Below are 144,179 nucleotides of genomic sequence, written 5' to 3' on the forward strand. Positions count from 1 at the left end.
GACCACACTTCGTGGGTACCGTATTCCAAAAGGTGCGACTATCGTTTCAAACATATATGCAGTGATGAGAGACCCGGTTGCGTTTCCAGAACCTGATCGATTCAACCCTGAAAGGTTCATCAATGAAGCTGGTGAATGCTTTGCAAGGGAAGAAGTTTGTCCATTTGGAGTTGGTAAGTAATATTCTTAGGGAGCGTTCAAACTACTTTGGTAGGGGTTCGGATAATATATTTACATTTTGTAACTCTCACTCTGACGATCGCCTTTAGGAATGAAACTAAGAGTATAGTAACGACTTCTATTCCGGAAGGTCTAAGCTTTAAATTTGTATACGCTCTCCTCAGAATTGAGCACTCTATTCAAAAGTTATATTATTTTAATGTTACTAAAACGTTTAATTCAAAACGTTTTGAAAGATTTTGTGCTTATTGGGCGCTGGCCAAAAATAGACGCTCTCATCCTCTCCCCCTCGGTCTGTCTGTATGTCTGTCTGTCTGTCTGACTCTCTCTCTCTCTCTCTCCGCCTCCCCATATCTCTTTTCCCTCTCTCATACATATATTATGCGCACTATCTCTCTCCGAACTCTCTCGTTTTCATGGTTTTAGGACGCACCATTTTGATTATCAGGGAGGGGGGCATGGGAGTTTGGATCAGGCGTATTTTTTTCGACGCCTTTGGTGTCATTGTTTTTGAACGCCGTCTTCGGGACGATTTTATTTTTCAATTTTAATGTATACCTTTATTCAGAGTTGGGGGGTATTTTTTACTCACAAGTGGGCGATTTTTTCTTTCTCACTATAGTGTTTGAATTTTTTTCAAAAAACTCCCATGCCACCCTCTGGAAATCTAATGGTGCGCCCCTTAGATAGAAGATTTTTATATTAATAGACACAAAAAAGGAAGAAATATACATTACAATGAATTCAAAGTAATCATATCGTCGAGAGACTAAAAGTTGATAATTTTTTTTATTCATCCAAATTTGACATTTGTTTAAAAAATTTGAAATGTTTTGAAAAAATAATGAAAAAATGTGGTCATTCAGTGAGAGATTATCAGAAATTTCCCCAAAATATTTGAAAAAAGGCGTCTTTTGGTGACAGGAAAACCAAAAAAGGGGCCATTTGATAAGAGGGAGTTCAGTAAAATAAAAAGGGGGTTCATTGGGTGAAAGGGAGTTGAAAAATGGGGGTCAATGTGGCCGCACATCCCCGTCATCCATTTTTAGTAACCCACCACCCGTGGGGGGAATAGAATATTTTGTTCTCATTGGTTTTACTGGGCCTTATTGTTGCGCGTGAAAAACTTTTTACGAGTATTTTATCCCAAAATATTGCTATTTGAAGGGCCAGTTAGCGCAAAGCGCAAAATGTTGCAATTTTGCAACTCCCCTTTTCAGAACTCCAAAAATATTATGACCCCTTACATATTTTCCAGCCCCCCCCGAGGTATTTCTGAACACCCCCTGAATAGACTATAAATAAATTGAACTCCCGGGTTGAACTTGACTTGTTTACTCGGATGACAAAATAATATGTACATAGGCCTGCCATGTACAATGTATTATGCGTTGTATTGCCGGAACTGTTGAAATATTTTTATCGTCAAAAATGGTGTTTGAATATTATCTTGACGGTCTGGTGAACCTAAAGTCAGTATTGGTGCTGGTGTTGGTATTTCTGTTGGTTGCTTGGTGGATGCAGCAACCTCGCAATTTGCCACCAGGACCATGGCGTTTACCAATCGTGGGTTTCGTTCCACAGCTGATGTGGTCCATGTTTTACAAACAAGAAGAACTGCATGTGCTTGCAACACGACTTGGACAGAAATACGGGAAGATTTACAGTTTTGATGTATTTGGACTAGTCTTTGTGGTGATCAATGATTTTTCTATCATGAAAGAAGCAAATAACGATCCCATACTCAGCGACAAGGGACACAATAATGAATTGGAAAACAGACTGTTTGGCAGTCACTGTAAGTTAAAGCGATGAAATCAAAACTCATTGGCGATCATGATTGATCACCTGTCATGCCTGTTCCGCCCACCTAGATAGCAATACAGCATTGGCCCAACGTTGGCCCAATGTAAGTCCAAACATTGGACCAACATTGGCTTGCAACATTTACATTGGGCCAATGTCTTTTCTGCCATCAGGCCAATGTTGGTCCAATGTCCAGATGCCAACCAAGGTCCAACATTGGTCCAACATTGCCCCATTGTAAGTCCAAACATTGGACCAACATTGGCTTGCAACATTGGGCCAATGTCTTTTCTGCCATTGGGCCAATGTCTAGATGCAAGTCAAGGCAAATAAGTTCATTGAGACAAAAATAGTAGTTAACAGTGTATTCTGTACTTACATTTAGACTTACATTGTTTATATTGTTCAAAACATTAATGGAAACCGGACAGAACCTGAAAGAACCGGCGGCATTATAATTATGAGCATTGATGAGGGTAACATTGGATGTGGGAGGCAATTTTTTTGGGCAAGCCAAAATTGTGGGGAAAGCAATTCTTAGCTGGTCGAATGGGGGTCGGGAGGATACGCAACTGTTGCCACACATTCATGGGGCACCTTTTAACAACTAATGAGTCTAATGTGGTGTGTTATGCGTCTTTTTGCCGGTTACCTTTTTGCTCTGTTTTTGTCTCGGTGTTTTGTTTTATGTTGGTTGGTTTCCCCAACCCCCTTCTGATCTGCCATGTGATTCTAATTATACTGTTACTTCCTGCATTATTAATTTTGGCGACATAAAATGCGACGCTGCTGTTTTGAGCTGAACAAATTATTCTGGTTGTTTTCCAATAAATAGGCCTATACTATCATGACTATAATCACCTTAATAGGTGAGAGGGCACAGATGTAGCTGTAAGAGTACCAGCAGCATGACAGCGATACTGTTTGCCATGTTCCCGTCCGCACAGTGTCATCGCCCCGATATCTTCATGGTAGGTTGAATCCACAGCCACGCATGGCCATTTTTGTTCCGACCTGTTTAATAGTTTTGAGACGCATAATGAGCCGAGTGACATCCGACTAAGGCTACTGACAATAGCCTGGTAATTGACCTCTCTGTGTGTGAGTGAGCATGTATACGCCATGAGGTCATCTGCTTTTAGACTGCCTCCACGAGTGAGTGCAGCTAGCCTACGCTGCACACCGACATCGCCTGGTTAATAATTACTTGGTACAGCAGAGACACTAAAATCAATACCGGGATCGATACGTGAATGTGCTATGCACGATTTGATATTCAGACGATAAATCTTTGGATACCGGGATAGAAAATGATGAATATCTCCCGTAATTTTTTTATTTTAAAGAAGCCATATTATGTTTTCCTTGCACTTGAACATGTGTTGAAAGGATGTGATAGTCGTTAGCTTGTGTATTGAGAAAGAAGCGTGCGTTTTGAGGTCAACAACTGGCATTAATTCTGATTTTATATGCGCCGAACTAGCGCAGCGTAGGCCACTCGTGGAAGCAGTCTAAAAGCAGATGACCTGATTGACCTCATGGCGCATACCATGCTCACTCACACACACAGAGGTCAGTCACCGGGCTATTGTCAATAGCCTTAGTCGGATGTTCCTCGGCCCATTATGCATCTCAAAACTATTAAACAGGTCGGAACAAAATGGACATGCGTGGCTGTGGATTCAACCTAACATGGCGATTCCTGCCATGAAGATATAGTTCGACACATATAAAATCAGAATTTTTGTCAGTTTTTGAGCTCAATACACACGCTTCTTTCTCAATAAGCAAGCTAACGACTATCATATCCTTTCAACACATATGTTCAAGTGCAAGGGAAAAAACATGGCTTCTTTAGAATAAAAAAATTACGGAGATATTCATCATTTTCTACCCCGGTATCCAAAGATTTATCGTCTGAATATCAAATCGTGCAATCGATCCCGTGTATTCATTTTAGTGTCTCTGCTGTACAATGTAATTATTAATCAGGCGATGTCGGTGTGGTCCGTTCTTATCATATCGAGGATTGTTTTAACAGTAGCCCAATGAGGTATGACCCATCGGTTTGATTTTGTTCATGCTCCAGCAGCTTCCAGCCGTGATATAATAGAATTACTTTCACCAAAATTAAGCCCAATCGAGCGAAGTTTAAAATTTAGCCGCTAGGTGATCTTTGACATTGAATGACCTCGATTATATTTTTACACGTTCCTCTCACATGAAGGATTCCATCCATCAAGTTTTAGCCCAATCGGGTGAAGTTTAAATTCATTCATGGTTTATTAAAAGACACGGTAGCAACTAAAAGCTGAATTGCTGTGAAATTTAAGTTTAAATTTAAATTCAGCCCCTAGATGACCTTTGACCTCTGTTACACATTATATCCCCCTCGTCATGATCAAGAATTCCACCCAAGTTTGAGCCCAATCGGACAAAGTTTGACATTTGACATCTGACCACTTTTAAAACCATCCCTTCAACAAGGCACGCCTATCTATATCGAAATATGGGACCAATGCGTCGAAGCGCGGCGAAACGCATAGCCGGACAGACAGAGGTCATTATTTTAGTATAGATAAAATACAAAATGCGACTTCTAAATTAAAAAAAAACAAGCTTCGTAATTAATCAGGGGCCACATAGCAGGCTTGTTGGTATGAAAATCAGCCAATTACTACATTAATAACAATTGTTGTCGTTTTTATATTGATTGCAGTTCATTCGTATAAACACATGGCTGAGTTTAGAAAATTTGCTACGAGTTCTTTTCGAGAATTTGGCATCGGGAAACACAGTTTTGAAGCTAACATCGTAACGGAATGCAAGGCTCTTATTGGGGAGCTGGATAGCCTCAATGGCATACCGTGTAACTCACATCCTTTCTTCGTCAACGGTGCATGTAATGTGTTATTTTCTATTGTGTTTGGAGAACGCCATGATTACGATGATGAACAATTTCGCCATCTTACCGATTTAAACAGTCGTATGGGGTACCTTCTTGGAGCAGGATTATGGTCTATAACTCTTCCAAAATACTATCCAAATATAAAGTCTAAAGAAATACTTAAGCTCGTTCAAGACATCTATGATTTCATCGACACACATATCAAAAAACACCGCCAAGATTTTGACGCGGAAAACCCAAATGATTTTGTAGATGTTTATTTAAAAACGATTGAGGAGTGGCCGAAACCAGTTGATCTCTTTTCATATCTCCAAGAGGATAACATGCGTGCTGCATTATTCCTGCTGTTTTTTGCTGGAGCTGACACCACGTCCACGATTTTAGATTGGTGTTGTTTGTACATGATGGCATATTCAGATATCCAGAAGAAGATTCAGGATGAAATGGATTCAGTTGTTGGTCGTAATCGATTGCCTCAATTATCTGATCAGGCACAAATGCCATTCACAAGAGCTGTACTCCTTGAGGTCCAACGTCATGTAACCCTGTTTCAACTCAGCGATTTCCATACGGCCAGTGCTGAGACTACACTTCGTGGGTATCATATTCCAAAAGGTGCGACTATTGTTTCAAACATCTATGCCGTAATGAGGGACCCGGTTGCGTTTCCAGAACCTGATCGATTCAACCCTGGAAGGTTCATCAATGAAGCTGGTGAATACTTTGCAAGGGAAGAAGTGTGTCCATTTGGAGTTGGTAAGTGATAGCCTTACTTGAATAGCGTAATCCTGCTAGTTTGCTATTTGTTTCTCTCTCCTCTCCCTCTCTCTTCCTTCTTGCTCTCTCTCTCCTCTCTCTTTCTACCCCCTCTCTCACACCAGTGGCGTAGCGTCATAGGGTCACGGGGGTGGGGGGAGACACGTGCCCCCCAATCGATATAAAATTTAAAAAAAATCCCATTGGAAAATTGCCGAAAACGGCTTGCCCCCAATCAGATCCGGTGCCACCATCCAATCATGATTGGCCCCTCCCCCCCATGTGATGACCCACGCTACGTCACTGTCTCAAACACACGGTAAATAGATTTTATGACATCTGATATTTATATAATTTTCCAACAGGACGACGCATGTGCATTGGCGAGCAACTCGCAAAGATGGAACTCTTCATCTTTTTCACCCATCTCCTTCATCGCTATTCTCTTGTGAAACCAGACAATGCACCACATACAACCTTTGAAGGAATATACGGAGGAACATCTGCGCCAAAGCCATTCACTGTAAAATTTCTTGTCAGGGAATATACTCCGTGGAAACGCAAAAACTTTGTCCAACGTTTGTAAATGTTTTTTTTTATTTCGTCAAAACAGTTCAATAATGTCATTAAATCCAGACTAGAAAGTGACAACGCTGATCCCCTTCTTCGTTTTGTCCTCACCATGGCATACTTCAGAGTACTTTGAGTTCAAGGTCATGAAGGACTAAAATAGGGTTGATTACTGAAAATCACCTTAAACTTCACCTTTTCCTGCATATTAAGTGCTGTGATCATCAGAATAATGCCAAAATGACTATAGCATTGGGTGCATATAGGGTTATAATCAGATATGGCTTGAACATGAGGAGGGGTCTGTTTTGGGGTCAAAAGGGGTAAAATTTTGAAATTTGTCCAATTCAAATGAAAATTAGTATATGTAATCACGGTAGGATTCAACATATGATGGAGTCAAATGGGTCAAATTCCAAAATTCGTCCAATTTAAACTAAATTAGAATATGTAATATTGATATGATTTAAAACAAAACGGGAGGTCATTTCAAGGTCATCAGAGGTCAAGAAAGGTCTAATTATTTTATTAGGTAGATTGTTATCAAACATAATGCTTTTTCACGAAAAGGCAATTGTGTTCCAAATCTTTTCACGGTCATAAGAGGTCACTTCAAGGTCACGGCTGGACTTCGCAGCCTTATGAGGATGCAATATATCTAGTTCTTTCTTTCTTCTGTCAAACTTATAACGAGCCATTGTAGCCATATATGTTTTAGGCCAATGTGACCATATTTGGTTACAAGGACCATTGGGTGGGGGCACAAATGTTACATGACCAACTCGGGGTCAAAGGTCATCCAAAGGTCATTATGGCCAAAATGTGATTTTCACTAAAAATGCTTCTTCTTCCACAAATTACATAACACAATGTCGTCTTTTGCATACTTGCATTGCCTTTAGCCAGTGTCTAAAAGTTGTACAAAGAATTGGGGTCAAAGGTCATTAAGGGGGTAAAATCTTACAATTGCATTATCTCAACATCCGTAAGGGGTATGGGGCTCAAACTCAGTGACAACAAATCTCATGACCAGGGTAGCATTTTACAGGGGTCAGGTCAAAGGTCATGCAGAGGTCAAATTTAAGAAATGCATTTCCTGGAAAACTGTAAGGGGTATGGGACTCAAACTCTGTGACAACAAACTTAATGACCAGGGGAATATTTTGGAACACTTTGCAGGGGTCAGGTCAAAGGTTATCTAGGGTCAAATCTTATACCGTAATTCCATTTTCTGTAAGGGGTATGGGGGCTCAGTTTAGGTGACAACAAACCTCGTGACCTGGGAAACATTAAGGTCAAACGGTCATTAAAGGGTTACATGCCTTGCGATTGTCTGCGCTCTGTGAGCGCAAATTATCTCTAGTTCGTGAATAAATAAATAAATAAATAAATAAATAAATAAATAAATAAATAAATAAATAAATAAATAAATAAATAAATAAATAAATAAATAAATAAACAAATAAATTATTGGAATAGTAGCGATTACGGTGGACGGTGGAAGCAATAAACATTTTGTTGGGGGCGGGGTAGGGGAAGAGTATATTTTGGTCTCAGTGGTTTTACTGGTCCTTACGGGCATGGAATAAGAATTCTTTTCTTATATCTTGACCCAAGGGCTGGAGAGCAAAACTGTACAATTGATTTGATGGGAGTGGCCTTTCTTTTCCTTGTTCTTTTTCCTCAGTCATGTTTCGTTCTTTTCTCTTCATATAGACCAGCATGCTTAGGCCTATATAAGCTTTAAAGGCTTTAAGGGGGGTCGATCTTTTGTGCGTAATTATAGAGGGCCAGGGGATTCACTCTATCATTAAAAAAATTATTTGAATGAGTCAAAGAGCCCTAGGAATAAAAAATGTAGCGTAATTCACGCCATATACAATTTCTTTATAGACAAAAATTAATTTTTTGTAATCGATCAAAAAACGAACGTTTTATATCAATTTTAAATTTAGCCTGAATCCGTAAATATGGTACCTCTCGCCCTTTTTTGAGTCAAGGCTATTTTTACCATTATGCAGCGAACCAGTGTTGAAGCTATTTCACATACATGTACAAAACATTCTAGAGAAAGAATGAGGAGATACAGTGTTGAAATATCTTTTGTTGATTTCGAATGATAATGTCATGAAGTCGTAAATTTTAAGGTCAAATTCCTAAAACCAAAACAAAACATTGCGACGCAGTTAATTCCCGACTTACGCAATTTCATTATCTCATTAGTGTCTTGATCATTCGTCTGACACCTTTCCCAAACGTTCGTGCTATTTATGCATAAAACGGCAAGTCTATCTTTACAAAACGCGTTTTTTTTTAGTAAACAAAAGGCTAAAGATGGCATTATGAGACTTATCTTTTATCATTACACTCCATCGCTTAACTGCCACGGTGGCCGAGCGGTAAAGCGCTAGACGCGTAATCGAAGGAAGTTTAGAATCGCTGGTTCGAGTCCCAACGAAGCCTGTGGAACTTTTTTTCTTCAAAATTCATGATCGCATTCCGAAATGAGTCACTTGTCGGTAAATCATGTATCGTATCCTTAAGGCTACATGCTCTTTTTGGTTGAAATTTTTGGCGGGAAATAATCCCTCCAAAACATTAAAGTAATCTTTTCCCACAACTAAATATCATAGTCAGGAAATTAATGATGCATCTGGTAGCTTAGATCATAACTTTCATTGCACTTAGTTGCAATTATCCCAGAAAATTCTTGATTTGTTTTTACAGAGTCTTGAATTGTCGATGTTTTTGATCAAAAACATCACTCGGTGTATTTTGAAACTCGAGGCATTAACTCTTCTCAAATTAGCCCCAAATCATAATTTATTATATGCACGTTTAGCAAACACCAATGGGAATAATTGGACGTTGTTTGCGGAGCCTAAATTTGGTTTGATTTTATTTCACAATAATTCTAAGGTGAGAATTTTGACCTGACATTTACTTTTTGGATTTCAAATTTAAATTTATTGATATACATATTTTGAATAAATAAAGAGTACGCTTACCTTTCTGCAACACTTCCCGGTATCATTAAGCATCTGCTGATAACCAACATTTTAGCTGAAAACAGTCCTTCCTATCATTTTTGAACAAAATATGGTTCAAAAGTCCGTACGCTGCGTGTATAAACTAGCACAGCGAGATAACGAACAGAGCTATTTACGGTGGGGTATCTATTGTAAGCTATTAGGGTAGGCCTATAGTATATCTTCCCGCAAGTGACAAGATGTGTCAAGCAGGGCGGTATATTCAAACGCTATTGTCTGGATCATTGAGTATCGATTGAGCACGTATACATGCAGCACGGATGTGTGTGGTCCTCCCCAGGTTTTGACATAAATTACAAATGACGTCGTGAATGACCCAGCGTTTTCATTTTATTATTACTAAATTAATCATCGTTTATCACGAGTGCTAAGAGTTGTACCAGTTCAATGTATCAAAATTAATTTGTATTAAATGAAAAACAAACAGACAAGTAGAGTCATATGTCTTTCTATGACCGTATTCCTACCAAAATCAAAATCAAAATGATTTTCAATACACTAGAAACGTGTTGATATGTATATCTTTGAAAATCGCCGAATGTTAACCACAGTCACCGTGGCACAGCATAGGCATCTTTAGCATTCAGTGAAATTGGCAGTGGTTCGAACCCCGGTGAAAATTTTAGTATTTTTTATTCTTTTTACTAATGCGCTGTGCCGTTTTACAAACACGCCCCTGAATGAAACTCATGGGCATGTACCCTTAAGCATTGTGATTGAGCCTGACCCAATGTATGTATAATCAAGCGTGTGTCCACCCAGACTGACCAGTTAAAATCAAATAAATAAATTGAACTCCGGCCGGGTTGAACTTGACCTGTTTACTCGGATGACAAAATAATATGTACACAGGCCTGCCGTGTACAATGTATTATGCGCTGTATTCCTGTTGAAATATCTTTTAACGTCAAAAATGGTGTTTGAATATTATCTTGACGGTCTGGTGAACCTGAAGTCAGTATTGGTGTTGGTGTTGGTATTTCTGTCGGTTGCTTGGTGGATGCAGCAACCTCGCAATTTGCCACCAGGACCATGGCGTTTACCAATCGTGGGTTTCGTTCCACAGTTGATGTGGTCCATGTTTTACAAACAAGAAGAACTGCATCTGCTTGCAACGCGACTTGGACAGAAATACGGGAAGATTTACAGTTTTGACGTATTTGGACTAATCTTTGTGGTGATCAATGATTTTTCTATCATGAAAGAAGCAAATAACGACCCCATACTCAGTGACAAAGGACAAAATAATGAATTGGAAAACGGACTGTTTGGCAGTCACTGTAAGTATTAAAGCTGTCGATTGGCAGTTTATGTTCTAAACAATGGAAACCGGACAGAACCGGAAGGAACCGGCGGGCAACCGCCGGTCAAGTTTGATTTCATCCCAAATGCTTTTCAATAATTATATGGGCATTGGTGAGGGTAACATTAGATGTGGGGGGCAATTTTTTGGGCAAGCCAAAATTGTGGGGAAAGGGGGGGGGGGGATAAACAACTGTTGCCACTAATGTGGTGTGTTCTGCGTTTTCCTTCTGGGGATTGTTTGGATCCATGTTGCAGGAACTCATCAAAAACAGATTTCTCACATTTTTGACGAGTTCCTTCAAAATATCCCCAGAAGGAAAACCAAGTGGCAACCCAAAAATTCACGCTGGAAATCACTCTAGCGTTGGTTGTCGTAGATTGCAGTCACTCCTCATCAAGTGTTAACAAAGGCAACAGTGGTTGCTGAAACGTACACAGTAAGTGCATTATATCTGGATCAGATACTACGAGCTTCGGTTACTAGTTTACTCTACCGATACTGATGAATTTGTTCAATCATGATAGCGATAGGCCTACTGTTTACCATGTTCCCGTCATATACGTTAACGTTTGACTCATCTCGGTTTGATTTTGTTCATGCTCCAGCCGTGATATAATAAAGTTACTTTCACCAAAAAAAAAGCCCAATCGAGTTTAAAATTTAGCCGCTAGGTGACCTTTGACATCGAATGATCTCGAATATATTTTATTACGTGTTCCCCTCATATGAAGGGATTCCATCCATCAAGTTTTAGCCTAATCGGGCGAAGTTTAAATTCAACCCTTGATGACCTTTGACCATGGGCGGAGCCAGCTTTTTTGGTCGGGGGGACCAAAATATAATTTCGGGGACACAGACGAAAAAAATTACAGTTGCATCATACAATACAATAGAGACTGTATGTATTCGAGCTTCCAAAAAGGCTTCATTGGTACGATTTTGGTATTGTGCACTATTTTCGCCCATTATCAGGATTGAAAGGGCTTTATCTTTACAATGTGCTCGCGTATCGCGCAAAAAATGGTCTTTTAAAAAACCGATTTTTCACTAATTTGCCCAAAAAATCTTACCAGATAGAAAAGTTAGTAAAACAAAAAAGAGTACACATGTCATGTACTGACCCATGGCACTTCTCACACTAAATAGTAGGTGTAGGTCATCATGTTTACTTTTCAACAGGGGCTACCCTAAAGAACGTCGCTACCCCAGCCCTTAAGTAGGCCTATGCTAGATTACATACAGAAGACGAGTACAAAAAGAACTTATGGCATAAGGTAAGAATATAGCCTATAGGGGCATCCATATGCTATGGACGATAAGTTTTAACAATGCTTATGATCATGATATTTAGTGCATTTATAGTGCATTTATAGTGTACCATGATGCAGTCATGTCTACAGTAGAATTCATCTCGACCTTTGCCGGACTTAACCCCATTAAAAGCTATTAAACCAAGATAACACTCATTGAAACAGCTCAACTGATTAAATCGGATCTTCTCTGGCTGTGCACATGTGACTGTTTTCATGTGCGATATCGCAATAAAGTTTGTATCATAGCTTCAGTTGGGTAACCGATTATAAAGGAAACGAAAGGAAACAATGGTATGTGTACTTTTGTTCACGAAATGAGACAATGGCGTGCTTTTTGTAAACCAGCATTCTTGAAAATGAGCAACATAATGATTGTTGACTTAACACGGTTAGGAAATAATTTCTTCATATTTTTGGTGTTATCTGTCGTTTACATATCCTTCCTAAAACACAAAAGTACGACCCTCTCCAAACACCTAAATAAGCTAAAAATTTAGGACATGTTACAAAACTATATTGTCTAGAATTTTAGAAGAGTACTTTTAATATTGGCCGGTTATTTTTCACACAGCGACGTTAACTAGTCATATCCCCATACTTTTAACGTAGGGCTATTTGTAGAGGTCACGCGTCAATGGGAAAGAGCACTGTGTATTGTGTATAGGAAAACGGACAGTAACTGCAGTATGCAACACATATTGTAAGTTTGAAACATAAAACAACATTCTTGTGATGTTGTGAGAGCAGCATAATACGTGTTCCTTAGTAATATATTAATAACTTTGACAGCATACAGGGGTACAAGAAATGATCAACAATGAAGTTGGTAAATTTTTATAGGCAATATAGGTGAGTACATAAGTGTAAAACTGCGCATAACAATGATAAGTACATGTTATGGTAATACTGTCATGAGCAAAGAAGCAGTGATTAAAATGCACAGTGTAGTGATAATTTAATTTGTACCTAGTTATTTACAAAACATATAATAATAATTTACAAAAGAGAACGTGTGAAATATTTACGTGCTACTACATTATAAAAATAAAAGGATATGGGGTTCCACATGTTTTTTGTTGTTGTTGATGTTATCCAATAATTTACGATAATTGCCTCGACAGAGTTGGAGTTATGTTTTGCCCTGAGACCATAATACCTAAACTCAGGTTTTGCCGGTATAGAAGCCACCCTAATCTTTTATTTAAATGCCATCTTTGATTTCTAGTTGTTATAAGTTAATTTCTTCATCTAATTATAAAGAACGATATTTTCTCCAACGGTGAGAAAAGGTTGCTAAAAAACGTTTAAATATCTGGTTATACAGGGTGTCCCAGAAAAAATTACCGAGTGAATAAAATTGAACGCAAGTCGAGAAATAGACATCAGAATCACATAATTAAAATTGTAGCGCATAGCCTATTGTATTTTGCATCACATACGAAAATTTGATTTGATTCGGTTGAGTGGTTACGAAGAAATAAACGATTACATATTGCGCGCATCAATGCAGTTCATTCCAAGTTTGATCAACAGGCGCTTTTTTCATACTCGCTCACCGCTTCTTTAAGTTTGCGTATCTCATTCAATTAAAAGGGCATTTCGTGATCCACAGCCTCATCCCCCCACTTTTCTCAAAAAAAGTTGAGATTTTTATATCACTGGAATATTCTGGCTACATAATGTTTAACATAACATAACATAACATAACATAACAACGGCGCTTGATATAGCGCAATACCAAAAATATGAACATTGCGCTTTACAAATATACAAAAATAACAACAGCAAAATACATTAGAAAATATACGTTTTAAGACCCTTTTAAAAGATTCAACTGTGAGAGCAGTGCGAAGTGTAGCCGGTAACTGGTTCCAGAGGGTTGGACCAGACACACTAAATGAACCATCACCAATTTTTCTCTTACTCCTGGGGATGACAAGGCGAGTAATATCAAGCTCAGAGCGTAGGCCCTTCCTAGGTGGAATGTAGGTAGCGATGTAGTCAGTGAGATATATCGGTGATAGTCCATTTAGCACTTTGAATACATGAAGAATAATTTTAAATCGAATTCGTTTATCAACCGGTAACCAGTGAAGCGAGTTTAACAAAGGAGATGTAGAATGACGGCGCGGAACTTGGTAAACTATGTTTATGTACAAAATATTTCTTGCAGATTAATTCGTTTAGCAAAGATATCGCGAATTTTGAATTTCGTTCTGGTGCGTATTGTCTATGGAGCAGTGTAATACATAAATCATGCATAACTCGCAAACGCAAAATCGGAATCAACTGAAATTTTGGGAATATGCTTTTTTCGTTGTTTTGTACTGAAAAATGTCATAAAAAAGGATGCTAGGATCACGAAATACTCCTTTAAGTCAACATTATCTATTTTATAATCCGACGGTGTTATGCTATTCATGCTTTCACTGAAGATGAATAACAGTTTGTCCGAGAACACTTTGATTTCTGCAATTGCATGCTTTAAAACTTGAATTCTTTAGGTTGTGCAAATAATATGTTATTACTTTCTAAAGAACATTTGAGCCAATAATGGCAATGATCAAGTGTTTACAGCTTCACGTGTGATTTTTGATACCATGCAACATTATGTTGAAGTTTAAACAGATTTGAACTTTGCATTACAATAATATTTCTTGGAAATATTCCAAAAACATTAATGTGTGTGAGAAAAGCTGGAATTCTTTATGCAACATTTATATCAACATAAACGAAAAAAAGTACCGAGCATCATCTTACATGCAAGCTTTCATTTTCATTATCGTGCAGGTTTTCGAATTTGAACAAAACCCAATTAAATGTTTTGCAAGAAACAGATTGTTTATAAAGAACGACAAGGATTTCACCGAACAAAATATAAAGCCAATTGACAGTTATTAACCACTATAGAGCGCATTGTGTTGAATGATCTTTTTTTCAAACTTGGAATGAAGTGAATTGACGCATGCGTTATGTAATCGTTCATTTCTTGGCAATCAGTCAACTGATTCCAGTAAAATTGCCATATAAGATGCAGAATACGATAGGCGACACGGTGATTGTTAGAATTTTGGATTCTGATGTATATTTCTCGACTTACGTCCAAATTCTTTCGCCCGGTAATTTTTTCTGGGACACCCTGTATATAGGGTATACAAAACCATCCCATCTTAGATTTGTAGGCCTCTCTTTTTCTAGCTTCACTCCGCCCTTTACCGAATTACGGAGATCCGTATAATTATATTTACTCCGCTAGTCAGCATGTCAGCGTTAAGGTTTACGCCCATAGATATCCGTATAATTAGCATATCATTAAACCACCCCACCCTTCAGATAATCTGCGCAGATAGCCCCGGAGACACCAGTATATATTAGCATCATTAAATCACTTCGCCTTTCACATAATCAGCGTTGACGTTTTCATTTCTGATAACGCCCCGGAGATAGCCGTATAGCATATCATTAGATTGCTCTACCCTTTCACAAGTACCAATCAGCGTGTTTGTACTGAGCACTGATATGCATGTTCGCAAAGTATACGTTATATTTTACTATCAATCACGATAAATAACGAAGTTCCAATACACTTTAATTTGGAGAAAACCTGGACACAAATCTGGCAATTGTACTGTGCAAACATTGCGGCTGTATTTCTCTGCAACATCCGCTATGGGTCAAAAGTGATCGTGATTCTAGTATTTCCAATAATTAATAATTCGATCAGAAGATCACCGTGAGGTACCGTGTCTAGCTTGTATGTACTGGGTCATTATTTTTATAGTGAGTAATTAGTATAAAAAACTCCATCGGGACTGCATCGTACAATATCACTTGCATCGTTTCAGACTACAAAAATTGTGACGAAAGTTTCATCTCATACTATACGCCATTAAAGGTCAAAAGTGACAATAGAATGGTGTGTACACACTGTTGCGTGTACGCCCAAAAATAAGTTTTCGTAATTAATCAGGGACCCACATAGCAGCTTGTTGGTATGAAAATCAGTCAATTACTACAAGGGGCGACGCTAGAGAGGGGGGATATGGGTGGTGTGACACCCCCCATACACAATTTTGTCGTCAAAAATTGACTGTTGTCGTCAATACCATGTGATTGTCGGCAAATGTATAAAAAGCTCTGTGATTGTCGGCAAATATGAAATGTCATAGTGTCACGTTGTTACGTAATAGACATTGTTAATGTTATAGTAGTTTGGAAAAAATTGGACATTTTTTGACTCCCCCCCCCCACTTTTTAGATTCTTGAGCACCGACCTGGCTCAACAAAATTTGGGTCTACAATTTACAAAATATTTATGTTGTACACCTCCCGGATTATATTGGTCTAGCGACGCCCCTGATTACTACATTAATACTAGTAACGATTTTTGTCGTTTCTATTGATTGCAGTTTATTCGTATAAACACATGGCTGAATTTAGAAAATTTGCTACGAGTTCTTTTCGAAAATTTGGCATCGGGAAGCACAGCTTTGAAGCTAACATCGTAACAGAATGCAAGGCTCTCATTGAGGAACTGGATAGCCTTAAAGGCATGCCGTGTGATTCACATCATTTGTTCGTCAACGGTGCATGTAATGTGTTATTTTCTATTGTGTTTGGAGTACGCCATAATTACGATGATGAACACTTTCGTCATCTTACCGATTTAAATAGTCGTATTGGGTACCTTCTTGGAGCAGGATTATGGTCTATAACTCTTCCAAAATACTATCCAAATAAAAACTCTAAAGAAATACTGAAGATTGTTCAAGACATCTATGATTTCATCGACACACATATCAAAAAACACCGCCAGGATTTTGACGCCGAAAACCCAAATGATTTTGTAGATGTTTATTTAAAAACAATCGAGGAGTCGCCGAAATCAGATGACCTCTTTTCGTATCTCCAAGAGGATAACATGCGTGCTTCATTGTACATTATGTTTTTTGCTGGAGCTGACACAACGTCCACGATTTTAGATTGGTGTTGTTTGTACATGATGGCATATTCAGATATCCAGAAGAAGATTCAGGATGAAATGGATTCAGTTGTTGGCCGCAACCGATTGCCTCAATTATCTGATCAAGCCCAAATGCCACTTACGAGAGCTACAATCTCGGAGGTCCAACGTCATGTAACCATGTTTCCACTCAGCGATTTCCACACGGCCAGTGCTGAGACTACTCTTCGTGGGTACCGTATTCCAAAAGGTGCGACTATCGTTTCAAACATCTATGCCGTTATGAGAGACCCGGTTGCGTTTCCTGAACCTGGCCGATTCAACCCTGAAAGGTTCATCAATGAAGCTGGTGAATACTTTGCAAGGGAAGAAGTTTGTCCATTTGGAGTTGGTAAGCGATAGCCGTATTTAAAAGGGCATTTCGTGATCCACAGTATCATCCCCCCACAAAAAAGTTGTGATTTTTATACCATTCGAAATCTCTGGCTACATAATGTACAAAATATTTCTTCAGATTAATTCGAAATTACAATTCGAAATGACAACACTATGTCTATTAATATAGCAGTGTAATACACATAATCATGCATAGGGGGCCCTACTCGCAAACGCAAAATCGGAATCAGCTGAAATTTTGGGAATAAGCTTTTTTCCGGGGCTTTTTTCGTAGATATCTAATGTCATAAAAGAGGATGCTAGGATCACGAAATACTCCTTTGAATAGCATAATCCTGCTAGAATCCTATTTGAAGACCTGAGCCCAAGAAGACTGTAAGTCTACTTGGCCCCTCAACATGTATACACTAAAGTTGCGTATAGTTTCGTATAGTTTGGTAATGTTTTATACATGTTCAACCGTTCATGATGTTTTCACCCTGGAACATGTATTAAACATTATAAAACCTTCAGAAACTATACGTAACTTTAGTGTATACATGTTGAGGGGCCAAGTAGACTTACGACCTTCTTGCGCTTAGGTCTTCATTTGTTTCTCTATCTCTCTCATCCATTGTCCTCTAACTCTACCCCCTCTCTCACACACGATAAATACATTTTATGACATCTGTCTGACACATATGTCTGATATTTATATAATTTTCCTACAGGACGACGCATTTGCATTGGCGAGCAGCTCGCAAAGATGGAACTGTTTATCTTTTTCACCCATCTCCTTCATCGCTATTCACTTGTGAAACCAGACGATGCGCAACATACAACCTTTGAAGGAATATACGGAGGAAATTCTGCACCAAAGTCATTCACTGTAAAATTTGTTGTCAGGAAATAGACTCCGTGAAATCTCAAACCTGAGACGAGACAGACTATATAAAAAGTCTGTGGCATTGAAGCATAATAGTATAGGCCCTACTAACATTGCCGCAATTATTATTGGCACAAGTTTCTATTATTTCTTCCGCTTGCGACATTGAGACGTAATTATTTATAAGAGGGCGCACCACCAAATCACTCCACGTTTTATGTACCAGTGAAATAGTGGTGCGCGCATACACTCTATCATCTTTTTTTAGGTATTTTCGTCTCAGCTGTATATATCCGTTCTCATTTGACATGTTTGAGGCTACCGTAAAACCCCGTCTACAAGCATATAATTGTGTTTTCGATGAAAGTTAAATTAATACGATACATACGTAAATATGCCAATACAATAGATTGGTCTTACAATAATACTTGTTTGTATGTGCTTGGATCGATAGTTTATTTGCTCTAATTCCATAATGGCGCCTGGATTAATTTAGCTTTTATCAGAAGCACTCTATAGCTATATGCTTGTAGACGAGGTTTTACGGTATTACATTTATTATAGGTGGGCGGTGGTGTATGTATAAAGGTAGGGGTGCATCGGGGGTGTGTGCGTGGGAGGGCCAGAGTTTAGGTGTGTTTTCATGTAATGAATAAGACTCAGCTAAATCGTTTACCCAAAAGGCTAGAGCAAATATTGTACCGTCCAAAAAGGATTGTCAAGATGCAAGTCTTACGAAATGGCATTTCCTGAAAGACGTAAAAGTTTGTCGAAATTGGCCTACTTGGGCCAGCTTGGCGTAGACCGGGGATGGGGCTAGTGCGATCCATTATGGGTCGTTGTCGAGTTCCTACGGGAAGATCATTTAAAACAAACAAACAAGAACTCCTGGAAGCGGCAACCTTAATTAGCGTAAGGCGCATTGATATGTAAATAGCGTATTGTTATTCAAATTTGCGCCCTGACTAGTCATGTTATGCAGACGGAGAATGTCTCGATGCTCTAGGCAGAGGGGTGACACTTCTCCTGAAGCATGGCAGAATGACCCCTCTATTGTGTTTGTTCATTTGTGTATGGAGAGCCATTATACTAGAAATACCTTTTAAAAGCATTAAATTAGTATCACCCTGGCGGCCCCGTGCACTGGAAAATCAGAATCTGTTATTTAAAAGAAACGAAAATACAAAAAAACCCAGATCGGCCTGTGTACATATAAATGGGTAGCAAAATTGGTCTCGAATATTAATGAATTAAAAGAAACATACGGGATATAATGAACCATTGACCTGACGCCATGATGGCAGAATTTATTAGTCGTTTTATTCCATGTTTTTATAGTATGTCAAAACCCCACTTCTTGTTTAAATTATAGTGACTTATTTTTTGCATGTTCAATGTGCAGTCCATATGCACAAATGAATACTTATCTTTTCGATATTGAGCTTTTTGTACAACTCATATAACATGTCATTAAAGCAGGTCAGGAGGTTGAAAGTGCATAGGAACAATGCCGGAAACTACGTCACGCTATTGTTCGACCTAGGCTACATCATTTTTAACGCATGCGTGTTCGTCAATACAGCTTTAGTCTCCTCCACCTTCGCAACACAGTACGTGGTGTTTCTGGAATCACACTGACGGCGGAGGAGAATACTAGCTGGTCAGACAGTTTAATTTTATCAAGCATATAATAATACCTGAACAATCACCGTCATTTGATTGATTTACTACAGAATATATTGTATATTCAAAATATAATTTTAATATTGTAAACCTGTTAACTTATATATTTGTGTACTAAAGTATATTGGACACGTGATTAAAATCATGTCGAAGACAAAATGGCCGCTAATCCGCCTATTGTCTAGACCTAGGATACATATTCCGAATGAGGGCAGCAGACTAGGATGCTTATCCCTTCCTCTTGATCCCTGAGCAGGTCATATGTGCTGACCTTCTTCTATTGTATTTGTTCATCTGTGTATGGAGAGAAGAACGCCATTGAAACTCCATCGGTATTAGGGCGTAGTTCATTGCACTCACCGGATTGTTATTCCAAGTACTGTGATAATACAGATAATATGTACTAATGGGTCGAGGCGATTGCATTGTATTTGTTCATCTGTGTATGGAGAGAAGACGCCATTGAAACTCCGTCGGTATTAGGGCGTAGTTCATTGAACTCACCGGATTGTTATTCCAAATACTTTGATAATACAGATAATACGTACTAATGGGTCGAGGCGATTGCATTGAAAAAAATAATAAATTATTCATAACAGTTACGTAATCAATCGATAGTGCGGACACTTTTCATTTGCAAACCACCAAATTTCGTGATCTTTTAGCGTTGGAAAAGAAACCACGTGAATAGAGTGCCCTCTCAAGAATAACTACTCTCTGCACCAGGTTGGTGCTAGCGGCTACCCAAAGATGTCCGACCAAATCCTGACCATGACTTGGCTCGTTGGATTCGTCTATATGAAATGTGGTGGGCACACTGCACGGCAAAGAACATTGGAAATTGTCATAATTCGCGCGCATATTGCCGGGCAATGATTTCACATGTCAAGTGGTCTATAGCAGCTACATTTTCCACATTAACAAAAGATTTGACACTCATTTTGGTTTCATACAAACTATATAATTGGTATCATAACACCTGTCGACATGTTACTGATTTAGGTATTAACTAATTGGTAAATAACACCTGTCGACATGCTACTGGTTTTGTTTGAACAGATCACAAATGAACATACAACATTTACGTACAGATTGGGCAATATTCTAGAAAATAGATGCACACCCCAATAGAAGAACTCGGATTTCCTGACTTTTTGTCTAGTCTCGATTATTGGAAATCCAGACTTTAGTTCAAAATCAGATATAATCAATTTGAGAGCTCATTTTAAGACATTTCCGTGATTTTTCAACCATTTAATTACGTTTCCAAGTTTTTTTCCAATAACATTCGCAACTGGAATTCAGTCGTTTTCAGAAAGCAAACTTGGAAATCCAGACATTTCTTGTTTTGAGAAGTTACTCTTCTAAAGGGGATGTGCACTTATTTTCTGGTATAGCCCATTTGACCAAGAACCAAATCCCGATATGGTACAAATTGTAATGCTGTAACATATTAATCTAATACAAGGGTTTGCTATAATCGGAGACTGGATTAAAAATACTACTTTGTGTCTGACTTTGTCGTAATGATTTTCAACCAATCAGATTACCGGTCGTTTGTTTCGATTATGGAGTGATTGAATCCGATCCACTTCTGTGTTTACGCTATGTAGTCCAAAAAACCTGTTCTACGGGCCAAACCGCCCCAGAATGTACCGCATTTTAGAGAGTTTTTAATTTTTTGTTACTATGTTTGCAATACCTTTTGGTGAAATTTTAAGGTAATTTTAACCTTGAGAAAAAAACCAGAAAACGCCCGACCCTACTTGAAACGTCCGTCCGCCAGTCGAACAGGTTTTTTTTTTTTTTGCCTTAAATATTGAAGAATACCAGATTATCGGTAAACATACCCATTAACAGGCCCGTAGCCAGGGTGGGGGGTTGGGGTGCGGTGGTGCGACCCAAAAAATGGCAAAGACCCAAAAAGTCCCATTTGCGAGCGTAGCGATCGAAAAATAGAGGTTTTTATGCCTTTTTGGTCCAAACATGTCGAAATCTGCGCCCCCAGTTCAAAAAGGTCAAAATTTTGAAAAAAAAATCCTAGCTACGGGTCTGCCCATTAAACCTGTAAAGTGCTCCGTGATTCCAGCACGGGTATCGCGACCATATAAGAAGTCGACAATGACGCCCTCTACAGTTATATAGGTTTTAATGTTGTCTGGGGTTTGTCGGTATGCGGGAATCACGATGAATTCGCTGTCGTAGTGCACGTTACAATATGACCGTTGCTAGGCCAACTGGATCACGCTTTCTTTGTTGCGAACCACTGATCGAAATGATCACAACACAAAGCCTATGGCATATCAAAATTCGGAACAGGTGTATGAGCCCTGGCTTGGAGCAGTAACCAATGGTTACTAACGTGCACTACGACAGCTACAGCATGTTAGAAAAATAATTATCAAGCACCAACCATATGGTTTTATTTAAAACAAACTCATAGTGACTATAAAAACGAATAAAAACATCAGACTGCAACACGCGATATTCAAAATCCTCGGGCGCCGAAATTGTCGAGTGCAATGACGTCCCAGTAACACAAAGGCTGACGAGAATTGAGCACAAATAACCATTACGTCATTGCACTTAGACACTTTCGGTGTGTGAATTTTGAATATCGCGTGTTGAGAGCCGACTGGTTTTATTCGTTTTTATGGTCAATATGAGTTTGATTCGTGCTTGATAATTAGAGAATAAAGGTATTGTTTTTAGCCCCTGGAGTGCATCTATCGTCTCATATAACACGGGCGACATCATTATTTTAATTAAAACAACGAGGCGAAGCCGAGTTGCTTTACGCCAAAAATAATGATGTCGCCCGTGTTATATGAGACGATAGATGCAAAAACAATACATTTATTCTCATTCTTAAACACTTCAATGCAAATAAAAATATCATAAAATTTTAATCAAATTAAATCCCACATTTTGCAAAATCGATCAGTCCCGTTGTTGCTGTGCGCCTCCGATTGGTCCAAATAGCGAGTACGCGTATCGCGTCGACGCACACGTGCTGACCCGTGTGATATCGTGTCATATCACACGGGTAAAGCTGGGTAAGAACCAATAAGATTGCAGGAACGTTCTCAAGTGTTTAAGAATTATTTTTCTAACATAAAAGGCATAATGTTAGGATTGCTCCCGGAGACTCCCTTTAAAGAGAACTGATCTAAGACGTGAGTTACTTGGCCAGATAATGACACAGAGTTCACGCTTATAATATTTTTGAAGATGTTCAACGTAACATTCATTAACATATCAATGATATAAGTCCAGATCAAATCCAATCACCACATGTTTCTGGTATCACGCAAAACCTAATTTGTGCGGTGTCTTTTATTTCTTCATTTCAGAAGAATCAGCTACAATAAAGGTAAGCACAATACAGCTACCTATACAAGTACTAATTGGACGGCGATAGTCAACCTGATGTAGCCATCAATAATAATTGTATTACGGTTTTTGCTAAGGTATGAGAGCAAAGACCGCTCTATTGGGGGTCGCCCGCCTTAATCGGGTTTAGATATATACAAAAACAATACATTGTTTATCAAAGTGGAATTACCTGTGTCCCAACACCAATGGGCCACACTCTGGTCGCAGTCTTCATATTACTATAACATTTTCCACCCCGATGCGGCAGTGACGTCAACGCGCCGAGGCAGCTGTTGCGTGCGGGCATCTATGCGGTATCTTTAAGCGCGTGCGACGGTACGCCAGCGCTTTGAGCGATTATTAGCGATTTGAAGCTGCGCCCAATGATATGCGTGCTGACGTCACTGCCACATGAGAGTCAAAAATGTATATTAGTAGCATCCGGGATGAAGACTTCAATATATTACTATTAGTAGCATCCAAGATGAACATGATGAAGTCTTCAATATATACTGTTAGTAGCATCCAGGATGAAGCCAAACTGGCAACTGATGCAGCTAGAGTGGGACCAATTCGTGTTGGGCGCAGGTATCAATTCCAATTGAGTAAATACTATATATCCAACAATACTTAGACGTTGATCCACAAGACTCAGCACACAGATCTACCAGTTTTGAGTTGGACCATAGCGGGGCGCGAGCGGCCGGTTTGTGGTCTTATATCTAAAAGGAAACATGAGTTGTTCAGATCTTTGCCACTGGTGTATTGAGAAGAATCGTTCAAGGGGCGTTCCTTACATCAAACGATCATCAACCTTTTCTGTGAAGAGAATAAACATCACATATCCACCTCTAAATATGTTTGATATCCCTCAGTACAACCTTTGGCAAAGATAAACGAAACTGATTGTCATTGATATCCACCAATGGAGATCTCACAGGTTCACTCTTCACTACAACAACATTCTCATCACCGGTTTCCATCGTGTCAATTTTTCCATCTGAATCATCTTCGTCAAGACGCTGACTCCAACTGACGATGTCCCCACCAGAGCCTGCTGATTCAGTACTGGGCGGTGTGGCTGATTCAGTACTGGGCGGTGTGGTCGACCTATCTTTACTTTGAATGTCTGTATGATCAGACTCTTGGAAAACTGTTGAATTATCATCTCCTACTATTTGGTTTTTATTTTGGTTGATCGCGTCAGGGGCAGTGTTTTGTACCGTTTCATTGTTTTCTTCATAAACTGATATCATTTCAGAATCATATATATGCCCTCCATTGATAGTCATGTCCATATCAGAGAACGAATTGTGTCTGATGTCCTGATCATCTAGAGAACGTTCACCCTCTTTCCTTTTTGGTCTGCCATACTTTTTATGAGCAGACATTTCTTGGTATAGATAGTCAATTCTACTTACACATGTTTTCTTACCTTCGTCCATCTTTTTTCTTTGTAATTTTGTTTTCATTCTACGATTTTGAAACCATATTTTCACCTGTTTCACCGTGAGACCAAGAATACGAGCAAGATGCCCTCGTCGTTCGCTCGTCACGTACGCGTTATACAAGAATTCTTTCTCCAGCTCAAGCAGTTGGTGTTTGTTATAAGGTGTGCGGATTTTACGACCAGATGGTTCCAACCAATTGGGATGGATGTCACTGCTAGATTCTCCTGGGGAACTTAATGAGTCATCCTCACTAGTGATGGGCGGTGAGGCTAACGCTGTAGGTGGCGAAACTAGTCTTGTGCCTGGCGTAGACGAAGAACTAGAAAAAGAGTCACTCTGATCATATACTATACCAGAAGGTGTCGTTACGTCTGTTTCAACTGCTGATGGATGACGTTCTGGCGATGTAATGGATGCCAGTGCTGACATATATGAGGGCATATATGTTGAAACATCTGCATGGAAAACATGAAATTTGTTTGACATTAGTTTGATAGCCAGATTAACTTCTATCGGCATTTTGCATAACGTATTAACACAATGTTTTTTTGCTATCGGAAGAAGAAACAAAAAAGGAAAGAAGATGAGCAAAAAAAGTTACTTGGTAACCCCGGGATTACAACCTCGGACCCCTCGGATGCCATGCAGAAGATCACCGACCTGTAGCCACACGGGTGACGTTGGCCCGGCCAACGATTACCTGGGTATATATGTCTTAAGCTGATTGCGTCATCGCATCACGTGCAATGCATGCACGAGCAGTGGTTTTAATAGTGAGATTTAGTGAGACCTGGTTCAGTTAAGGAAAAATATGTTAAACGGTACATTATCTGTGCAGTGACAATGAGGGAGTGCGATTTCTTACGCAATGTTACATTAAAGCTAACTGCTATTCGCACCGCAGTTTATACATGAATTAAAACTCTACTGTGACTGGTATTGCCGTATTTTGAGTAAAACCTGTGGCGTACAAAATCGAAATCTCTCAGTATGAAAATATTTTCCCGGCAGTAATACAGATGTTAACTAACTGCTACATAGGGTCGTGTGTCTTAACCTCGCCGACTTTTCGGCACTCTTTCACCATTAATGCCCATATTTTTCAAATCATACCCCCCCAGTATTTTAGATTTGATGCACGATTGATCAGTGGGTAAGTGCAATAGCTGCAATGTGTAGATGAGTATATACTGTGTGCAAATTGCCAAATGTTCACAGGGTAGCTATTGCACTTACCGACCATTTCTGACACTGAGCAGTCGCACTGTAAAAGGTTTACTCACCGTGGGCATTTAATCTCCCTCTATAATGCATGCTCATCCGGGAAAGCATCTTTTCTCTTTCAGTTAAAGTTGGCAAGTGTTGTCGTTCTCCGTTCTCAGGCACGAGAGGTGTTCTGTGATGTCGTTCTCCGTTCTCAGGTACAAGAGGTGTCCTTTGCGATATTGTCGGATCACTTTGTGGTGGTTTTTGAGCTGATTTTTGCAGATACTCCGAGGCTGCTGTACAGGTGCATTCATTCCCCGAAAGAAAGGAACAATAGGGCATGTGGTACTGACGGTCTCTGCTTCTTGCATCCGGATGATATCCATATTGTCCTGATACGTTATTGTATAGATGATACAACGGATTTGAATATCCACCTGGGCCACGTGGGATGAAATCCATGCCCGGAATCCCAAAGAACCGTGTTATACCAAGATTACTGGGGTGGTTAGTACCATGACAGCTGTCTTTGGGTGCATTCACTACGGATGTTTTATTCGTGATGTCTAATGAAGAGGACGATACTGGATCTTTGGAAGTGACAGAGTGTACTGATGTCTTGGTCTTAGTCACTGATGGGTGGTTTGCAATGTGATTGTTGTTAGAGGCTGTTTTCTGAAGCGGTATACCTCTTGGGTATGCAGGTGGTGGGATGTAAGAATGTTCGGAATGTGTTTTGTCTTTAGTACTTAACGACATGGCCGCGGCGGCTTTGACTGGATCAGACGTTTTCTCTTCAGATATTCTTCTTGTTACTGAACTGGGTGGAAGGGAGGATTCAGAAGATCCGTTGCTTGCGCCTTGAGTAGTACCATTATATGGAAGGTGGATATGATTTGAAAACGTGTCACCAGATAACACTTTGTTTGAATACACAGATGCGTTAGCTTGAAGAAGTGATCGCAGTTGACTGCTTTGTCCACCGCTATTGTACCAATTATTGTCTTTTGCAGACGACACACTGTCACAATTCGCACGTGTAGAATTGGTGCTTTGTACACCTGTTGTTTTATGAACGGAATGACTGTTAAGGTGGTCTTGTAAAGTAAGAGTTGATTTGGGTGTAACCATAGAGGAACTGTGTGGGTGTGATTCAGTATATAACGGGTAACCGCCTTCACCGTAAATTGCCTTTGGATCCTTATCGCACGTTCCATTTGCATCAGAGTGGTTACTGCTACCAGTCCCGAGATTTTGACTTGCTAAATAGTAATACCGTTGAGCAACACAATTTTGGTCAGAACACACTTTTGCATGAGCTGCATACGCAGCCAAAGCACCAGCGCGTAGGTTTTCCACTTGTGTCTTAGCACTCTCCGCTTTGGAGGTCTCCGCCGCATTGTCAAATTCGCGAAATGCTTTCCAAATATGATAATCGATTTCTGCGCTTAAAGATTTCACGCAATCTGAATTTCCATTGATATCTGAGGTTACAGATGTCATGTAGTCGGTGGTACCGTAGGGCATCCAATTATGCTGGTCAGTGTTTGACCTACAATATCTAGATTCAGTGGCAAGATAATCACGTGATCTTAAACTTTCTGATTGACCTTCGTTTCTTTGAGCAATACTGTCTGCAGTCTGATGGCCATATATATGATGCGGATATTGCATTAAAGTCGCTGGACCTTCTGCGGCCATATTTGCTGCTGGTATGTGTTCACTTCGGTTGACAGAGTCATAGTTTTGGTTTATATTACAATCTTGCGGAGACTCAACAGATGGAAACTCCTGTTTGATGAGAGGTCTGCTGTCGATTTCGTCTGCATGGTCTACAGCATGTGGGTCGTCTTCATCATCAGAGGGCACAACATCATAACATTCAAGGACAACATCCTCGGGGGTGCCGTCATCTCCACCGAGTTTCACATTGACCACAAGAACCTCATCGTCGTCGTCTGCATGAGTCGCCTCGTCATAACACTCCATGTTTAGATCTTCGGACTCCATTGTATCTTCAGCTGCTTGCAACGCACATCAGAAATGGGCAGATCTACGGCAAAGTAAGAGAATGAAAGAAAGTCATTAGAACTTGATTAAAAAATGACATAATGATGATGGTTTTCATTGACCTTTTAACTGGGATCTTAAAATGACCCCAGCAAATTTTTGCAGCAAAAACCTGGATCTTGGCTACAGTGACCTGAATCTTTATGGAATAAAGGCTATTAAGGCTTTATACTTGTTTTGATGCAAAAATTAGGGGACAAGGCCAGGATAGAGGTTATTGTCGTGGTAAACACCATGGACCTGAAGACGTTTCTTTTGTGTCCTCTATTCTACCAGGGAACTACGTAGAAGTGACGTCATAATCGAATTAACTACCATAGCAATAGAGGAATACAATTTTTGAATAGATCGTCCTGCACTACAAGCAGATTGCAATAATCACCTGTGAATTTCAGCAAACATAGATTGAACACAATACCGCTCTTTTCAAAGATACTAATCTTACAGGTGCGAGTGATCAGCCTTTCTTTGACATCTATGGTTCAGTGCATCGGACCGCGTGATCGTTGTAGTGCAGGGCGATATAGTCAATATTGTATTCCTCTATTGCTATGGTAGTTAATCCGATTGACTACGTAACTTCTACCGTACGGCGAATACAGTCTGGTCCACGACGGAAACACGTTGATGATGGGTAACCGTTAAAATATTCACTATTCGTATATTTCTGTAGAAAATACCAGGGTCCATGAAAATACATGTACATAAAGCATTCATAAAGTCTATCGAAGTATAAATTAACAAGAATGTTTTTGAACGTTGAACATCCAAGCAGAACTAACAACAATCAAAGTTGATTTTTCACGGTCATAGTACGCACTGAAAATTTCATGTTTTTGAGATATGAAGCAAAAACATAAAATTATTTGTCATATTACGTATATTTTTCACAAGATTGCATGAACACATTACCGGTCTTGTCCGGACCAGAGTGTCCGGACTTACCTCTTTTGATTTTAAATTTTTCGGATTTAACGAAATGTTAATGCCTTCAATAAACGAATGTCAAAGCAGAGAAGATCTTCTCTGGTCAAAGGTGTAAGAATGTTATAGTTCATTAGTTTGTCAAAATGTGTGACACTGACACATGCCTCATTTTGACATGACCGTGACATTTCCTATAATTTGTGTGTACAAGTGCGAGGAAGTAAATATATGTGACGTGTCATGTCAAAAGGAGACACTTTTGGGCAGGTTATCAATTTTGAGGTTTTTACATATCTTAAAGGAGGATGTCGTGATCCTAGCATCCTCTTTTTATGACATTTTTCAGTAGATATCAAAAAAAAAGCTTATTTCCAAAATTTCAGTTGATTCCGATTTTGCGTTTGCGAGTTATGCATGATTATGTGTATTACACTGCTCCATAGACAATGTGTTGTAATTTCGTTCTGGTGCACCAGAACGAAATTCAAATTTAACGATATTTTTGCTAAACGAATTAATCTGCAAGAAATATTTGGTACATATAAACATTATGTAGCCAGAGGTATCCAGTGGTGTAAAAAGCTCAACTTTTTTTGGGAAAAGAGGGGGGATGAGGCTGTGGATCACGAAATGCCCCTTTAAATAAAAAAAAAATAGAGATATTTTGCTCTACAGCGCCATTTTCCACAATGAAATCGGACATTCCCAAGGGAAGATATTGAGTTCGTAAGTTATGGTATTATAAAATTGGAAATTGAGATATCAGCCTTTACAAATATTATTGACAATGTTGAGAGTAGGAATTACCTTGAAAAATGTCTCAAAAAATACAAGATGCCAGTTATATTCCGGTCTGAAACTATCAGACAATATTTTAAACATTAATAACATTACAAATTCGCAATAAAACCAAATTTTGAAAGAATCACCCCTGGGGCAGATTTTTGGCTATTTCTCCATTTACGATCCTGCCCAAAAGTGTCTCCTTTTGACATGACACGTCACATATTATCTGATTTTTTAACTTTTCAAAAACAACAGAGTACGACCTTTAATAATAAGGAAATTATTGATATTTTTGCTGAACCATGAATTGGTATCAGCCTGTATTAGTCTATCTAACTTACATGCGTCCTTTCTTCTTTACTTACTTACTCGTTTTTCCGCCATGGAAATAAACAAATATTTTACAATAACATTTTGAAAACATTTTTCTAATAATGTTGTAGTGTGTTTAAACATGTTTCCATGACATTTATATAACCCGACATTTAATGTTTTAAAAACGTTTTTATCTACACCAAAGCCCAAAATATAACATGTTTAAAACTTTTAAAAACATTTTTGTGTTTGCTGGGAACCAATGTTTAATTGCAATATTTTGAAACCACAAACCAAAAGTCGGTGCTATGAAGTACATTTTACCAAGTTGGCAATAGAAATTTCCTTCATTTTGCATAATATGCATGACTTTCTTTATTATACTCAAAAACGGATTTTATTATAATAAAGTTATCTGGTGCATATAGTCTCCTTCACAGCCGGCTTCTGTCGTGTATGTTTGCTGCCACATGCAGACTGGGCCGCCAGGGACTACCAGGGCAAAATATCTGTTTTTGACTACACGCATCGTTCCCGGAACCACCGCTAGGTGGCAGCACACGACGATAGCTTTGATGGAACACCTTAATTACTTTCATATGCGAAGACCAGGTAATGCCCTGAGATGTGAGATGGCCCAGATATCTATGATTTAGCCACAATTTTGACATTGTAGCGCATGGAATGCCTTAGGATGGTTTCAAAAGGGTTGGAAACGCTGATAAATATATACGAAACAGCCAAACTGGGCCAAAAAAGTACATTTAATCAACAGCTCTACTATACCCGTGACGTCTGCGCGACGTCACGGGTATAGCCGGGTATAGCCGTGTATAGCCCCCTTCATCTGGCCAGACGCCACCAATGGCATCTATCTCTAGTTCCGAAAAACTCTGGATAACAATGTAAATATTAGCAAGGTTGATCAGATCAAAGATTAAAAAAAAAAAAAGGATTTTAAGCGCTACCGCCTAAAAGCAACCTTTTTTCAAATTTTTTAATACTTTTTCTATTTTTTGCGCCCTTTTTTATTTGCTAATTCGTTTTGCCGCCCCATTCACTTTTGCTGCCCCTGTTTTTGCCGCCCCTTCTTCTTCCGCAGCCCCTTCGTTTTTGCCGCCCCTACTTTGACCCCGGGGAGCTGGCGCCCCCAAAGCCCCCCCACCCAAAAAATACGCGCATGCATACCAGCTAGTATAGCTACTGATAACATGACTAATTTGAATCTGAACATAAACACTTATTTTGCAAACAGATGTGTTTATCTATGGATGGAAACTAAGGAAAACGCTATCAATGAAATAATTAATATATTACATTTTCTTTTGTCAACGATGAAACATTTTTAGGATGTTTTATAATGTGATTGTAACTATACATCAGTAAATATGTTTTAAATAAAATGCCATGCATTTAAGGGATTGCAGGAGCCGTATTATTTCAGTCTTAACTATTAAATAAAAAAAACTGCACCGTACTAAATATTGGTAAATAGTAATAAGACAGAAAAGTCAAAAAGACAGAAGTTCGGAGTTATGAATGAGAGAGTTGACAGGTGTAAGCGCGAAAATGTTGAAGGTCAGATCAAGGTCATCCGAGGTAAATTGAGTATAGATTGTCAGATTGTGGATCACAATTCTGCGCCAAACAATACGGTCATTTGAGGTCGACTAAGTATATATTATTGTTGGATTGTCAGAATGTTCACAGTTGTGTATGGCAAGTATATTGCACAATAGAACAGAAAAACCTGGTTTTTCGATCGAAAAACCTGGTTTTTTCGATCGAGAAACCTGGTTTTTCGGTGAAACCAGGTTTATCGGCCGAGAAACCTGGTTTTCGCCGATAAACTTGGTTTTCACTGATAAACCTGGTTTTCAAACGAAAACCAGGTTTTTGATTCGATTGTCATAGTTTTTCGAAAACCTGGTTTCTCGGTCGATAAACCTGGTTTATCAAAAACTATGACAATCGAATTTGAAAAACCTGGTTTTCGATTGAAAAACAGGTTTATCAAAAAAACATGACAATCGATTTGAAAAACCAAGTTTATCGGCGAAAAACCTGGTTTCTCGGTCGATAAACCTGGTTTTTCAAAAACTATGACAATCGAATTCGAAAAACCTGGTTTTTCGATTGAAAACCAGGTTTATCAAAAAACTATGACAATCGAATTGAAAAACCAAGTTTATCGGCGAAAAACCTGGTTTCTCGGTCGATAAACCTGGTTTTTCAAAAACTATGACAATCAAATTCGAAAAACCTGGTTTTTCGATTGAAAACCAGGTTTATCAAAAAACTATGACAATCGATTTGAAAACCAAGTTTATCGACGAAAACCAGGTTTCTCGGTCGATAAACCTGGTTTTTCAAAACTACGACAATCGAATTCGAAAAACCAGGTTTCTCGGTCGATAAACCTGGTTTTCAAAACTATGACAATCGAATTCGAAAAACCAGGTTTATCAAAAACTACATTGTATGACAATCGAATGCTCCTCGAAAAACCGGAATTTCCAAACCATTAGTAATGGCGACACACTTCATGGCGCGCGGGCATGGTGTGATCACAGAGGAGTAAGATAAGATAGAGCGCGTACCACCAGTCAAAGTCTCCGCCTCATCCGATAATGAGGGCCGATTGTTCCATGAAATGCGACAGGCGAGACTGCTACGCAATTACCGCGTATTTTCATGGTCTATTGCGTAATCGCGAAAGCACGCAACGCTCTATCGCGTATACGCGAAGGCACGCAGCGCTGGCGTGATTGTTAGACACAGCACGATCGAACAATCGGCCCTCATGAATATGCGAGAACTGGTAGCATACAATACACGGGGACTTTGACTGGTGGTACGCGCTCTGTCTTATCTTACTCCTCTGTGGGTGTGATCAACGAGGTAGAAAGGATACGTCATTGGGTGTGATCGACTTTCGTACATGTGGTTAGTGCAATTCGGGAGTACAAGACGAGTGTACAGTACCAGGGGGAATCGATGCGTGTACGAAGTTGTGGTACTCGACATTTTGTTTTCAAGCTCCTTGTAGGCCTATGTAGCGTACAAACCACAATAAATCAGCAAATCCACTCGGCTTCATAAGCGTCTGTTGTTTTATATTCCCCGTCTCTGAAATCAATGACGTAATCAAAATCTACTCAATATTCATATTTTCGTTGTTTGCTCCAGTCCAGGCCCTGCTCCAGTCCTCAATACAACACAGTGAAGCGGCCGTGCGTGAGTACCGGTATTCGAGGCCTGGAGGATCTAGCCTAAGTGCAATCGGGGAGTGCAAGCGTATAGTATTCGATTGTCATAGTTTTTTTGATAAACCAGGTTAATCAAAACTATGACAATCGAATTGAAAACCTGGTTTTCGATTGAAAACCAGGTTTATCAAAAAACTATGACAATCGAATTGAAAAACCAAGTTTATCGGCGAAAAACCAGGTTTCTCGGTCGATAAACCTGGTTTTTCAAAAACTATGACAATCGAATTTGAAAACCTGGTTTTCGATTGAAAACCAGGTTTATCAAAAAACTATGACAATCGAATTGAAAAACCAAGTTTATCAGGGAAAAACCAGGTTTCTCGGTCGATAAACTTGGTTTATCAAAACTATGACAATCAAATTCGAAAAACCTGGTTTTTAGATTGAAAACCAGGTTTATCAAAAAAACTATGACAATCGAATTGAAAAACCAAGTTTATCAGCGAAAAAACTAGGTTTCTCGGTCGATAAACCTGGTTTTTCAAAAACTATGACAATCGAATTCGAAAAACCTGGTTTTTTGATTGAAAAACCAGGTTTATCAATAAAAACTATGACAATCGAATTGAAAAACCAAGTTTATCAGTGAAAACCAGGTTTCTCGGCCGATAAACCTGGTTTCTCAAAAACTATGACAATCAAATTCGAAAACCTGGTTTTCGATTGAAAACCAGGTTTATCAAATCGAAAACCAAGTTTATCGATTGGATTGTCATAGTTTTGATAAACCTGGTTTATCAGCCGAAAACCAAGTTTATCTAAAAACTCTGACAATCGAATTGATAAACCTGGTTTTTCGATTTGAAAAACCTGGTTTTTCGATCGAAAACCAGGTTTTCGATTGAAAACCAGGTTTATCGACGAAAACCAGGTTTTTCTGTTCTATTGTGCAATATACTTGCCATAGTTGTGTCAAGCGCTTTTGATATCAACTGAGCAATGAGCATTGAAGTCGGATGGTCATAAAACGTGGTGCATCACTGCCCATCACTGCACCGTGCATGTAATCACAATAAAGCGTCAAAACCATCAAGTTCATATACCAAGTTCATCAAGTCCAATATACCCTGCAAAAATCAAGACTCTAGGTGCTGTAGTTTTGTCAAAATCCGAGATTTTGAATAAAACGATGGAACCGGCGTTTTATTATTACGATGGAATTACCAGTCGAACGCATACACGATGTTCATAACACACAGTACGTACACGGCGTGCGGGACGGTGATCTACACAACAAAGGGTCGTACCATAACATGACCGAAGGAGTGGTACGCATTGGCGACATATGCGCTGGTAGTAAATTCCAATTTTCTTTGCTTTGCCGTAGTTGGTCGGCTCAAAAATAAAAGGGGATATATCTGACAGTAAAAACTAACATTTTATGGCAAAGAAATGCTAATCTATTTTGTATGAAAATTTTATAATATGGCTTTAACAGTTACTGCTAGTTGAATTGTGATGAAACTTGGTTGATATGATCACCCTTGAGCAACAAACATTCTTATGGTTGTCTTAATATAGATTGTTGGATTGTTGTGAAACTCGGAGGATGTGATTTCTATTGAGCCCTTTGTTACAAGTATGAATTAAATATAAACCTATTTAGCACACATTTTCAGTTCAGCTTTCAACATGAAAATTCTTGAGTATTTCCTAGTATGTCCGATTGGTCGTATTTACCAATAAATACCAATTTTCCACCCGGTTAATGCTCTGCGTGCTAGCCATGCGCTTCAATGGAAAAAGTTTTTCTCAAAATATCAAGAGCTATCTAAAGAACCACTGAACCAATACTAGGCTTGTTTGTACTCATTTTAATGCATTTTTCATGTTGATTCCAAATATGGTAATGAAAATTTACATTTCTGAAATTTTTGAATTTTGAATTTTGTTTTGCAACTTGTCGTCTGCAGTCGACACCCGCATGAAGAGAGTTAATTGTGCCACACACACAAAATTACTAGCATTCCAAGTACTTGTCAATGCAAAATTATGAAACATGATCTTCATCCATGGCATTGTCTTTTTTAAAGACAGTTCTTGTTTTGGCCTGAAATGGGCATATCTCCAAATGCCAAGAAGGTATGACCACCCGGGTGGTGTCAAATGAAAGAGAAAGCAGTAAAGAATATAGAATATAATGAAACCATATTCCCCACCGGGGTGACACTCCTCATGTCCGAAACATGTCCTTGAATATTGTCTGGTAAAGTTGAAGTCACACCGTAGCAATGCGCATATGCCGACGGCCATCTCATACTTACTGTCTTGGCATTTGGAGCAAATCAATTTGTAAGAGCTCTTTAGCAAAGTCATAGTTCATTGAATTTACAACCGTATGACAAAACAGGCGAAATCAGTAACTGTTTGCACAAGATTTGCAATTTAAAGAGAATTGGCCATTGCTCATTCTAATGAAGCTAGTATATGGCCAATATAAGTGTGCTCTTTCATTTAATGACATAAAATATGAAAAATATTGAAAGGAATACTTGAGGTTTTGACTTTTAAAACCTACATTTTGTTCAAAAAATGTGCTTGGATAGGTAGTTTTAAACAGATTTACACATTCGCGTTGCTATAACATTGAATTATGTTATCTGTTGACCAAATGTAAACAAGTGTTTTATGGGGAAGTGTTAGCTTTCGTTCGATATCAAAATATGTCTGATTGGATGAAGGAAACACTTGCGGTTTTGACAAAAACCAATCACAGAAGTCTATTTTCCACTTAATCTCATACAGCTCTTATGATGCTATGCACTCCTAAACCGTGCAGACTGCGTGGAGACTAGACTCGCTGTGCTGGAAATATCTGTGTACTCGAGGTGGAAACTCTACGTAGATGTATTTATAAGAGAATCTTTTTTGTAGTCAAACCTTTTTATATGATGTGAAAAGGACCAACTATATGAATATTGACACATGTCTTATGAGAAGTGTCACCCCTGGTGGGGAAAATATCTTTATTATCTTTTTAATTTTTTCTCAAGGGGGGGGGGGGCATTTTGAGATATTACAGGACCTATAAAGTATGAATATTAACCCGAGTCTTATGAGGATTGTCACCCCGTTGGGAAAATTATTTTTTAATAATATTCTTTACTTTTTTTTCTTTCATTTCGGGGTGTCATACCTTCTCGGCATTTCGAGATATCAAAGGAACCCATAAGAATATTGACCCGGGTTTTCCAGTGGGTGTCACCCCTGGGTAAATATTTCTTTTATATTCTTTACTTTTTTTCTCTTTCATTTGACACCACTCGGGGGGGGGGGTCATACCTTCTTGGCATCTCAAAAAAGGACCTAAATTAGGAATATTGACTCATATCCCTGGTCTTATGAGGAGTACTACCCCGGTGGGGAAATTTTCATGGTTCGGCAAAAAAAACCCCAAAACAAACAAAAACCATGTTATATACTCCGGGCATCAGAGACACGCTATATTCCTAAAACCACACAGACCGCTCCACCCAGAGCTCCACTCGAGAAAAAACGGGGTATACAGGGTGTCCCATAAAAAATACCGAGTGAATAAAATTGAACGTAAGTCTAGAACTAGACATTAGAATCAAAAAGTTTAAAATGTAGCGCATAGCCTATTTTATTGTGCATCACATAAGAAAATGTGATTTGATTCGGTTGAATGATTGCGAATAAATTAACAATATACATAATGCACGCATCAATGCAGTTCATGGTCAACAGGCGCTTTTTTCATATACTCGCTCACCGTTTAACACTTCCTAAAGCTTGTGTATCTCATTAAATGTAGTCTACATTATCTATTTTATATTAATCCGACGGTGGTACGTTATTTATGCTTTCACTGAAGATGAATAACAGTTTGTCCGAGAAAACATTGATTTCTGCAATTGGAAGCTTTCTAACTTTAATTCTTTAGGTTGTGCAAATTATGTTATTTTAACTTTCCAAAGAACATTTGAGTCAAGAATGACAATGAACAAGTGCTTACAGCTTTACGTGTGATTTTTGATACCATGCAACATTAATGTTGAATTTTTAAAAGATTTATACTTTGCATTACAATTTCTTGGAAATATTCCAAAACATTAATGTGTGTGAGAATTTTTTTAAGCCAGATGGAATTCTTTAAATGCAATAATTCTTCATGCAACATTTATATCAACATTAACGAAAAAAGACATTTACAAGTACCGAGCGTCATCTTACATGTAAGATACATGCATGATTTCATTTGGATTATCGTGCAGGTTTTCAAATTTGAACAAAAATGTTTTGCAAGAAACAGATTATCTAAAAAGAACGAAAGAGATTTCACGGTACAAAATATGAAGCCCATTGCCAGTTAACCACTATTGTGTTGAATGGTCTTTCTTTCAAACTTGGAATGAAGTGAATTGACGCATGCGTTATGTAATCGCTCATTTCTTCAAAATCAGTCAACCGATTCCAGTAAAATTAGCGTAAAAATGCAGAATAAGATGGGCTACACGCTGGTTTTTAGATTTTTGGATTCCGCTGTCTATTTCTCAACTTACGTCCAATTCAATCGTCCGGTATTTTTTTCTGGGACACCCTGTATAGCGCGTCTCGGAGTATTAACTAGAGCGGTTACCGCACCATAGCTAAATCATGGAGCTTCCACTGACACGTTAATATTACATGTGACACCACCCGGGGTCACAATTTTGTTTTGTTTTCGAGATGTTTATATACAAAAGACCCAAAATATGAATATTGACCAGGGACTTATGATGAGTGTCACCCCGGCTAGGGAATACGCCTATTTTCAATATATTCTTTATATTTTTCTCTTTCATTTGACTGCACTCCGGGGTCATACCTTCTTGGCATATCGAGATGTGAAAAGGACCCATAATATAATTTTTATATTTAAGTGTGCACCACCCCGGGTGGGGAAATATTTTTATTATGTTCCTTACTATTTTCTCTTTCATGCAACACCAGTCGGGGTCGGAAAATCATTACCTTCTTGGCATTTCGAGATATGTCCATTTGACCAAAAGGTTGCTGAGTAAGTAAGGAAGTAAGGACTAATATAGTCTGAGAGACCATTTCACGGTTCAGCAAAAAAAAGAGATACTTGTGCGATCACAGAGTTTCTCATGTCTTCTATTTTTGACACAATTTCAAAGTTGCAGCTTAAATTCTTTACAGAGTTCACACCACACTCTTGCTTCTTATCATCTGTCGACCACACTTAACTCCGAACACATGTTTTGTCAATCTGTACGCAAGTGAAAAACCTAATCGCTCCGCTCCACAGGGGACTCAACGCTGATTAAAGCACACGATTGAAGCAAGTTCTTGAGCACAAAGGAGCAGACACACACATGTGTCGCGCACACTTTACCCAATGCAGCTAAGCGGGTAATCAAGCATACACATGCCTGAACATAAATTTTACCATGACAACTTTTATGTCTTTGCCAGAAAATGTACAAACGGGATTTTAAAGGTTTAGCACAATAAATTTAACTATGGAGTATTTATGGGGGAGATATTTTAAAATGATATTACATTTTAATAGTTGATTTTATCAAACTTGCGCATGGAAAGGAGAGGTTGCAAGGGTCACCCATTTCCCCCAAACTGTTTACACGTTTAGTCGACGTTTTGACCAGATTGATAAACAATAAACAGTGATAATCGCCATATGTATATCCCATACTTGAAGTTCTTCCAGAAAATCTTGATACAGTACCAAACGCCCTTAGGCTAAACTAAAGTCAACAAAGTCTATCAACCTCGACTGGAGGTCACTTATTGAAAATACCTCCACAACTCGTAAATCTCCCTCGACTCAAGTTACAGCACTGTGTGGGTCGGTTAACAAAGAAACCCTATTCTTGGCGGCCATTTCTCGTGTTAGTTCAGTGTGTGTGTCAACAGGTTAATAGCTTTTCCCTACTTTCCCTCCTTTGACTCAAGTCTGCAGGGAATAAACGTTGGCCGAGGTCAATTACTTAAGGTCATATTTTATGGCTTTTTCGCTCGAGAATGATTTGCCCTGCATAGTTAAAGTATCGCGGGGTAAAAATGAGCGGGGTTTTATCACAAGATTTGCGAGTAAATTAGAAATATTTGGAGACTTGCAATTTAATAAACTTCAGCATACTTTTCTCACTACTCATAGTATAGTAGTGTTTTGTATCTTTGAAAAATATTTATTTACGGAATTCTACAGACGGGTTTCAACAATAAGGGGCTGTGCAACAATCATGTGTACCCCGGGTGGTGAATTCTTAATACTCTGCCAAAATCTTTGTCCCCACCCCACCCCTCCCCCCTTTTAACGTGCCAAAAAACCCGAATTTAAAACCTTAAATTGTCTTATTGTGGGGGGGGGGGGCAAAAATAACAAATGTAGGCTATAAAGGTATAGGCCGCTTTACATAGCCTACTTTAAGACTAAATGTGCCAACATTTTGTTGATTTTGTCCCCCTCCCTCTGCATAATACCGTCTGTATTTTACTTGTTTCCCCACATCAAGTTGGTATGTCTTGCCGGGATGTCTTGGTCCCGGGGGTCTTGGTCTTTTAAAGCGCTTTTTTCAGATCGATATCATAATGCATGACTTTTGGTGTATGATCGCCTGAACACAAACATTGTATTATATTCTCATGTTTTAAGGGGCATACACTAATTGTTTTTAAATCACAAACTATACAGTGTACGTTGATATTTGAAACTATAAAATAGGCCTACCCATGACCCTGGGGTACTCAGTACAAATGACCATACGGGGACATGCCGCAAACATGGGTAGCATTTTCAGCCTTCTGGTATATCAATGACCCCTTTTTCAAAGCCTATTTTGGTATATGAATGGGTCCTTTTTCAAAATTTGCCCAATTTTTCCTTAATCTAGCCAAAATTTTCCCAAAATTTGTAAAAATTAAGACAATTTTGGGTAAATTCGGCCGAAAATTTGACTTTTGGTATATCAATGGGTCCAAATTTCTTGAAAAATTGGTATATTTATGGGTCTACTTCCAAAATCTCAGCGGCACGTCCCTACCAAAACCAAACTTGAGTACCCCCGGGCCCATTCATGTTGCTGGATTCGTTGTGGTTGTAATAAAGTTTTGGCTGTTTTTATATGACAAAGCTGAAAATGATATTAAACGAAACATACAAAGTTTTTGATGAAAGAATTCTACAGTAAAACACCCGGGACAAATATAGCCTGCGGCTAGTGCTTACAATATCACAATTTGTATATCATACTCATACTAAAATACAATAGCACCGAAGTTAAAATGCTCGTACATTTATTGTGAAACATTTATTTTATAAAACATAGGACTTCTGTTTAATACTCATTGTTGAAAGGGTCGAACTAGTATTAAGCTGCGCATGTGTTTTGACACTTTGTAAACACACAAAACATGCACGAACAACTTTAAAACTAGAAATTTTAGTTCGATATTTTTTACACTGTTAAATAAATTAAAATACTAAAAGTAACATTTTACTTACTTGTCATAAATCAGGAAACGTGCAAGTAGTAAATCTTGCGAGCATAATTCCGTCAAGTCGTGTACACCAGTCACGGTCCAAATGAATAACTCAACGCTTTTGACAACGGACAATATAAAACTCCAGGAGCCGCTGGCAAAGTACAGTGCTGTAGATCGTGAAGTTCACTCAAGTGTGAGGGTTGAACAATTAAAAGTCTATTTATGTCCTTTTGTTTATTGACAAAACTGACTTGTGCAAACTAATAGTAATGTGCAGTTTTAGTGGTCCTGTATGAATGAAATTATCCACTAGGCTACTGATTACAGCAGCGTGCGCTTTTGTGAGTGCGTGCTGTCTCATACCATGTGTGTTTTTGATATAGAGCGACCATGAGTATGACCTCCAACCGCTAATCAAGGAATGATGATGGATCCCATGCACACTGTTTTGGCCCGCGGTTATAATTAAATTCACCCGCAACTAAATTCTCGGGGAAACTAGAGACCTGTTGAAGAGGCGGAAAACTCGCTTAAAATATCTTCCACAAACAGATGTATTTTGCAGTAGGCCCTACATTTTAATTTCATCGCGCGATGATGCGATGTTTTAAAAGCATCGCATCATCGCATGCGATGTGGAGTCTGAATCGATTTTTAAAAACCGCATAAAAGTTGAGTCACATTTAATTTACACCCAAATTTCCCGCCAAACACGATTTATGTGTTCAAAGTCATGGAAAAATATTCTTTGTATCATGTGCGTTAAACTTAAACTTGTGTGATTTGCTGTGACCCACAGTCTCATCCAACTTGATAGGCCTATTTCACTATCATACCATAGTGCCACCGACAAGTGCGTTACCCCGGGGCCCGGGGTCCTAGGGGGCCCGTAAAAGTAAAGAAAACATACTTTACTATGGGCCCGTAAAATCAAAGAAAAGGGACCTCATGGGGCCCGTAAACAGTAAAGAAGTAAAGATACCTTGCAGGCCCGTACGCAGAAGTGCGGGGTGCGGTCGCACCCCCCAAATTGGCAAAAGTATACAAAAAGTCCCAAAAATTACAATTTGCGAGCGTAGCGAGCAAAAAAACGCTTTTTTGGTCAAAAGGTCCAAATTTTGGCCAGAAAGTCCACTTTTCACAAAATCGCCCCCCCTTCGAAAAAAGTCCACTTTTTCAAAATCAGCACCCCCCCAAAAAAAAAATCCTGCGTACGGGCCTGATACCTTGTAATTAACTAATCTTTTCAGGCTTTATTATACGGTACGTCCAAGGTCTCTTTTCTTTGCTTTTCGCCAGCCCATACGGGCTGGCATTTGATTCAGAGATGGGCTTTGTGTACACAAAAGATTATAGCCTCCATAGTATTGGTATGACTTATTTTATTTTACTTTTTAGGGTGAACACGTTATTGCTATTCGATTTGTAAGGAAAAGTAATTATGTTTTGCCGTTTCAACGAACAAAAACGATTGAGTATTGCCAAAGTTATGTTTGAATTATAATTATGACTTTAAAAGTTATAGGTTAGGCCTACATGTAACAATAATTTGTTCTACAGCATATCAATATGGTCAACAAGAAAATCATATCATCAATGACGTCATATCAGTGGCATTTCCATGGTCATGTACTGTATCCTTGACCACCGAGACCACTCAGCACAGCATGATGTTTGGTTGCATGTGAGTGCATTTATCATGTTGATAACAGATCTAATCATGTTTTAGAATGTTGTAGAATCAAAATCTTCATTATATATGTGGACCACATTGAAGTCAAAGTAATTATCTATCTATCCTGTATTGTTTATGGATAAAAACGACTCCAAATGTTATTGATGAAATAATTGCTATCTTAAACATCAGCTTAATGAGAAAATCCGATGGAAAATAAAGTTTTTAGGGGCTATATATAGCTATATCCCCTAATACATGTAGGCCTTTATACATGTAGGCCTATAATATAATATTAATAGTATTGAACAATGTACCCCATTTGAAATGGGGCCTGGGGTACATTGTTCAATATTCAAAGGTTTTGATCAGAACTGAAATGCACTTGTAATGTATGTGGGAGGAACTTTTGAAAAAAAATGCATGGCTCTTAAAAGTGGTACGAACTAAGAAAGTGACCCCCTGGGGCCAAGTGGTATAAACTGACTGTACACAAATAAACAAGTATAAATTACTTGTATTAATAATAAGCATGGGTAAAAAGCAGAAAAGGCAAAAAGACAGAACAATTTGGAGTAATGAATTGAAGGGTTGACAGGAGTTATGAGTTTTAACGCATATTTCAAACATTAAAATGGTTTTTTTTTTGCTGTTTCAGTGTGCATGTTCTCATCATTGTTGGTTTTGTGGACTGTCATGTAACATGGATGTAAGCGTGATCCTAAAAATGCCTTTCACGGTGACCCAAACTAATTACAAGACCTCTTCTACATTGGGGCTGGCTTTCCCTTTTAAAGGGAATCTTTAATACCGGTCCATTAAGTTATCTTTTCTTTGCCTTTACGGGCCCTGGTATATCTTGTTTTTTACAGGCCCATTACCTGCTTACGGTCTCTTTCCTTTGCCTTTCACGGGTTCATTATTTTGTTTTCTTTTGCTCTTTTTAAAAGTCTTTTACACATAAAAAGCAAAAGAGAGTAGCTTGCCCGTAAAAAAACAAAGAAAAGAGACACGCATTAACAATACAAGCATTTGACCTGCACTTTAACATGTTTAAGACTACCGGAAGGGTCGTCGGACCATCAACTGATTTATGAGCCGGAGGGGGGGTAAAAGAGGGAGCGGTGGGAGAAATTTTTGGCCAGCCAAAAGGGGGAGCAAGCAATTTTTGGCAAGCCGGGAAGGGGCGATTTTGGAATGCACACATTCATGGGGAGGCTTTTAAATAAAACGCTCTATAAAGGCTTAGGAAAACAATGCGCAAATTGTCCTTAATGAGGATTGAGGTCACTTTGCCTGTCAATCTGTTTTCTCATTCTACACCTGACGAAAATAACATTGTCTTTTTGTCTGTGTCATTGTTGTTTTGTGGTGTTTGTGTTCATTTTGTTTTGTCCTTTTTGGTGTTAAAAATATCATAAAATCAGCCATCTTTTATATTGTGAAATTTGCCCGGAAATAAATTTTGTTAATAAATCATAGACAGTAACACCATGGCTGTCGAAAAATACAAAAAAACACACCAAAAAACCCCCCCAAAAAACCGCAAATTGTCCGGCGGCTCGCAGCGCTCGTAATATATATAGGCCTACGAGGGTCATTCAAAAAGTTTTACCCCCACCATCACTGATCATCACATCTCTGTTATCTTACGTGCCAGGAGGTTGAAATTACTCATGATTGTACCTTGGCTACAAAATAAATGTTATTTGATTAAAATGTGAATCATGGTTGTTAAGATATGTTGGTTAAAGCGAATACAGATTTGGCAAGTCGGAAACGGTCTGCTACTTTTGATTAAAAATGTAGGCCACATTTATGTGGAAATCATCAAATTTGTACCCATTTGTGACCTTCGACCCTTAATGTGAGTCATGGGGGGGGGGGGTAGAAATATTAATTGCGATGCCGGGTTGCGGTGTCGGGATGTGAAAACATTATCCCAAACTAGTTCTTGTACTATTCTAGCTATATTGCCTCTATTACTTTTGACTTTCATCATATGCTCCTACATGTAAATATAAATATAATCTGCGTTGTCTTTTTTAAAGTCAGTTCTTGTTTACTCATTAGCATCACGATCCTATCCACATAGTCCACAGCAACCATTCCATTTCATATCATCTTATTGGGCTATTCCAGAAAATAAATGCACACCCCCTATAGAGGCGTAAATTTTCAATCAAAGAAGTGTCTGGATTTCCAAGTTTGCTTTCTGAAAACGACTGGATTTCCAGTTGCCAATGTTACTGGAAAAAGCTGGGAAATCCAATCAAATGAAGGAAAAATCACGGAAATGTTGAAAATGAGCTCTCATATTGAGGATTTCTGATTTTAAACTATTTTTCTGCCGGATTTTTTTGCCTTTGGACACTTTAAAAGTCTGGATTTCCAACAGTCACGACTGGACAAAAAGTCCGGATATCCGAACTCCTCTATAGGGGGTGTGCATCTATTTTCTGGAATAGCCCATTATCTTAATCAGAATTAAAAACAGGGAAAATATGACACAACATCCAATGGGGGAGTAACATAAGACATATAAACAAAGTTAAAAACCCGACGTTTCGAAAAGACAAAACTTTTCTTTCTCAAGGGATAAAATAAGAGACCTGCTCTCAGTATAGTGGAGACCAGCTGGTCTCTTATTTTATCCCTTGAGAAAGAAAAGTTTTGTCTTTTCGAAACGTCGGGTTTTTAACTTTGTTTATATGTCTTATGTTACTCCCCCATTGGATGTTGTGTCATATTTTCCCTGTTTTAATTTTATCCATTGCTAGTGTGACACTGCTGTATCCTTTTGGATCCATCCTTTGGTTCCCCGCTGGTCAGTTGGAACAGATTTTCCCTGTTTTTATATTATATCTTAATCAGAACAGAATTCTGCATAATATAGTGAAATTGACACCACATTTTAATCTGCTCTTTGAGAAATAAAGCGATATATTAAAAGGCCGATTGTAATTCAAAATTTTCGCGTTTTCCTGCAGATATTACATTCACAAGTTGTAGAAAAACGCAATTTTCAACACCAAAATGGCTCAATATTATACCGATTAAGGCCAAAACTTGAGTTTAAATGATAACAATTTTAGTTTAAAAAACAACAATTAAATTGAAACGCCGCTTTTTTCCCCCAATTCAAACACTTAGGCCCTATTTCGTCGTCCGCTTCCCATAGGCCTAATATCGCACAGTGTCTTCGCCCCGATATCTTCATGGCAGAAATCGCCATGGTAGGTTGAATCCACAGCCACGCATGGCCATTTTGTTCCGACCTTTGAGACGCATAATGAGCCGAGGGACATTCGACTAAGGCTACTGGCAATAGCCTGGTAATTTACCTCTCTCTGTGTGAGTGAGCATATTATGAGGTCAATGGTCATCCGCTTTTAGACTGCTTGCACGAGTGAGTGGAGCTAGACTACGCTGTGCTATAGTTCGGCACATATAAAATCAGAATATTTTTGTCAGTTTTTGAGTTCAAGACGCAATGGTTCTTTCTCAAGACGCAAGCTAACGACTATCATATCCGTTGTACACATATATTCAAGTGCAAGGAACAAAATCGGGCTTCTTTAGACTAAATCAATTACGGGAGATATTCATCATTTTCTACCCCGGTATCCAAAGATTTATCGTCTGAATATCAAATCGTGCATAGCACATTCACGTGTATATACGGTGTATCAATCCCGAGTATTCATTTCAGTGTCTCTGCTGTGTAATGTAATTATTAACCGGGCGATGCCGGTGCGTGTATCGTATGTCAAAAGGCTGCCTTGTGTGATTTTTGTTATTATTGTCATCTAATTGTGATGAGATACACTGTAAAATTAAAATTAATTTTGAGCAGTGGCGGCGGAAGCATTTAAATTTTGGTGTTTTTTTTTGGGGGGGTAAGGGTACGAGCATATTTAGTTCCGGGTTTGCTCGGACGTTTAGTTTATTTCAGAATTGTTAGACAATTTTAGTAACCACAAATAGACGTGTTTTGCTGTCTTGTGGAGTTGTGTGCGCGAAGCGCGCAAAATATTGCAATATTACCCTCTTTGGGCTCCAAACACGGTGTTTTTCGTACCATAAAGGCAAATATACAGGGTAACTATTGGTTTTTTTCTTCTGTTATGATATTTAGGGGGGACGTCCCCCTTCGAAAAATGTAGGAAGGATGTGTCCCACGTCCCCCCCCGCTTCCGCCGCATGTAATTTCGAGGTATTGATATTGCAGTCATCTTTATATAAAAAAAAAGCATGCTGAAATCTAAAATAACAATATGAAATACAATAATGATAATAAAATCACACACGGCAAATTTTTTTAGATGCAACAGGATGTGGTGCAGACAACGCTATATCAGCAATGTTTTTTAATAGGCCTATATATTGTAGAACTTTTCTTTATTCATGTAAAGAGGTTTCAAACTTCTGCCAAAATCGGAGCTTTCATTAAATTGTAAATAAAAGTATGGTTATTCGCGGCAAACGCACGTATATGAGAGTTCTTTTGAGCGAAAAACCTGGCGGCGTCCATGCAGGCTTCGCTTGTTGATGTCACAGTCATACAGAAAAACGAACATTTTATCTGAAAATGCGATGTTCTGTGGCGGATTAGGACAACTTCCGTTTTTGAAATGTGAGTGTATTATAAATATATTTTACCATTGCTTTTTGCACCGCAAAAAAGCAAAAAACGTCAATGGTCATCAATATATGTAATAAAGGACGAAACTTATCAAATAACTTCTGAAATTGCATTAAATATTCATGATACAATAGGCCTGCACACGCGATATGAAGGATGAAATTCAATATTGCATTGATCTTGCAGCATCTGGGACATTGGTAATTGCAGTCTACCTGTATAGAACGTTCTATCAGTTTAATACTTTGTACATGTTGTAGCAGACATAACATAAACGTACTCTTCATGGCGATTCCTCGTCTTCACAAGTCATAGTCTGAAGAATCATCGTTTCAATTTCATGTTGAAGATTAAAAATCCACGGAAATCGGTAAGTTGCTCTTTGTTTTCTGCAGTTACATTGATAAACTAAAATAATTTGGAATGATTATTTTAAATATTATTGAATGTATGGTTTCATTAGAATAGTTGTTATTATATTTTCATTCGTGAATGGAAAGTTGATGATATTGAAAGATGTAGTTGTAGGCCTATGCCAATATTTTATGATGTGATTATTCCGTTTCGAGTGACTCAGTTGAAATTTTATTAAATGAATTACAGTTACAATCTTTAAGTAACTATGATTATTTTGTATTATTAGTATGTATTATTATAAATTTATTAGATAAAATGTATAAAAAAAACCCTTTAATTTAAGGATTAATACCTCATTTTTCTTGCAAATTTATGAGAAATATAAAACACAGTCAGTCAATAAGGTAGCAGTTCATAAATGATCTTTTAGCAAAAGTGAGATTCAATTTTGAAAATTAAGGTGACCATAATGACCGCTATAGGATTTTTCTGTAATTTGTGATATAACGGCAATACAGAAGATTACAGAAGATAATTATTATATCTTCTGTATTGCCGTTATATCACAAATTACAGAAAAATCCTATAATTTATGACCCCCCTATATTTGGGACCCCCGAAGAAAATTATAGCCCCTAATGTATGGTCCGACTGTATGGAAAATAATCAAGATGACAGCTACATAATGAATGTATTATATTGTTTATATTTCTTTTCAAGATTCGTAACGATGAATTATTGGAAATTTTTACTGGTAACGTCTCTAACAGTTGGACTCTCACTGGCATTGGTCTACATAGGTTAGTATTACATTGAATTTAGATCTTTCAATCAGTAATATTGAGATTATTTTTTCTTACAAATTCATGCATCATCATCAGCAGCAGCATAGCAGTAGCAGGCGACTACAAGCTTTCTCCAACTATTGCGATCTTGGGCAAGCGAAACAATTTTGTTTGGCTGCAACACATGCCTTCAGTATCTCCCAGGAGGTGTGGACATACATTACTGTAAGTACAGTGTGCGCGGCCGTCCCGGTTTCCTCTTCCCATGTGGTGGAATATAAAGGGCATATTCTTTCACAGGCTCGCCATCTTCAAGACGCAGTATATGGCTGAGAAATTTGAGTTGATGAATCTTGACTCTGGCAACCAGTGGAGTGGTGTTGGTCAGATTGTAGATGGTTTCATTTGGAATCCAATCCACACGCTTGATGTTTAACATGACTCTGTAGCAAGATGTTGCAAAGGCATAAATTCATGCAATGAATATAAAATTGCCGTAATCCCAACAACCAATACTTGCCGTTCGTTACGAACGAACGACCTCAAGTCTCACAAGGCATAAGGTACTAATACATCGCAATCTCATTACTGAACAGCCCCCTACCTTACCCGTCCCTGCTGAAGGCTGAACCTATGATGAAACTAATTTAATGATGATATATTCAAATTCTGATATAATTAATTACATTGCATTTCATTTTGTACATTACATTTCAGATTTCTTGATGAATGAACTTCACCGTATCCCAACACCATTGCGTAGGAAGTGAGTATAGACATCCATCTCAGATCAGATGAATAATGTTGAGATTGAAAATGTCACATGTTTTAAATATCTTGGTGTTCAAATTGATGTTAACTTGAAATGGAAAGAGCAGATCAACAATATTTGTCGTAAAGTGTGTACAAGTCTTGCAGTCATGAGAAGAATTAAGCCGTTTGTCCCAAGAAGTTCACTGATTACTATTTACAACACTATGGTTTTGCCACATTTTGATTATGCAATTACTATTTGGAGTAGCTGCAGTGTAATAAACTTAAATAAACTTCAAAAACTCCAAAACACGGCAATGCGAATTATACTAAGTGTACCATACAGAACTCATATAAACGACATGTTACGTACTTTAGGCTTCATGAATATAAGAGACGGTATTATTTTCTTAACTGGATGTATGATGTTTAAAGTTAAAAATGAAATTGCACCCTCAAATTGAGATTTTGCACCGTTCTCAGTTTTTCTAAATGAGTAATAGAAAAATTTACATCGGAGGTTTTTCCTGGCCAGTGACGATATGAAAATTGGCACCAACCACGATTTAGAGTGTTCGGGAATAAGGCTTATCACGCATCTTCTGTTGTTATAAATTATAATAGGCCAATGTCCTAACTTATGCATACATTGTGTCATTTCATCCACAGTTATTCAGCAACAATTCCATATAAAGCTGTGACCACAAGACCTACATCCATGATCACAAACACTACCGCCATGACAAGACACTGTAAGCCTGTGCAACGGATTGCTTATCTAAAACTTCAGAAAACTGGGAGTGGAACCACCGCATCAATTCTAGACCGGTATGGATTCGAACACAACCTAACGTTTGCCGTACCAAAAAGTAGTCCATTCATTTATCGACCTCTGTCTAAACATACATACAAGTTTGATTCAATGATGCGTTGCTCTGGACGGTTTGATATGCTGACAAATCACATGGTCTACAACAAAAAGGACGTGGATAAATTTATACCAAATGCAGTTTACATCGCCAGCTTACGTGAACCAGTCTCCCATTTTAAGTCACTTTTTACCATGTGAAAGTTGCAAAACGTTTGAAAATTCCAGCAGGTGTTAAAGATCCGATTAAAGCGTTTTTTATGCAAAAGCCTTTTAAGTCTCATTTTGGGAATTTTCGTCCAAACTATCAATTACGCTATCTTGACATAAGCGACAGTGAAATTAAGGACAGTAACTTTGCACGTATATTTAAAAAGTTGGATTCGGACATCCACCTTTTTATTATTATGGAGTATTATCTGGAATCGCTGGTTCTTATGAAGAATCTTTTGTGCTGGGATTTAGATGATGTTGTCTACGTACCGCAACATGTTAGGATAAACTCTAGCCAACAAGTAGAAATCTCTGAATCTGTAAGGAGTAAAATTGAAAATTACAACTCCGGTGATATGAAGCTTTATGATTATTATAACAGAACGCTATGGTCAAGAATTGAAGCCACCGATCAAGATGTGTTTTGGCGGGACGTAAGAGAATTACGAAAAAGGGTAGCAGAAATGCAGGAAACGTGTGTTGGTAATACCAGAGTGTATGGGAGCAAATGGATTGAAAACATTGCACCCGCTGATAAACATTATTGTGATAATTATGTGCGACTTGTTGGGCCCGATGGAAATATCAAATTGAAGAAAGAAAGAATTGACAAACTTGTAAAAAAGTGTAAAAAATAGATGAACGCGGATAGTCTTAGGAGAGACAAAATGCGATCTATAAGAAGGGAAATTGCAACTTGTGATCCTTTTTTATTTGCATCAAATTCTGATAATAAACACATCATAAAAAGTAACTAACTCCTTTAATGAATTACCATTGTTCCAAACCGGTTTATCGGATGCCAAATTCGGGATATACTGAAAATAATACATTTCATATTATTAAACACATGATATCTACTGAAGATAGCACTTAGATTGTATTTTATTACTCATGCTATCTATTGAATAAATCACTTAGATTGTTTTTTTATTACACATGCTATGTACTGAAAATCAATAAGATAATATAACATTATATTATTATGCTATCTACTGAAGATAGTACTTAGATTATATTTTATTACACATGCTATCTACTGAAGATAGCACTTACATTTCATTTTATTGCACATACATGCTATCTACTGAAGATGTCACGTACATTTCATTTTATTGCACATACATGATATCTACTGAAGATAGAACTTACTTTGTATTTTATTACGCATGCTATCTACTGAAGATAGCACTTATTATATTACATATATGCTATCTACTAAAGATAGCAATTTGACTGCATTTTATTACACACATGCTATCTACTGAAGATAGCACTTTCGTCAGCGTTATCTCCTAGATTTCAGCTGTTAATGCCTAGACATGCCCGACATCAAAAAAAAAAATTATTACACAAATGATATCTGCTGAAGATAGCACTTAGGTTAGGATCCCAAATTCACAAAGCCCTCCCCATTTCGGCAACAAATATTTTATGCCTCCCCACCACCCGGTACACATTACCCTCTAAACAACCTAAAATTATATTGAATAAAATAAACACACTATCTGTGGTTATCTTGTGACTCACTACATTTTGGTCATCAAAGACCCCCCGGCCCCCCATATTTTCTTTCCAAAATTTATGACCCCTCCGTATATTTGGGATCCCTTCCGAAGAAAATGATAGCCCCCTTATATTACATATTATGCTATCTACTGAAGATAGCACTTAGATTGTATTTTATCACACATGCTATCTACTAGAGATCACGTGGATCATATCCGAATAGTCCGAATATGACCATAATGTTAACCCTAATTATAACCCCAACCTGAAATAAAAACCATGTCTTCATAATTTGAAAAAAAAGTAACCAATTAGACCCATTTGGGAAACTACTCATTTTGAATCGCCATAACCGGCAACATTCACATCTCAGACTACATAATGAGACAAAATGTTACCAGCTACGATTTCAATTTTATTTAAAGGCCACACAAATAACATATTATAGATATATTTTGCAACATGCAAGTTGTGACCACTGTTGGTCCATTAAAAAAATCAACATAATCGATCTCGTATTTAGATCCATAATGTACCATTCTCGAAAGCGTAACTTAAAAACATACAACATTGTACAACTTGTTAAAGTGATTCTAAACGTTTGGATGGAAAATAAGTTGAAGGATTTTTCTTCTTCAAAAATGTACATTTTATTATCAAATTGTTGACGACATTGTGGAATAAAATGCAAATCTTTTTTTGACAGCTGTCTTCAGCTAGCTAAGTTTCTTAATAATACACAGTACTGCCACTTAGCTAGTAGTTTTAATGGGCTATTCCGTTTAACATGTTAAATAGTTCCACAATGAGAATAAAATAATACTAACATTGAATGAATGCGGAATTAATAATAGGCGTTTCTAGCTAGTAGTAGTATATGCAGCGTTTGACTCGCGGTGCTCCTGCTGAGGACACAACAAATACATTGCACCGCTCTGTGCTTGCACTCTTGAATGTAACACAAATGAACAAATACAATGGCGGATTCCGACTGCCATGCAAATTAGCTTATGCCCACTATAGACGAATCCAAGTAGCCAAGTCATGGTCAGGATTTGGTCGGACATCTTTGGGTAGCCGCTTGCACCAACCTGGTGCTTTGAGCGTCCAATTGTGCAAATAAAAGCCACCTAACACCTACAGAAGATGCAAGGACGAGAAGTACATCAAAGCATAGATACCGCGTGTAGTTAATCCGATTATTATGTATAAGGTGTAAAATGGGTGATGGAATGCAGTTTAAAATTTCCGACAAGGCCGAATCATTTCACATTTTGAGTGCATTGTAGCCGACGGCTACCCAACTAAAGGCTGCTAGTCAGGTGTAGGAATGCGTGAATTTAGATTCGTCTATATACCCCAACCGGGGGACACCAGTTCCACATGTGACAGATTAACGAGTAACAAAATTGGTCTCAAAAATTAATGAATTCACAGAAACATACGGGATATATTGAACCATTGACCTGACGCCATAATGGCAGAATTCTGTAGCCGTTTTATTCCATGTTTTTCCCACTTCTTGTAAATAATATAATGACTAGTATTTTGCATCTTCAATGTGCAGTTTATTATGTGCACAAAACGAATTTACCACTGTGTGAATTTACGATATAAGCTTTTTGTACAACTAAAGTATATCATGTCACTTACACCACATTTCGCCATAATTCATTCTAGAAACGCTTGCTGTTAGAATAAGAAAAATTTTAATGCTAAATTATTGCACATTCTGGGGAAGCGTGGTTACCGTTTTGAAATAACCGAGTGAGAGGGTTTTCAAGAAAATATTTTTCCTGTCAAAACTGAAGCATCCTCTGTATAAAAGAAAATATGAATATTAACTACACATCATATATAACGATTCGTGATACCCAATTGTGGCACATTTGATGTCGTTTATGAGGCAAAGAATTTTATTTCAATTTTATATACGCCAAAATATTTTTTTAATTGAGCAAGAATAAGGATAGAAAAAACGTTGAAAATTCTATGTATAAATAACATTAGACCTGGCAAAAGATTACTGTTTCGTTTTTATGGTAATCTAATCTTTTATTTCCTGAATAAACATTTGGGGTCTAAAATGGATTTTTATGTAATTGATAAAAACATCGAACGACATACAAGAAAAATGGTAGGTTCCTCTATATTTTACTGACCATGGAAATGTACTGACACCGTGCGAGCACATGTCAAAATCGATATAATGTATTGTCCATATAGACGCGCATTTATCATGTTTATTGTCGGATTAACAACAATTGAGCGCTATTAATACACATTAATGTTTTTAGGAAATAAAATTCCAAAATATGGTCAGTACGTTTTCTGCTTTTGCTTGTCACGTGGTAGGCCTATATTGAAGTTGCGATTATATCTTCAAATAAGTTTCAAATGGATTCCATCAAGACAAGTGGCCGAGTGGTCTAAGGCGCTAGGCTCATAGAGCATATCCAAAGCGGCGTGGTGCGCCGTGAGTTCGAACCCCGCCTCTGCCAAACTTTAAAAGAAGTAAAATTAAAATTAAATTTTAACTTTTTTTAAATTTCATATTGGGGAAATGTGACTGGGAGAATTTATGTATGGCGTGGAGTGGTGTGCATGTCACTAAAGCAGGTTAAAATGTGTTGACCTTCTTCTATTGTATTTGTTCATCTGTGTATGGAGAGCCAAAACTCCATCGGTTTCAGGGCGTAGTTCATTGAACTCACCGGACAGGTATTGCATGTACTTATGCACTAATCGCTGCTTATGGATCGAGGCGATTGCATTGAAAACGCTAATAAATTATTCATAACAGTAACGTAATCAGTGGATAGTGCGGACACTCTTTACCTTACTTGCAAACCAGGATGCCTACTCGATGTGTGACAAAATATTCACTTTACTGACATGGTCTTGTGACCTGGAACTCTTCATGGCGATTCCTCATCTTCACAAGTCTGGATCGATAATCATTGTTTCAATTTCATGTTGAAATCCATTAAATTCGGTAAGGTTCTTTGTTTTCATACAGTAACATTGATAAACTAAAATCATTAATATTATTTTTAATGTATTGAATGCATGTTTTCATTAGAATACACTCAAAACGCTAGTCACTTGATGGCTATTATTATTATGCCCAGTGTGGTCACGTTATTGTTATACAAAGCTCGAGACACTCTATCCATGGAAGAAAGAGATGAGAAGGAACCACAACGACTTCGATCGGCCAAGTTTTAATCCGCTTATCTATTGACGCATGAAAAGAAAAGCTATCAATGGTACTTACTTTCATATATGATCCATTTACCGCAATCGATGCTTGGCAAAATCATTACTGGAAAAATTTATAACAAACCCATCCACGAACAAACCAACGCTACCCAGAAGTAAGATTATGGAATTTCACTGATGCTCTGAACATGTATAGTAGTAGGGATGCCCACTCTCAATACAGTTTCCACTAGAACGATTTTTCATTTACTGGGTGCGTGCACTCACACACGTATTGTCTATGGAGAAACTGATCGATACAAGAAATCCCAGGCATGTTAAATGGCGTACATTAGCTCGAGATACTCTAGCTAAAATACAGGTTTACATTTACTATCTTACATTATCTTGCTGTATTTCAGCTAGAGCTCCAAACGACAAGCTTCCGGGTTTTTTGGAGAACAATACTGTTACGTAAGATGAAGAAGAAACCCGCCTCGGAGCCCGCCCTACTCATTATTTCATTGTACTTATTGCAATTTGCCTCCACACATTACGTAATCAACACAAAGCTTTTGTGAGGATTAGTGAGTGGATAAGAAATTGACAGTGGAGGATACGAAGGACACGCCGATTGTTAGTTGTCAATCATGAATTGCCGCAACGTATTAATATTTTACTGCATGGCATTCCGCAAACACCAAGACAAATTATGCCGTATTTTTCCAAAGATCATCTCATATGAAGTAAGCTGAATGCGATCTGTACTTTTGTAACATTCCGATCGCTTTTGATCACCTATTATCGGCGAATTTGCTTGAAAACACGTGAGTTCATGTTGTGTAAACATAATTAGCATAGACACAAATGAAATAACGATGCAATACAATGCAATTTGAATGCGCAGCAGATCTATAGAAATAACGTTGCCCGGTTTTATGCAGAATTAGACCCTGTCTGGCGTACATACTTGTTTTGATCCAAATGTAGGCCTATATCAGGGTGTTTCAAGAAATTCCTGATTCCACCAGAAAACATTCACCAAACTTTTTCCTGTTTGGTCAGTAAATAGAGAGGACCTTCCTGCATGAAGAGATCAACTTTTTTAATGAAAAATTTAATGAGATGAGAACTACAACAGGTTGAAGTGACACCATTCCGTGCATCAGGTGTTCAAACGCAATTATCTCCGAATTTGGAGTGAATCAGACAAGCAAACTTACATACTCATAAAATTTAACTATTTATGAAGACAAAATGTGTAGGATGTTAAGAAATTTAAGAATGTTTAAGCCTACCGCGGCCCATCTCAAATAATGCACTTCCCCGTGCACTTCTCACTACCATGTCCATTTCATAGGGAGTATAAAAACCGGGGACCATCATGGCTTCCATGCACACAGTGTATTGCTCAATGTAGTAAAGATTACCTTTGAGTTGGAGCAAATTTCTCAAAATTGGTAGTGATTAATGTTACCAAACTTATGCCATGATGAAATATAATAATTTTTGAAGATAAAATGTGCTGACCTTAAAAGATTGAACAATGTTTAAGACTACCGCTTTTCATTTGAAATAATGCACTTATTGTTCATCTCCTCTATGGAGATATTTTCCATGGCGGCCATCTATGATCATGCTTGAGGTTTCAACAAACAAACCATGGGTTTGAGGTCTTATAGTTTTTGTTGTATGTCAACAAAATCGATTAAATTTTCAGGATGATCTTATTTTCATGTTGTTATAAGCAAATATAATGTTCCAGATAAGATAGTTAATAAATACATTAAGAAAAAGTACCTTAAAGTTGCACTTTCTGTTAGTATTCCTTTTGGACTTTAACTTTTTAACATGTTCTAGCAGCCCTATATAAAACCGTGACACTCGAAAGGCCATATCTCTGGAATGAAACGTCCGATTAAGATTATTTAAACGCCAAAATGTCTCTTTCATCAATTCCCATCCAATAAGTTAGGTCTGAATCAATTTAAAAGTACTTCAATTTTTAGTGGACATGCCTAATAGTAGCTTTGTTTTGGGATCTACAGTCAAACTGTTTTCTTGATCGTGTTGTGTAGAAAATGTCCTATAAAACATCGAAAAGGTAATCAAAATCGGCCGGTTTTTTTGCTGAGTTTCATCTTTAGCAAATAAGGTAAGATTTTGGTGACTTTTCGATGAAAAATAGATGTAAAATGTTCTTAAATAATGCACAATGTTCCGGTTGAGTCCGGTACATAAAACCTGTTTAATTTGATAGTTTATATGTGTATAATCGTAACTAGCTAACTCGTTTCAGTGCCAAAGACTGCCAACTCTGAGAAAAAAAGTCATCAAAGTTCGGAAAAATTGGGCAAAATGGAAGAAAAAGATGTAGGCCATCAATGACCGATGATCTCGTCACCAAAGAAAATCCTATAGGGTGCTTGCACGGAAGGTCATTAGTTCAAATCATCCTTCACACACGCTCCAGAAGACATGCAAATACATGGAATACAATACCAATCACCTATTTAACGCGGGGTATTGATCGAAGTAAATCCTCATGAATAACAATGTCAACTAAATGTCGGTAAAGGGAGTGTACAAAGTGAATGCGTTCGTTGTGGTTCCTTCTTATCTCTTTCTTCCATGCTCTATCTAAACTACAGGTTTACATTTACTAAACATTATCTTGCTGTATTTCAGCTGGAGCGCCATAGGTAGAAACCCCGTTGTTTTAAGAACAATACAAATACGTAATCCATCCATGACTCAGTTCAGTGACGCGACCTCGATAGCCATCATTTCTATTCACCATGTCCTTTGAAGGGAGACAGATTTGAAAAGCTGCATGTACGTCACAACAGAAATTCACAATAGAAATTTTTTAATAGCAATCGGTGAATGCGCAACCAATCTTTAGAAATAAGAGCTTTTAGACGTGATGAGCTCGTAATGAGCAAAATTTTGAGCTACACCTTTTCATGTTAAAAAAAATTTTCTCGGCTAAATGAAAAGCAATAATTTTCATTTTTCAGTCAATTTAACTTCACTCTTGAATCCCTGTTATGGAAATGAGACAAGATTGGTATGCCCCTTAGAGCGTCAGAAGTTTTGAGCGTCAGAAGTTGTGTGTCACGTGACCTTGCTGGCTAATGCATGGTCCGTCTGCATGAAAATAATCAAGATAATATCTTCATAATGAATACTTAATATATTCATGTATTTTTATATTTTTGTATATTTCTTTTGAAGATTGTTAACGATGAATTATCGGAAAGGTGTAAGCTACGTAACCTTTCTGGCAGTTGGGCTCTCCTTTGCATATTTGGTTTACATAGGTTAGTATTAACTATTACTTTAGCAACTATTTTAAACTGTTGCGATTTGGTAGTTCACACCAACTTACGAATGGTAGTGAGTTTGGGCAAAATTTGCATTAATCATTCCCTAGCGAGTGTGTAGAAGAATTCAAATATCACAGATATACTTTTATAAACATTAAATGTTCGTACACATTCATGTAACGAATATGAAAATGCCGTAAACCTGTTGTTAAACACCCCTTACTGACAGCAAAGGCTTTTGAAATCCTTACGCTGCATATTGGGAACAGATCATTATTCTGAAGGCCGGGTCTGAATGACCATTAGGCCGAGTGAAAAAAATCCCAACATCATAGTTACATTGTTTTTCGTACATTACATTTCAGATTTATGTGCCTTGAGGAATGAATTTCACCTTGTTCCGTGAGTATTGAAATCCATCCCATGTATATTATTTTTGACGGTCAGTAACGGAGCTAAAGAGCGCTAGGACCTCTGTCTAGTCCGCCCTATAGTAGTCTTTCTAAACGGGCTATCGTAGATAGAGTCCGTCTAGACGGACTACCCTGTAACTGTTGGTACACCGTGTCCTAATTGAAAACCCCTCAATGAAAGCGAGAGTGTTCAATATGTTGATAAAATAAATGGTTTGACAACATGATGATAGAAATTCAGATTTAAAAAAATTAAGCTTTTCCAACGTAACAAAATGTAAAAAAGTATGTAACCTTTATGTCTAAGTGCATACATTTTGTTATTTCATCTACAGTTATTCAGCAACAATTTCATATAAAGCTGTGACCAGAAGACCTACATCCATGATCACAAACACTACGGGAAGTACAGGCTCCATGACAAAACATTGTAAGCCCGTGCAAAGGATTGTTTATCTAAAAGTTCACAAAACCGGGAGTGGAACCACCGCATCAATTCTAGACCGTTATGGATTTGAGCATAATTTGACGTTTGCCATACCAAAAAAAACTGCAATCATTGGTCGACCTCTCTCCAATTATACATACAAGTTTGATTCAATGATTCGTTGCTATGGACAGTTTGATATGCTGACAAATCACATGGTCTACAACAAAAAGGATGTGGATAAATTTATACCAAATGCAGTTTACATCACCAGTTTACGTGAACCAGTCTCCCATTTTAAGTCACTTTTTTACCAAGTGAAAGTTGCAAAACAATTGAAAATTCCAGCAGGTGTTAAAGATCCGATTAAAGCGTTTTTTAAAAACTTTATTAATTATGATGTCGATAACTTTCGTCCGAACTATCAATTACACTATCTTGACATACACTTCTAGTGCCCGTTTCTATTCATCGTTATGTATTCTTCTCCCGTGCATTATTTTCGCGAACTACCCTTCACAGCCCAAATTATATAAACCTGCACGCTAAACAATGCATTATCTAAAACCTGCACGCTAAACAATAGATTCTAGATAATACGTGCACGCTCAAATACTAGAAATACTGCTTTCACATAACCATATAGTAGAGTTAGGTGACGCTTTCGACACAAAGGTCACATATCTATATAATTGTCTGTTCGATATATATACCATCAAAAAAGTACGAATATACATTCTGTGGTGTTAAAATGGTATAGTTACAAACGGTGTTCTATAAGGCTGAGTTCACATAGAAGTATACGGTATACGGTATTCGCTATACGAAATACGCTCATTCGATCAGGCTGAGTTCATATAGTAGTATGTGAACTCAGCCTGATCGAATGAGCGTATTTCATATAGCGAATAGCGAATATGTCAGATAACCCATTTTCTTCGTCTTAACAAATGCTTGTAACTTTACTTCTTGAGGTCACATTGCATTCAATGAGGTGTCATAATGTGCAGAATTAGATAGTGCATCTATTAAAAAAATTAATTTGCCCACATATGGTTTAGGTTGTTAAAATTTGGACGGTATACGCTGCACTAAAATCGAACACGCGCGATTCCCACTATACTATACTATACGCAGGTATACGGCCTTTTCGAATAGCTCTTATGTGACCCGGTACTATGAAATTACCTTGCTCGATTTAATCTATACGCGTGCACCTGCAAAACGTGCATCGTATACCCGAATAGTATACTTCTATGCGATCGTAGCCTTATGTGACCCGGTACTATGAAATTGCCTTGCTCGATTGAACTATATACGCGTGCACCTGTAAAACGTGCACCGTATACCCGAATAGTATATACCTCTATGTGAACGCAGCCTAATAGGGTACAATTACCGAATAGGGTGCAACTCGCTAGACTTGAGTCCAGTCCTCGTTTACGGAGTTTAGGGTTAGGGTTTAGGGTTGGGGTAGGGCAGTCTTGTAATAAGACTAGTAGAGTTGCACCCTATTCGGCAATCGCTCGTGCAAAGATGATTGTCATAAATTATGATTAATGACCTCAAATAAATCAAACATCAAATGAGAATAATCGAGCTTCTATTAATTAAAAAGGGCCAAAAACAGGTGGATCATAATTATACAAGATGACACCATTGCAAAATATTCAGCATTTTACAAATGAAATACATGTAGGCCTATATCTAAAATAACATAGCCGGGCCAGGAAACACACACTAGCGCATAATATCATGATCATGCTTTATAATACCATAGGCCTTCAAACACATGTGTTTGAAGGCCTATGATAATACTGAACAAATTGTTAAATCCCAATGTCGTGTGTTTTAATATAAGTAGATTTTAAAGTTCAAATTATAGAGCTATAAAGTCCAGTTGATATTCACCGTAGTACTATAGTCGGACATCTAAATCGATCGTTTCCAGGTGACTGGTTCAGTGCTCTAAATGATCACAACATAAAGTCAATTGGTTACAAACCATGCGTGAATAAGTTACTAAAGTATGACGTATGGCGCAATCGATACCATTGATAGCTAACTTATACAGTAATTGATTTTCTTTACCAGTTAAATGCTACGTAGCTGGTCAATGTCCTGACGGTGTTTTTAAAATTTAAGATATTTTCCCTAATATTAAAACTAATATAATGAATGCAGCAATTAATATTGCCTATTGTTTTAATAGGCCTACACTCAAAGTGTATGACGGATAATGTACTCGTGCAAATGCATTCGTCAAGATAATTGCACTTGCCATGGAGTTATTGCATTTAGCTCTTGAGCCTATCGGCTCTCGAGCTAAATGCAATAACTCCACGGCGCGTGCGATTATTTTGACGAATGCATTGCACTCAGTTCATTATCCTTATCATAAGCGACAGAGAAATTAAGAAAGGTAACTTTGCACGTATATTTAAAAAGCTGGATTCGGACATCCACCTTTTTATCATTATGGAGTATTATCTGGAATCGCTGGTTCTTCTAAAGAATCTTTTGTGCTGGGATTTAGATGATGTTGTCTACGTACCGCAACATGTTAGGATAAACTCTAACAAACAAGTAGAAATCTCTGAATCTGTAAGGAGTAAAATTGAACAATACAACTCTGCTGATATGAAGCTTTATGATTATTACAATAGAACGCTATGGTCAAGAATTGAAGCCACCGATCAAGATGTGTTTTGGCGGGACGTTAGAGAGTTACGACAAAGGGTAGCAGCAATGCAGGAAACGTGTGTTAATAATACCAGAGTGTATAGGGGCAAATGGATTGGAAACATTGCCCTCGTTGATAAACATTATTGTGATAATTATGTGCGGCATGTTGGGTCAGGTGGAAATATCAAATTGAAGAAAGAAAGAATTGACAAACTTGTAAAGAAGTGTAAAAAATAAATGAACGCGGATAGTCTTAAGAGAGACAAAATGCGATCTATAAGAAGGGCAATTGCAACTTGTGATCCTTTTTTATTTGCAACAAATTCTGATAATAAAAACATCATAAAAATAACCACCCCTTTATGAATTACCATTGTTCCAAAACGGTTTATCGGATGCCAAATTTGGGATATACTGAAAATAATACTTTTCATTTTATTAAACACATGATATCTACTGAAGATAGCACCTACATTGTATTCTTTCTTACATACATGCTATGTACTGAAAATCACTAAGATAATATAACATACTGCTGGCTACTAAAGATAGCACTGATTGTATTTTATTACACATGACATCTTCTGAAGATAGCACTTAGATTATATTTTATTACACATGCTATCTATTGAAGATAGCACTTACATATAATTTTATTGCACACATAATATCTACTGAAGATCATTACTTAGATTATATTTCATATATGCTATCTACTGAAGATGTCACTTACATTGTATTTTATTGCACACATGCTGTCTAAGGAAGAGAGCACTTTGTATTTTATTACGCATGCTATCTACTGAAGATAGCACTTATTAAATTACATATATGCTATCTACTGAAGGTAACGCGTAGATTGTATTTTATTACATATGCTATCTACTGAAGATAGCACTTACATTGTATTTTATTACATACATGATATCTACTGAAGATATCACTTACAAATTACATTTTATTACACAAATGATATCTGCTGAGGATAGCACTTAAGTTAGGTGAGTTCACTTAGGTGAATTCCCAAATTCACGAACATTAGGCGTCAATAAAATTGCGACCCCCACACTATTTTGGCAACAAGATTTTATGACTCCCCACCACCGATACATCTTACCCTCCAAACAGGCTAAAATAGTATTGAAATCAGTCTTTTTGAAGACTGGTACCTTAACTGGTACCTACATTTGTGGCTTACTCTATATGCTATCTACTGAAGATAGCACTTAGATTGCATTTTATTACACACATGCTATCTACTAAAGATCACGTAGATCATATCCGAATAGTCCGAATATGACCATAATGTTAACCCTAATTATAACCCTAACCTAAAATAAAAACCATATTTTCATAATTTGAAAAAAAAAAACCTAACCTAGGCCCATTTGAGAAACTATTCATTTCTAATCCCCATAACAGGCAGCATTAACATCTCGGACTACATAATGTGACAAAATGTTAGCAGCTACGCTTTCAATTTTGTTTAAAAGCCACACAGATAACATACTAGTATTATAACAAATGGGATATATTTTGCATAATGCAAGTTGTGACCAATTTTCGTCCATTAAAAGAATCAACATAATCAATCTTGTATTTAGATCCATAATGCACCAGCGTAACTTAAAAGCATATAACTTGTTAAAGTGATTCCAAACGTTTGGATGGAAAATAAGTTTAGGGATTTTTGTTCTTCAAAAATGTATATTGCTGATGACATTGTGTAATAAAATGTAAATCATTTTTTGACAGATGTCTTTATTCGAAGTTTTTAATAATACACTTACTGCCACTTACCTAGTAGTTTTAATTGGCTATTCCGTTTAAAATCACACTACCCCTGTGGAAGATTTAGTTTAAGTCTTCCACAGAGGGAGTATGAGTTTTGAACGCAATAGACAATTAGGTAACATCCATTTGAAATACGCACTCCAGTTGTGGAAGATATATAGGTAAAGCCATATTACAGGGGAGTATGTGTTACATTTACATAAGCCTCCTGTTGAATATATTTCCAAAATCTTCCACAGGGGGAGTGTGGATTTCAACTGGAATAGCCCAAAATACATAATTTGGTATTAATGGCTCATCTATAAAGCATTATAATAGAATTAGAATCAAATGCAATTATTTACCATTCTCAGCCGAAACCTTCCGCATTTGATGATGCGTAGTATGTGTAAAAGGAACTAATCAGGCCCTACCTCTATCATGGCTATAATATGCACTACACCAGGCACAAAAAGAAACTCGTCAGTTATATTCATCCTTGTTGTTCAATAACTTGATAATTTTGGATTATTCTGAAATACACATTTTGTTAATTCGACTTTGCTTTCTCATTTGACACCCTGTTCGTGAAAAACGAACAAGAATTGACCAAGATATGCACCTCCAAAGCCTCAAACCCCAAAATCAAAAGTTGCGTTTTCAACGATTTTCAATGGGAACGCATCGTTGTATTGCACACAAGCACCACGGGCCAATCAATAAGCACACAGTGTAACAGGCACAATTGAATCGTTAAAATTGCAACTTTTCATTTTGGGGTTTGAGAGTTTGAGGCGCATATATTGGTCAATTCTTGCTCAATGTTCACGAACAGGGTGTCAAATGAGAAAGAAAAGTCCAATTAACAAAATGTATATTTAAGAATAATCCAAAATTATCAAGTTATTGAACAGCATGGATGATAATAACTGACGAGTTTCTTTTTGTGCCTGGTATACATTGATGACATAAGGTGTGTTAAGAACTCTGATAATGCGCAATAATGGTGTCATATGTAAATGCATATGATGCACTGTCTTAGCCTTTTATACGTTTCTTTCCGAACCCTTAAGGCAATATTTTTCCACATAGCAACCTCATCATTAACAAACTTCTTTACACAAGACAACGTCAATGATTCAAAAAATGATGTTACATGAAACATTTTTATTCCTCCTATATCATAGTCATAGTCCGAAATGATTGTTCTGCGTTTTACCATTTCAGCTCTATTCCAAACACATTTTATGAACATGGTGTTGATTTTTGTTACCACTTTGTAATAGAACTCACTTTTATTCATCCCAGTTACAATTGATTTTTTCAAGAGGAACGTTTCAACTTTGGACTAAAGGTAATATCAAGGATTTTAATGGTATTATCTGGAGAAAGCTTCCAATTAACACTACCAACTTTAAAATCGTTGTTTTTGAGAGAACCAATCCAGATGGCATCACATGAACATTTATTGTAATTCAAATAGAGACCTGATAAAAGCGCAAACTTATCTAGAATGACTAGAGTATTTTGCAATGCTTCAACAGAATTGACAAAAATGATGATGTCATCAGCAAAAGCTGAAATTCTGACTTCATTGCGCTTATTATAGTATTTCAATGCGATGCCTTTAAGGGGGTACTACACCCCTGTTCAAGGATTACAACTACTGCACTGGAAATTCAGCAACTCAGGGCAAGTAGTTATTGATTTATTGATCAAATATTGGTTTCCCTCATTTTTGACTGTAACTCCACAACTGTTGTCTGTGCTGAAATAAAATTTCCAGTGCAGTAGTTGTAGTCCTTGCCCCTATAATATACATATCTTACTTGTCACCAATGGTCTATAATTTTTGAGAAAAATGCAAAAATGGGCACAAAATTGGCCAGGGGTGTAGTACCCCCTTAATAAGATTAGATTGACGTATTCTGCATGATAACAGTTCCACAACTTATGAGAAGATTAAATGCCAAAATTGAATGAATGAGGAATTCAGAATTAATGAACAATGGGCTATTCCAGAAAATAAGTGCACACCCCCTATACAGGAGTAAATTTTTAATCAAAGAAATGTCTGGATTTCCAAGTCTGCTTTCTGAAAACAACTGGAATTCCAGTTGTCAATGTCGCTTGAAAAAGCTTGGAAATTAAATGAAGGAAAAATCACGGAAATGTCTAAAAATGAGCTCTCAAATTCAGGATTTCTTACTTTGAACTAGTTTTCTGCTGGATTTTTTCGCCTTTGGACACTTAAAAAGTCTGGATTTCCAACAATCACGACTGGACAAAAAGTCTGGATATCCGAACTCCTCTATAGGGGGTGTGCATCTATTTTCTGGAATAGCCCAATGGAGGAGTTCGACTGCCATGCAAATTAGCTTGTGCCAACCCAAATAAATAAACAACAGTTCAGCATGTGGCAGATAAATGGGTATCAAAATTGGTCTCAAATATTAACGAATTCCCAGAAACATACGGGATATGATGAACCATTGACCTGACACCATGATGGCACTAGAATTCTGTAGTCGTTTTATTACATGTATATACCCACTTCTTGTTTAAATAATATAATGACTAACATTTTGCATCTTCAATGTGCAGTCCATATGCACAAACGAATACTTATTTTACGATATTAAGCTTTTTGTACAGCTCATAGAACATGTCACTAAAGCAGGTCAATTGTGTTGACCTTCTTCTATTGTATTTGCTCATCTGTGTATGAGCCAAAACTCCATCGGTTTCAGGGCGTAGTTCATTGAGCTCACCGGACTGATATTGCAAGTACTTTCGCTGCTTATGGATCGAGGCGATTGCATTGAAAAAGCAAATAAATAATTGCTAACGGTTACGTAATCAGTCGATAGTGTGGACACTCTTCACTTGCAAACTACCAAAAATTGTTGGAAAACAAACCATGTGAATAGGGTACCCTCTCAAGGATGCCTACTCTCCGTCTATGAGCCTGTTTATAGTGAGACAATCTTTCCGTTATTTAGCTAAACTACCGCGTAGTCTAGATTTGCAATGGTTAGTAAAACATAAACAGATATAGACTGCGTGGCAGTCCAGCTAAGTACCGCATAATCTGGCTCACTATAAACACGCTCTATGACAAAATATTCACTTTACTGGCATGATCGTGATCTGGAACTCTTCATGGCGATTCCTCATCTTCACAAGTCATAGTCTGGATCGATAATCATTGTTTCAATTTCATGTTGAAGATTAAAAATTCATTTAAATCGGTAAGTTTGTTCACACAGTAACATTGATAAACTAAAATCATTTAGAATAATTTTTTTTAATGTATTGGATGTATGTTTTCATTAGAATACACTCAAAACGCTAATCACTCGATGGCTTTTGTTATACAAGGCTCATCCTAGCTCGAAATACCCTATCTAAAATACAGGTTAATTTACTTTTACTATACATTATCTTGCTGTATTTCAGCTAGAGATTTTAGACGTGATGAGCTCGTAGCACTCATTTAAGGTTAGGATCTATTTTAAACTGTTGCGATTTGGTAGTTCACAGCATATTGTGAATGGTAGTGAGCTTTGGCAAAAATTGCATTGATCATTTCATAGCGAGCGTGTAGAAGAATTCAAATAGCACAGATATACTTTTATAGGTCCTGTGGTTCTTGAGTTATGTTGTAAAGATTTCCAATACGAAACGAAACGAAACGAAACGAAACGATGGCTGAAACGCCAATACCTTGTAAAACGTACATAACTCGTTATCAACAATAAATCAAGCAAGTTTTTAAAGTATATGATTTGTAGAATGAACTTTTGCAACACATCAATATGTTATTTTTCAAATGAAAAGCAAGTTTCCATTTTTCAGTCAATTTTACTTTCACTCTTGAATCCCTGTTATGGAACTTTGACAGAAGATTGATATGCACCCCTCAGAGCGTCGGGAGTTTTGTGTCACGTGACCTTGCTGGCTAATGCATGATCCGTCTGCATGAAAATAATCAAGATAACATCTTCATTATGAATATTTACTATATACATGTATTTTTATATTTTTGTATATTTCTTTTGAAGATTGTTAACGATGAATTATCGGAAAGGTGTAAGCTACGTAACCTCTCTGGCAGTTGGGCTCTCCTTTGCATATTTGGTTTACATAGGTTAGTATTAACTATTACTTTAGCAACTATTTTAAACTGTTGCGATTTGGTAGTTCACAGCATCTTGCGAATGGTAGTGAGCTTTGGCAAATTAATTGCATTGATCATTTTTCTTAGCGAGTGTGTAGAAGAATTCAAATATCAAAGATATACTTTTATAGGTCCTGTGGTTCTTGAGTTATGTTGCAAAGACGTTTGAAACAACAACACTTTTGTAAAACGTACATAACTCATTAACAACAATAAATCAAGCAAGTTTTCAAAGTATATGATTTGTAGAATGAACGTTTGTAAAACATCAAAGTGAATATTTTTTAATAATATAATTATTGATTTAGACCATGATAATCGATTTTTTTGGCTGCTTCGGCCAATAAGACCTCGTCTACCCTTAACTGTTTCAATCATTAACATTAAGGTTAAATTATCGTACACATTTATGCAACGAATAATTATGAAATTGCCGTAACGTAAACCCAGGGCCGTCGCCATGGGAGGTGAGACACCCCCTGGCGATCCCTAAAAAAGGGCCTACATTCCGTTCGTAATATAGGTCCTATTGGGCCCCGATATGGGCCTACATTGATGTTGGTCAGGCGCGTTGAGGTGATGTGAACATAGAACTAATGATTTTGCAAGATCGACAAAACAAACCCCGGGCTCAGGGCCTCCAAGTTTTGGGGCGCCAAAATTGCCCTGCGCATCTCCCTTTTAAGCCGGAAAACACCATTTTTGGGGCCAAAATAGGATAAGATTACAAAATTTGGCGCGCTTCGCCCACACTGGCCTCTTATATAATAAAGTTCACTTTCACTTTCACTTTGGGCTAAAATAGTTTGACATTGAAATTTTTCTTGTACCTAAACAAAAACTTAGTCACTTGAGTGCACTGCACATGTCTTCCTCATGGTGAGTTTGAAAAAGGTAAATCCGGCCCTGAATTAGACTGCTCTGCATTCCCCCTTTTTTGATAAACAATTCATACCTTTCCATGCATAAAACATAATACATCTCCAGTGACTGCCCTGCCCAGAGAAAAGAGGCATTTTTCTCATGGATGGCCGAGCTGTTGGATCAGCACAGGATTGATTTTCCATGGTCAGAGGGAGGGGATGATAAATTAAAGTGGTCTACTACAGTAGACTAGCCCTGAATAAGCATAAAACTCATGATGATGAGCTATACAGGGACTAAATTAACCAAAAGTAGGCCTGTGCATCTTCCTTTGGAACGATTACCCACAATTGTCCTCAATTGTGTTCATTTTAACATTGAAATTACATTTTTCGCGCGTTCACGCGCTTTTGTCTCGGTAATGTTCTTTTAGTGGCAGATCAGCGGGACGATTGGGGAATTTTGCCCCCTGGCTCGGTGACTCCGGTACATCCCCCTTTTAATTTTAGAATTAAAATATATAGCAAATGTTTGCGCGCTATGCGCGCACATTATCGAAATTTCATGCACTCTTCCCCGGTAAAGGAATTATGGGGGCAGCTTGGAAAAACTTGTTGAGTTACAGTGTGGGGTAGGGGTGTCTTCTATCGGAAGAGCCACGGGTGCCAATCATGCGAAGTTGCGAAGGGGCCAGCAAAAGGTAATTCCAGCCATAATACCAGCAAAATTTATTTGTCGACACCCCCCTGAGAAAATGGTCTAGCGACGGCCCTGCGTAAACCTCTCGTTAAGTGCCCCCTTACTGACAGCAAAGGCTTTTGAAATCCTGCATAAAATAATGGGAACAGATCGTTATTCTGAAGCCCCATTAGGCCGGCCGTATCGTTGGCCATGCCTATCAGTATTCGAGTGGGCCCGGTCGAGTGGGATTTTTCTTGGTCGACCGGGCTAAATCCGCACGATCGAGCGTCTTAACCAATCACGAAATGAGCCCACTCGGTCGTAATGTTTTCCATTCGGTCAAGATTATCGACTCGTTGAATTTCCATGCGACCGGACTTTTGACCCGCCCACTTGAGAACGTGGAGATTGTGAAAGAGTCACGTGGAAAGAGCATGATAATGCTGTTGTATAGTAGCCACGCCATAACTGTTCTGGGAAATGTTTACACGGGTTGGCTTACGCTGCATAAAATGCTTACGCTGCATAAAATAATGGGAACAAATGTTTATTCTGAAGGACCATTAGGCCGAGTGAAAAAAAACCCCACAACATCATACTAGTTACATTGTTTTTCGTACATTACATTTCAGATTTCTGTGCCTTGAGGAATGAATTTCACCGTGTCCCGTGAGTATTGAATGTATATTATTTTTGACGATCAGTAACGGAGCTAAGAGCGCTAGGGCCTATGTCTAGTCCGCCCCATAGTAGTCTTTGATGTCTTTCTAGACGGGCTATCGTAGATAGAGTCCATCTAGACGGACTACCCTGTAGCTGTTGGTACATCGTGTCCTGATTGAAAACCCTTCAATGAAAGCCAGAGTGTTCAGTATGTTGATAAAATAAATGATTTGAAAATATGATAAAAATTCGGAATTTTTTTTTAAATTAAGCTTTCCCAACGTAACAAAATGTAAAAAAGTACTTTTTGACTAGTTTTTGTTTTCACGTTTTCGAACTGGTCGGTTTATTGTTCGGACGCAAACAACTTGAAACCACAACTTACGTAAATTTGTAGCCTCATCCCCTCACTTGACTCCAACAAAATTAAGATTTTAACATCTGAAGAAAGCTTATCATACACCATATATCATAAGTTTAGGCCTGAAATATATTGCCTCTAAGCCGTAAGTCTATAAGGCTGAGTTCACGGTGCACGTTTTGCAGGGCACGCGTATAGCTTAAATCGAGGGAATCGTGCGCGTTCGATTTTAGTGCAGCGTACATACTGTCCTAATTTTAAAACTAAACCATGGTTATGTGGGTAGTAGGCCCTAATGGGTTTTTTTTAATAGATGCACTATCTAATTCTGCACATTTATGACATCAATTGAATGCAACGTGACCTCAAGAAGTAAAGATACAAGCATTTGATTAGACGAATGTTCAGTTTTAAAATTGACAAACTGACCTATACACGCCTGATCGAATAGCGTATAGCGAATACCGTATACAGAATACTCCTATGTGAACTCAGCCTAATAGGCCAATGTCCTAACTTGTGCATACATTGTTGTTATTTCTTCTACAGTTCAGCAACAATTCCATATAAAGTTGTGACCACAAGACCTACAGCCATGATCACAAACACTACGGGAAGCATTACAGGCTCCATGACAAGACATTGTAAGCCCGTGCAACGGATTGTTTATCTAAAAGTTCACAAAACCGGGAGTGGAACAACCGCATCAATTCTAGACCGGTATGGATTCAAGCATAATTTGACGTTTGCCGTACCAAACAAACCTGCAACCATCGGTCGACCTCTGTCCAACCATACATACAAGTTTGATTCAATGATTCGTTGCTATGGACAGTTTGATATGCTGACTAATCACATGGTCTATAACAAAAAAGACGTGGATAAATTTATACCAAATGCAGTTTACATCGCCAGTTTACGGGAGCCAGTCTCCCATTTTGAGTCATTTTTTTACCAAAGGAAAATTGCAAAACAATTGGAAATTCCGGCAGGCGTTAAAGATCCGATTAAAGCGTTTTTTATGCAAAAGCCTTTTAAGTCTCATTTCGATCCAAAATTTCGTCCAAACCATGATGGTTTTCGTCCAAACCATCAATTACGCTATCTTGACATAAGCGAAAGTGAAATTAAGGACAGTAACTTTGCACGTATATTTAAAAGGTTGGATTCGGACATCCACCTTTTTATTATTATGGAGTATTATCTGGAATCTTTGGTTCTTCTAAAGAATCTTTTGTGCTGGGATATAGATGATGTTGTCTACGTACCGCAACATGTTAGGATAAACTCTAGCCGACAAGTAGAAATCTCTGAATCTATTAGAAGTAAAATTGAAAATTACAACTCTGCTGATATGAAGCTTTATGATTATTACAATAGAACGCTATGGTCAAGAATTGAAGGCACCGATCAAGATGTGTTTTGGCGGGACGTTAGAGAGTTACAAAAAAGGGTAGCAGCAATACAGAAAATGTGTGTTAACAGTACTGGATTGCATAAAAATGGAAGATGGGTTGAAAACTATGCCCCTACTGATAACCATTATTGTGATAATTATGTGCGACATGAAGGGCGCGATGGATATATCAAATTGAAGAAAGAAAGAATTGTCAAACTTGTAAAAGAGTGTAAAAATTAGATGAGCGCGGATAGTCTTAAGAGAGTCAAAATGCAATCTATAAGAAGGGCAATTGTAATGATCTTTTTATTTGTATCGAATTCTGATAATATAACATATTATATTATATTCTGATTAATATAACGTCTACCACGGGGGGGGGCGGAGGGGAAGTTGTTGCAACCCTACCCTATTTTTTCAGGCCCGCTAAGACGCCTCAATTTGCCGCCAAACGGCTAGGGCTAGTTGTGGGCCATCCTTTACACTCGTTTTAAAGCCATATCATAACATTTAATGAGGAGGACGCCCTCAATATTTAAACAAAATTTCTCGATTATAATACTTTATTAAATCAAACCCTGCAAAAATCAAGACTCCAGGTTCTGTAGTTTTATCAAAATCTCTATAAAACGTACATGGCGTGTGGGACGGTGATCTACACAACAAAGGATTGTACCATAACCATGATAACACGGTCGAAGGAGTGATACGCAATGCCGGCATCGGCGCTGGTAGTAAATTCCAATTTTCTTTGCTTTGCCTTAGTTGTTCAGCTCAAAAATAAAAGGAGATATATCTGACAGTAAAGCTAACATTCTAAGAAATGTTAATCTATTTTGTATGAAAATGTACTAATTTGGCATTAACAAGAAACAAATTGACATGCCAGTAACACGTGCTATCTACTAAAGATAGCACTTGCATTGTAATTGTATACACACTTGCTATCTACTGAAGATAGCACTTGCATTTTATACACATATGCTATCTACTGAAGATAGCACTTGCATTGTATATACATATGCTATCTACTGAAGATAGCACTTGCATTGTATACACACATGCTATCTACTGAAGATAGCACTTGCATTGTATACACACATGCTATCTACTGAAGATAGCACTTGCATTGTATACACATATGCTATCTACTGAAGATAGCACTTGCGTTGTATACACACATGCTATCTACTGAAGAGAGCACTTGCATTGTATACACACATGCTATCTACTGAAGCTAGCACTTGCATTGTATTACACACATGCTATCTACTGAAGATAGCACTTGCATTGTATTACACACATGCTATCTACTGAAGATAGCACTGGCATTGTATACGCACATGCTATCTACTGAAGATAGCACTTGCACTGTATACACACATGATATCTACTGAAGATAGCATTTGCATTTTATACACACATGTTATCTACTGAAGATAGCACTTGCACTGTATACACACATGCTATCTACTGAATATAGCATTTGCATTGTATGCACATATGCTATCTACTGAAGATAGCACTTGCATTGTATACACACATACTATCTACTGAAGCACTTGCATTGTATACACATATGCTATCTACTGAAGATAGCACTTGCATTGTATACACACATGCTATCTACTGAAGATAGTACTTGCATTGTATACACACATGATATCTACTGAAGATATCATTTGCATTTTATACACACAAGCTATCTACTGAATATAGCAATTGCATTGTATACACATATGCATATTTACTGAAGATAGCACTTGCATTGTATACACACATACTATCTACTGAAGATAGCACTTGCATTGTATACACACATGCTATCTACTGAAGATAGCACTTCCACTTTATACACACATGCTATCTACTGAAGATAGCACTTGCACTGTATACACACATGCTATCTACTGAATATAGCATTTGCATTGTATACACACAAGCTATCTACTGAAGATAGCACTTGCATTGTATACACACATACTATCTACTGAATATAGCATTTGCATTGTATACACATATGCTATCTACTGAAGATAGCACTTGCATTGTATACACACATACTATATACTGAAGATAGCACTTGCATTGTATACACATATGCTATCTACTGAAGATAGCACTTGCATTTTATACACACATGCTATCTACTGAAGATAGCACTTGCATTGTATACACACATGCTATCTACTGAAGATAGCACTTGCATTGTATACACACATGCTATCTACTGAAGATAGCACTTGCATTGTATACACACATGCTATCTACTGAATATAGCATTTGCATTGTATACACACATACTATCTACTGAAGATAGCACTTGCACTGTATACACACATACTCTCTACTGAATATAGCATTTGCATTGTATACACATATGCTATCTACTGAAGATAGCACTTGCATTGTTTACACACATATCTACTGAAGATAGCACTTGCATTGTATACGCACATACTATCTTCTGAAGATAGCACTTACATTGTATACATACATGTTATCTACTGAAGATAACATTTGCATTGTATACACATATGCTATCTACTGAAGATAGCACTTGCATTGTATACACACATACTATCTACTGAAGCACTTGCATTGTATACACATATGCTATCTACTGAAGATAGCACTTGCATTGTATACACACATGCTATCTACTGAAGATAGTACTTGCATTGTATACACACATGATATCTACTGAAGATATCATTTGCATTTTATACACACAAGCTATCTACTGAATATAGCAATTGCATTGTATACACATATGTGAGTGGACGCGGCGAATCAGCCGTAAACTCGGCAAATTGTATTCTGAGTTAAAGTGTAAAATGTATGTGAAGGTCGTATTCATAGGTGTATCAATTCGTTGCGACAAGTATCTTATCAAACGCTGTTTAATACTACTGCTGAAGAGGATAATAAGCGTCTACCTATTTCTATAGAATAGTTCTTGTCTTTGTTTGCTTTGGCTAAATCATGTTCAAGTGGTAGATAACAAAGCATTGTATTTTGTCTAGGTATGTATAATCAACAATGAACAATGAGAGGATATTTCTGAACGTCGTTGACTTGGGGATGATTTGAAATGACCGCCAATTATGACTGTTGGATATTTATTACCAGAAATGTAGAAAATGAGACACTTGTAGAACCGATAAAAAATACAATTTTGTCGAAGGAACAGAGTTCAACAAATCATAACCCCGCTTTTGGATATCGTTTGAAGTCAAATGATATACCATTTTAAAGCTTGTGGTATATATTTTCTAAACACGAAATAAAACCAAATTGACCGGGGCCGACTTTACGGCTGATTCGCCGCGTCCAGTCACATATGCATATTTACTGAAGATAGCACTTGCATTGTATACACACATACTATCTACTGAAGATAGCACTTGCATAGTATACACACATGCTATCTACTGAAGATAGCACTTCCACTGTATACACACATGCTATCTACTGAAGATAGCACTTGCACTGTATACACACATGCTATCTACTGAATATAGCATTTGCATTGTATACACACAAGCTATCTACTGAAGATAGCACTTGCATTGTATACACACATACTATCTACTGAATATAGCATTTGCATTGTATACACATATGCTATCTACTGAAGATAGCACTTGCATTGTATACACACATACTATATACTGAAGATAGCACTTGCATTGTACACACATATGCTATCTACTGAAGATAGCACTTGCATTTTATACACACATGCTATCTACTGAAGATAGCACTTGCATTGTATACACACATGCTATCTACTGAAGATAGCACTTACATTGTATACACACATGCTATCTACTGAAGATAGCACTTGCATTGTATACACACATGCTATCTACTGAATATAGCATTTGCATTGTATACACACATACTATCTACTGAAGATAGCACTTGCACTGTATACACATACTCTCTACTGAATATAGCATTTGCATTGTATACACATATGCTATCTACTGAAGATAGCACTTGCATTGTTTACACACATATCTACTGAAGATAGCACTTGCATTGTATACGCACATACTATATTCTGAAGATAGCACTTACATTGTATACATACATGCTATCTACTGAAGATAACATTTGCATTGTATACACATATGCTATCTACTGAAGATAGCACTTGCATTTTATACACACATGCTATCTACTGAAGATAGCACTTCCATTGTATACACACATGCTATCTACTGAAGATAGCACTTGCATTGTATACACACATGCTATCTACTGAAGATAGCACTTGCACTGTATACACACATACTCTCTACTGAATATAGCATTTACATTGTATACGCATATGCTATCTACTGAAAATAGCACTTGCATTGTTTACACACATGATATCTACTGAAGATAGCACTTGCATTTTATACACACATGCTATCTACTGAAGATAGCACTTGCATTGTATACACACATGCTATCTACTGAATATAGCATTTGCATTGTATACACACATACTATCTACTGAAGATAGCACTTGCACTGTATACACACATACTCTCTACTGAATATAGCATTTGCATTGTATACACATATGCTATCTACTGAAAATAGCACTTGCATTGTTTACACACATGATATCTACTGAAGATAGCACTTGCATTGTATACACACATACTATCTTCTGAAGATAGCACTTACATTGTATACATACATGCTACCTACTGAAGATAACATTTGCATTGAATACACATAATGCTATCTACTGAAGATAGTACTTGCATTGTATACACGCATACTATCTACTGAAGATAGCACTTGCTTTTTATACACACATACTATCTACTGAAGATAGCACTTGCATTGTATACACACATGCTATCTACTGAAGATAGCACTTGCATTGTATACACACATGCTATCTACTGAAGATAGCACTTGCATTATATACACACATGCTATATTCTGAAGATAGCACTTGCATTGTATACATACATGCTTTCTACTGAAGATAGCACTTGCATTGTATACACACATGCTATCTACTGAAGATAGTACTTGCATTTTATACACGTGCTATCTACTGAAGATAGCACTTGCATTGTATACACACATACTATCTACTGAATATAGCATTTGCATTGTATACACATGCTATCTACTGAAGATAGCACTTGCATTGTATACACACATGCTATCTACTGAAGATAGGACTTGCATTGTATACACATATGCTATCTACTGAAGATAGCACTTGCATTGTATACACACATGCTATCTACTGAAGATAGCACTTGCATTGTATACACACATGCTATATTCTGAAGATAGCACTTGCATTGTATACATACATGCTTTCTACTGAAGATAGCACTTGCATTGTATACACACATGATATCTACTGAGGATAGCACTTGCATTGTATACACACATGCTATCTACTGAAGATAGCACTTGCATTGTATACACAAATGCTATCTACTGAAGATAGCACTTGCATTGTATACACACATGATATCTACTGACGATAGCACTTGCATTGTATACACACATGCTGTCTACTGAAGATAGCACTTGCATTGTATACACACATGATATCTACTGAATATAGCACTTGCTTTGTATACACACACGATATCTACTGAAGATAGCACTTGCATTGTATACACATATGATATCTACTGAAGATAGCACTTGCATTTTATACACACATGCTATCTACTGAAGATAGCACTTGCATTGTATACACATATCTACTGAAGATAGCACTTGCATTGCATACACACATGCTATCTACTGAAGATAGCACTTGCATTGTATACACACATGCTATCTACTGAAGATAGCACTTGCATTGTATACTCATATGCTATCTACTGAAGATAGCACTTGCATTGTATACACACATGCTATCTACTGAAGATAGCACTTGCATTGTATACACACATGCTTTTTACTGAAGATAGCACTTGCATTGTATACACACATGCTATCTACTGAAGATAGCACTTGCATTGTATACTCATATGCTATCTACTGAAGATAGCACTTGCATTGTATACACACATGCTATCTACTGAAGATAGCACTTGCATTGTATACACATATGCTATCTACTGAAGATATATAGCACTTGTATTTTATACACACGTGCTATCTACTGAAAATAGCACTTGCATTGTATACACACATACTATCTACTGAATATAGCATTTGCATTGTATACACATATGCTTTCTACTGAAGATAGCACTTGCATTGTATACACACATACTATCTACTGAATATAGCATTTGCATTGTATACACATTATGCTACCTACTGAAGATAGCACTTGCATTGTATACACACATGCTACCTACTGAAGATAGCACTTGCATTGTATACACATATGCTATCTACTGAAGATAGCACTTGCATTGTATTACACACATGCTATCTACTGAAGATAGCACTTGCATTGTATACACATATGCTATCTACTGAAGATAGCACTTGCATTTTATACAGACATGCTATCTACTGAAGATAGCACTTGCATTTTATACACACATGCTATCTACTGAAGCTAGCACTTGCATTGTATTACACACATACTATCTACTGAAGATAGCACTTGCACTGTATTACACACATGCTATCTACTGAAGATAGCACTGGCATTGTATACACACGTGTTATCTACTGAAGATAGCATTTGCATTGTATTACACACATGCTATCTACCGAAGATAGCATTTGCATTGTATACATACATGCTATCTACTGAAGATGGCACTTGCACTGTATACACACATGATATCTACTGAAGATTTGCATTTTATACACACATGATATGTACTGAAGATTTGCATTTTATACACACATGCTATCTACTGAATATAGCACTTGCATTGTATACACACATGCTATCTACTGAAGATAGCACTTGCATTGTATACACATATGCTATCTACTGAAGATAGCACTTGCATTTTATACACACATAGGACTTGCATTGCATACACACATGCTATCTACTGAAGATAGCACTTGCATTGTATACACACATGCTATAGCACTTACATTGTATGCATACATGCTATCTACTGAAGATAACATTTGCATTGTATACACATATGCTATCTACTGAAGATAGCAATTGCATTGTATACACACATGCTATCTACTGAAGATAGCACTTGCATTGTATACACACATGCTATCTACTGAATATAGCACTTGCATTGTATACACACACGATATCTACTGAAGATAGCACTTGCATTGTATACACATATGCTATCTACTGAAGATAGCACTTGCATTGTATACACATATGATATCTACTGAAGATAGCACTTGCATTGTATACACACATGGTATCTACTGAAGATATCACTTGCATTGTATACACATATGCTATCTACTGAAGATAGCACTTGCATTGTATACACACATGCTATCTACTGAAGAGAGCACTTGCATTGTATACACACATGCTTTCTACTGAAGATAGCACTTGCATTGTATACACATATGCTATCTACTGACACATATGCTATCTACTGAAGATAGCACTTGCATTGTATACACACATGCTATCTACTGAAGATAGCACTTGCATTTCTACTCAGATTGTATTTTATTATATACATGTTATCTACTGACGATGGCACTTGAATTGCATCTTATGCACACATGATATCTACTGAAGATAATACTTAAAGTGTATTGTATTACACATACTATCTACTGAAGATAGTACTTGTATCGTATTTTATTGCACACATCTACTGAAGATAGAATTTTGTTGCATACATGCTATCTACTGAAGATAAGACTTACATTTAACTTATTACACACGCTATCAACTGATGCTAGCACTTACATTGTACATTAATCCACGTGTTATCTAATACACCGTATGTGCTATCTTCAGTAGATATCATGTATGTTATACAATGTAAGTGCTATCGTCAGTAGATAACATGTAATATAATCTAAGTGCTATCTTCAGTAGATAGCATGCGTGTAATACAATGTAAGCGATATCTTCATTAGATAGCATGTGTGTAATATAATCTAAGTGCTATCTTCAGTAGATAGCATATTTGTAATACAATCTAAGTGCTATCTTCAAAAAAGTCACTTTTTTACCAAGTGAAAGTTGCAAAACAATTGAAAATTCCAGCAAGTGTTAAAGGGCAGGTCTATTGCAAAAACAACATGATATCATTGGCAAGCTAATATTATGAGGACAATGAAATTGACTCCTTTTTTGAGAAAAATTGATATTCCGCAAAAACCAACTTAAGCGGCGAGTTCCTTCGAACGAGACAGATTTGGCCTAGAAAAACGGTGACGTCATGAAATGAGATGTGCCCGCTTTGAGAAAAGGGACTATAAACGCTCTCAATGGACAGAACGTATACTGTTGTTGTTCACAGAAAAAAATTCCAAATTAAGTATTACAAATTTAATGGTTTTTAAACATATGGATAAAATCAGCCGCTTCTTTAAAAAAAAATATATTAGACAATTGTGATATTACAATTCATATATATATATCAATATCATGAGAAATATTAGGCCTAAAAATAAATAAATAAATAATTTGAGCTTAGAATTTCATCTAAGACTAGCATATAAACCGTGTTAAGGCCACAAACTCATGTATCTGATTTCCCTGTATATTGCAATGCTATAGTTTCAGTTAGATGAAATATTACAAAGCAAACGCATAGTAACAATACTACATGAGCTTTTCCCCCAAATGAGAACAATAGTGTGCATATTATTATGCAGCATTGTTATGGTAAGTGATAGTACAACTCATTGTTGCTAATATCAAACTTGTCAAAGTGATTGTGATTGTATGATGAGAGCATGATAAAGTGCCCGCTTCATTTACCTACGTCATCAGCTAAACGGGGGAGAATACGTACGCTTCAAACGGGGGAAGAACACGTACGAGGCTGAACTTTACCCACACAATTTCACCTTTTTCAGTAGAAATACGCACAAAAAAATTGCAACAAGTATCAACTTGTAATGTAATAATAATTATTCTCTTCGAATAGAGATAAACTTGCTTTTGCAATAGACCCGCCCTTTAAAGATCCGATTAAAGCGTTTTTTGAAAAAACTTAATTAATTACGATGTCGATCATTTTTGTCCAAACTATCAATTACGCTATCTCGACATAAGCGACAGTGAAATTAAGGACGGTAACTTTGCACGTATATTTAAAAAAGTTGGATTCGGACATGCACCTGTTTATTATTATGGAGTATTATCTGGAATCGTTGGTTCTTCTAAAGAATCTTTTGTGCTGGGATATAGATGATATTGTCTACGTACCGCAACATATTAGGATAAACTCTAGCCAACAAGTAGAAATCTCTGAATCTATTAGGAGTAAAATTATCTGTTGATATGAAGCTTTATGATTATTACAATAGAACGCTATGGTCAAGAATTGAAGCCACCGATCAAGATGTGTTTTGGCGGGACGTTAGAGAGTTACGAAAAAGGGTAGCAGCAATGCAGGAAACGTGTGTTAGTAATACCAGAGTGTATAGGGGCAAATGGATTGAAAACATTGCCCCCGCTGATAAACATTATTGTGATAATTATGTGCGACTTGTTGGGCCCGATGGAAATATCAAATTGAAGAAAGAAAGAATTGACAAACTTGTTAAAAAGTGTAAAAAATAGATGAACGCGAACAGTCTTAAGAGAGTCAAAATGCGATCTATAAGAAGGGCATTGCAACTTATGATCTTTTTTATTTGTATCAAATTCTGATAATAAACGTATCATAAAAAGTAACTACAATCTTCAAAAATCAATCTTTTATTTTTCATCAATCTCATAAAGCATACAATGTAACAACAGAGGTAAATTAAATTATTGCACATTAACAAGTATTGATGAAGGCAGGTACATCACAAGGCCAAGAGACCTGAAAACGATGTACCACCTTATAACATATAATTGAATATATGAATACAAAAGCCACCCAAGTCCATACTTTGGCCAAATTGAGTTAAGCATGGGAAAGTGTTGCTATACATAGGCCTGTCATATGTTTGAAAGAACAACTCAAATTCATCCTCTGTGTCTATTGAGCATGTGAAAAATAGCATGTATGAAATAATCAACCCAAGTCCATGATTTGAGTCTTGTAACACATTGATTGAAATCCAGTATGTATAAAAGTCCACATGTAACATCTTCATTGCTGGAGAGTGACTTTTGAAAAGAAATGGGTTTAATCAAGGAACGTGTGTGGTTTATATTACATGGCAGAATGCTTATCAACATTATACGTAACTGTGTGCTTTATTTTGTATTATCTTACTAGTGGTAATATCATTCCAACATTATTGTCTTTGTATATGATTCAAAAAACCACCCAAGTCCAGAATTTAAAATGAACCCCACGAAGTCCCTGAAATGCTAATTGTCATACCTAATACAGTTTAACCCACCCATTTGCACGTACAACTTACCATATTGACCAGGTAAATCTAACTGAAGGAATTAAAATGATACACAGGTTTTTTTCTCAAAATCACTTCCCATGGACTTGGGTGGGTTTTGGATTCATGTATTCAATTATAATTGTACATTAAATAATCAAAACATTAATTATACACAAAAACATAAAAACATACAAAGAACCCATCTTAAGTTATAAAAATGCAAATTAAAGCAACAAATAATTTAGCAGTGTTTGATAATACATTATGGTGAATTGTGTACAGAGTCGGCAAAAACAAGAAATTATGAGATTATGAGAGGTATTAATTAGATTTTAAATACCTTATAATGCTATTTTTGAATTCATTTACCCGTTTAGCTTCTTTAATTACACTTGGCAAACTATTCCATAACCTAGGACCAAGTGTTAGAACATCAGTCATTTTATGGATATCAGTACGATAATTCTCTTTCTTTCTGGTATTATAATTGTGAATAGACTTCATGTTTATGAACAAATTGTCAAATGATCTTGGTAATAAACTCATATGATATTTGTACATAATAATACCCAGTTCTTTATTAAATAATTGACATACATTAAGTAAATTGTACTTTTCGAACAGTGGTTTGGTGTGGCAAAGATACGAACTATTTGTGATAATTCTAACTGCTCTTTTTTGGAGCTTCGCAATTCTGTTTAAATTATAGTTATTAGCAGAACCCCACAATACTATACCGTAAGTTAAATATGGTAAGATTAGTGTACAATACAACTGATACAAGCTTGGTTTAGGTAAAAATAGCTTTACTTTGTTTAAGACGCCAATATTCCTAGAACAGGTATTACAAATGTTGTTAATGTGTGACCTCCAAGTAAGGTTTTCATCAAGTGTAATTCCCAGAAATTTGACATCATACACACGTGAAAGTTTGCATCCATCGAGAAATACATCGTGAACTTCAGTTATATTTTTTGTTTGATGAGGTGTTCCAATAAACATAAGATTTGTTTTACTGGCATTTAAGGATAACTTGTTACACTTAAACCAGTTAACAATTTCCTTCAACTCTTTATTTAAATTATCACAATGCCTCTGAATATTGTTATCAGAAAGAAAAACAGTTCTATCATCTGCAAATAATATGATGTTTCACTCGACACACTGATGTCATTCATATATACAATATATATACAATAAATAGTAGTGGCACCCCACATTTAACACTGGTATGAGATGAATTTGCAGAATTAAAGGATACATATTGTTTACGATTTGACAGATAGTTTTCGAACCAGTCATATGATACACCACGAAAGCCATAATGGTACAACTTTTGTAATAGAATGTCATGATCAATAGTATCGAAGGCCTTTGAAAGGTCCATGAAGATACTTGCAGTACACATATTTTCATCAATAGCCTTATTTGTATCTTTAATAAAGTCTAATACAGCCATATACGTAGAATGTTTATGACGGAACCCGTATTGTCTATTGTACAGTAATTCTTTGGCATTTAAAAAGTTACATCTTTCATGAACAATTCTTTCAAGAATTTTGGAGAAACAAGGCTACCCCCTTTAATGAATTACCATTGTTCCAAAACGGTTTATCGGATGCCAAATTTGGGATATACTGAAAATAATACATTTCATATTATTAAACACATGATATCTACTGAAGATCTATTGAAAAAATCGCTTAGATAGTTTTTATTACACATGCTATGTACTGAAAATCACTAAGATAATATAACATATATTATATTATTATGCTGTCTACTGAAGATAGCACTTTGATTGTATTTTATTACACATGCTATCTACTGAAGATAACACTTACATATAATTTCATTGCACACATAATATCTACTGAAGATCATTGCTTAGATTATATTACATACATGCTATCTACTGAAGATGTCACTTAGATTATATTTTATTGCATACATGCTGTCTAATGAAGATAGCACTTTGTATTTTATTACGCATGCTATCTACTGAAGATAGCACTTAGATTATATTTTATTGCATACATGCTGTCTAATGAAGATAGCACTTACTTTGTATTTATTACGCATGCTATCTACTGAAGATAGCACTTATAGATTGCATTTTATTGCATACATGCTGTCTAATGAACGGAGCACTTACTTTGTATTTTATTACGCATGCTATCTACTGAAGATGTCACTTACATTGTATTTTATTGCATACATGCTGTCTAATGAAGATAGCACTTACTTTGCATTTTATTACGCATGCTATCTACTGAAGATAGCACTTATAGATTGCATTTTATTACACACATGCTATCTACTGAAGATAGCACTTATCATATTATACATGCTATCTACTGAAGATAGCACTTTGACTATATTTTATTACACGTGCTATTTACTGAAGATAGCACTTACATTGTATTTTATTGCACACATGCTGTCTAATGAAGATAGCACTTACTTTGTATTTTATTACGCATGCTATCTACTGAAGATAGCACTTACATTGTATTTTATTGCACACATGCTGTCTAATGAAGATAGCACTTACTTTGTATTTTATTACGCATGCTATCTACTGAAGATAGCACTTATTATATTACAGTCATATATGCTATCTACTGAAGATAACGCGTAGATTGTATTTTATTACCTATGCTAGCACTTACATTGTATTTTATTACATACATGATATCTACTGAAGATAGCACTTACAAATTACATTTTATTACACAAATGATATCTGCTGAGGATAGCACTTAAGTTAGGTGAGTTAACTTAGGTGAATTCCCAAATTCACGAACATTATGCGTCAATAAAATTGCGACCCCAACACTATTTTGGCAACAAGATTTTATGACTCCCCACCACCGATACATCTTACCCTCCAAACAGGCTAAAATAGTATTGAAATCAGTCTTTTTGAATAAAGTAAACACATTATCTATGGTCAGCTTGTGACTCACTACATTTTGGTCATCAAAGATTTTATGAGCCCCCCCTATTTTTCTTTACACAAAATTATGATCCCCCGTATATTTGGGACCACTCTTCCGAAGAAAATGATAGCCCCTTATATTACATACAGTGAGCCAAAAAATTAAGGTACCAGTTGTGATCACCCCTGTATATCCTAAATGAAGAAAAATGTGTCAAAATTAAAACAAGCAGCTAATACCTGTACTCTTTAGCTCTGATTTAAGACCTTATTTGTTGAAAATGGTTGAGAATGAAAGAAACGGTGATCTAAAACCTAATGAAGAAGCGAAATCAAAATGTGCTAATCAATGGAAGTGCGGCGCTAGTTCTCTTGTTCGTGAACGCGTGCAAATCAATGAGGCACGCAATGGAGCAAACTGCAACTTTTAAATTGGCATCTTCCTTGGGTTTTTGGATCGGCGTGTCTTTATTTCTTGAACAATTTCAACAAATGAGGTCTTAAATTCGAGCTAAAAGATGCAGGTATTGGCTGCTGGTTCCAATTATGACATATCTGTCTTTGTTTAAGACATACAGGGGTGAACATAACTGGTACCTTAATTTTTGGCTTACTCTATATGCTATCTACTGAAGATAGCACTTAGATTGCATTTTATTACACACATGCTATCTACTAAAGATCACATGGATCATATCCGAATAGTCAAAATATGGCCATAATGCTAACCATAATTATAACCCTAACCTAAAATAAAAACCATATCTTCATAATTTGAAAAAAAAAACCCCTAACCTATTAGTAGGGATGACCAATGAACCATCAACTTGATTAGAACACTCTCATCGACATGCAGGGAGCTCAACTGTGCACTGCTTGCACAGACATTTCTAAATTGAGCTCATTCTTTTATTTTTCATAATTTTTCTGTAAAAATTGGAGATGTTAATGCCAATATTATGTTTTGTAACTATCCTGCAAATTACAGCAACATAACTTATTTGGTTTTTCTGTAAGTGTGAGTCAAAATTGGTCCATCGCCACAGTGCGCTTAATTGCCAGTGGCCAAGTGCAGCACTGCTCAGAATGGCAGAAAATATTCAGATGAATAAGATCAGGTAAAAACCTTGACCTATTGAGCTGTAATTTGGCAGAGTTGTCGTTAGTACCTCTATCATACCCTCTGTAAAAAAGTTAAAAAAATGGACAAGTAGATCTCGAGTTAAAAATTAAATCACCAGCTTCCCTTTGGTATTTCCATACACCTTTCGAATCATGTTAAATATACACCTTTCTGAACATAAATGTGAAGTTTCGTGCTCATTTGTTGTATTTTTCACCTGATCTCAACCCTAAACATTTTCTTATATTTATACCATCTGCACTGACTTGTTGCTATACACGCACAGGAGCTGTACTTTTAAAATACGCGCCTAATCAATAATGAGTCTTTCACTCCATTGTTAAAGTACTGTGCTCCCTGTAGCATATGGAGTGACCAGGTCCTAGAGTGTGATGGTTTTGTAGCAGATGACAGTATTCATTCAAGCCTATCAAGGTCAGTTATTAGCCACTTGCTGAATGGCTGTGCATTATCAGCTATCAAAGAGATACCTTATGCTGCTGCCAATCACAATAGAGAAACATTTTGTTAAAACCCCAGAAGTGATATCAGGACAAAGCTGTGCATGTTGGTACTTGATTGTTTGGATTCCTATGTTGAAAATCCCTTGTAGTACATTACTGAAACTGAAACTGATTAGTATTTTTCTTATGTGTAGTGTATATTGTTGTGGAAAAAAAGTTCACCTGGATTTTGTGCCACTTCGGCCATTATGGATGATTTTTGGCAAATGTTTTCTAAACACATGATTTCAGTGCCTCGGTTTGAAGAAATACTTAATGCTATTGACTAGTAAAGTGCCATTTCATAAGAAACCCTTTGATACTTTCACAATATGCTTGTTTCATGTTTGCATATATATTAAAATAAAGAAATATAAAAAGGTAAATATATGCTTATACCAATTTTGCTCACATTGCTATTTTTAGACTTTGTCAATTTATTTCGTTCCAATGACCGGTCAGAATGGGAAACTTTGAAAATTAATAATTCGAAAGGTTTTTGACCGATTTTGACCATTTAACCACCAAAATACTTCTGTAGATGAGTTCATTCCAGAAAACAATCTTTTGTAGCAATAGGGGCAACATGAAATTATGATGGTCATCCCTACAATTAGGCCCATTTGGGAATCTATTCATTTTGATCCTCCATGACAGGCAACATTCACATCTCAGACTACATAAGGCCCCGTATCCATAGGCTGTTCCCTTGTGGCGTGTGCCCTTGTTCCGTGTTCACTTGTTCCCGGTGACCTGCCACACAGACAACGAACCTTTGTTTTGCTTAGTGGCCGTATCCATAAGTTGAGGGATTTTTGTTCTTCAAAAATGTAAATTGTTGATGACATTGTGTAATAAAATGTAAATCATTTTTTGACAGATGTCTTTATTCGAAGTTTTTAATAATACACTTACTGCCACTTACCTATCAGTTTTAATTGGCTATTCCGTTTAAAATCCACACTACCCCTGTGGAAGATTTAGTTTAAGTCTTCCACAGAAGGAGTATGAGTTTTGAACGCAATAGACAATTAGGTAACATCCATTTGAAATACGCACTCCAGTTGTGGAAGATGTATAGGTAAAGCCATATTACAGGGGAGTATGTGTTACATTTACATAAGCCTTCTGTTGAAGATATTTCCAAAATCTTCCACAGGGGTAGTGTGGATTTCAACTGGAATAGCCCAAAATACATAATTTGGGATTAATGGCTCATCTATAAGGCATTATAGTAGAATTAGAATCAAATGCAATTATTTACCATTCTCAGCCGAAACCTTCCACATTTGATGATGCGTAGTATGTGTAAAAGGAACTAATCAGGCCCTACCTCTATCATGTCTATAATATGCATTACATTGATCACATAAGGCGTGTTAAGAACTCTAATAATGCGCAATAATGGTGTCATATGTAAATGCATATGATGCACTGTCTTAGCCTTTTATATGTTTCTTTCCGAACCCTTAAGGCAATATTTTTCCACATAGCAACCTCATCATTAACAAACTTCTTTACACAAGACAACGTCAATGATTCAAAAAATGATGTTACATGAAACATTTTTATTCCTCCTATATCATAGTCCGAAATGATTGTTCTGCGTTTTACCATTTCAGCTCTATTCCAAACACATTTTATGAACATGGTGTTGATTTTTGTTACCACTTTGTAATAGAACTCAATTTTTTTATATTTTTTTCATCCGAGTTACAATTGACTTTTACAAGAGGAACGTTTGGACTAAAGGTCATACCAAGGATTTTCAGTAATGGTATTTTCTGGAGAAAGCTTCCAATTAAAACTACCAACTTTAATATCGTTGTTTTTGAGAGAACCAATTCAGATAGCATCACATGAACATTTATTGTAATTCAAAAAGAGACTTGATAAAAGCGCAAACTTATCTAGAATGACTAGAGTATTTTGGAGTGCTTCAACAGAATTGACAAAAATGGTGGTGTCATCAGCAAAAGCTGAAATTCTAACTTCATTGCGGTTATAGTATTTCAATGCGATGCCTTTAATAAGATTAGATTGACGTATTCTGCATGATAACAGTTCCACAACTTATGAGAACATTAAATGCCAACATTAATTAATGAACAATGGGCTATTCAGAAAATAAGTGCACACCCCTATAGAGGAGTAAATTTTTAATCAAAGAAATGTCTGGATTTCCAAGGCTGCTTTCTGAAAACAACTGGAATTCCAGTTGTCAATGTCGCTTGAAAAAGCTTGGAAATTGAATGAAGGAAAAATCACGGAAATGTCTAAAATGAGCTCTCAAATTCAGGATTTCTTACTTTGAACTAGTTTTCTGCTGGATTTTTCGCCTTTGGACACTTAAAAGTCTGGATTTCCAACAATCACGACTGGACAAAAGTCTGGATATCCGAACTCCTCTATAGGGGGTGTGCATCTATTTTCTGGAATAGCCCAATGGAGGAGTTCGACTGCCATGCAAATTAGCTTGTGCCAACCCAAATAAATAAACAACAGTTCAGCATGTGGCAGATAAATGGGTATCAAAATTGGTCTCAAATATTAACGAATTCCCAGAAACATACGGGATATGATGAACCATTGACCTGACACCATGATGGCACTAGAATGTATATACCCACTTCTTGTTTAAATAATATAATGACTAACATTTTGCATCTTCAATGTGCAGTCCATATGCACAAACGAATACTTATTTTACGATATTAAGCTTTTTGTACAGCTCATAGAACATGTCACTAAAGCAGGTCAATTGTGTTGACCTTCTTCTATTGTATTTGCTCATCTGTGTATGAGCCAAAACTCCATCGGTTTCAGGGCGTAGTTCATTGAGCTCACCGGACTGCTATTGCAAGTACTTTCGCTGCTTATGGATCGAGGCGATTGCATTGAAAAAGCTAATAAATAATTGCTAACGGTTACGTAATCAGTCAATAGTGCGGACACTCTTCACTTGCAAACTACCAAAAATTGTTGGAAAACAAACCATGTGAATAGGGTACCCTCTCAAGGATGCCTACTCTCTGTCTGTGACAAAATATTCACTTTACTGGCATGATCGTGTTCTGGAACTCTTCATGGCGATTCCTCATCTTCACAAGTCATAGGCTGCATCGATAATCATCGTTTCAATTTCATGTTGAAGATTAAAAAAATCGGTAAGTTTGTTCTTTGTTTTCACACAGTAACATTGATAAACTAAAATCATTTAGAATAATTTAATGTATTGAATGCATGTTTTCATTAGAATACACTCAAAACGTTAATCACTCAATGGCTTTTGTTATACAAGGCTCATCCTAGCTCGAGATACCCTATCTAAAATACAGGTTAATTTACTTTTACTATACATTATCTTGCTGTATTTCAGCTAGAGATTTTAGACGTGATGAGCTCGTAGCACTCATTTAAGGTTAGGATCTATTTTAAACTGTTGCGATTTGTTAGTTCACAGCATCTTGTGAATGGTAGTGAGCTTTGGCAAAAATTGCATTGATCATTTCATAGCGAGCGTGTAGAAGAATTCAAATAGCACAGATATACTTTTATAGGTCCTGTGGTTCTTGAGTTATGTTGTAAAGATTTCCAATACGAAACGAAACAAGCATTTATGAACAAGATTAATAAGATTTCAGAACATCATACATATCCAAAATGCAGCTTACGTAAATTTGTAGCCTCGTCCCCTCACTTGACTCCAACAAAATTAAGATTTTAACATCTGAAGAAAGCGCATTTTTGCCTCTAAGCCGTAAGTCTATAAGGCTGAGTTCACGGTGCACGTTTTGCTTAAATCGAAGGAATCGTGCGTGTACTGTAATCTGTATACTGTCCTAATTTTAAAACTAAACCATATGTGGGTAAATTTATTTTTTTAAATAGATGCACTTTCTAATTCTGCACATTATGACAGCCATTGAATACAATGTGACCTCACTATCTAATTCTGCACATTATGACAGCCATTGAATACAATGTGACCTCAAGAAGTAAAGTTACAAGCATTTGATTAGACGAATGTTCAATTTTAAAATTGACAAACTGACCTATACACGCCTGATCGAATAGCGTATAGCGAATACCGTATACAATATACTCCTATGTGAACTCAGCCTAATAGGCCAATGTCCTAACTTGTGCATACATTGTTGTTATTTCTTCTACAGTTCAGCAACAATTCCATATAAAGCTGTGACCACAAGACCTACCTCCATGATCACAAACACTACGGGAAGTACAGGCTCCATGACAAGACATTGTAAGCCTGTGCAAAGGATTGTTTATTTAAAAGTTCACAAAACCGGGAGTGGAACTACCGCATCAATTCTAGACCGATATGGATTTGAGCATAATTTGACGTTTGCCGTACCAAACAAAACTGCAATGATTGGTCGACCTCTGTCCAAACATACATACAAGTTTGATTCAATGATTCGTTGCTATGGACAGTTTGATATGCTGACTAGTCACATGGTCTACAACAAAAAGGAAGTGGATGAATTTATACCAAATGCAGTTTACATCGCCAGTTTACGGGAGCCAGTGTCCCATTTTGAGTCACTTTTTTACCAAGTGAAAGTTGCAAAACAATTGGAAATTCCAGCAGGTGTTAAAGATCCGATTAAAGCGTTTTTTAAAAACTTTATTAATTATGATGTCGATAACTTTCGTCCAAACTATCAATTACGCTATCTTGACATAAGCGACAGTGAAATTAAGGACGGTAACTTTGCACGTATATTTAAAAAGTTGGATTCGGACATCCACCTTTTTATTATTATGGAGTATTATCTGGAATCGCTGGTTCTTCTAAAGAATCTTTTGTGCTGGGATTTAGATGATGTTGTCTACGTACCGCAACATGTTAGGATAAACTCTAGCCAACAAGTAGAAATCTCTGAATCTATTAGGAGTAAAATTGAAAATTACAACTCTGCTGATATGAAGCTTTATGATTATTATAATAGAACGCTATGGTCAAGAATTGAAGCCACCGATCAAGATGTGTTTTGGCGGGACGTAAGAGAAATACGAAAAAGGGTAGCAGCAATGCAGAAAACGTGTGTTAGTAATACAAGAGTGTATAGGAGCAAATGGATTGAAAACATTCTCCCCGCTGATAAACATTATTGTGATAATTATTTGCGGCTTGTTGGGCCCGATGGAAATATCAAATTGAAGAAAGAAAGAATTGACAAACTTGTTAAAAAGTGTAAAAAATAAATGAACGCGGACAGTCTTAAGAGAGTCAAACCAACTTGTGATCCTTTTTTTTATTTGCTTCAAATTTCTAATACTGTTTTTGCAGTGTACGATTGTTCCAAAACGTTTTATCGGATGCAAATTTTGGATATACTGAAAATAATACATTTCATATTATTAAACACATGATATCTACTGAAGATAGCACTTACATTGTATTTTATTACTCGTGCTATTTATTGAAGATAATACTTAGATTGTATATTATTACACATGCTATGTACTGAAAATCACTAAGATAATATAACATATATACTGTCAATTGAAGATAGTACTTACATTTAATTTTATTACTCATGCTATTTATTGAAGATAATATTTAGATTGTATATCATTACACATGCTATGTACTGAAAATCACTAAGATAATATAACATACTGTCTATTGAAGATAGTACTTTGATTATATTTTATTACAAAGAATATTAGGCCCAATATTTTTCATGTTTTATAACAATTTGAACTTAGTTGTTTTCGGACAAAGATTTATTATGATATTTGATGCAAAGACTTTAATGCAAAGTGCAAAGTGCTTCTGCCAAAAGGAAATTCTCCTCCAGAGGTGTTCTGTCCTTTAACCTTCTGCCTACCACAGCCAAAAATCCATTGCCAGCTAGAGTCGGTTATTTTAAATACTAGCGGTCACCCGTCTTTCGCGGTTCGTAAATAAATGCAATTTTACAAAATGCATTCACCACCCTCCGAGTGTTTATTGCGAACAATTTTACCAACTCCCAAATTTATTACCGATTGATCAGTCGTTTCATTTAATTCATTTTAATCAACTTCTTCTTGCCCCCCCCCCGTGTTGTCCCATATCCTCCCCCTTCTTTCCACTGTTCCCCCTTTAGCTCACATCCCTCTTCTCCGCTCTGCCTCTTATCTGCCCTAGTATAGGCCTATCATGGTTTTAGTACTTCTTCCTAGTCAACTGGTAAAAAATTGGTGAATGTGAAACATAAAGTGTACAATTTTTAAGTCAGTATAAGTAGGTCCAATGCTCAAAAAAAATTATAACAATTATTAATTTGTATTTTTGCCATGTTCGCAAAGTTGGTCACCCATGCTTCACGGATTGTTAAATAACATCGCCAACCCATGGCATGCACCCATGCACTCTCCTCACTCATTTTGATTTCTCCCCAAAAATTAATCCAGAGAATAGAATTTGTACACTTTGTAATTTAAATAAGGTGGAGGATGAATTTCATTTTGTAATGATATGTCCTTTCTATACCAACCCTCGCCAAGATTTATTATATAGGCCTACAATACATGAAATGTAGGCTATATAAACTCATCCCAAAAAGAAAGTATCCAGTTTGATTTTATTCCATAAGTCACAGATGTGGCCATAAATCAAAACCTACTAAAAGTATGTTACAGATAAATTTATTCCGCACAGTTTGATACCTCATGTGTTCAAATCAACGCAGAATTGATGACACAGTGACCATTTGAATGCAATCACCTCCATTTAAAAAGTTGCAGTAATTCCTATTGATTTGGTCCTGCTACTCAATTATGGGCAGCGATAGATCAAGGGCGCATCAGACGTCTCACTGAGAGCATGCTCCGCAGCTGTCTGGCAGTCATTGATGCAGCAGGAGAAGATGTAAAGAGTGAAGGGCAAAACATTAAGGAAGGAGTAAAAGAGTATCTGTATTCAATAAAACACATGAAGTGAAGTCAAACAGTCTTCATTCGTCTCTGTTATTGGGTACCTTTATGACTAATCTTGAGAAGCAGGAAAACCACACCAATAGGAATTACTGCAACTTTTAAAATTGAGGTCGTTGCGTTTAAAAGGTCGCTGTGTAATCAATTCCGCATCGATTTGGACAAATGAGGTATCAAACTGTGTGGAATAAATTTATCTGTAACATACTTTTGGTAGGTTTTGATTTAAGACCCCATCTTCGACTTATGAGCCAAAATCAAACTGGATACTTTCTTTTTGGGATGAGTTTAGATGGTATGGCAGACACTGACATTTTCAAACTTATAATGAGTGCAAGTGATTTTGACAGTATTACTTCAATATTCAAATTCGTCAAGTCAGCTTTTGATTCACGTACGAACAGGGACTTATAGATAATAGGCCTAACTAAGTTCCCCTTTGGGCTTACAACAGCGACCCCCTGTTATATTTTCATTCCAGGGCTCAATGCACCGTGGACCTGAGCGTCACTATTAATATTGTCTACTAGATTTCGCGGTTCTCGGGTTGGGTGGTTCTTGTGACTATCTCTGATTACCCAACACCCGTTACCCATAATATGGCCATATAGGCCTACTTGCCCCGACCTTTTAAACTACTAGCCTGAGTCCCTTGGCCCCGACCTCGAAACAATTCAAAATGGCGGAATAAAATGGCCGTTTCTCGTTCGGGGCCTGAGAACGAAACATGCAAAAAAGTGTCGAGAAATTTCTTTTGTATTTTATTGTTTTCACGACGGAATTCCGGCGTGCATGCGCAGTAGCTCAATAGAAACTAGCTCAAACTCATCAGCAGTATTATCGTTGACGCCTGTGTAATACTTGTTGTATGGCCAGTAAGGGCTTGTGAAAGAGATGATACGTGATTAATTATTCATGAAATTGATTTTTTTTGTGAAATCAGAGCAGAGAGATGCCATCAGCTTGTCTGTGTAAAAGTGAATAGAAAAAACAACAAAATATGTTTAATTTCAAACCTGATTGTCAATGCTGAAACTTTGGCTGGAGAAGTTGAAGGTGACGTTGCTAGTTATCTTTTAGACCGTTTATCTGAAGTCATGGGTTCTTTTAGAGCAAAATAGGAGGCATTTTTGTGCCATGTAAACGGCGATCGGCATTTTCTATAGTTTGCAATTCATGAATTGGATGTGCACTGTCAACAAGCAGCCTGATAAATTCAACTATACGGATTGTACACCTGGCACCGTGATTTAGGGGTTCATTCATATATTTTCATGACTAAACGGTTGTTTATGCCCGAGGGGCCGCTTGCGGCCGGCATAAGCAACCGTTTAGTCATGAAAATATATGAATGAACCCCGTTCATACATACCAGAACATTTTGTGCTTCTTATTTCATCAAAATAATAACAAAAAATGCCAAGTAACATCATTAAAAACCGTAAATTTCCTTCGTTTTCCCTACCCCGTGATCGCACATCCGGGCCACCGGGCATAAACGCTGTTTATGCCCGGCTCTCGACCAATCACGCGCGCCGTTACATAGCATGTATGTATGAATTGTATGTTATTCATTGGTCAGTGCAGGCTATAGTAAGAATTCCAATTGAATGAACGCAGCTTTTAACAGCTGCACTCGGTCCAACCGCGATCGTATATTGCGTATTTCAAACTACAACGCGAACGCACGACCTTAGATACAATGCTATCCAATCACGAGTGCGTTGGCATGGTTGGATTCACTTCCGCGTTACTCACGCACAGGCGCACACGCTGGCGTACATCGTGCAGTGTACGCAAAAATTCGTCACGCTATTGAAAGCTGCGTTCATTCAATTGGAATTCCCACTATAAATCAAACCATGAATAGCATGAACAGTCATGACAGTTATAGTGGGAATTCCAATTGAATGAACGCAGCATTCAATAGCGTGACGAATTTTTGCGTACACTGCGCGATGTACGCCAGCGTGTGCGACTGTGCGTGAGTAACGCGGAAGTGAATCCAACCATGCCAACACACTCGTGATTGGATAGCATTGTATCCAAGGTCGTGCGTTCGCGTTGTAGTTTGAAATACGCAATATACGATCGCGGTTGGATCGAGTGCAGCTGTTAAAAGCTGCGTTCATTCAATTGGAATTCTTACTATAGTTCACCACGTAAACTTGTATGGCTCAAAATTCGGACCGCAGTATCATTTTGTGAATGAGGACATCGTATAAGTTCCTTTAGTGTACTACATGACAGTGGTCAGTGCAGTCACTGCAGTGTGATCGTGATGGTGCTGGCAGAGAGTTGATATTCTTGAGAGTGATCGTGATGGTGCTGGCAGAGAGTTGATATTCTTGAGAGGGCACTCTATTCACGTGGTTTCTTTTCCAACGCTAAAAGATCACGAATTTTGGTGGTTTGCAAATGAAAAGTGTCCGCACTATCGATTGATTACGTAACTGTTATGAATAATTTATTAGGTTTTTCAATGCAATCGCCTCGACCCATTAATACATATTATCTGTATTATCAAAGTAATAATTGGAATAGCAATACGGTGAGTTCACTGAACTACGCCCTAATACTGATGGAGTTTTAATGGCGCTAATCCTCTCCATACACAGATGAACAAATACAATAGATGAAGGTCAACACGTATGACCTCCTATGTGACATGTTATATGTGATGTACAAAAACTTGAATATCATAAAGATCAGTATTCGTTTGTGCATATGAACTGCACGTTTACGTTGCTAAATATTACTCATTATATATTATGACAAATAATGGTATTATGACAATACGGTATATACATTGTATATAAAACGACTAATAGATCCTGCTATCATGGCGTCAGGTCAATGTTCATCATATCCCGTATATTTCTTAAAATTCACTCATATTTGAGACAAATTGCTGTGCCCATTTTATAGGTGCACAGGTAGATCCGTGTTGTTTTTAATTTTCATTTCTTTTTAATGAAAGAATTAAGGTTTTCCACTGCACGGGGGCCACAAGGGTGATACTTATTTTAATGCTATATTTTCAAAACGAATACGTGTTCCCGGTTGGCTCTATAGCGATTTCACAGAAAAGGTATTTCTAGTACAATGCAGCGTCGGACTCTAGCTGAGAGCGTAGCCTAAGTCATTATAGACTCCAATAATGGCTCTCCATACACAAATGAACAAACACAAGGAGGGTAGTCTCCTCCGTGGCCAGCTTGATTTCGATGGAGCGAAACCAAATTGGCTGCGGAGGAGACGGGTAATTTTGCCATGCAAATGAGCTGAGTGTCGTAGCCCTGGTGCTGGTTTACAAATTTAAATTCCCATGCAGATTACGATGTCCCAGTGTTTGTCATGTCTGAATCTGAGTATGCTTGTCACTGCACGACTGTCAATCCCGCTGTGAAAGTTTAGTGCCAACCTGTCAATACATTGTAACTTGCCTCACCGAGAACTGTGCAATTTTTTCAATGAACCCCAAAGTGGATTTCCTCCCTGGTAGCAGGGCCATATCTTTTGAATATAAGGATGACTTGCGTATATTCACCTTATCACCGAATTCAGTTAGTTTGTTAGACTGCTCATTGATGTTATTGTATTCTGACACTTGGCCAAATCATTGGCAGTAGAAAACCTGGGAAGGTGATCTTGTGAGTATTTCCAGACATTCGTGGCTAGGCCTCCGTGCTCTGCCTTGGTTTCTTCATACACGATCTTCTCTTTATTTTCAGACTGTGTCATAATCTCAAACCTCCACTTCCTTTCAGTTATACAAAAGTTTTCAAAATCTTGTGGACTTTTAAAGTCATGATACGATTCATTGAAGAGTTGTGTTGTGGTTTCATTATATGATTTTAAGCGATTGGAATGTGGGTTCGGAATTGTACAAAATGTGGCCGGGGCCATTGAAGGTTTATCAATAGAGTAGACTGAAAATACACAGGTCAAAATTGGCCTGCCCCTTTTTTAATTTCACCAAGTTCTTCTGCTGTAAATAATAGTATTCAGAATTTTCTCTTCAATAAACAGTGTTGGAAATAACCAGTAAAGCGTAGCAACAAGCTGCACCCTGGGTATGTACACAGCCAGAATCTTCAAAATCAACTGGCAACACAGGTATAATGTTAATCACCTTGAGTCCTACTTGTAGCACCCTCGAGTCGCTTGGTGCACATATTAAACCTGTGTTGCCAGTCACAAGAATCTGCCTGTGAATATAGTACTGTGATATTTAATACATGTACAGGCTAGAGTTCTGTGCACCTGTACTATACTTTTACCAGTAACTTAATTTTATTTTTCTGTTTATATTCCATTTGTGATTTTAAAAAGACCAAGAAAAAGAAAACATTTCTTGTACAAACTTATTAAAAAACAAGGGGTACAGTATACAGAACTCTTTCCATGATTATGAATACTCATAAATTTCATTATTTTAAAAGAGAGACAATAAAAGTACAAAGTAAAAATACATGAAGACCGTAGTATTGTTTTTGTTAGGGAGGGGGAACCTGAATTTTTTACCTGATCGATGGGGGAACCTGAATTTTTTCTGAAGCCAACAGGGGGAACATGAAAAAATTTGAGGGAAAAGTTGGAAAATCCTCCATCCCCCCCCCCTGGCGTAAATAGTGACCGCCCCCTTAGGCATTACTATGGCTGGGGCCCTCATGCTGAGTCATGTATCATACCGTACTGTCAGGGGCAGGCATTATACTTGCCGTAGTCTACGCATACACACATTAGTCTAAGACTGGGCCTATTATACACACATGATACATCGTATCGTTATGTATGCATGGTGTTACACTGTAATCTACAGCCGTGGGCCTACTGTTATCCTACTGTTATTAGGACGTAAGTTGCGTAACATTGTGACGTAAGTTGCGTAACACTGTGAGTTGCGTAACATTGTGTGACGTAAGTTGTGTGACGTAACTTACATTACGCAACATAAGTTGCGCGACGCAACATAAGTTGCGCGACGCAACATAAGTTGCGCGACGCAACATAAGTTGCGCGACGCAACATAAGTTGCGCGACGCAACGTCAGTTACGTTGGGTAACTTAACAACGCAATGCAACGTAAGTTACGCAACGTAACTTATGTTGCGTAACGTAAGTTACGTTGCATAAATTAACAACGCAACGTAAGTTACGTTGCATAACGTAAGTTACGTTGCGTAACTTAACAACGCAATGCAACGTAACTTAATTACCCAACATAAGTTGCACAAAGCAACGTAAGTTACGTTGCGTAAATTAACGATGCAACGCAACGTTAGTTACGTCACGTTAGTTGTGTGACGTAAGTTGCGTAACATTGTGACTACAGTACCGTAATACTATACTGACTACCAATCCCGTACCGTAGTCCTAGGCCCACTCCCAACTGCACATTTATACATGACTTACAAACGGTATAATCTAAGGGGGATGTCATTTTATTCGGAAGCGGGGGTCACATAGGGGCCTATATGTCGGTGACCGGAGTAAATTTTTTATGACCCCCTATCGCGGGCTAGTTTTTTACGTCCCCCCCCTTAGGGGCTGTGCAATACTTATGAGTCCCCCGGGGGTAAAATTTCCAAATGGCTCGCCAAAAATCGCTTGCCCCCCCTCTCGACCCGCCAAAAATCTTTGCCCCCCCTTGAACATGCCAAATTTTGGGGATCCCAATTGCTCCCCCCCTTTTGGCTTGGCAAAACTGTCTCGCTCCCCCCCCCCCCAATTTTACCCTCCTCCATCCCATGGCTCATAATTATTGCACAGCCCCTAACTCGAGTCAAAAAGTTAAATGCATATTTTACAAGTCAAAGAGCATGGGGACTGAGACGAGTGACAACTCAAAAATGCATGGAAAACGGGCTGGAAAATGATGTGTGAAATTAGAATGAATAAATATTCAGGCAGTACAATTTTTTTATTTATAATTTCATGTAATGTCATGATTGTAGTAAACAATGCAAATATTTCATTCATAATAATGTATTACATCCTTAAAAGGAGATGCTGTGACCACGTGATAAGAACTAATTAATTATTCATGAGGGCGTGCGCTCGACACTTTTCGAACGCAATCGTTACCAGTACTTGTTTGTCTGGGCCAGTCCTCACCTGCAAGCACAACCCGATGACCGTGCGTAAGCAGTTGAAGGACTAGTATAGTGGATCAAGCCTATTAAGGTTACACGAAGAAATGTATAAAAAACGTATAAAAGACGTATAAAGTTGTTGTCTAAAACCGCGTTTTCTCAGCAATCAAATATCGTAGTGAGTCAAATGTTGGTGCATGGATGTATCTTAACATTATTTTTGTGTGTTTATACAAATTTTTAGAATCCGTTTGAAAATCCTTGGTTTAAATCATTTTTACGCACCATGTTCACAAGATCAAAAACACGTTCCATGCAGTTTTTTTCAAATATTCGCTCCGTATAAAACTACAAATCGACCAAAGAAATAATGTTGCCATGGGGAAGAACCAAAAACAGTACCGATTAAATTTTATTAGCCCGTTTTTGGGAACAATTTTCGAGAATCTTGTACCACAAAACACTGTTATGTTACATTATCGATATCTGGATTGTGGAACATTAATTTTGTTTTCTAACTGCCTACATTATTTCTCAAAAGTATGTCGATTCCTTTACCATTTGAATTTCACTCCAAATTTAAGCTACTTTTGCAAAAATCGAGGTTTTTCGCCATCGATACCTCCGACATTTACAGCGGTGATGAGATTGTTTATCATAAGAGCCTGGTATGCAGGACTATGCACTATTCCATAATCGTCAGTTTGAGATCAATCAATTTCACAGATCACTCAGTAGCTCTATCGGTTAGCGCGCTGGACTTACGTTCGACTATATCTTAATACTAATTATGACGTGTCTGTCCTCTGTCCGCGCGCTATCGCGTGCGCGTGGCTCGCTAACGCGTGCTCGCGGTGCGTATAACGCGAGCGCGCGGTGCGTATCGCGTGTTCGCGGTGGGTTCTCGCGTAGTGCTGCACAATACCAGCACAATTTATTTGTCGACACCCCCTGGGGAAATGGTCTAGCGACGGCCCTGCGTAAACCTCTCGTTAAATGCCCCCTTACTGACAGCAAAGGCTTTTGAAATCCTTACGCTGCATAAAATAATGGGAACAAATGGTTATTCTGAAGGACCATTGGGCCGGCCGTATCGTTGGCCATGCCTATCAGTATTCGAGTGGGCCCGGTCGAGTGGGATTTTTCTTGGTCGACCGGGCTAAATCCGCACGATCGAGCGTCTTAACCAATCACGAAATGAGCCCACTCGGTCGTATGTTTTCCATTCGGTCAAGATTATCGACTCGTTGAATTTCCATGCGACCGGACTTTTGACCCGCCTACCGTGAGAACGTGGAGATTGTGAAAGAGTCACGTGGAAAGAGCATGATAATGCTGTTGGCTATCTGGTATAACCGTTAGTATCCACGCCATAACTGTTCTGGGAAATGTTTGCACGGGTTGGCTTACGCTGCATAAAATAATGGGAACAAATGTTTATTTACCCACAACATCATACTAGTTACATTGTTTTTCGTACATTACATTTCAGATTTCTGTGCCTTGAGGAATGAATTTCACCGTGTCCCGTGAGTATTGAATGTATATTATTTTTGACGATCAGTAACGGAGCTAAAGAGCGCTAGGGCCTATGTAGTCCGCCCTATAGTAGTCTTTCTAGACGGACTATCGTAGATAGGGTCCGTCTAGACGGACTACCCTGTAGCTGTTGGAAACACCGTGTCCTGATTGAAAACCCCTCAACGAAAGCGAGAGTGTTCAGTATGTTGATAAAATAAATGATTTGACAATAATGATGATAAAAATTCAGATTTTTTAAAATTAAGCTTTTCCAACGTAACAAAATGTAAAAAAGTAGGCAACTTTTTTGACTAATTTTTGTTTTCACTTTTTCGAACTGGTCGGTTTATTGTTCGGATGCAAACAACTTGAAACCACAACTTACGTAAATTTGTAGCCTCATCCCCGCACTTGACTCCAACAAAATTAAGATTTTAACATCTGAAGAAAGCTATACACCATATATCATAAGTTTAGGCCTGAAATATATTGCCTCTAAGCCGTAAGTCTATAAGGCTGAGTTCACGGTGAACGTTTTGCAAGGCACGCGTATAGCTTAAATCGAGGGAATCGTGCGCGTTCGATTTTAGTGCAGCGTAAAAGGAAGGAAGGTTTTATTTCAAACTCTAATGGTGACCCGCAGGTCAAATTGTTAGAATTGTACATTAAACACAACTAAACAGACACAATGCAATTTGCAGGCAGCAGCTTAATCAGCGCCAATATTGCAACATTGAAACAAACAACTATACAAACATCCAATCCAACCCAACCCCACCCCCAGTAGGCAATGAGGATAAAGTGCCTTGCCCAAGGACACAACACGTTGGCACGAGCGGGGCTCGAACTCACAACCTATGTATTATGAGTCGGGCGCCTTATCCACTCGGCCTCCACACTGTCCTAATTTTAAAACTAAACCATATGTGGGTATGCCCTAAATATATATTTTTAATAGATTCACTATCTAATTCTGCACATTATGACATCCGTTGAATGCAATGTGACCTCAAGAAGTAAAGTTACAAGCATTTGATTAAAGCGCAGTGATTTATAGTGCGCTACGCACAGGCACAACGCCTATACGTTGATCCACAAGCCTCAGCACACTTTACAGGTTGTCGCTGACCACTGTGGCCCCACATCATTCCATAAACCATTTAACAACAATTCAGGGACTTTGCTGCTTCAAGAGCGCACACCCTAGACATTTCACAAATAACCTTCGCAACCAGGATCAGCTCCCCGAGTTTCGTACGGGTTACAACAAGACAATTAGCAGTAAGTTCCTTGTCCAGGGAATTTCAAGCTAACTCAATTTTTCCACGAGAGCGTACTAGGCACCACCAGGGTTCGAACCCGCAACCTCTCGCACCATAGTCGAACGCCTTATCGATTGAGCTAACTTGACTGCGATTAGACGAATGTTCAGTTTTAAAATTGACAAACTGACACCTGATCGAATAGCGTACAGCGTATACCGTATACAGAATACTCCTAAGTGAACTCAGCCTAATAGGCCAATGTCCTAACTTGTGCATACATTTTGTCATTTCTTCTACAGTTATTCAGCAACAATTCCACATAAAGCTGTAACTACAAGACCTACCTCCATGATCACAAACACTACGGGAAGTACAGGCTCCATGACAAGACATTGTAAGCCTGTGCAAAGGATTGTTTATTTAAAAGTTCACAAAACCGGGAGTGGAACTACCGCATCAATTCTAGACCGATATGGATTTGAGCATAATTTGACGTTTGCCGTACCAAAGAAAACTGCAATCATTGGTCGACCTCTGTCCAATTATACATACAAGTTTGATTCAATGATTCGTTGCTATGGACAGTTTGATATGCTGACAAATCACATGGGCTACAACAAAAAGGATGTTGATAAATTTATACCAAATGCAGTTTACATCGCCAGTTTACGTGAACCAGTCTCCCATTTTAAGTCACTTTTTTACCAAGTGAAAGTTGCAAAACAATTGCACATTCCAGCAGGTGTTAAAGATCCGATTAAAGCGTGTTTTAAAAACTTTATTAATTATGATGTCGATAATTTTCGTCCAAACTATCAATTACACTATCTTGACATAAGCGACAGAGAAATTAAGAAAGGTAACTTTGCACGTTTATTTAAAAAGTTGGATTCGGACATCCACCTTTTTATTATTATGGAGTATTATCTGGAATCGTTGGTTCTTCTAAAGAATCTTTTGTGCTGGGATATAGATGATGTTGTCTACGTACCGCAACATGTTAGGATAAACTCTAGCAAACAAGTAGAAATCTCTGAATCTATTAGGAGTAAAATTGAAAATTACAACTCTGCTGATATGAAGCTTTATGATTATTACAATAGAACGCTATGGTCAAGAATTCAAGCCACCGATCAAGATGTGTTTTGGCGGGACGTTAGAGAGTTACGACAAAGGGTATCAGCAATGCAGGAAATGTGTGTTAATAATACCAGAGTGTATAGGGACAAATGGATTGGAAACATTGCCCTCGCTGATAAACATTATTGTGATAATTATGTGCGGCATGTTGGGTCCGGTGGAAATATCAAATTGAAGAAAGAAAGAATTGACAAACTTGTCAAAATGTGTAAAAAATAGATGAACGCGGACAGTCTTAAGAGAGTCATAATGCGATCTATAAGAAAGGCAATTGCAACTCTTTTTTTATTTGCAACAAATTCTGATAATAAAAACATCATAAAAAGTAACTACCCCTTTATGAATTACCATTGTTCCGAACGGAATATCGGATGCCAAATTTGGGATATACTGAAAATAATACATTTCATTTTATTAAACACATGATATCTACTGAAGATAGCACCTACATTGTATTCTTTCTTACATACATGCTATGTACTGAAAATCACTAAGATAATATAACATACTGCTGGCTACTAAAGATAGCACTGATTGTATTTTATTACACATGCTATCTACTGAAGATAACTTACACATGACATCTTCTGAAGATAGCAATTAGATTATATTTTATTACACATGCTATGAAGATAACACTTACATTTCATTTTATTGCACACATAATATCTACTGAAGATCATTACTTAGATTATATTTCATATATGCTATCTACTGAAGATGTCACTTACATTGCATTTTATTGCACACATAATATCTACTGAAGATAGCACTTATTATATTACATAAATGCTATCTACTGAAGATAACGCGTAGATTGTATTTTATTACATATGCTATCTACTGAAGATAGCACTTACATTGTATTTACTGAAGATAGCACTTACATTGTATTTTATTACATACATGATATCTACTGAAGATAGCACTTACAAATTACATTTTATTACACAAATGATATCTGCTGAGGATAGCACTTAAAGTTAGGTGAGTTCACTTAGGTGAATTCCCAAATTCACGAACATTAGGCGTCAATAAAATTGCGACCCCACACTATTTTGGCAACAAGATTTTATGACTCCCCACCACCGATACATCTTACCCTCCAAACAGGCTAAAATAGGATTGAAATCAGTCTTTTTGAATAAAGTAAACACACTATCTATGGTCAGCTTGTGACTCACTACATTTTGGTCATCAAAGATTTTATGAGCCCCCCCCATTTTTTCATTACACAAAATTATGATCCCCCGTATATTTGGGACCACTCTTCCGAAGAAAATGATAGCCCCTTATATAACATACAGTAAGCCAAAAAATTAAGGTACCAGTTGTGATCACCCCTGTATATCCTAAATGAAGAAAAATGTGTCAAAATTAAAACAAGCAGCTAATACCTGTACTCTTTAGCTCTGATTTAAGACCTTATTTGTTGAAAATTGTTGAGAATTAAAGAAACGGTGATCTAAAACCTAATGAAGAAGCGAAATCAAAATGTGCTAATCAATGGAAGTGCGGCGCTAGTTCTCTTGTTCGTGAACGCGTGCAAATCAATGAGGCACGCAATGGAGCAAACTGCAACTTTTAAATTGGCATCGTCCTTGGGTTTTTGGATCGGCGTGTCTTTATTTCTTGAACAATTTCAACAAATGAGGTCTTAAATTCGAGCTAAAAGATGCAGGTATTGGCTGCTGGTTCCAATTATGACATATCTGTCTTTGTTTAAGACATACAAGGGGTGAACATAACTGGTACCTTAATTTTTTGGCTTACTCTATATGCTATCTACTGAAGATAGCACTTGGATTGCATTTTATTACACACATGCTATCTACTAAAGATCACGTGGATCATATCCGAATAGTCAAAATATGGCCATAATGCTAACCATAATTATAACCCTAACCTAAAATAAAAACCGTATCTTCATAATTTGAAAAAAACCCTAACCTATTAGTAGGGATGACCAATGAACCATCAACTTGATTAGAACACTCTCATAGACATGCAGGGAGCTCAACTGTGCACTGCTTGCACAGACATTTCTAAATTGAGCTCATTGTTTTATTTTTCAGCCATAATTTTTCTGTAAAAATTGGAGATGTTAATGCCAATTATGTTTTGTAACTATCCTGCAAATTACAGCAACATAACTTATTTGGTTTTTCTGTAAGTGTGAGTCAAAATTGGTCCATCGCCACAGTGGGCTTAATTGCCAGTGGCCAAGTGCAGCACTGCTCAGAATGGCACAAAATATTCAGATGAATACGATCAGGTGAAAACCTTGACCTATTGAGCTGTAATTTGGCAGAGTTGTCGTTATTACCTCTATCATACCCTCTGTAAAAAGGTTAAAAAAATGGACAAGTAGATCTCGAGTTAAAAATTAAATCACCAGCTTCCCTTTGGAATTTCCATACACCTTTCGAATCATGTTAAATAGACACCTTGATCTCAACCCTAAACATTTTCTTATATTTATACCATCTGCACTGACTTGCTGCTATACACGCACAGGAGCTGTACTTTTAAAATACGCGCCTAATCAATAATGAGTCTTTCACTCCATTGTTAAAGTACTGTGCTCCCTGTAGCATATGGAGTGACCAGGTCCTAGAGTGTGATGGTTTTGTAGCAGATGACAGTATTCATTCAAGCCTATCAAGGTCAGTTATTAGCCACTTGCTGAATGGCTGGGCATTATCAGCTATCAAAGATATACCTTATGCTGCTGCCAATCACAATAGAGGTTAAACATTTTGTTAAAACCCCAGAAGTGATATCAGGACAAAGCTGTGCATGTTGGTACTTGATTGTTTGGATTCCTATGTTGAAAATCCCTTGTAGTACATTAGTATTTTTCTTATGTGTACATGTAGTGTATATTGTTGTGGAAAAAAAGTTCACCTGGATTTTGTGCCACTTCGGCCATTATGGATGATTTTTGGCAAATGTTTTCTAAACGCATGATTTCAGTGCCTCGGTTTGAAGAAATACTTCATGCTATTGACTAGTAAAGTGCCATTTCATAAGAAACCCTTTGATACTTTCACAATATGCTTGTTTCATGTTTGCATATATATTAAAAATAAAGAAATATAAAAAGGTAAATATATGCTTATACCAATTTTGCTCACATTGCTATTTTTAGACTTTGTCTCGCTTTATTTCGTTCCAATGACTGGTCAGAATGGGAAACTTTGAAAATTAATAATTCGAAAAGTTTTTGACCGATTTTGACCATTTAACCACCAAAATACTTCTGTAGATGAGTTCATTCCAAAACATTTGGGAAACTATTCATTTTGATCCTCCATGACAGGCAACATTCACATCTCAGACTACATAAGGCCCCGTATCCATAGGCTGTTCCCTTGTGGCGTGTGCCCTTGTTCCGTGTTCACTTGTTCCCATGTGACCTGCCACACAGACAACGAACCTTTGTTTTGCTTAGTGGCCGTATCCATAGGTTGTCTGTGTGGCAGGTCACATGGGAACAAGTGAACACGGAACAAGGGCACACGCCACATGGGAACAGCCTATGGATACGAGGCCTAATGAGACAAAATGTTAGCAGCTACGTTTTCAATTTTGTTTAAAAGCCACACAGATAACATACTAGTATTATAACAAATGGGATATATTTTGCAACATGCAAGTTGTGACCACTTTTGGTCCATTAAAAAAATCAACATAATCAATCTTGTATTTAGATCCATAATGTCAAGAATTTCTTGAAAGCGTAACTTAAAAGCATATATTAAGGGGTAAGGGGACATACAAATCACCAAAACACAGGTCTTACTGATGAAAATGAATTCATTTTGGTAACAATATGTAGCTAATTGATAGTTCTAACTTTCTAGTATTATTTTAAAAGCAATTAAGCCATTAGTTGTCAGGTAGATAGACATAAAATATACGAAAATGTTAATATTCCATGTCTAACAGCGTAAAATATGACAATATTAAGGGATAGGGGACATTCAAATCACCAAAACTCAAGTTTTGTGGATGAAAATGGAATTCATTTTGGTATCAATATGTAGCTATTTGATTGTTCTCATTTTCTAGCATTATTTTAAAAGCATTTAAACCTTTAGTTGTCAGGTAGTTAAACATAAAATATGAGAAATATGTTAATATTCCATATCTAACAGCGTAAAATATGACAATATTAAGGGGTAGGGGACATACAAATCACGAAAAAACTCAAGTTTTGCTGATGAAAATGAATTCATTTTGGTATCAATATGTAGCTAATTGGTTGTTCTAACTTTCTAGTAATAATTTTAAAAGCAATTAAACCATTAGTTGTCAGGTAGATAGACATAAAATGTGAAAAAGGGTTAATTTCCATGTGTAGCAGCATAAAATAATAACAATATTAAGGGGTAGGGGACATACAAATCACCAAAACTCACGTTTTACTGATGAAAATTAATTCATTTTGATATCAATACCACTGCAGATCGATCAGTGGCGTAACTAGGGGGGGGGGGGCAAAAGGTGCCCCAGGCGCCACCCTTAGGCCCGCCAAATTGACCAATTTAGCATCCAAACGATGAAAGTCAAAATTTTTGCTCTACGGTCACCTGAACAGCGCCCTCACGAATTTCAGCGGACAATTTCGCCTCCTTACCAGTTCCGGGCTTGATAATATTCCGACAGCCTGTCACTAATTCACAATCGATTTGAAACATTTTTGAACAGATTTTTAATGTTGAGGTCCTACTCTGTTGTTCCCATAAAAACAAGCACGATTCACTTGAATTTAGTACCCACGAGAGGCTGACACATTTTGCTCAGGCGCTAGTTTTAACCGGAACTATACAAGGTTACACCAAATTCGGAAGGATTTAGTGTTGTGCCCCCTTGAAGAATAGCACAATAGCGCTAATAGCACGCTATAAGGTCTAGGTCATTTAAAGAATAGCACAATAGCGCTAATAGCACCCCTCCAAGTGTACAAGAATTCATTAAGCATTATTGCGATAATAACGCGCTATATGGCCCCGTAAGGCCAAAACAATTTCCAGAGCACAATAGCACTAAAAGCACGCTATAAGGCCTAACCATTTTAAGAATAGCACCATAGCTCTAATAGCACGCTATAAGGTCCATAAGAATAGCACAACAGCGCTAATAACGACCTAATAACATCTCTCCAAGTAATAGGAGAACTCAAAAATAGCATAACCATGATAACTGCGCTAATAGTTACATTTAAAGCTATCTTTAATGTCCCTAATGGGTTTTTTAAGTCCTCAAAAAATAACACTGTCAACTGCACAAATAGCACACCCATGAAAATAGCGGTGCTATTTGTGCTAACATGTATAATATAAAGTAATGACAAAATTGCGCTAATAGCACGTGTAGGCCCGAGGAGATAGTGTATGTTATCTGCGCAAGTCAGTTATAGCGCCTTTCTCGGTCCAGGGCAGGAACCATTTTGCCGACAGAAATGTGACATTGTTGACCCAATTTTTCCGACCGAAAAGCTCGAAAATACGACAGGGTATGGGATGGGGTAAGGGGTAGAGGAGGGGAGGGGCGGGCGGTCACAAATAATTTCTCCTCGCTCATTTGTATTCGACAAATGGCTATAGGCCTAATTTAAGCCTGCAGAGCAAAATGCAACACTTTTTGTAAGACACATGGCAACAACGATGTCAACATAGCTCATACTAGGGGACACTGACCGAGAATAGGAATACCAACGGAATTCGTATGCCTATTCTCGGACACCCCTGTTTCTATGGGAATTTACATAAACACAACACCAATCATTTGCTATTGTGTTATTTACGATGCAAATGGATCAACTTGTTAAAATTACAGCTTTAAAATGCACGTACAATTTCGCATCACTGATTATATTACAATATCACCTCTTAAATGACGTCATTATTTTTTTTAAATGCCGATATTTCAGGTCACCATACAATCTTAAAATCTATCATTTGAGGTGAACTGTGCTACCGTGGTATTAAAAAGTCGCCAAAACCTGCAGCACCGGTACGGCTAAATGATTCGTTCGGAAGACACGGCTGAAATTAAAGCAACGATCGTCAGCGGTTGTTCAATACACTAACTGACCGAGAATAGGCGTGTGACCCGGCGAGAATAGGCGTATTGACCCTAACTTGTTAAAGTGATTCCAAACGTTTGGATGGAAATAAGTTGAGGAGTTTTTGTTCTTCAAAAATGTAAATTGTTGATGACATTGTGTAATAAAATGTAAATGATTTTTTGACAGATGTCTTTATTCGAAGTTTTTAATAATACACTTACTGCCACTTACCTAGTAGTTTTAATTGGCTATTCCGTTTAAAATCCACACTACCCCTGTGGAAGATTTAGTTTAAGTCTTCCACAGAGGGAGTATGAGTTTTGAACGCAATAGACAATTAGGTAACATCCATTTGAAATACGCACTCCAGTTGTGGAAGATGTATAGGTAAAGCCATATTACAGGGGAGTATGTGTTACATTTACATAAGCCTCCTGTTGAATATATTTCCAAAATCTTCCACAGGGGGAGTGTGGATTTCAACTGGAATAGCCCAAAATACATAATTTGGGATTTATGTCACATCTATAAGGCATTATAATAGAATTAGAATCAAATGCAATTATTTACCATTCTCAGCCGAAACCTTCCGCATTTGATGATGCGTAGTATGTGTAAAAGGAACTAATCAGGCCCTACATCTATCATGTCTATAATATGCATTACATTGATGACATAAGGCGTGTTAAGATGGTGTCTAATGGTGTCATATGTACATGCATATGATGCACTGTCTTAGCCTTTTATACGTTTCTTTCGGAACCCTTAAGGCAATATTTTTCCACATAGCAACCTCATCATTAACAAGCTTTACACAAGACAACGTCAATGATTCAAAAAATGATGCTACATGAAAAATTTTTATTCCTTCTATATCATAGTCCGAAATGATTGTTCTGCGTTTTACCATTTCAGCTCTATTCCAAACACAAATGAACATGGTGATAGAACTCAATTTTTTTATATTTTTTTTCATCCCAGTTACAATTGATTTTTTCAAGAGGAACGTTTGGGCTAAAGGTAATATCAAGGATTTTAATGGTATTATCTGGAGAAAGCTTCCAATTAACATTACCAACTTCATCGTTGTTTTTGAGAGAACCAATCCAGATGGCAACACATGAACATTGATTGTAATGCAAACAGAGACCTGATAAAAGCGCAAACTTATCTAGAATGACTAGAGTATTTCGGAGTATTTCAACAGAATTAACAAAAATGATAATGTCATCAGCAAAAGCTGAAATTCTGACTTATTAGTTCATTGCGGTTATAGTATTTCAATGCGATGCCTTTAATAAGATTAGATTGACGTATTCTGCATGATAACAGTTCCACAACTTATGAGAACATTAAATGCCAACATTGAATGAATGATGATTTCAGAAATAATGAACAAATGGAGGAGTTCGACTGCCATGCAAATTAGCTTGTGCCAACCCAAATAAATAAGCAACAGTTCAGTATGTGGCAGATAAATGGGTATCAAAATTGGTCTCAAATATTAACGAATGCACAGAAACATACGGGATATGATGAAGCATTGACCTGACACCATGATGGCACTAGAATTATGTAGTCGTTTTATTATACCCACTTCTTGTTTAAATAATATAATGACTAATATTTTGCATCTTCAATGTGCAGTCTATATGCACAAACGAATACTTATTTTACGATATTAAGCTTTTTGTACAGCTCATAGAACATGTCACTAAAGCAGGTCAATTGTGTTGACCTTCTTCTATTGTATTTGTTCATCTGTGTATGAGCCAAAACTCCATCGGTTTCAGGGCGTAGTTCATTGAGCTCACCGGATTGCTATTGCAAGTACTTTCGCTGCTTATGGATCGAGGCGATTGCATTGAAAAAGCTAATAAACAATTGCTAACGGTTACGTAATCAGTCGATAGTGCGGACACTCTTCACTTGCAAACTACCAAAAATTGTTGGAAAAGAAACCATGTGAATAGGGTACCCTCTTAAGGATGCCTACTCTCTGTCTATGACAAAATATTCACTTTACTGGTATGATCGTGTTCTGGAACTCTTCATGGCGATTCCTCATCTTCACAAATCATAGGCTGGATCGATAATCTTTGTTTCAATTTCATGCTGAAGATTAAAAATTCATTTAAATTGGTAAGTTTGTTCTTTGTTTTCACACAGTAACATTGATTAACTAAAATCATTTAGAATAATTATTTTTTTAATGTATTGGATGCAGTCCGAATAATCAGACCCAGAACAAAATATTAATTTCTGACATGATACTGTACTGGGTCTGAACTGTTTCCATATGAAATCTTGATGGCAAATAGGACAAAAGAAGCACATGGTTCTACTTGACAGCTTTTTAATCCCTATTCATGTTACGTGAATCGCGCTATTGTGGACCATCCTTCTGATACTTTAGTGTTTGGACAAGCGGAACGGTCTTTTGTCTACCTCTCTGTTTGTAAACAAACCAGGAGGTCGAAATCGTCCTCCTCGCCGAATACGAAAGTCAGCGTAATAGTACGGCACTATATTGGATGTATGTTTTCATTAGAATACACTCAAAACGCTAATCACTCGATGGCTTTTGTTATACAAGGCTCATCCTAGCTCGAGATACCCTATCTAAAATACAGGTTAATTTACTTTTACTATACATTATCTTGCTGTATTTCAGCTACAGATTTTAGACGTGATGAGCTCGTAGCACTCATTTAAGGTTAGGATCTATTTTAAACTGTTGCGATTTGGTAGTTCACAGCATTATGTGATGCGATCAAGCAAAATCAGTCGGAACTCGGAAATATTGATTTTGAGTTATAGCCAAACAAAGGTAATGTTTCCTTCTGTTTTCTCTTGTTTTGAAAACTCTTTAATTGCTCATATCTTTGGAATTGTTTGTTCAATTTTTATGCGGTTTTCTGCAAAATGTAACTTTGTAAATGCTTTTTACTATCCTATAAGAAACTGAAAATTCAATATTTCCGAGTTCCGACTGATTTTGCTTGATCGCATCACATATTGTGAATGGTAGTGAGCTTTGGCAAAAATTGCATTGATCATTTCATAGCAAGCGTGTAGAAGAATTCAAATAGCACAGATATACTTTTATAGGTCCTGTGGTTCTTGAGTTATGTTGTAAAGATGGCTGAAACACCAATACCTTGTAAAACGTACATAACTCATTATCAACAATAAATCAAGCAAGTTTTTAAAGTATATGATTTGTAGAATGAACTTTTGCAACACATCAATATGTTATTTTTCAAATGAAAAGCAATAGTTTCCATTTTTCAGTCAATTTTACTTCACTCTTGAATCCCTGTTATGGAACTGTGACAGAAGATTGATATGCACCCCTCAGAGCGTCGGGAGTTTTGTGTCACGTGACCTTGCTGGCTAATGCATGGTCCGTCTGCATGAAAATAATCAAGATAACATCTTCATTATGAATATTTACTATATACATGTATTTTTATATTTTTGTATATTTCTTTTGAAGATTGTTAACGATGAATTATCGGAAAGGTGTAAGCTACGTAACCTCTCTGGCAGTCGGGCTCTCCTTTGCATATTTGGTTTACATAGGTTAGTATTAACTATTACTTTAGCAACTATTTTAAACTGTTGCGATTTGGTAGTTCACAGCATCTTGCGAATGATAGTGAGCTTTGGCAAATTAATTGCATTGATCATTTTTCTTAGCGAGTGTGTAGAAGAATTCAAATATCAAAGATATACTTTTATAGGTCCTGTGGTTCTTGAGTTATGTTGCAAAGACGTTTGAAACAATGTCACTTTTGTAAAACGTACATAACTCATTAACAACAATAAATCAAGCAAGTTTTCAAAGTATATGATTTGTAGAATGAACTTTTGTAAAACATCAAAGTGAATATTTTTTAATAATATAATTATTGATTTAGACCATGATAATCGATTTTTTTGGCTGCTTCGGCCTCGTCTACCCTTAACTGTTTCAATCATTAACATTAAGGTTAAATTATCGTACACATTTATGCAACGAATAATTATGAAATTGCCGTAACGTAAACCCAGGGCCGTCGCCATGGGAGGTGAGACACCCCCTGGCGATCCCTAAAAAAGGGCCATTCCGTTCGTAATATAGGTCCTATTGGGCCCCGATATGGGCCTACATTGATGTTGGTCAGGCGCGTTGAGGTGATGTGAACATTGAACTAATGATTTTGCAAGATCGACAAAACAAACCCCGGGCTCAGGGCCTCCAAGTTTTGGGGCGCCAAAATTGCCCTGCGCATCTCCCTTTTAAGCCGGAAAACACCATTTTTGGGGCCAAAATAGGATAAGATTACAAAATTTGGCGCGCTTCGCCCACACTGGCCTCTTATATAATAAAGTTCACTTTCACTTTCACTTTGGGCTAAAATAGTTTGACATTGAAATTTTTCTTGTACCTAAACAAAAACTTAGTCACTTGAGTGCACTGCACATGTCTTCCTCATGGTGAGTTTGAAAAAGGTAAATCCGGCCCTGAATTAGACTGCTCTGCATTCCCCCTTTTTTTGATAAACAATTCATACCTTTCCATGCATAAAACATAATACATCTCCAGTGACTGCCCTGCCCAGAGAAAAGAGGCACTTTTCTCATGGATGGCCGAGCTGTTGGATCAGCACAGGATTGATTTTCCATGGTCAGAGGGAGGGGATGATAAATTAAAGTGGTCTACTACAGTAGACTAGCCCTGAATAAGCATAAAACTCATGATGATGAGCTATACAGGGACTAAATTAACCAAAAGTAGGCCTGTGCATCTTCCTTTGGAACGATTACCCACAATTGTCCTCATTTTAGCATTGAAATTACATTTGCGCGCACATTATCGAAATTTCATGCACTCTTCCCCGGTAAAGGAATTATGGGGACAGCTTGGAAAAACTTGTTGAATTACAGTGTGGGGGAGGGGTGTCTTCTATCGGAAGAGCCACGCGAAGTTGCGAAGGGGCCAGCAAAAGGTAATTCCAGCCATAATACCAGCACAATTTATTTGTCGACACCCCCTGGGGAAATGGTCTAGCGACGGCCCTGCGTAAACCTCTCGTTAAATGCCCCCTTACTGACAGCAAAGGCTTTTGAAATCCTGCATAAAATAATGGGAACAAATGGTTATTCTGAAGGACCATTGGGCCGGCCGTATCGTTGGCCATGCCTATCAGTATTCGAGTGGGCCCGGTCGAGTGGGATTTTTCTTGGTCGACCGGGCTAAATCCGCACGATCGAGCGTCTTAACCAATCACGAAATGAGCCCACTCGGTCGTATGTTTTCCATTCGGTCAAGATTATCGACTCGTTGAATTTCCATGCGACCGGACTTTTGACCCGACCACTTGAGAACGTGGAGATTGTGAAAGAGTCACGTGGAAAGAGCATGATAATGCTGTTGGCTATCTGGTATAACCGTTAGTTAGTAGCCACGCCATAACTGTTCTGGGAAATGTTTACACGGGTTGGCTTACGCTGCATAAAATGCTTACGCTGCATAAAATAATGGGAACAAATGTTTATTCTGAAGGACCATTAGGCCGAGTGAAAAGAAACCCCACAACATCATAGTTACATTGTTTTTCGTACATTACATTTCAGATTTCTGTGCCTTGAGGAATGAATTTCACCGTGTCCCGTGAGTATTGAATGTATATTATTTTTGACGATCAGTAACGGAGCTAAAGAGCGCTAGGGCATAATGTAGTCCGCCCTATAGTAGTCTTTCTAGACGGGCTATCGTAGATAGAGTCCGTCTAGACGGACTACCCTGTAGCTGTTGGAAACACTGTGTCCTGATTGAAAACCCCTCAATGAAAGCGATAAAATAAATGATTTGACAACATGATGATAGAAAATCAGATTTAAAAAAAATTAAGCTTTTCCAACGTAACAAAATATAAAAAAGTACGTAACTTTTTTAGGTTTTGTTTTCACTTTTTCGACTGGTCGGATAGGTTGTTCGGATGCAAACAAAAATTACTAAGAACTTACGTAAACTGTTAGCCTCATCCCCTCACTTTACTCCAACAAAATTAAGACTTTAACATCTGAAGAAAGCTCATCATACACCATATATCATAAGTTTAGGCCTGAAATATATTGCCTCTAAGCCGTAAGTCTATAAGGCTGAGTTCACGGTGCACGTTTTGCAGGGCACTCGTATAGCTTAAATCGAGGGAATCGTGCGTGTACTGTATACGGTCCTAATTTTAAAACTAAACCATATGTGGGTAAACTTGTGTTTTTAAAATAAATGCACTATCTAATTCTGCACATTATGACAGCCATTGGATACAATGTGACCTCATGAAGTAAAGTTAGACGAATGTTCAAATTTTAAATTGACAAACTGACCTATACACGCCTGATCGAATAGCGCATAGCGAATACCGTATACAGGATGTGAACTCAGCCTAATAGGCCAATGTCCTAACTTGTGCATACATTTTGTTATTTCTTCTACAGTTATTCAGCACCAATTCCATATAAAGCTGTGACCACAAGACCTGCAGCCATGATCACAAACACTACGGGAAGTACAGGCTCCATGACAAGACATTGTAAGCCCGTGCAACGGATTGTTTATCTAAAAGTTCACAAAACCGGGAGTGGAACCACCGCATCAATTCTAGACCGATATGGATTCAAGCATAATTTGACGTTTGCCGTACCAAACAAAACTGCAATCATTGGTCGACCTCTGTCCAATTATACATACAAGTTTGATTCAATGATTCGTTGCTATGGACAGTTTGATATGCTGACAAATCACATGGTCTACAACAAAGAGGAAGTTGATAAATTTATACCAAATGCAGTTTACATCGCCAGTTTACGGGAGCCAGTCTCCCATTTTGAGTCACTTTTTTACCAAGTAAAAGTTGCAAAAGAATTGGAAATTCCAGCAGGTGTTAAAGATCCGATTAAAGCGTTTTTTAAAAATTTTACTAATTATGATGTCGATAACTTTCGTCCAAACTATCAATTACACTATCTTGACATAAGCGACAGAGAAATTAAGAAAGGTAACTTTGCACGTGTATTTAAAAAGTTGGATTCGGACATCCGCCTTTTTATTATTATGGAGTATTATCTGGAATCGTTGGTCCTTCTAAAGAATCTTTTGTGCTGGGATTTAGATGATGTTGTCTACGTACCGCAACATGTTAGGATAAACTCTAGCAAACAAATCTCTAAGTATACTAGAAGTAAAATTGAACAATATAACTCTGCTGATATGAAGCTTTATAATTATTACAATAGAACGCTATGGTCAAGAATTGAAGCCACCGATCAAGATGTGTTTTGGCGGGACGTCAGAGAGTTACGAAAAAGGGTAGCGGCAATGCAGGAAACGTGTGTTAGTAATACCAGAGTGTATAGGGGCAAATGGATTGAAAACATTCTCCCCGCTGATAAACATTATTGTGATAATTATGTGCGACTTGTTGGGCCCGATGGAAATATCAAATTGAAGAAAGAAAGAATTGACAAACTTGTTAAAAAGTGTAAAAGATAGTTGAACGCGGACACTCTTATGAGAGTCAAAATGCGATCTATAAGAGGGCAATTGCAACTTGTGTTTATTTTTATTTGCATCAAATTTTGATAATAAACACATCATAAAAAGTAACTCCCCCTTAATGAATTACCACTGAAAATAATACATTTCATTTTATTACACACATGATATCTACTGAAGATGGCACTTTCGTCAGCGTAATCTCCCAGATTTGCCCGACATAAAAAATACATTTTATTACACAAATGATATCTGCTGAAGATAGCACTTAGGTTAGGGGCTATCATTTTCTTCGGATCCCAAATTCACAAACAGTCGGCGTCAATAAAATTGTGATCCTCCCCATTTCATCAACAAATATTTTATGACTCCTCACCGCCCGGTACACATTACTCTCTAAACAAGCTAAAATTGTATTGAATAAAATAAACACACTATCTGTGGTTATCCTGTGACTCACTACATTTTGGTCATTAAAGACCGCCCCTATTTTTCTTTCCAAAATTATATGACCCTCCACCGTATATTTGGGACCCCCCTTCCGAAGAAAATGATAGCCCCTTAAATTACATATTATGCTATCTACTGAAGATAGCACTTAGATTGCATTTTATATACTAAAGATCACGTAGATCATATCCGAATAGTCCGAATATGACCGAATATAGTCCGAATATGACCATAATGCTAACCCTAATTATAACCCTAACCTAAAATAAAAAACCATGTCTCCATAATTTTGAAAAAAAAAGTAACAATTAGGCCCATTTTGGAAACTATTCATTTTGAATCTCCATAACAGGCAGCATTCACATCTCAGACTAAAAAAATACATAATGTGACAAAATGTTAGCAGCTACGCTTTCAATATTGTTTAAAAGCCACACAGATAACATATTATAACAAATGGGATATATTTTGCATAATGCAAGTTGTGACTACTTTTGGTCCATTAAAAAAACCAACATAATCAATCTTATATTTAGATCCATAATGTCAAGATTTCTTGAAAGCGTAACTTAAAAGCATATAACTTAAAGTGATTCCAAACGTTTGGATGGAAAATAAGTTGAGGGATTTTTGTTCTTCAATAAATGTAAATTGTTGATGACATTGTGTAATAAAATGTAAATCATTTTTTGACAGATGTCTTTATTCGAAGTTTTAAATAATACACTTACTGCCACTTACCTAGTAGTTTTAATTGGCTATTCCGTTTAAAATCCACACTACCCCTGTGGAAGATTTAGCTTAAGGGATGGGTTTATTTGTTTGTAAATGGAGGAGAAATGGGAGGATTTTGGCATGTTTGCTGTGATTGTTTGCCTAGCAATATTGATCACAAGTACACAATTGATGGTGCATATCAAGGACCAAACTCTATAGTTTTATATTTGAGCATGATCACTTCTGTAAGGTCATGGGAAATTATGTAAATCGGCTTTTATATTTGATGTTGCATATCGGCTCACGCACTTTTTTTTTGTACCCAGTATTTCACAAAGTCCCTGTACTCTGATGACCCTATGACTTTTTGCTGGTATGTTGAGTACTTTAAACAATTAATTATAGTACTTACCTCCTACTTTAGGAACATGCATATGCCTTAATGTATGTCGACCATGTCAACAACCCAGTGTAGTTTTACATGGTTGGAAAAGTCTATTTCCTTTCGCTATTTTGCCAATCATAATGTCCAACTTTTTTGACAAAAAAGAGTTTTGCAACTATTCCGCCAGCAAGGAAACACAAATTTATGTGTATCCAGTGAGTCTTTTACGTTTAAATAGTTCAGTTTATTGTCAAGTTGTGCCTCTATACGCCATATTTACGGAATTGATGATACGAGTTGATACGGAATTTTTGAACCCAAATTTTTTGAAATATACATTACCTTTATAACTTCTCGCCACGAAATTGGATTCATAAGAAGGTCAAATACAAGCCTTCCATTATGGCTGGTATCATCATCTCGATTGGTGTCTTGTGTTAGTATTATTCCATATTTTGCTGGTAGAAGTGCAATGAAACCCTCCATAATTCACGACTTCTGTCACTTGAAGTATAAATCAGCCAACGAGTAGGAGGAGCAACAAAACAACAGCTAAAAATCATATTCCAGCAGCATGTAAATTTTTTTTGAGTTTTTTGATGACGAGTTATTATATGGTAGAATAGGAGTTAGAGCAGAGTGAGGTCTTTGGGATATGGGGATATGTTTGAAGTCGACATGGTCGATGGCGTGTGGGTGTGTGGATGTGGGTGCTACGCGGTGTGTGGGGTGTGGGGGTGCGCGTGTGTGTGTGTGTGTGTGTATTAAGGGTTGCGTGGTGAGGAGTTAGAAGTGAGAGTTAGGATTCAGAGAGTCATGGGTTAAGGTTTGGGGTTATAGGGCTAGGTTTAGGTTTAGGATTAAAGCTTAGGTTATAAGTTAGTGAAGTTTAGGGTATAGAACAAAATTACTGGGTTTTGGACTAATGACCTCAAGAATATCGGCGTGTAACCCATAACAACTTACCACTGTCTTGAATATTAATTAAGTTTTATCCTAATTGTGAACAAAAAGAAAGACCTTCATATTGCATGAATGTTTAATTAACTGAAACATTTAACCTCAATGACTTTATGAAAATAATGCCACCAGTTAAGGGCAAAAATCAGGAAAATGTACATTATTTGGAAGGCATAAAGTGACGACGTTTGAACGTGAAATTTTAACGTTGATATTTCCCAAACCTTTTTTTTTATACATATTTGTGAATTTTACACGTGCCCCATGGCACCTTATTGGACTCAAATAAAGTTGCTGTTTTTATAGAGGATAACGGATGAATTTGTATTTATTTATTTATTTATTTATTTATTTATTTATTTATTTATTTATTTAATTAACTAACTAACTAACTAACTAACTAACTAACTAACTAACTAACTAACTAACTAACTAACTAACTAACTAACTAACTAACTAACTAACTAACTAACTAACTAACTAACTAACTAACTAACTAACTAACTAACTAACTAATAAACTAATTAACTAATTAATTAATTAATTAATTAATTAATTAATTAAAATTATTTATTTATTTATTTCATTTACCTCATCATTTCGGCTTTAAATGTTATTACGTATATTATTTCATCATCTTTCAAGATTCAAATTTGACAAGAATTTCACATTATGGTGTTAAATGTTGTACATTCCTGTTATAAATAACTATCATGTGGAAGACCAGTAAATTAAGGTGAAACTGTTTCTGCTATACGTGTCTGTCTATTAGAAAATTAATAATAAATGAAATAAGTCCTCAACTTCGCACAGGTGCTATCACACAAAGCACACATCACTCCGAACATTTTAAGCCGAAATGATGAGGTAACCACATCCTAACACAAGCCCCCACCCATACCACGGCCCTGCACTTCTTAGATCGCCTTGATAAGAGTTCGAAGCCCTGTCGTCAACAGAGGGCAGTAAACTCGAGGTATAAAGAATATCACATATCGCGCTAATGAGCTGGGCAGTAACCGTAGAAAAAGCTCGTTTCTGGCGAAAATTGACAAGTAACATGCACAAATTTCTAGATACAGTTACTATAAGGTCGTGCGATGTATTCAAACCATTTGTTAACCATTTCTTTTTAGGGAGCAATAATTATTTATCATGAATATTATTGTGATGTTGATGACATCATAGTTACTCGCATTTTGTTCATTTTTAAATTTTGAAACATTTAACGCTCAAAAGTCACACAAAATCAATCACATATATTTTTCTTTATTTCACCAGAGTGTCCTTGCCAAGATTCTAGCATCAGACCATGCGCGTTCTCAAGATACAGCCTTCATAAGTGTTAGGTCACTTCTGTACAATTCTTATAATTTGTTTCATGCATACACATAGCGATGCACGTTTTTGTTGTGTTTTTGATAGGTTTTCATGTCCGATTTTAACGATAAAACATTATTCCCTATAGAAAAACAATATGGCAAAACATACAACAGTTTGTAACATTCTCCATGAACTTAACCATCTATGTTTGGATTGTGATGTAATTAACGTGTGTAATGAGATTTTCTCTTTCTGAATCTGACTTGTAAAATATTATTTTTCATCACAATTTCTCATCAAATTCATACATTTCTGGGTCAAAAGTCAGGTAAAACACTTTGTGGTTTTGAAATTTGGTTTAGAAATAACGCTAATAAAATCATTTGGGTTGATCAAGCAGTTGCTTTTTATGATTTTCAAGGCAATATGCATAAATGATGAATCTGCATGTACATAATTTTTCACTTCAGTAAGCTCGTCTTTTGACCAACGTTCATTATTGATCACGGGTTATATTGTATGCGATTGACATCAAAGAACCACATGTGTATGAGCTTGTGCATTGAATTGAATTACACAATGATTAATCAGGTTATTGATCGCTAGATGGAAGCGAACATGATACATATTACGTAGCCTGTGCGGGGATTTGAACCCTAGCGACCAGAACTATGAACACTTTGAAGTGTTAGCACCTTGCAAGGCCGTGATACATGCATCATCATGTTACGTCTAAAAACGTGCAAAACTCTGCAAACTAACTCACAACTCCCCAATAAATGATTTCCCAAAAATGCAGATTAACGCTGTCCGGTCACCCATGTGTGTCCAAATTGCACATCTTGAATTGAGACCAAGACATGCTGTTATTTCAATTGTTATACCGTTCCGGTTGGTTTATTACCTACCATTGCCTACGAGATGCAGTTCTAAGGTGACAGAGGGACAGGTCTGCAATTCGATTCCACAACCATTCATACCTTTCATCTGTTTTATTGTTTTATCGTGCGAATTGCTCCGTGGTACCTTATGGGTACCTGAATTTTATTTGAATGAAGATGACTCTGTCATGCTCGACGTCATATTGCATAATTTCTATACAGTATATGCAATAAACCAACCAGAACAGTACAACAATTGAAATAATAGGCAGTTCTAAGATAGGTTAAGAAGAATATAACGTCACAATTCTGTATTATTATTCAAGGTTGTAACGTGTGTCTATGCTGTCATGTAGGCCTACCTGGCAACAGACACGCCCCGGTACAAACAGATGAAATTTGTAGAAAAGCGTGATTATGACAAAAACATTAAAAAATGATACTTTGAGGTATTGTTTTTTAATTTTTGTATGGCAGATCATACATACACATGTGCTGAGGTCAAAAAGGTAAAAATTTTGTTTTTGACCCCTGACTCACCTGTCATTCCAAACAACCCCTTAAGTCTTCCACAGAGGGGGTATGAGTTTTGAACGCAATAGACAATTAGGTAACATCCATTTGAAATACGCACTCCAGTTGTGGAAGGTGTATATAGGTAAAGCCATATTACAGGGGAGTATGTGTTACATTTACATAAGCCTTCTGTTGAAGATATTTCCAAAATGTTCCACAGGGGGAGTGTGGATTTCAACTGGAATAGCCCAAAATACATAATTTGGGATTAATGGCTCATCTATAAGGCATTATAATAGAATTAGAATCAAATGCAATTACTTACCATTCTCAGCCGAAACCTTCCGCATTTGATGATGCGTAGTATGTGTAAAAGGAACTAATCAGGTCCTACCTCTATCATGTCTATAATTAGGGATAACCATCAAAATTTCATGTTGACCCTATTGCTACAAAAGATTGTTTTCTGAGTAGAACTAATCAACAGAAGTATTTTGGTGGTTAAATGGTCAAAATCGGTCAAAAACTTTTCGAATTATGAATTATCAAAGTTTCCCATTCTGACCGGTCATTGGAACGAAATAAAATGACAAGGTCCAAAAATAGCAGTTGGGAGCAAAATTGGCATAAGCATATATTTACCTTTATATATTTCTTTATTTTAACATATTTGCAAACATGAAACAAGCATATTGTGAAAGTATCAAAGGGGTTTCTTATGAAATGGTACTTAACTAGTCACTGGCATAACTTATTTTTTCAAACCAAGGCATTGAAATCATGCATTTAGAGGACATTTGCCAAAAATCATCCAACATTTGTCCAAGATAGCCGATATGGCACAAAATCAAAATTGCACTAAGTAGGTGAACTTTTTTTTCACAACCAAGAATTTCAATGTTATTGGGTTTAATATGACCAATTAGTAGGTGTATGTAAACAAAATCTTAAGTTTTGAAGGTCATTGACTCATTCACAACAATAGAGATTATCCTCATCATGCTCATGTGTATTCCTGTAGTATTCCTCATTCAAACCAAAGTAGCAGCACTCAATACATTATGAGTATCTTTGTTCAAACCAATTCAATGCTTGACCTCGGAGTTACCTGCATGACTATCGCGGGCTATTTTGAAACAGTTATGGTTGCACATTCAGGTACTTCTTTTGAAAGTCCTAAACAAGGTATAGCCAGCAGCAAGTTGTAGATGTTATAGGCCTAAATATAAGAAAACGTTTAGGGTTAAGATCAGGTGAACAATACATCGAATGAGCACGAAACTTCACATTTATGTTCAGAAAGGTGTCTTCTTAACATGATTTGAAAGGAATATAAAAATTCCAAAGGGAAGCTGGTGATTTAATTTGTAACTCGAGATCTACTTGTTCAATTTTTAACCTTTTTACAGAGGGTATGATAGAGGTATTACTGGCAACTCTGCCAAATTACAGCTCAGTAGGCCACGTTTTTCACCTGATCTTACTGATTTGAATATTTTGTGCCATTCTTGAGCAGTGCTAAACTCAGCCACTGGCAATTAAGCGCACTGTGGCGATGGACCAATTTTGACTCGCACTTACAGAAAAACAAAATAAGTTATGTTGCTGTAATTTGCAAGATAGTTACAAAATATAATTGGCAGTAACTTCCCCAAATTTTACAGAAAAATATTGAAAAATAAAAGAATGAGATCAATTTAGAAATGTATGTGCAAGCAGTGCACAGTTGAGCTCCCTGCATGTCTATGGGAGTGTTCTAATCATGTTGATGGTTCATTGGTCATCCCTACTATAATATGCACTACATTGATGACATAAGGCGTGTTAAGAACTCTGATAATGCGCAATAATGGTGTCATACATGTGTAAATGCATATGATGCACTGTCTTAACCTTTTATACGTTTCTTTCCGAACCCTTAAGGCAATATTTTTCCACATAGCAACCTCATCATTAACAAGCTTTACACAAGACAACGTCAATGATTCAAAAAATGGTACATGAAACATTTTTATTCCTCCTATATCATAGTCCGAAATGATTGTTCTGCGTTTTACCATTTCAGCTCTATTCCAAACACATTTTATGAACATGGTGTTGATTTTTGTTACCACTTTGTAATAGAACTCAATTTTTTATATTTTTTTTCATCCCAGTTACAATTGACTTTTTCAAGAGGAACGTTTGGACTAAAGGTCATACCAAGGATTTTCAGTAATGCTATTTTCTGGAGAAAGTTTCCAATTAACACTACCAACTTTAAAATCGTTGTTTTTGAGAGAACCAATCCAGATAGCATCACATGAACATTTATTGTAATTCAAATAGAGACCTGATAACTTATGAGAACATTAAATGCCAACATTAATTAATGAACAATGGGTTATTCCAGAAAATAAGTGCACACCCCCTATAGAGGAGTAAATTTTTAATCAAAGAAATGTCTGGATTTCCAAGGCTGCTTTCTAAAAACAACTGGAATTCCAGTTGTCAATGTCGCTTGAAAAAGCTAGCTTGGAAATTAAATGAAGGAAAAATCACGGAAATGTCTAAAATGAGCTCTCAAATTCAGGATTTCTTACTTTGAACTAGTTTTCTGCTGGATTTTTTCGCCTTTGGACACTTAAAAAGTCTGGATTTCCAACAATCACGACTGGACAAAAAGTCTGGATATCCGAACTCCTCTATAGGGGGTGTGCATCTATTTTTCTGGAATAGCCCAATGGAGGAGTTCGACTGCCATGCAAATTAGCTTGTGCCAACCCAAATAAATAAACAACAGTTCAGCATGTGGCAGATAAATGGGTATCAAAATTGGTCTCAAATATTAACGAATTCCCAGAAACATACGGGATATGATGAACCATTGACCTGACACCATGATGGCACTAGAATTCTGTAGTCGTTTTATTCCATGTATATACCCACTTTTTGTTTAAATAATATAATGACTAACATTTTGCATCTTCAATGTGCAGTCCATATGCACAAACGAATACTTATTTTTAGGATATTAAGCTTTTTGTACAGCTCATAGAACATGTCACTAAAGCAGGTCAATTGTGTTGACCTTCTTCTATTGTATTTGCTCATCTGTGTATGAGCCAAAACTCCATCGGTTTCAGGGCGTAGTTCATTGAGCTCACCGGACTGCTATTGCAGAAATAGCTGAAGAGGATATGATGCATTTTCTTATCAAATGTCCTGCACTCACTGAGCAACGCTGTTACCATGAATCTATCCTGAAGAGGACACTTCTTGAGCACTGTAAGGTACAAGAAGTCGATGACCTATTCACAAAAGAGGATGTTCTACTACAATTTATTCTGGACTCCTCCCATGAATCTATTCAGAGTGTCATCACCCTACCAGTAGATTGGCCCAGTTTTACAGAATCGATCACTCGTCAGTGGTGTTATGGTCTACACAGTAGAAGATCGTCCCTTCTAAAACAGCTTTCTTATGCCGATATATAATCTGCCTGCTCAACTTATTCACATGCCTCTGTAGCCTAGTGCACTGTGTAGCTGATGTTTGCATGAACGAATCATCACATTTATGTCGCTTGTTCAAACTTTGTATACATGTTTATTATGAACTCACACTTGTGATTACTTACATGTAGCAATCTTGTACACATTTCCTCTTGTATCTGATTGCTTTACATTACGTTTTTTTGTGTAGAATTTAGCTAGTTGTAATATATGTATCTTGCACTGAAGTACCAGTATTTATTTGTATTTTGATATGATATTTTAATATATTCAATGGGTGCACCCTGCCATGTCCTTCCCTACATAAGCATGTTCTATTATGATATTGAACTAATACTTGTTACGCATCTTGTTACTGCGAACTATTTTCTGCGAACTATATGATGATTATTTTTTTGGTATGGACCCTTCAACAGAGCATCTGTCATCGAAGGGGTGCGCCTGAAACAAGAGGCGGGAAGTCCTACCTACTACTACTATTGCAAGTACTTTCGCTGCTTATGGATCGAGGCGATTGCATTGAAAAAGCTAATAAATAATTGCTAACGGTTACGTAATCAGTCGATAGTGCGGACAGTCTTCACTTGCAAACTACCAAAAATTGTTGGAAAACAAACCATGTGAATAGGGTACCCTCTCAAGGATGCCTACTCTCTGTCTATGACAAAATATTCACTTTACTGACATGATCGTGATCTGGAACTCTTCATGGCGATTCCTCATCTTCACAAGTCATAGGCTGTTTCAATTTCATGCTGAAGATTAAAAATTCATTTAAATCGGTAAGTTTGTTCTTTGTTTTCACACAGTAATATTGATAAACTAAAATCATTTAGAATAATTTTTTTTAATGTATTGGATGTATGTTTTCATTAGAATACACTCAAAACGCTAATCACTCGATGGCTTTTGTTATACAAGGCTCATCCTAGCTCGAGATACCCTATCTAAAATACAGGTTAATTTACTTTTACTATACATTATCTTGCTGTATTTCAGCTAGAGATTTTAAACGTGATGAGCTCGTAGCACTCATTTAGGTAAGGTTAGGATCTATTTTAAACTGTTGCGATTTGGTAGTTCACAGCATATTGTGAATGGTAGTGAGCAATGAGCATTGATCATTTCATAGCGAGCGTGTAGAAGAATTCAAATAGCACAGATATACTTTTATAGGTCCTGTGGTTCTTGAGTTATGTTGTAAAGATGGCTGAAACACCAATACCTTGTAAAACGTACATAACTCATTATCAAGAATAAATGAAGCAAGTTTTTAAAGTATATGATTTGTAGAATGAACTTTTGCAACACATCAATATGTTATTTTTCAAATGAAAAGCAATAGTTTCCATTTTTCAGTCGATTTTACTTCACTCTTTAATCTCTGATATGGAACTGTGACAGAAGATGATATGCACCCTCAGAGCGTCGGAAGTTTTGTGTCACGTGACCTTGCTGGCTAATGCATGGTCCGTCTGCATGAAAATAATCAAGATAACATCTTCATTATGAATATTTACTATATACATGTATTTTTATATTTTTGTATATTTCTTTTGAAGATTGTTAACGATGAATTATCGGAAAGGTGTAAGCTACGTAACCTCTCTGGCAGTTGGGCTCTTCTTTGCATATTTGGTTTACATAGGTTAGTATTAACTATTACTTTAGCAACTATTTTAAACTGTTGCGATTTGGTAGTTCACAGCATCTTGCGAAGAGTACATGTAGTGAGCTTTGGCAAATTAATTGCATTGATCATTTTTCTTAGCGAGTGTGTAGAAGAATTCAAATATCAAAGATATAATTTTATAGGTCCTGTGGTTCTTGAGTTATGTTGCAAAGACGTTTAAAACAATGACACTTTTGTAAAACGTACATAACTCATTAACAACAATAAATCAAGCAAGTTTTCAAAGTATATGATTTGTAGAATGAACTTTTGTAAAACATCAAAGTGAATATATTTTAATAATATATTGATTTAGACCATGATAATCGATTTTTTGGCTGCTTCGACCAATAACACCTCGTCTACCCTTCACTGTTTCAATCATTAACATTAAGGTTAAATTATCGTACACATTTATGCAACGAATAATTATGAAATTGCCGTAAACCCAGGGCCGTCGCCATGAGGGGTGCGACACCCCCTGGCGATCCCTAAAAAGGGCCTACATTCCGTTCGTAATATAGGCCCTATTGGGCCGATATATGGGCCTACATTGATGTTGGTCAGGCGCGTTGAGGTGATGCGGACATACAAGCTGTATCAAAATGATTGGTACCCATCAGTTTTCATTGATAATGGAGGAGTCTGACACATTCAAAAATCAACATAAGATGCAAATAATTTGTAAATTAATTGTATAGACAAGTCATAAACTACACATTCTGAACATTTCAAAAGTATCCAATGTTGTATTTGGTAGAGGAAGGCTTTTCAATAAACATCAAAATTGATGGGTACCAATCATTTTGATACACCCTGTAGAACTAATGATTTTGCAAGATCGACAAAACAAAACCCGGGCTCAGGGCCTCCAAGTTTTGGGGCCCCAAAATTGCCCTGTGCATCTCCTTTTAAGCCGGAAAACACCATTTTGGGGCCAAAATAGGATAAGATTACAAAATTTGGCACGCTTCGCGCGCACTGGCCTCTTATATAGTAAAGTTCACTTTCACTTTGGGCTAAAATAGTTTGACATTGAAATTTTTCGCAACTATCCCAGCAAAATCTTGTACCTAAACAAAAACTTAGCCACTTGAGTTTGAAAAAGGTAAATCCGGCCCTGAATAAGCATAAAACTCATGATGGTGAGCTATACAGGGACTAAATTAACCAAAAGTTGTAGAAGGCCTGTGCATCTTCCTTTGGAACGATTTAGTACCCACAATTGTCCTCAATTGTGTTCATTTTAGCATTGAAATTACATTTTTTCGCGCATTCGCTCGCTTTTGTCTCGGTAACGTTATTAGTAGCAGATAAGCGGGACGATTAGGGAATTTTGCCCCCTGGCTCGGTGACTCCGGTGCATCCCCCTTTTAATTTTAGAATTAAAATAGCAAATCGAAATTTCATGCATTTTTCCCCGGTAAAGGAATAACTTGAGTTACAGTGTGGGGAGGGTGTCTTCTATCGGAAGAGCCACGGGTGCCAATCATGCGAAGTTGCGCAGGGGCCAGCAAAAGGTAAATCCGGCCATAATACCAGCAAAATTTATTTGTCGACACCCCCCTGAGAAAATGGTCTAGCGACGGCCCTGCGTAAACCTCTCGTTAAATGCCCCCTTACTGACAGCAAAGGCTTTTGAAATCCTTACGCTGCATAAAATAATGGGAACAATTCGTTATTCTGAAGGACCATTAGGCCGAGTGAAAAAAATCCCAACATCATAGTTACATTGTTTTTCGTAAATTACATTTCAGATTTCTGTGCCTTGAGGAATGAATTTCACCGTGTCCCGTGAGTATTGAAATCCATCCCAGGTATATTATTTTTGACGATCAGTAACGGAGCTAAAGAGCGCTAGGGCCTATACAGGGTGTAACAATAAAATTTATACAATTGCATTTTGACTTCTCAGGAAAAAACTAAAAGAGTTATGGCACAATTGGTATATGCAATACAATCAGTAATATCTTGGCTAAAAGAAGACGTTTAGTTGATTTCTTTACTAGCTTGGGTTCAAAAGTTATGTCCGATTAATTAAAACGTCCAGAAAACGTGTTGGGCCACTTTTGCCATGTTTGCGCACATCAAGTTTGTACCGCGTAGATATGCTTATCGTGCATTAAACATCAAAGAACTGACACAAAGAAATTATAAGTCGTGTTTCTTCATATAATTAACATGAACTTAATGACAATATGATCTTTCTTTAAAATCTATAAATGAAGTCATGAAATTGCTTTCAAATGATCTTATAAATAAAGTAATTTCTCATATCCCTGAGATATCGTTGGTAAAACTGAAGAACAGTTTTGCATCCAAAAGTACAAAACAATAGGATTTTGAAATTAAGTTCAGCTTAGCTTCTAGCTGTTCTGGGGCGACCACTATTGCCAGCATTTCTGTTAACAAATTCAACATACTTCTCATAGTTATATGTAATTGTATGCCTTGGTGGAAGACACGAGTTTGGAAAATGAGCTATAGGCCTAAACAATCTTATGGTCATTCTGCTTGACTCCATGTGCTACCGAATGCCACAACCATAAAAATACGCTCTTCCAACGTGAATTGGGGTTGAAGTTGTTGAGCTGCAGCCACGATTTCTAGTAGCCTAAATGAGGTTGTTATGTCAGTGATTAGTTGTGATTTCCAAAACTCAAGGAGATATTCTATTATGTAATCATTTCTACCACTTCGAATACCCCATTGTTTAAAACTACCTATCATAAGAGCATCGTCCATGGTTCCAACTCTATTCAGTCACTTTTGTAACAGTTTAGACAAAAGTGGCCCAAGCGGTTTTAAGACTAGGTTACATAATTGGCCAGATCTTCACTTTTATACAGTCGATTTGATTGAAACAAAGCTTAGCTGATGGCTAAAGAAATTATCTTGATAGACATGTAAATATCAAACCACAACATAAGCGGTATACTTGTGTCATTCTATTTTCAAAATTGTACAAATTTTTATTGTTACACCCTGTATGTAGTCCGCCCTATAGTAGTCTTTCTAGACGGGCTATCGTAGATAGAGTCCGTCTAGAAGGACTACCCAGTAGCTGTTGGTACACCGTGTCCTGATTGAACCCCTGAATGAAAGCGATAAAATAAATGATGGGTCGTAAGAGTAATAGAATAGTCTTTCCAGACGGGCTATCGTATATAGGGTCCATCTAGACGGACTACCCTGTAGCTGTTGGTACACCGTGTCCTGATTGAAACCCCTCAACGAAAGCGAGAGTGTTCAGTATGTTGATAAAATAAATGATTTGACAATAATGATGATAAAAATTCAGATTTTTTTTTAAATTAAGCTTTTCCAACGTAACAAAATGTAAAAAAGTAGGCAACTTTTTTGACTAATTTTTGTTTTCACTTTTTCGAACTGGTCGGTTTATTGTTCGGATGCAAACAACTTGAAACCACAACTTATGTAAATTTGTAGCCTCATCCCCGCACTTGACTCCAACAAAATTAAGATTTTAACATCTGAAGAAAGCTCATCATACACCATATGTCATAAGTTTAGGCCTGAAATATATTGTCTCTAAGCCGTAAGTCTATAAGGCTGAGTTCACGGTGCACGTTTTGCAAGGCACGCGTATAGCTTAAATCGAGGGAATCGTGCGCGTTCGATTTTAGTGCAGCGTAAAAGGAAGGAAGGTTTTATTTCAAACTCTAATGGTGACCCGCAGGTCAAATTGTTAGAATTGTACATTAAACACAACTAAACAGACACAATGCAATTTGCAGGCAGCAGCTTAATCAGCGCCAATATTGCAACATTGAAACAAACAACTATACAAACATCCAATCCAACCCAACCCTATCCCAGTAGGCAATAAGGATAAAGTGCCTTGCCCAAGGACACAACACGTTGGCACGAGCGGGGCTCGAACTCACAACCTATGTATTATGAGTCGGGCGCCTTATCCACTCGGCCACACGTGCTCCACACTGTCCTAATTTTAAAACTAAACCATATGTGGGTATGCCCTAAATATATATTTTTAATAGATTCACTATCTAATTCTGCACATTATGACAGCCGTTGAATGCAATGTGACCTCAAGAAGTAAAGTTACAAGCATTTGATTAAAGCGCAGTGATTTATAGTGCGCTACGCACAGGCACAACGCCTAGACGTTGATCCACAAGCCTCAGCACACTTTACAGGTTGTCGCTGACCACTGTGGCCCCACATCATTCCATAAACCATTTAACAACAATTCAGGGACTTTGCTGCTTCAAGAGCGCACACCCTAGACATTTCACAAATAACCTTCGCAACCAGGATCAGCTTCCCGAGTTTCGTACGGGTTACAACAAGACAATTAGCAGTAAGTTCCTTGTCCAGGGGAATTTGAAGCTACCTCAATTTTTCCACGAGAGCGTACTAGGCACCACCAGGGTTCGAACCCGCAACCTCTCGCACCATAGTCGACGCCTTATCGATTGAGCTAACTTGATTGAGCTAACTTGACTGCGATTAGACGAATGTTCAGTTTTAAAATTGACAAACTGACCTATAATACACACCTGATCGAATAGCGTAAAGCGTATACCGTATACAGAATACTCCTAAGTGAACTCAGCCTAATAGGCCAATGTCCTAACTTGTGCATACATTTTGTCATTTCTTCTACAGTTATTCAGCAACAATTCCACATAAAGCTGTAACTACAAGACCTACCTCCATGATCACAAACACTACGGGAAGTACAGGCTCCATGACAAGACATTGTAAGCCCGTGCAAAGGATTGTTTATCTAAAAGTTCACAAAACCGGGAGTGGAACTACCGCATCAATTCTAGACCGATATGGATTCAAGCATAATTTGACGTTTGCCGTACCAAAGAAAACTGCAATCATTGGTCGACCTCTGTCTAATCATACATACAAGTTTGATTCAATGATTCGTTGTTATGGACAGTTTGATATGCTGACAAATCACATGGGCTAAAACAAAAAGGATGTTGATAAATTTATACCAAATGCAGTTTACATCGCCAGTTTACGTGAACCAGTCTCCCATTTTAAGTCACTTTTTTACCAAGTGAAAGTTGCAAAACAATTGCACATTCCAGCAGGTGTTAAAGATCTGATTAAAGCGTTTTTTAAAAACTTTATTAATTATGATGTCGATAATTTTCGTCCAAACTATCAATTACACTATCTTGACATAAGCGACAGAGAAATTAAGAAAGGTAACTTTGCACGTTTATTTAAAAAGTTGGATTCGGACATCCACCTTTTTATTATTATGGAGTATTATCTGGAATCGTTGGTTCTTCTAAAGAATCTTTTGTGCTGGGATTTAGATGATGTTGTCTACGTACCGCAACATGTTAGGATAAACTCTAGCAAACAAGTAGAAATCTCTGAATCTATTAGGAGCAAAATTGAAAATTACAACTCTGCTGATATGAAGCTTTATGATTACTACAATAGAACGCTATGGTCAAGAATTGAAGCCACCGATCAAGATGTGTTTTGGCGGGACGTTAGAGAGTTACGACAAAGGGTAGCAGCAATGCAGGAAATGTGTGTTAATAATACCAGAGTGTATAGGGGCAAATGGATTGGAAACATTGCCCTCGCTGATAAACATTATTGTGATAATTATGTGCGGCATGTTGGGTCCGGTGGAAATATCAAATTGAAGAAAGAAAGAATTGACAAACTTGTTAAAAAGTGTACAAAATAAATGAACGCGGACAGTCTTTGAAGAGAGGCAAATTGCGATCTATAAGAAAGGCAATTGCAACTTGTGATCCTTTTTTTTATTTGCTTCAAATTTCTAAACACTGTTTTTGCAGTGTACTATTGTTCCAAAACGGTTTATCGGATGCCAAATTTGGGATATACTGAAAATAATATATTTCATTTTATTAAACAGATGATATCTACTGAAGATAGCACTTAATTTTTTATTACATACATGCTATCCTCTGAAGATAGCACTTCGATTGTATTTTATTACTCATGTTATGTACTGAAAATCACTAAGATAATATAACATATATTATATTATTATGCTGTCTACTGAAGATAGCACTTCGATTGTATTTTATTACACATGCTATGTACTGAAAATCACTAAGATAATATAACATATATTATATTATTATGCTGTCTACTGAAGATAGCACTTCGATTGTATTTTATTACTCATGCTATGTACTGAAAATCACCCAGATAATATTACATACATGCTGTCTACTGAAGATAGCACTTTGATTGTATTTTATTGCACGTTTTATCTACTGAAGATAGTATGTAGATTGCATTTTATTACACATATGCTATCTCCTAAAGATAGCACTGATTGTATTTTATTACACATGCTATCTTCTGAAGATAGCACTTAGATTATATTGTATTACACATGCTATCTACTGAAGCTAGCACTTACATATAATTTTATTGCACACATATAGTATCTACTGAAGATCATTACTTAGATTATATTACATATATGCTATCTCCTGAAGATCTCACTTGGATTGTATTTTATTGCATACATGCTATCTAATGAAGATAGCACTTTGTATTTTATTACGCATGTTATCTACTGAAGATAGCACTTAAAGATTGTATTTATTACACACATGCTATTTACTGAAGATAGCACTTAGATTATATTACATATGCTATCTACTGAAGATATCACTTGGATTATATTTTATTACACGTGCTATATACTGAAGACAGCACTTACATTGTGTTTATTACACACATGATATCTACTGAAGATAGCACTTAAATTACATTTTATTACACAAATGATATCTGCTGAGGATAGCACTTAAGTTAGGTGAATTCACTTAGGTGAATTCCAAAATTCACGAACATTCGGCGTCAATAAAATTGCGACCCCACACTATTTTGGCAACAAGATTTTATGACTCCCCACCACCGATACATCTTACCCTCCAAACGGGCTAAAATAGTATTGAAATCAGTCTTTTTGAATAAAGTAAACACACTATCTATGGTCAGCTTGTGACTCACTACATTTTGGTCATCAAATATTTTATGAGTACCCCCCCCCCCCTATTTTTCTTTACACAATATTATGATCCCCGTACATTTGGGACCACTCTTCCGAAGAAAATGACAGCCCCTTATATTACATACAGGAAGCCAAAAAATTAAGGTACCAGTTGTGATCAACCCTGTATATCCTAAATGAAGAAAAATGTGTCAAAATTAAAACAAGCAGCTAAATACCTGTACTCTATAGCTCTGATTTAAGACCTTATTTGTTGAAAATGGTTGAGAATTAAAGAAACGGTGATCCAAAACCTAATGAAGAAGCGAAATCAAAAGTTGCACTTTTGTGTTCTAATCAATGAAAGCACGACGCTATTTTTTATGTGCTAATCAATGGAAGTGCGGCGCTAGTTCTCTTGTTCGTGAACGCATTGTGTGCAAATCAATGAGGCACGCAATGGAGCAAACTGCAACTTTTAAATTGGCATCTTCCTTGGGTTTTTGGATCGTCATATCTTTATTTCTTGAACAATTTCAACGAATGAGGTCTCAAATTCGAGCTAAAAGATGCAGGTATTGGCTGCTGGTTCCAATTATGACATATCTGTCTTTGTTTAGGACATACAAGGGGTGAACATAACTGATACCTTAATTTTTTTGGCTTACTCTATTTGCTATCTACTGAAGATAGCACTTAGATTGCATTTTATTACACATGCTATCTACTAAAGATCACGTAGATCATATCCGAATAGTCCGAATATGACCATAATGTTAACCCTAATTATAACCCTAACCTAAAATAAAAACCACATTTTCATAATTTGAAAAAAACAACCCTAACCTATTAGGCCCATTTGGGAAACTATTCATTTCGAATCTCCATAACAGGCAGCATTAACATCTCAGACTACATAATGTGACAAAATTTTAGCAGCTACGCTTTCAATTTTGTTTAAAAGCCACACAGATAACATACTAGTATTATAACAAATGGGATATATTTTGCAACATGCACGTTGTGACCACTTTTGGTCCATTAAAAAAAATCAACATAATCAATCTTGTATTTAGATCCATAATGTACCATTCTTGAAAATGTAACTTAAAAGCATATATAACTTGTTAAAGTGATTCCAAACGTTTGGATGGAAAATAAGTTGAGGGATTTTTCTTCTTCAAAAATGTAAATTGTTGATGACATTGTGTAATAAAATGTAAATCATTTTTTGACAGATGTCTTTATTCGAAGTTTTTAATAATACACTTACTACCACTTACCTAGTAGTTTTAATTGGCTATTCCGTTTAAAAGCCACACTACCCCTGTGGAAGATTTAGCTTAAGTCTTCCACAGAGGGAGTATGAGTTTTGAACGCAATAGACAATTAGGTAACATCCATTTGAAATACGCACTCCAGTTGTGGAAGATGTATAGGTAAAGCCATATTACAGGGGAGTATGTGTTACATTTACATAAGCCTCCTGTTGAAGATATTTCCAAAATCTTCCACAGGGGGAGTGTGGATTTCAACTGGAATAGCCCAAAATTCACATGGTAACAAGTGAACACGGAACAAGGGCACACGCCACAAGGGAACAGCCTATGGATACGAGACTTTAAATGCCAACATTGAATGAATGAGGAATTCAGAATTAATGAACAAATGGAGGAGTTCGACTGCCATGCAAATTAGTATGTGCCAACCCAAATAAATAAACAACAGTTCAGTATGTGGCTAGCTCGAGATACTCTAGCTAAAATACAGGCACAGAGAACCTATTCTTGAGAGGGCACTCAATTCACGTGGTTTCTTTTCCAACGCTAAAAGATCACGAATTTTGGTGGTTTGCAAGTGAAAAGTGTCCGCACTATCGATTGATTACGTAACTGTTATGAATAATTTATTAGGTTTTTCAATGCAATCGCCTCGACCCATTAATACATATTATCGGTATTGTTAAAGTACTTGGAATAGCAATCCGGTAAGTTCACTGAACTACGCCCTAATACTGATGGAGTTTTAATGGCGTTTAATGGCGCTAATCCTCTCCATACACAGATGAACAAATACAATAGATGAAGGTCAGCACGTATGACCTCCTGCGTGACATGTTATATGAAATGAACAAAAACCTGAATATCATAAAGATCAGTATTCGTTTGTGCATATGGACTGCACATATACGATGCTAAATATTACTCATTATATATTATGACAAATATTGGTATTATGACAATACGGTATATACATTGTATATAAAACGACTAATAGATCCTACTATCATGTCGTCAGGTCAATGGTTCATCATATCCCGTATGTTTCTTAAAATTCATTCATATTTGAGACAACTTGCTGTGCCCATTTTATACGTGCACAGGTAGATCCGTGTTCTTTTTAATTTTAATTTCTTTTTAATGAAATAATTAAGGGTTTTCCACTGCACGGGGGCCACAAGGGTGATACTAATTTAATGCTATATTTATAAATTGAATACGTGTTCCCGATTGGCTCTATAGCGATTTCACAGAAAAGGTATTTCTAGTACAATGCAGCGTCGCACTCTAGCTGAGAGCGTAGCCTAAGTCCTTATGGACTCCAAGAAATGCTCTCCATACACAAATGCACAAACACAAAGGAGGGTAGTCTCCTCCATGGCCAGCTTGATTTCGATGGAGCGAAACCAAATTGGCTGCGGAGGAGACGGGCCATTTTGCCATGCAAATTATTCAGTGTCAGGGCTCTGATACAGATTTACATTTACTATCTTACATTATCTTGCTGTATTTCAGCTGGAGCGCCAGACGACAAGCTTCCGGGTTTTTTTTGGAGAACAATACTGTTACGTAAGATGAAGAAGAAACACGATTGTACTTATTGCAATTTGCCTCCACACATTACGTAATCAACACAAAGCTTTTGTGAGGATTAGTGAGTGGATAAGAAATTGACAGCGGAGGATACGAAGGACACGCCGATTGTTAGTTGTCAATCATGAATTGCCGCAACGTTTTAATATTTTACTGCATGGCATTCCGAAAGCACCAAGACAAATTATGCCGTATTTTTCCAAAGATCATCTCATATGAAGTAAGCTGAATGCGATCTGTACTTTTGTAACATTCCGATCGCTTTTGATCACCTATTATCGGCGAATTTGCTTGAAAACACGTGAGTTCATGTTGTGTAAACATAATTAGCATAGACACAACTGACAAATGAAATTACCATGCAATACAATGCAATTTGAATGCGCAGCAGATCTATAGAAATAAGGCTGCCCGGTTTTATGCAGAATTAGACCACGTCTGTATGTGGCAGATAAATGGGTATCAAAATTCGTCTCAAATATTAACGAATTCCCAGAAACATACGGGATATGATGAACCATTGACCTGACGCCATGATGGCACTAGAATTCCGTAGTCGTTTTATTCCATGTATATACCCACTTCTTGTTTAAATAATATAATGACTAATATTTTCCATCTTCAATGTGCAGTCCATATGCACAAACGAATACTTATTGTACGATATTAAGCTTTTTGTACAGCTCATAGAACATGTCACTAAAGCAGGTCAATTGTGTTGACCTTCTTCTATTGTATTTGTTCATCTGTGTATGAGCCAAAACTCCATCGGTTTCAGGGCGTAGTTCATTGAGCTCACCGGATTGCTATTGCAAGTACTTTCGCTGCTTATGGATCGAGGCGATTGCATTGAAAAAGCTAATAAATAATTGCTAACGGTTACGTAATCAGTCGATAGTGCGTACACTCTTCACTTGCAAACTACCAAAAATTGTTGGAAAAGAAACCAGGTGAATAGGGTACCCTCTCAAGGATGCTTACTCTCTGTCTACATAACAAAATATTCACTTTACTGGCATGATCGTGTTCTAGAACAAATGATAGTCATATAACGACCAAAAGATAAATGACTGACTATCATTGAGGACTGAGTTCCGCAGTCTAGTTCTAGAACTCTTCATGGCGGTTCCTCATCTTCACAAGTCATAGTCTGGATCGATAATCATTGTTCCAATTTCATGTTGAAGATAAAAATTCATTTAAATCGGTAAGTTTGTTCTTTGTTTTCACACAGTATCATTGATAAACTAAAATCATTTAGAATAATTATTTTTTTAATGTATTGGATGTATGATGTTTTCATTAGAATACACTCAAAACGCTAATCACTCGATGGCTGTTGTTATACAAGGCTCATCCTAGCTTGGGATACCCTATCTAAAATACAGGTTAATTTACTTTTACTATACATTATCTTGCTGTATTTCAGCTACAGATTTTAGACGTGATGAGCTCGTAGCACTCATTTTGGTAGTTAACAGCATCTTGTGAATGGTAGTGAGCTTTGGCAAAAATTGCATTGATCATTTCATAGCGAGCGTGTAGAAGAATTCAAATAGCACAGATATACTTTTATAGGTCCTGTGGTTCTTGAGTTATGTTGTAAAGAGAGCTGAAACACCAATACCTTGTAAAACGTACATAACTCATTATCAAGAATAAATGAAGCAAGTTTTTAAAGTATATGATTTGTAGAATGAACTTTTGCAACACATCAATATGTTATTTTTCAAATGAAAAGCAATAGTTTCCATTTTTCAGTCGATTTTACTTCACACTTGAATCCCTGATATGGAACTGTGACAGAAGATGATATGCACCCTCAGAGCGTCGGAAGTTTTGTGTCACGTGACCTTGCTCCCCCTACATGAAAATGATCAAGATAACATCTTCATAATGAATACTTAATATATACATGTATTTTTATATTTTTGTATATTTCTTTTGAAGATTGTTAACGATGGATTATCGGAAAGGTGTAAGCTACGTAACCTCTCTGGCAGTTGGGCTCTCCTTTGCATATTTGGTTTACATAGGTTAGTATTAACTATTACTTTAGCAACTATTTTAAACTGTTGCGATTTGGTAGTTCACAACATCTTTCGAATGGTAGTGAGCTTTGGCAAATTAATTGCATTGATCATTTTTCTTAGCGAGTGTGTAGAAGAATTCAAATATAAGATTACAAAATCTGGCCTTTTATATGGTAAAGTTCACTTTCACTTTGGGCTAAAATAGTTTAACATTGAAATTTTTCGCAACTGTCCCAGCAAAATCTTGTACCTAAACAAAAACTTAACCACTTGAGTGCACTGCACATGTCTTCCTCATGGTGAGTTTGAAAAAGGTAAATCCGGCCCTGAATAAGCATAAAACTCCTGATGATGAGCTATACAGGGACTAAATTAACCAAATGTTGTAGAAGGCCTGTGCATCTTCCTTTGGAACGATTTAGTACCCACAATTGTCCTCAATTGTGTTCATTTTAGCATTGAAATTGCATTTTTTCGCGCGTTCGCGCGCTTTTGTCTCGGTAATGTTCTTTTAGTAGCAGATCAGCGGGACGATTGGGGAATTTTGCCCCCTGGCTCGGTGACTCCGGGTACATCCCCCTTTTAATTTTAGAATTAAAATAGCAAATGTTTGCGCGCTATGCGCGCACATTATCGAAATTCCATGCACTCTTCCCCGGTAAAGGAATTATGAGGACAGCTTGGAAAAACTTGTTGAGTTACAGTGTGGGGGAGGGGTGTCTTCTATCGGAAGAGCCACGGGTGCCAATCATGCGAAGTTGCGCAGGGGCCAGCAAAAGGTAAATCCGGCCATAATACCAGCAAAATTTATTTGTCGACACCCCCCTGAGAAAATGGTCTAGCGACGGCTGCGTAAACCTCTCGTTAAATGCCCCCTTACTGACAGCAAAGGCTTTTGAAATCCTGCATAAAATAATGGGAACAGATCGTTATTCTGAAGCCCCATTAGGCCGGCCGTATCGTTGGCCATGCCTATCAGTATTCGAGTGGGCCCGGTCGAGTGGGATTTTTCTTGGTCGACCGGGCTAAATCCGCACGATCGAGCGTCTTAACCAATCACGAAATGAGCCCACTCGGTCGTAATGTTTTCCATTCGGTCAAGATTATCGACTCGTTGAATTTCCATGCGACCGGACTTTTGACCCGCCCACTTGAGAGCGTGGAGATTGTGAAAGAGTCACGTGGAAAGAGCATGATAATGCTGTTGGCTATCTGGTATAACCGTTAGTAGCCACGCCATAACTGTTCTGGGAAATGTTTACACGGGTTGGCTTACGCTGCATAAAATGCTTACGCTGCATAAAATAATGGGAACAAATGTTTATTCTGAAGGACCATTAGGCCGAGTGAAAAGAAACCCCACAACATCATAGTTACATTGTTTTTCGTACATTACATTTCAGATTTCTGTGCCTTGAGGAATGAATTTCACCGTGTCCCGTGAGTATTGAATGTATATTATTTTTGACGATCAGTAACGGAGCTAAGAGCGCTAGGGCCTATGTAGTCCGCCCTATAGTAGTCTTTCTAGACGCGCTATCGTAGATAGAGTCAGTCTAGACTGACTACCCTGTAGCTGTTGGAAACACCGTGTCCTGATTGAAAACCCCTCAATGAAAGCGATAAAATAAATGATTTGACAACATGATGATAGAAAATCAGATTTAAAAAAAGTTAAGCTTTTCCAACGTAACAAAATATAAAAAAATACGTAACTTTTTTAGTTTTTGTTTTCACTTTTTCGAACTGGTCGGATATGTTGTTCGGATGCAAACAAAAATTACTAAGAACTTGCGTAAACTTTTAGTCTCATCCCCTCACTTTACTCCAACAAAATTAAGATTTTAACATCTGAAGAAAGCTTATCATACACCATATATCGTAAGTTTAGGCCTGAAATATATTGCCTCTAAGCCGTAAGTCTATAAGGCTGAGTTCACGGTGCACGTTTTGCAGGGCACCCGTATAGCTTAAATCGAGGGAATCGTGCGAGTACTGTATACGGTCCTAATTTTAAAACTAAACCATATGTGGGTAAACTTATGTTTTTAAAATAAATGCACTATCTAATTCTGCACATTATGACAGCCATTGGATACAATGTGACCTCAAGAAGTAAAGTTAGACGAATGTTCAAATTTTAAATTGACAAACTGACCTATACACGCCTGATCGAATAGCGCATAGCGAATACTGTATACAGGATGTGAACTCAGCCTAATAGGCCAATGTCCTAACTTGTGCATACATTTTGTTATTTCTTCTACAGTTATTCAGCACCAATTCCATATAAAGCTGTGACCACAAGACCTGCAGCCATGATCACAAACACTACGGGAAGTACAGGCTCCATGACAAGACATTGTAAGCCCGTGCAACGGATTGTTTATCTAAAAGTTCACAAAACCGGGAGTGGAACCACCGCATCAATTCTAGACCGATATGGATTCAAGCATAATTTGACGTTTGCCGTACCAAACAAAACTGCAATCATTGGTCGACCTCTGTCCAATTATACATACAAGTTTGATTCAATGATTCGTTGCTATGGACAGTTTGATATGCTGACAAATCACATGGTCTACAACAAAGAGGAAGTTGATAAATTTATACCAAATGCAGTTTACATCGGCAGTTTACGGGAGCCAGTCTCCCATTTTGAGTCACTTTTTTACCAAGTAAAAGTTGCAAAAGAATTGGAAATTCCAGCAGGTGTTAAAGATCCGATTAAAGCGTTTTTTAAAATTTTTACTAATTATGATGTCGATAACTTTCGTCCAAACTATCAATTACACTATCTTGACATAAGCGACAGAGAAATTAAGAAAGGTAACTTTGCACGTGTATTTAAAAAGTTGGATTCGGACATCCACCTTTTTATTATTATGGAGTATTATCTGGAATCGTTGGTCCTTCTAAAGAATCTTTTGTGCTGGGATTTAGATGATGTTGTCTACGTACCGCAACATGTTAGGATAAACTCTAGCAAACAAATCTCTAAGTATACTAGAAGTAAAATTGAACAATATAACTCTGCTGATATGAAGCTTTATAATTATTACAATAGAACGCTATGGTCAAGAATTGAAGCCACCGATCAAGATGTGTTTTGGCGGGACGTCAGAGAGTTACGAAAAAGGGTAGCGGCAATGCAGGAAACGTGTGTTAGTAATACCAGAGTGTATAGGGGCAAATGGATTGAAAACATTGCCCCCGCTGATAAACATTATTGTGATAATTATGTGCGACTTGTTGGGCCCGATGGAAATATCAAATTGAAGAAAGAAAGAATTGACAAACTTGTTAAAAAGTGTAAAAGATAGTTGAACGCGGACACTCTTATGAGAGTCAAAATGCGATCTATAAGAGGGCAATTGCAACTTGTGTTTATTTTTATTTGCATCAAATTTTGATAATAAACACATCATAAAAAGTAACTACCCCTTAATGAATTACCACTGAAAATAATACATTTCATTTTATTACACACATGATATCTACTGAAGATGGCACTTTCGTCAGCGTAATCTCCCAGATTTGCCCGACATAAAAAATACATTTTATTACACAAATGATATCTGCTGAAGATAGCACTTAGGTTAGGGGCTATCATTTTCTTCGGATCCCAAATTCACAAACAGTCGGCGTCAATAAAATTGCGATCCCTCCCCCATTTCATCAACAAATATTTTATGACTCCTCACCGCCCGGTACACATTACTCTCTAAACAAGCTAAAATTGTATTGAATAAAATAAACACACTATCTGTGGTTATCCTGTGACTCACTACATTTTGGTCATTAAAGACCGCCCCTATTTTTCTTTCCAAAATTGTATGACCCTCCACCGTATATTTGGGACCCCCCTTCCGAAGAAAATGATAGCCCCTTAAATTACATATTATGCTATCTACTGAAGATAGCACTTAGATTGCATTTTATATACTAAAGATCACGTAGATCATATCCGAATAGTCCGAATATGACCGAATATAGTCCGAATATGACCATAATGCTAACCCTAATTATAACCCTAACCTAAAATAAAAAACCATGTCTCCATAATTTAAAAAAAAAAAAGTAACAATTAGGCCCATTTTGGAAACTATTCATTTTGAATCTCCATAACAGGCAGCATTCACATCTCAGACTAAAAAATACATAATGTGACAAAATGTTAGCAGCTACGCTTTCAATATTGTTTAAAAGCCACACAGATAACATATTATAACAAATGGGATATATTTTGCATAATGCAAGTTGTGACTACTTTTGGTCCATTAAAAAAACCAACATAATCAATCTTATATTTAGATCCATAATGTCAAGAATTTCTTGAAAGCGTAACTTAAAAGCATATAACTTAAAGTGATTCCAAACGTTTGGATGGAAAATAAGTTGAGGGATTTTTGTTCTTCAAAAATGTAAATTGTTGATGACATTGTGTAATAAAATGTAAATCATTTTTTGACAGATGTCTTTATTCGAAGTTTTAAATAATACACTTACTGCAACTTACCTAGTAGTTTTAATTGGCTATTCCGTTTAAAATCCACACTACCCCTGTGGAAGATTTAGCTTAAGGGATGGGTTTATTTGTTTGTAAATGGAGGAGAAATGGGAGGATTTTGGCATGTTTGCTGTGATTGTTTGCCTAGCAATATTGATCACAAGTACACAATTGATGGTGCATATCAAGGACCAAACTCTATAGTTTTATATTTGAGCATGATCACTTCTGTAAGGTCATGGGAAATTATATAAATCGGCTTTTATATTTGATGTTGCATATCGGCTCACGCACTTT

At 37.1% G+C, this 144,179-nt stretch overlaps 7 protein-coding genes, 1 long non-coding RNA gene and 1 pseudogene across 10 annotated transcripts; 8 read left to right on the plus strand and 1 right to left on the minus strand.

Annotated features, from left to right (window-relative positions):
- Nucleotides 1-181, plus strand: part of LOC140156571 (cytochrome P450 2U1 pseudogene) — a 495-nt pseudogene extending 314 nt beyond the window's left edge.
- Nucleotides 182-1,590: 1,409 nt separating this feature from the next.
- On the plus strand, nt 1,591-6,236 carry LOC140156572 (cytochrome P450 2J4-like). The gene is made up of 3 exons (XM_072179511.1): nt 1,591-1,978; nt 4,706-5,650; nt 6,016-6,236. Exons 1-3 carry the CDS (start codon nt 1,612-1,614, stop codon nt 6,234-6,236), a joined length of 1,533 nt encoding a protein of 510 aa, XP_072035612.1. The 5' UTR covers nt 1,591-1,611.
- A 10,316-nt stretch (nt 6,237-16,552) lies between these two features.
- On the plus strand, nt 16,553-18,349 carry LOC140156230 (cytochrome P450 2U1-like). Its single transcript, XM_072179228.1, has 2 exons — nt 16,553-17,243; nt 17,959-18,349. The coding sequence occupies exons 1-2, from the start codon at nt 16,811-16,813 to the stop codon at nt 18,138-18,140; spliced, it is 615 nt and encodes a 204-aa protein (XP_072035329.1). The 5' UTR covers nt 16,553-16,810; the 3' UTR covers nt 18,141-18,349.
- A 4,962-nt stretch (nt 18,350-23,311) lies between these two features.
- Nucleotides 23,312-40,771, minus strand: LOC140156649 (uncharacterized). The gene is made up of 3 exons (XM_072179585.1): nt 40,688-40,771; nt 25,906-27,881; nt 23,312-25,077 (listed from the first exon to the last, which is right to left on the minus strand). Exons 2-3 carry the CDS (start codon nt 27,836-27,838, stop codon nt 24,023-24,025), a joined length of 2,988 nt encoding a protein of 995 aa, XP_072035686.1. The 5' UTR covers nt 27,839-27,881; nt 40,688-40,771; the 3' UTR covers nt 23,312-24,022.
- Nucleotides 40,772-54,351: 13,580 nt separating this feature from the next.
- LOC140156231 (uncharacterized) lies at nt 54,352-58,405 on the plus strand. Its single transcript, XR_011859493.1, has 3 exons — nt 54,352-54,468; nt 57,912-57,997; nt 58,369-58,405. It is a non-coding gene; the product is annotated as an uncharacterized lncRNA (long non-coding RNA).
- Nucleotides 58,406-66,130: 7,725 nt separating this feature from the next.
- On the plus strand, nt 66,131-104,263 carry LOC140156651 (galactosylceramide sulfotransferase-like). 2 transcript variants are annotated; one of them, XM_072179587.1, is made up of 4 exons: nt 66,131-66,552; nt 67,366-67,451; nt 101,013-101,049; nt 102,606-104,263. In XM_072179587.1, the coding sequence occupies exons 2-4, from the start codon at nt 67,376-67,378 to the stop codon at nt 103,663-103,665; spliced, it is 1,173 nt and encodes a 390-aa protein (XP_072035688.1). In that variant the 5' UTR covers nt 66,131-66,552; nt 67,366-67,375; the 3' UTR covers nt 103,666-104,263. The 2 variants fall into 2 exon arrangements, with proteins under 2 accessions (XP_072035688.1, XP_072035687.1); XM_072179586.1 differs by lacking the exons at nt 101,013-101,049; nt 102,606-104,263 and adding exons at nt 69,659-69,695; nt 70,600-71,847.
- Nucleotides 89,141-117,191, plus strand: LOC140156652 (galactosylceramide sulfotransferase-like). Of its 2 annotated transcripts, none has more exons than XM_072179589.1 (4): nt 89,141-89,638; nt 113,022-113,107; nt 115,145-115,181; nt 116,012-117,191. In XM_072179589.1, exons 2-4 carry the CDS (start codon nt 113,032-113,034, stop codon nt 117,063-117,065), a joined length of 1,167 nt encoding a protein of 388 aa, XP_072035690.1. In that variant the 5' UTR covers nt 89,141-89,638; nt 113,022-113,031; the 3' UTR covers nt 117,066-117,191. The 2 variants fall into 2 exon arrangements, with proteins under 2 accessions (XP_072035690.1, XP_072035689.1); XM_072179588.1 differs by lacking the exon at nt 89,141-89,638 and adding an exon at nt 111,201-111,664.
- An 8,282-nt stretch (nt 117,192-125,473) lies between these two features.
- On the plus strand, nt 125,474-133,327 carry LOC140156232 (galactosylceramide sulfotransferase-like). The gene is made up of 4 exons (XM_072179229.1): nt 125,474-126,576; nt 127,357-127,442; nt 129,224-129,260; nt 132,120-133,327. The coding sequence occupies exons 2-4, from the start codon at nt 127,367-127,369 to the stop codon at nt 132,433-132,435; spliced, it is 429 nt and encodes a 142-aa protein (XP_072035330.1). The 5' UTR covers nt 125,474-126,576; nt 127,357-127,366; the 3' UTR covers nt 132,436-133,327.
- Nucleotides 133,328-139,294: 5,967 nt separating this feature from the next.
- Nucleotides 139,295-142,695, plus strand: LOC140156573 (galactosylceramide sulfotransferase-like). The gene is made up of 3 exons (XM_072179512.1): nt 139,295-139,375; nt 140,776-140,812; nt 141,642-142,695. Exons 1-3 carry the CDS (start codon nt 139,300-139,302, stop codon nt 142,693-142,695), a joined length of 1,167 nt encoding a protein of 388 aa, XP_072035613.1. The 5' UTR covers nt 139,295-139,299.
- Nucleotides 142,696-144,179: the final 1,484 nt, after the last annotated feature.

This window comes from Amphiura filiformis, chromosome 7 (assembly GCF_039555335.1).
Source record: "Amphiura filiformis chromosome 7, Afil_fr2py, whole genome shotgun sequence".
Classification (NCBI taxonomy): domain Eukaryota; kingdom Metazoa; phylum Echinodermata; class Ophiuroidea; order Amphilepidida; family Amphiuridae; genus Amphiura; species Amphiura filiformis.

Bases quoted from the DNA above. Each gene is read 5' to 3' on its own strand.
- LOC140156572 (XM_072179511.1), top strand. From the start codon at position 1,612: ATGGTGTTTGAATATTATCTTGACGGTCTGGTGAACCTAAAGTCAGTA. The intron at 1,979-4,705 runs GTAAGTTAAAGC...TATTGATTGCAG, and splicing joins CAGACTGTTTGGCAGTCACT to TTCATTCGTATAAACACATG. The intron at 5,651-6,015 runs GTAAGTGATAGC...ATTTTCCAACAG, and splicing joins AGTGTGTCCATTTGGAGTTG to GACGACGCATGTGCATTGGC.
- LOC140156573 (XM_072179512.1), top strand. From the start codon at position 139,300: ATGGATTATCGGAAAGGTGTAAGCTACGTAACCTCTCTGGCAGTTGGG. The intron at 139,376-140,775 runs GTTAGTATTAAC...ATTACATTTCAG, and splicing joins TGCATATTTGGTTTACATAG to ATTTCTGTGCCTTGAGGAAT. The intron at 140,813-141,641 runs GTGAGTATTGAA...TTTCTTCTACAG, and splicing joins AATGAATTTCACCGTGTCCC to TTATTCAGCACCAATTCCAT.
- LOC140156232 (XM_072179229.1), top strand. From the start codon at position 127,367: ATGAATTATCGGAAAGGTGTAAGCTACGTAACCTCTCTGGCAGTTGGG. The intron at 127,443-129,223 runs GTTAGTATTAAC...ATTACATTTCAG, and splicing joins TGCATATTTGGTTTACATAG to ATTTCTGTGCCTTGAGGAAT. The intron at 129,261-132,119 runs GTGAGTATTGAA...TTTCTTCTACAG, and splicing joins AATGAATTTCACCGTGTCCC to TTATTCAGCAACAATTCCAC.
- LOC140156652 (XM_072179589.1), top strand. From the start codon at position 113,032: ATGAATTATCGGAAAGGTGTAAGCTACGTAACCTCTCTGGCAGTCGGG. The intron at 113,108-115,144 runs GTTAGTATTAAC...ATTACATTTCAG, and splicing joins TGCATATTTGGTTTACATAG to ATTTCTGTGCCTTGAGGAAT. The intron at 115,182-116,011 runs GTGAGTATTGAA...TTTCTTCTACAG, and splicing joins AATGAATTTCACCGTGTCCC to TTATTCAGCACCAATTCCAT.
- LOC140156230 (XM_072179228.1), top strand. From the start codon at position 16,811: ATGCGTGCTTCATTGTACATTATGTTTTTTGCTGGAGCTGACACAACG. The intron at 17,244-17,958 runs GTAAGCGATAGC...ATTTTCCTACAG, and splicing joins AGTTTGTCCATTTGGAGTTG to GACGACGCATTTGCATTGGC.
- LOC140156651 (XM_072179586.1), top strand. From the start codon at position 67,376: ATGAATTATCGGAAAGGTGTAAGCTACGTAACCTCTCTGGCAGTTGGG. The intron at 67,452-69,658 runs GTTAGTATTAAC...ATTACATTTCAG, and splicing joins TGCATATTTGGTTTACATAG to ATTTCTGTGCCTTGAGGAAT. The intron at 69,696-70,599 runs GTGAGTATTGAA...TTTCTTCTACAG, and splicing joins AATGAATTTCACCGTGTCCC to TTCAGCAACAATTCCATATA.
- LOC140156649 (XM_072179585.1), bottom strand. From the start codon at position 27,838: ATGGAGTCCGAAGATCTAAACATGGAGTGTTATGACGAGGCGACTCAT. The intron at 25,078-25,905 runs GTGAGTAAACCT...TTTTCCATGCAG, and splicing joins AGGGAGATTAAATGCCCACG to ATGTTTCAACATATATGCCC.